Raw genomic sequence first — 140,144 nt, 5'->3', positions numbered from 1 at the left:
CAGCAACGGAGGCTGCAGAACAGCAAATATTGCTGAACAGCAAATGTTTCTGCCTGATCATTCCTCTGGAAGCTTCGTCTCAGAGGGGTACCCAGCCGTGTGAAGTGTCAGTCTGCCTCTACTGGGAGATGCCTCCCAGTTAGGCTACTCGGAGGTCAGGGACCCACTTGACGAGGCAGTCTGTCTGTTCTCAGATCTCAAACTCCATGCTGGGAGAACCACTACTCTCTTCAAAGCTATCAGACAGGGACGTTTAAGTCTGCAGAGGTTTCTGCTGCCTTTTGTTCAGCTATGCCATGTCCCTAGAGGTGGAGTCTACAGAGGCAGGCAGGCCTCCTTGAGCTGTGATGGGCTGTACCCAGTTCGAGCTTCCAGGACACTTTGTTTATCTACTCGAGCCTCAGCAATGGCAGGCGCCCCTCACCCAGCCTCACTGCTGCCTTGCAGTTTGATCTCAGACTGCTGTGCTAGCAATGAGCAAGGCTCCATGGGCGTGGGACCCTCCGAGCCAGGCGTGGGATATAATCTCCTGGTGTGCCATTTGCTAAGACCACTGGAAAAGCACAGTATTAGGGTGGGAGTGACCTGAGTTTCCAGGTGCCGTCTGTCACCCCTTCCCTTGGCTAGGAAAGGGAATACCCTGACCCCTTGTGCTTCCTGGGTGAGGTGATGCCTCGCCCTGCTTCAGCTCACACTTGGTGGGCTGCACCCACTCTCCTGCCCCCACTGTTCAACGAGCCCCAGTGAGATGAACCCGGTACCTCAGTTGGAAATGCAGAAATCACCCATCTTCTGCGTCGCTCACGGTAGGAGCTGTAGACTACAGCTGTTCCTATTCAGCCATCTTGAAACCGCCCCCTGATTGTACATTTAGAAAACCCCATCATCTCAGCCCCAAATCTCCTTAAGCTGATGAACAACTTCGGCAACGCCTCAGGATACAAAATCAATGTGCAAAAATTACAAGCATTTCTGTACACCAATAATAGACAAACAGAGCACCAAATCATGAGTAAACTCCCATTCACAATTGCTTCAAAGAGAATAAAATACCTAGGAATCCAACTTACAAGGGATGTGAAGGACCTCTTCATGGAGAACTACAAACACTGCTCAAGTAAATAAGAAAGGACACAAACAAATGGAAAAACATTCCATGCTCATGGACAAGAAGAATCAATACTGTGAAAATGGCCACACTGCTCAAAGTAATTTATAGATTCAATGCTATCCCCATCAAGCTACCATTGACTTTCTTCACAGCATTAGAAAAAATTACTTTAATTTATGTGGAACCAAAAAAGAGCCCATATAGCCAAGACAACCCTAAACAAAAAGAACAAAGCTGGAGGCATCATGCTACCTGACTTCAAACTACACTACAAAGCTACAGGAACCAAAACAGCATGGTACTGGCACCAAAATAGATATATAGACCAATGGAAGAGAACAGAGGCCTCAGAAATAACACCACACATCTACAACCATCTGATCTTTGAGCAACCTGACAAAAATAAGCAACGGGGAAAAGATTCCCTATTCAAGACGTGGTATTGGGAAAACTGGCTAGCCATATGCAGAAAACTGAAACTGGATCCCTTCCTTACACCTTATACAAAAATTAACTTAAGATGGATTAAAGACCGTCAGGCTTTTTAAAAATAGAAATTGACAAGCTGCTAGCTTCTCAATTTGGAAATGCAAAGTATCTAGTACAGAAAAAACAATTTTGAAAAAGAATTAAGTTTGAGGACTTATAATACCTAATTTTAAGACTTATTATAGGCTGGGTGCAGTGGCTCATGCCTGTAATCCCAGCACTTTGGGAAGCTGAGGTGGGCGGATAACTTGAGGTCAGAAGTTCCAGATCAGCCTATTCAACTTGATGAAACCCCATCTCTACTAAAAATACAAAAATTAGCTGGGCATGGTGGTGGGCACCTGTAATCCCAGCTACTCTGGATGCTGAGGACAAGGATCACTTGCACCTGGGAGGCAGAGGTTGCAGTGAGCCCCGAGATTGTGTCACTGCACTCCAGCCTGTGACAGAGCAAGACTCTGTCTCAAAGAAAAAGAAAAAAAAAAAGAGAGAGAGAGACTTAGTACAAAGCTACAATAATAAATACTATATTTTACTAGTATAAGAATAGATACATATGGAACAGAATAGAGTACCAAAATAGACCTACATATATTTGGTCAATTGGTAATTTTTAAAGGTGTCTTGAGAATTCAATGGGAAGAAGATTTTTTTTTCAACAAATGGCAGGAATAATTGTATATATATGCAAAAAAATGAACATCAACCCTTACCATACACAAAAAATTAATTTGGAATAGATTAAAGATCTAACTATAAGAGTTAAAACTATAAAATTTCTAAAAGGAAATATAGGAGAAAATCTTGTGACCTTGGGTTTGACAAAGATTTTTTTTCTAATTCAGGATAATCTGTAAGATTTCTTTTATAAAATATAAAAAGTGTGAACCACAAAAGAAAAAAACAATAAATTGGATTTCACCAAAATTCAAAAGACACTGCTAAGAAAATGAAAAGGCTAGGAGACATTGAGAGAAAATATTTGCCAAACATATCTGGTAAAGGATTTATATCCAGCATATACAAGGAACTCTCACAACTTAATAATGGGAAGGCAACCTAATTATGTTTAATGGATAAAAATATCTGAACAGATACTCTACCTAAGAATATATATAAATGGCAAAAAAAAAAGTGTATGAAAAGATATTCAACATAGTAATGCCATTTTGGAAATGCAAATTAAAACCTTGAGATACTAGTACAATTTCACTAGGATGTCAAAAATTTGAGATACTGACAATGCCATGTGTTAACAAGGATGTGGAGCAGTGGGAACCCTGGTACGTTGTTGGTAGGAATATAAAAAGGTACAGCCACTTTGGGAACCAAGTTGGCTGTTTCCTATAAAATTAAATGTATGTTTAGATTATGACCCAGAAATTCCACTCTTGGTATTACCCAAGAGAAATGAAAACTTGCAGTCACATGAAGACTTGTACTCAAATGTTCATAGCAACTTGATTCATAGTAGCTAACAAACTGGAAACAAGTGAAATGTCTATCAATTGGTGAATGACAAATAAAATGTGGTTTATTTATGCAATGGAATTGAACTCAGCAATAAAAGGAGTGAAATACTGATACCCACAACAATGTAGATGAATCTCAAAAACCTTACACTAGGTGATACAAGCCAGACACATCTATAATTGTTTTAGTTTGATTTTCTATGAAAAAGTACTGTAGACTGTGTGGCTTATAAACAACATAAATGTTATTTCTCACAATTCTGGAGACTGGAAGTCAGAGATCAGGGTGCCAACATAGTCACCTTAGGTGCAGGCCCTCTTCCAGGTCGCAGACTGCCAACTTCTCATTGTAGCCTCACATGGCAGAAAGCAAGCTAGCTCTGTGGCCTCTTGTTACAAAGGCATTAACCCCATTCAAGAGGGTCCCACCCACATGGCCTTCCACAGGTCCCATCTCCAACTACCTTCACATTGGGATTAAATTTTAGCATATGAATATTGGGGCGGGGGACATAAACATTCTGTTCACAACAGATTCTCTTTACATGAAATTCTAGAAAAGGCAAAACTACTGGTGGTTATCATGTGCCAGTGAGCGAGGGGATGGGAATGGGAGGGGGTAGGGTGAGGGACTGATTGTAAAGGGGCAGGAAGAAATTTTTAACTTTATTTATTTATTTATGTGTTTAGAAAGTGCCTCAGGTAGAAAGAACTTTTTAAGAGTGAGGGAAACGTTTATGGTAGTGATCACACAACTGTCAACCTTTGTAAAACCTCATCGAATTGTACACTTAAACTTGTGAGTTTTATTGCATATGAATTATACCTCAAAAAAGCTGATTTAAATTTTAAAAAAACTCTTAATTCATGATTCCCTTTCCTCTCCTCCTCCTGGACATAAGACCTGCATTCAGGGTCACTTGATAGCACCGTAGTTTCAGGCTGGTTGTCTGGCCGACAGTTGGTGTCTGACCATGCAGGCTCCTCCTGAGATGTGCATCCACCTGGGTCTCAGACATAGGTCTCAATGGTGGCATCTTCTGAGAGTTCTGCATTCCCCCCTGGCTCTCAGTTGTCTGGTCCACAAAGCTTTCTGGAGCAGTGTCCTTTCATCCCAGTCTCAAGGACTTTTGTAGTGTAGTGCTCCCAGCCAGCCTCTGCACCTCTCCCGTGCCACTCTGTGACCTCTCTTGGGCCCTCTCTGCCTAGTCATCTGTGCTTCATCACATAAAGTAATGAAGGTGGTGATGGTTCTGGAACCTTGCCTCTTTTTCCAAGTACCACCTGGGAAAGGAGGCACATTACCCCCTTGATATTCTTGAATGTTCAGGTTCCATTTCCTTTCCTAAGACTTGTCCTAGGTAGATGAGGTACCTCAGAGGCTTACACTGATTTGTTTTTTTCACCAACTCTCTTTGTTCTCCAAATCAGAGATATTTATTTATTTATTTTTACTTTTAATTTCTTCTTCCAATGAAAAGGTAGGAAAATTGGCTTGGTAAATATTATTCTAACTCTATAATTGATGTCAGAGCCATTACCTTCAAAGGAAAAAAATAAGTTGAGTAAGGGATGCTGCCCCAGGAGAGAGAAAGACTGAAGTGGAGATCTGCCAAGAGCCAGTGAAAGCCTGAGAACAGGAAATACTTATGCAACAAAAAAAGGAGGCTATGAAATTTGTAGACATGGGAGAGGGAACTTTGCCTACTTCACTTATTATCTAAAGTGGTTCTTCCCCTGACTTAGAGTTGACTTGTATTCTTTTAAAGTCTTTTCTTTAATGGTGTTGCTCCCTTTCCCCTGATCCAATAGCCAATGTCCTATACAGCATTTCTTATCCCAGATTTAAATGTCTCACAGTGAGAACTGAAGATAAGGTCTTTTAAGGCTCTCACACCAAAGCCTAAAGGAGTGCTCTGGGACAAATTCATGCCGAAAAGGACCCAGATCATCTTTTCCAGCCTATAGATAACTGAAATATTTGGTCCGGCTCCAGGATGACCTCTCTTTATTTGTTCCTTGTGAAAATAATGTAAGGTACATTATGTATGAAATAAAAAGAACAAGGCACTGGTGGGAGGAAGCTGACATTTATTGAGGCCAATATACTGAGATCTGGGGAGACATGCATTGTCCAATTTAATCCTCACAATAACACTGAAATCATCTTGCAGTTTAGGAAACAGCTACTAAGAGGTTGCATACTTTGCCCAACGTCACCCAGGAAGGAGAGGAATGAGACTCAAGCCTAAATTGATGAACTTCAAAGTAGTTCTTTCCGTTACCCCATGCTGCCATCCTGGTAGACTAAGTCAAAACCACTAGTCTCAGTTTTAGATAAAAGAAGGAGCAAGGAGGAGGAGGAGGTGGAAGAAGGGAGGAACCTGGCTAACAGAAATCAGTGGTGGGAAGCAGTGATAGTCCATATTTCATGGAGTTCTTTCCTAAGCAAACAGATCCATCTAGGTCCACAGTTCCTACTATCCAGGGTGTGAGAAAGAGGAAGGGGTTAAATGAAAAAGCAGGTTTGCAAGGCAATTACCTAATTAGGTAAGATATATAGACTAGTATTGTAATGTTATACACATGCTTTTTGGTATCACCTTTAAAAATTCCAGCAAGGAGGACAGTGGGACTTTTCTTTCTTTTTTTTTTAACAATAAAAGATAACATTTAATTTTAAAAATTAGCAAAACATCTGAACAAACATTGCACCAACCCAAATGTACAGATGGCAAAGAAGTGTATTAAAAGATAATATCAATCATTAAGAAAATGAAAATTAAATGTGTAATGAGAAACACTTCAAGATATAGCTATTGAAATGGCTAGAATTAAATACACATATACATTTACATGACAATATGAAATGCTGGCAAGGATGTATTACAAAAGGAACCCTCACTCATTGCTAGTGGAAATGCAAAATGGTTCAGGCATTTTGGAAAACAGTTTGGCAGTTACTTTTAAAATTTAACATACACTTGACATATGACCCAGCATTTTCACTCATAGATACCTTTGGAAGGGAATTGAAAAATCAAGTTTACACAAAAATGTATATGATAATATTTATGGAGGCTTACTAAAAATCACTAAAAACTGGAAACAACCAAGATGCCCTTCAGTTGGTGAATGGATAAACAAATTGTGGTACAATCATAAACTAGAATACCATTCGGCAGTTAAAATAACTGTTGATATTCATACAGCTAGGATGAATCTTAAATGCATTATGCTAAGAGAAAGAAGCCATATCCAAAAGGTGACATGTGATATAATTCCATTTATATGACATCCTGGAAAAGGCAAAATTATAGGAACAGAGAACAGGTCAGTAGTTGCCAGGGGTTGGGGGAGGTCCGAGGGGTTGACTATAATGTGCTGTACAAGATAATTTTTAGGGTGATGGAATTGTTCTATGCGGTACTATGGAAGAGGATATCTGACTTTTTACATTTGTCAAAACTCACAAAACTGAATTTTAAACTCACAAAACTGAATTTTATTGCATTCAAGTTTTTTTTTTAATTATACTTTAAGTTCTAGGGTACATGTGCACAACGTGCAGGTTTGTTTCATATGTATACATGTGCCATGCTGGTGTGCTGCACCCATTAACTCATCATTTACATTAGATGAGTATATGAGTATATCTCATTAGGAGATATATCTCCTAATGTTATCCCTCCCCCCTCCCCCACCCCATGACAGGCCCTGGTGTGTGATGTTCCCCTTCCTGTGTCCATGTGTTCTCATTGTTCAATTCCCATCTATGAGTGAGAACATGCGGTGTTTGGCTTTTTGTCCTTGTGATAGTTTGCTGAGAGTGATGGTTTCCAGTTTCATCCATGTCCCTACAAAGGACATGAACTCATCCTTTTTATGGCTGCATAGTATTCCATGGTGTATATGTGCCACATTTTCTTAATCCAGTCTATCATTGAGGGACATTTGGGTTGGTGCAAGTCTTTGTTATTGTGAATAGTGCAGCAATAAACATGTGCGTGCATGTGTCTTTATAGCAGCATGATTTATAATCCTTTCAGTATATACCCAGTAATGGGATGGCTGGGTCAAATGGTATTTCTAGTTCTAGATCCTTGAGGAATCACCACACTGTCTTCCACAGTGGGACTTTTCTAACGTGCACATTTTCATAGCAAGCAAGAGGAGTGACCTCCAGTGTGAGGATTCTAGATTGCACCCAAACAGGCAGAATTTCTACTTTACAGACCTTCTGGAAGACTGTCAGCTTTAGACCTACCCAGGCATTCCAAATCTCTTACAGGATTTGGAACTCTTAGGCTCTGCTCACTGCTAAATTATTTGGAAACTAATTAAGGGAACTGATAGCGCCTTTCAGGCAGCTTTTGAATTTCTGAAGCCTGCCTAAACTTGCAGAATGACTGTATATTATTGTGGGTATAAGAACAGTGTTTCTCGCCACACTGTGTATATGTGAATGTTGTCCTTTTGTTTGTAACTATAGCAACAAGTTCTATAGCCCGCTGTTTTGCTCAGCTCAGCCTTGCCACCTCATGGACTGCCTAATAATTGCTGCTCAACAATAATTTGTCTCTAACTGATTTACACTGTGTTGGCTTGCTTTTTCTAAAAGAGTCCTAGCCTTAACACTGTTGCAGTGACAGAAGTCAAATTGTGTCAGCCTGCCTGTATTGCTGATCCTGCTTTTGGCTATTGAAGGCCAAGAGGAAAGGGCTTTGCTAAGACCACAGAGAATCTTGTATGGTATAATAGGAAAGAGTGAGGGATTTGGAGCCAGGTGACATGGGTTTAAATAAATACTGCCAATCCTTGCTGTGTGATCTTGGGCACATCATTTATACTCTCTGATTGTCAATTTCCTCCTGTACAAAATGGAGATAATTCTTATGGTATGTGGTTGTTAGGACAAAGTGAAGTAATACAAGGGAAAGTTTTGTTTAAATTGTGAAGGGTTATATAAATATTATTATTAGGCGCCCTGAACAAGAGTGCTTGCATGCTGACAAGGGCAACCTGGAGGGTGTGTTGGAAACACATCACGTCTGTTTCTATGGCAGTTCTGCCTCATGTAAGGTGCTGCCCCATCATGAGCCCACATGTTATACCTACTCAGAAATGAGTAATACAGAGCTTGTTTTGATTACGTAGGTTTCTGAGAAAAAAGGGAAAAATATATAAGATGCTTTAAAGAGAGAGTGAGGAACTTTTCTTGGGTCTGTGCTTGGGGTATGGTAGGAATGGGCAAAGGAAAGCAAGGGGGTGGTGAAATGAAGGAGAAGGCCTAGAGCTCTCTCAGCACCCTTCCATTCTCGGGAGGGGTGCTGATTCTGTAATAGAGACTTGGGTTCTCCACCATCATGTTGCAATTAACAGATTCCTCATGGATTACACATGCATATAATCTAAGAGGTAACTGTTTAACATGTCTGAACATTAATTTTAAAGGCCAGATATGCACTTGAAGCTTTCTTTCAGAGTTTTGCTATTTGTGCGCTTGTGTGGTTTTAATTAAAGGTAGTTCAAACCCCATTGTTACTTTAACACTTCAATTATGAGGCAATTTTTATCTGTACATATTTACTGCAAGAGTTTTCATTTTTCCTTTAAGATTCTTTTTGTTTTTTCTGTAGGATTCTTTTCTTTTCAGGATTCTTTTTTCGAAAGTCCTCTTTATCATTCCTTTTAGGAAAAAAAAAATGTTGTGATTTGATTTGTTGGGTTTTTGAATAACATTTTTACTTTCTTTTTTTAAAAAAGCATCTCCATAAATATATATACCTACTATGTACCCACAAAAATAAAAATAAATAAAATAAAATATGTATCTATATCTTAAAAAATGTTTCAAGTCTAACATTGTCTTTGTATGGTAAAAATAAGCATTGTATAATTGTACATAGAATATAAAATCTAGGCAGGAATAACTGCAATCATTTTATCTGTGGCTTTTAGGACTATTAAGTTAGTTCCATCTGATTTTGTTGTTGTTGTCCATTAAATGGGTCTGAGGTATGCCTCATGTCAGATTGGCTGCCCAATATTCTGAGCCTGTCATATAGTGGACCGGAGGCCCCATAGGATGAGCCTTAAATTTTATAGACTTTTAATGTTATCTCCAAAAGATAATATACATATAATTACCAGAGATACACTGACAGAATTGAAGGCACTTGTCATACAACTTTATACCACAATTTTTGTAACCCTGTTTTGAAGTTTCTATGTTTTTTAACATGTTAGGAAACTAAAACAAAACAAAACAAAAAAATGGAAGTGTCCCAGAGTTCTCCCTTCCTCCAAGGGGTCAGCTCTGAGTTCCTGTAGAAACATGTTGTAATTAACCTTGTAGAGCAATGGGCTGCTGGGGGAAGGAGCACCCAATCTTATCTTCAGGGCAGTCAGAAGAGCCAAGTCACAAAAAAGAACACTCAGGTTCTGTGTGGGACTAGGAGAGAAATAAATCATGTTCAACTTTACATTACACCCTGCTGTTTCTAAAATGAGCAAAACCTGTGCTTGTTCAATGATGAGTAATATTGAAAGACCGTGTGGTTTTCTGCTACAGCTTTCTTGAAGCATTGCCATTTTATTGTCCAAAAGTCACATTGTTTGTGTATCCTGCCCCATTCTCTGGAGCATGCAGTATTTGGTTTTTACACATGCTCCTTGTAACTATCTAGAAATGTTTCCTTAAGAATTCAAAATCAAAACAAAATGATGATCACCTATGTTTCGTTTGAAGAAGAGGAATTACTGATGTGTATTACAAAACAAGGGGTTCCCTGCAATGTTTATTGCTTAATTATTCTTTGTGAAGCTTCCTATTTTGGCTTATTCATGTCCTCTGCTTTCTTAAAATCCCCTTAAGACCACATCCTCTTCTCTTCAGACTCCTACAGCATCTCACGGTACTGCCTTGCCTCCTTCCAGTGGGGGCTGCTTCTCTGCAGAACTTGCTATGCCAGTGGTGCTCCCTGTAAGTGTGAAGTGTGTGGCCACCCTGTTTCTGTGGTTCAAGTTATCATAGCACCAATTTCAGTTAAAACGTTTAGAATTTTATGTCTGTGATTTTTTGATTAACTTGTCTTGCTGCCAGTCTCTGGGTCCCCTAAGGTCAGGAACCTTGTCTGGTCTTGCTCACCACGGTACCTATCTCCTACCCATAGCAGTGGCTGGGTCCCAGCCTCCAGATTGTTTCCTTTCCTCTAAATTCACACCTTTTCCAAGCCGTTCTTCTCATTGTCAGCAATATCTTTACAACTCTGCCATGGCTCCCAACGCCTAGTGTTCAAGTCCCAAATTCCAGGCTACCAGTTACTTTTTCAGCCCTATCTACTCTCCTAAGAATGTTGCTTTTTATTTGGGCTTATTTTACCTCAGCTTATGTGACAGAGAACTAGTTCTTTCCCTGCCTTACTTTCTCTTCAGATTATACATTGTTTGCATATTTGTAAATTCTTTATAGGAAAACTCAATAAATATTTACTTAATTGATTTAGGCATTCTGGAGATATAAGTCTCTAGAATTACCATACCTGATGGCTATGTAGTTCTTCCTATGCCAGGAATTTAAGGTGTTATATTAAACATTCTCTGTTTATATCACCGTAGCCTGAGAATATACTTTATTTTATTATTTTATTTACAGCTGTCAATTATATTGCCTGCAATATGGAACTATTAATACAATGGGCTTTGCAATCCTATATTAACTGTCTTTGGATATTTATTGTTTTTTTTTTGTTTTCTGTTTTGAGACAGAGTTTCACTCTGTTGCCCAGGCTGGAGTGCAGTGGCGCTATCTCGGCTCACTGCAACCTCCGCCTTCCAGGTTCAAACGATTCTCCTGCCTCAGCCTCCTGAGTAGCTGGGATTACAGGCGCCCACCGCCACGCCCGGCTAATTTTTGTATTTTTAGTAGAGACGGGGTTTCACCATGTTGGCCAGGCTGGTCTCTAACTTCTGACCTCGTGATCCACCCACCTCCACACCACAAAGTACTGGGATTACAGGCGTAAACCACTGCGCCCGGCCAGATATTTGTTTTATCCATTAAACTTTGTTATCTGGTTAAGTCCTTTCCTGCCTATTTAATTAGATTAATTAGTGTTTTTTTGTTTTAATTCACACAGACTTTTTTATATTTGCCTCTGTTGGGTTTTCTTTCTCTACTCATTCTCCCTGTCTTTTCCTTTTTTAAAAAACACGTTATTGAGGTATGGTTGATGTATAAAATACTGTACATATTTAATGTATACATCTCAATGAGTTTGGGGATAAGTATACACCCATGAAACCATCAACCATCATCAATCTCATAAACATATCTATCACCTTCCAAAGTTTTATCCACCCCCTGTATTATTGTTTTTGTTGTTGCTTTATCATAAGATCTAATCTCTTAGTAATTTTAAGTATACAATAGGGTATTGTTAGCTACAGGCACTATGCTGTCTAGTAGATCTTCAAAACTTATTTATCTTGCATAGCTGAAATTTTGTACTCTTTAACTATTACTCCCCAGTTTCTCCTACCCCAAGTCCCTGGCAACCACCATCCCACTCTGCTTCTATGAGTTTGACTACTTTAAGTTCCATATATAAGTGAGATCATATAGTATTTGTATTTCTCTGTCTGCCTAAATATTTCATTTTCTATCCATGATGTTGCAAATGGGAGAATTTCCTTTTCTATGACTGTAAAATGTTCCATTGTATACATATATCGCAATTTCTTTGTCCATTCATATGTCCATGGAAATTTATGTTGTTTCCATATCTTGGCTTTTATAAATAGTGATGAAATGAACGTGGGAGTGCCAATATCGCTTCGAGATCCTGATTTCGATTCATTTGGATATATAACCAGAAGAATTGCTGGATAATAAGGAAGGTTTATTTTTTACTTTTTGAGGAAACTTCATACTGTTTTCTATAATAGTTTACCAACTTACCTTCCCACTAACAGTGTACAAGTGTTCCTTTTTCTTCACATTCTCATCAACAATTACTATCTTTTGTTGCCATTGCTTTTGGTGCTTTAGACATGAAGTCCTTGCCCATGCCTATGTCCTGAATGGTAATGCCTAGGTTTTCTTCTAGGGTTTTTATGGTTTTAGGTCTAACGTTTAAGTCTTTAATCCATCTTGAATTAATTTTTGTATAAGGTGTAAGGAAGGGATCCAGTTTCAGCTTTCTACATATGGCTAGCCAGTTTTCCCAGCACCATTTATTAAATAGGGAATCCTTTCCCCATTGCTTGTTTTTCTCAGGTTTGTCAAAGATCATATAGTTGTAGATATGTGGCATTATTTCTGAGGCCTCTATTCTATTCCATTGATCTATATCTCTGTTTTGGTATCAGTACCATGCTGTTTTGGTTACTGTAGCCTTGTAGTATAGTTTGAAGTCAGGTAGCGTGATGCCTCCAGCTTTGTTCTTTTGGCTTAGGATTGACTTGGCGATGCGGGCTCTTTTTTGGTTCCATATGAACTTTAAAGTAGTTTTTTCCAATTCTGTGAAGAAAGTAATTGGTAGCTTGATGGGGATGGCATTGAATCTATAAATTACCTTGGGCAGTATGGCCATTTTCATGATATTGATTCTTCCTACCCATGAGCATGGAATGTTCTTCCATTTGTTTGTATTCTCTTTTATTTCATTGAGCAGTGGTTTGTAGTTCTCCTTGAAGAGGTCCTTCACATCCCTTGTAAGTTGGATTCCTAGGTATTTTATTCTCTTTGAAGCAATTGTGAATGGGAGTTCACTCATGATTTGGCTCTCTGTCTGTCATTGGTGTATAAGAATGCTTGTGATTTTTGCACATTGATTTTGTATCCTGAGACTTTGCTGAAGTTGCTTATCAGCTTAAGGAGATTTTGGGCTGAGATGATGGGGTTTTCTAGATATACAATCATGTCATCTGCAAACAGGGACAATTTGACTTCCTCTTTTCCTAATTGAATACCCTTTATTTCCTTCTCCTGCCTAATTGTCAATGGGATCTAATTAAACTAAAGAGCTTCTGCACAGCAAAAGAAACTACCATCAGAGTGAACAGGCAATCTACAAAATGGGAGAAAATTTTTGCAACCTACTCATCTGACAAAGGGCTAATATCCAGAATCTACAATGAACTCAACAAATTTACAAGAAAAAAACAAACAACCCCATCAAAAAGTGGGCGAAGGACATGAACAGACACTTTGCAAAAGAAGACATTTATGCAGCCAAAAAACACATGAAGAAATGCTCACCATCACTGGCTATCAGATAAATGCAAATCAAAACCACAATGAGATACCATCTCACACCAGTTAGAATGGCAATCATTAAAAAGTAAGGAAACAGCAGGTGCTGGAGAGGATGTGGAGAAATAGGAACACTTTTACACTGTTGGTGGGACTGTAAACTAGTTCAACCATTGTGGAAGTCAGTGTGGTGATTCCTCAGGGATCTTGAACTAGAAATACCATTTGACCCAGCCATCCCATTACTGGATATATACCCAAAGGACTATAAATCATGCTGCTATAAAGACACATGCACACATATGTTTATTGTGACATTATTCACAATAGCAAAGACTTGGAACCAACCCAAATGTCCAACAATGATAGGCTGGATTAAGAAAATGTGGCACATATACACCATGGGATACTATGCAGCCATAAAAATGGTGAGTTCGTGTCCTTTGTGGGGACATGGATGAAATTGGAAATCATCATTCTCAGTAAACTATCACAAGAACAAAAAACCAAACACCGCATATTCTCACTCATAGGTTGGAATTGAACAATGAGAACACATGGACACAGGAAGGGGAACATCACACTCTGGGGACTGTTGTGGGGTGGGGGCAGGGGGGAGGGATAGCTTTAGGAGATATACCTAATGCTAAATGACGAGTTAATGGGTGCAGCACACCAGCATGGCACATGTATACACATGTAACTAACCTGCACATTGTGCACATGTACCCTAAAACTTAAAGTATAATAATAATAAAAGAAAGAAAAACAATTACTATCTTTTGTTTTTTCAATCATAGCCATCCTAACAGGCGTGAGGCGACATCTTATTGTGGTTTTGATTTGCATTTCCCCAATGGTTGGTAATGTTGATGACCTTTTTACGTACTTGTTGACCATTTGTATGTTTTCTTTGGAAAAATGTCTATTCAGCTCCATTACCCATTTTTTAATGGGATTATTTGAGTTGTTGCGATTCAGTTGTATAAGTTCCTTGTATGTTTTGGATGTTAACCCCTTGTCACATATATAGTTTGCAAATATTTCCTCCTACTCCATAGGTTGCCTTTTCATTTTGTTGATTGTTTCTTTTGCTGTGCAGAAGTTTTTTAGTTGGATGTCATCTCACTTTATTTTTCCTTTTGTTGCCCATGCTTTTGGTGTCATATCCAAAATATAATCACTAAAACCAATGTCAAGGACTTTTTTCCTATGTTTTCTTCTAGGAGTTTTATGCTTTCAGATCTCATGTTTAATTCTTTAATCTAGTTTGAGTTAACTTTTGTGTGTGATGTAAAACAAGGGCCTGATTTCATTCTTTGGCATGTGGCTATCCAATTTCCCTAACACCCTGTATTGAAGAAACTATGTTGTGCATTCTTGACATCCATGCCAAAAATTACTTGACTGTATATGCATTGGTTCATTTCTGGGCTCTCTATTTTGTTCCATTGGTCTTTTATTTTTATTTAATGCCAGCACCATACTGTTTTGATTACTATAACTTTGTGCTACAATTTGAAATCAGAACATGTGATTTTTTCTAGCATTGTTGTTCCTGCTCAAGGTTGGTTTGGCTATTTGGGGTCTTTTATTGTTCCATATAAATTTTAGGATTTTTTTTCTATTCCTGTGAAAAAAGTGCCATTGGAATTTTATAGGGATTGCATTGAACCTGTAGATTGCTTTGTATAGTAAACCATTTTAACAATATTAATTCTTCTAATCCATAACATGGGATACCTTTCCATTTATTTATGTCTAATTTCTTTCACCATAGTTTTATAGTTTCCAATGTACAGATCTTTCATGTCCTTGGTTAAATGTATGCCTAAGTATTTTTATTCTAAAGGTTAAAGTTTTTCTGATGATCTCTATCAGAACTTTGTTGTAGTGTCTTTTAGTTGCTTCCCTGTGTAAATACTTTACTTGCTCTAAAATATTTAGAATGTTTTCAGAATAATAGAGATTGAAAACTTTAGCAAACTGAAGAATTTGTACAGATTGAGCATGGTACTTATCATTTGTTGCCTAGTTAAGCTGCATCATATTTAAAGGTGCAGTGCTCTGAGAAATTGTCTGAACCTAAGTTTTCAAAGTTAATACCATCTTGATTATAAAGATTTCAAGGCCAGGCGTGGTGGCTCATGCCTGTAATCCCAGCACTTTGGGAGGCCAAGACAGGTGAATCACCTGAGGTCAGGAGTTCGAGACCAGCATGGCCAACATGGTGAAACCCTGTCTCTACTAAAAATACAAGAATTAGCTGGGTGTGGTGGCACACGCTTGTAATCCCAGCTACTCTGGAGGCTGAGGCAGGAGGATCACTTGAACCTGGGAGGCAGAGGTTATAGTGAGCAGAGAATGCACCACTGCACTCCAGCCTGGGAGACAGAGCGAGACTCTGTCTCAAAAAAAAATACACATATATACCTATTTTTAAAATAAATAGATGCACTATACTTTGCAACCCTTTTGTAATAGCAGAAAACTGGAAATATTCAATATGTTTATAAATAGGAAATTGAGTAACCTATGGTGCATCTATGCAAAGGAGTGCTATGCAGGTATGAAAAGGGATGAGATCTATCTCTGTATATTCCTATAAAGTTCTTTAGGATATATTATTAAGTCTAATTGTCTAGGTTTTGCTTCAAAATAATCTAGAGAGTTCAAAGGGGAAGTGGAAGGGTTATAGATAAAATTGCTCATTAATTGATATTTGTTGAAGCTCATTAATGGGTACTTGAGGAATAATTGTACTAATCTGCTACTTTTGTTTATATTTGAAACACTTTTTCTTTCTTTCTTTCTTTTTTTTTTTGAGACAGAGTCTCGCTCTTTCTCCCAGGCTGGAGTACAATGGCGCAACCTCGGCTCACTGCATCCTCCACCCACGGGGTTCAAGTGATTCTGCTGCCTCAGCCTCCCAAGTAGCTGGAATTACAGGCACATGCCACCATGCCTGGCTAGTTTTTTTTGTATTTTTAGTAGAGATGGGGTTTCACCATGTTGGCCAGGCTAGTCTTGAACTCCTGACCTCAGGTAATCCACCTGCCTCCGTCTCCTAAAGTGCTGAGATTACAGGCGTGAGTCACCATGCCCGGCCTTTGAAAAACTTCTTAATAAAAAAGTTAAATAAGATATAGCCTAATGTTCTGAAGGAAATATTTTTCAGGGATATTCATTCACATTTAATATCCATGAAAGGATTGAGTGTACATATTTTAGTTTATTCACAAAACAAATTTAAATATATAGCCAAACCATTTTTAGCTGCTTGAAGATTTAAGCAATAAACTGTGATTACCTAGCAAATATAAAGTATTGTAATGCCATAATAATAATGGTTATTTAAAAAAAGAAAAAAGAAAGGGAAGTCAAATGATACCACTGGCTATTAACATCACATAACAACAGACAATCAGATATTTGGAGCCTCCTGATGGAAGTATATGTTACCACCTCTGAAGTATTGTTGTAGCAGCAGGAAGAGGAAAACAAGTACATGTATAATTTCCGGCTGGCAGAAAATTAGAGATAGAGTGAAGCTCAAGTCCCAGAGGCATTATCACATTCAATCTGCACATCTTTTTGAAACATAAAAATTTGTTGTTGTTTTGTTTTACTAATTTTGCCCCATTTTAGAGAGGAGTAAATTTAATGAATAAATGATATGTCTGTGACCACCTGACTGATACATTCAAGAACCAGAACTACCAAGCCTTCTGGCATCTTATGATGGAATGTGCTTTCCATGTTATAGAGTGAGGCTCAGTGTCATCAAGGAACAGCCAATCCAATGAGATTGACATGAGAAATGATACATATTCAGCAGAAGATCAGACCCTAAAAGCATGACAATTGCAGTTATCTTCTCTGGCAAGAGAAGAGTGTAAGTATAATATTCTGTTGATTCAGTGAAGATTCATGTATTTCAGAGATCAAAAAGAGCTGATGATGATATTGGCATTCTCTTATGCAATGGAGGCATTTTACCTGCTCTCCCTCCAGAAGGGCAGTCATCCCAATGTCACCAAAGTGGACCAATGGAGCCCTTGCTGACTAAGACAGAGTCCTTTTAGAAACTGTTGTGGATCTGCTTGAATACATGACCAAATCGATGGCTAATATACAAGGCCAGCTTCAGCCTCATAGATGTATGACCTATGCAATCACACAAGGACCTGCTCTCAGAGGGGCCCTGCACTTGGTTTAATGCCCTGCTGTCACCATTTTTAAATACTTAAAATTTTATTTTTGAGCTTGAGTTTTGTAAATAAAGTCTGTTGGAACAATTGAACATTCACATGAGCAGCACAGATAGGCCAGGCAGCAGTGTGCACATGCACAGGCCTGAATCGATGGCTGTGGCAGAGGGTGTGGGTGCCAAGCAAATAGGCCTGTGGCCTGGTGCTCAAATGCATGCATCAGGGCAGTTTGGGGTATCACAGAGTCCCAAGGCAGCCAGGCCAGCACTTGAGTGCAGATTGGCAAAAGCAATGGCAGCAATAGCAGCAGAAGCAACATGACAGCAAAAGTAATAGGGACAGCTACATCAGTGATGGCCTCAGGAGAAAGAAGAGGCCTGCATGGGGACAGTTCTGGAACCTACCATGGGAAGCTTGTCCCCAGCACCTGTCTCTGTGGTATCTGCACATATAATAAGGAAAGAAACTATTGGTATTCAATGCAGAAAACTTTTTTAGTAAAATATTACAAAATAAAAGCAAACACACAGACATTGCAATAAAACATGTCAAGGAGTTATTAGAATTCTTCAAAGAGTTTAAAATCTCCAGTTTTGAAAATTGCTATAATATTGCAAATCAAATATCCATAAGTTTAGGAATAGAAATTAAAGATGATTGCATGTGACAGAAAATAATAGTTTTCCAAGCTTGAATAAAGCTTATGAAGGTTTGAATAAATGAAGTATGAACAAGAAAGACCATTTTAAATTTTATTTTTTTTTGTAATTGAACATACAACAATAGAATGCATATAAGCAAGTGTTCTGGTGTATATACAAAATATAAAGCCACTTTTGGATTATTGCACAACCTCCAGAAGTTACAGGAATTGTCAGAGGAAACATTAAAATGAATGTTGAATAAATGTACATTTAAAATTAAATTCACAGAGGAAGCTGATTTTTATGAAGAGTTAAATCTTTTTAGAAAATTGTTCTATGAGAATCATTAGCTCAAAAGGTTATATTTTGAAATGATTTATCAGAAATTTATCTAAGTGTTATCACAGCCTATAAATATTCTTATAAACTTCAGTGAAAGATGCATGAGCAGGAAGATTCTTCTCAAACTAAAAATTGCCAAAAATTATTTATGATCTTGCATTTCCCAAGAGCAGCTCACATCACTTTAGTTTGATCAATTAAAAATGAAATTACAATGAGTATAAATTTTGATGATCTAGTAAATTAATTTGCAGAAAAGTGAGCCAGAAAAATCTTATGATAAATCAAGATATTACATTATTGTTATTTTATTATATAAAATTGTGACATCAAAAATATTTTCTTAGGATTCATTACTATTCACTTAGTTTTTGTTGCTATTCATGTATTACTATTACCCCTATTATATTTTATAAGTAATAAATTTTTTTAAAGGGAAAACTTTTTATATATTGGTAACTTTCAGAGAACATTTTTCTGACATTTTGACAAGGAATCCTAGATTTGTTTTTTTGTACTGGGTCCTGCAAATTATGTGGGTCACCCTGCCAATATGATTTGAGGAAAAAAATGTTCGAAGCTGGTGTTAGCAGTTGCCCACAGCAATTACAGAAGAACCTCAGTTTTGCTCCTGTGGGAATTTGGTTTTGAACAAACTAACTTTCCAATAAGGAGTGAATGAATTATTGTTACTGCATTGATTTAGTGTTAAGCATTTTATTTCTGAAAATTCAAGTAAACTATTTGCAATTGTAATATTCTTTGGACATTAGAAAAACAGCAGAACTTGTTTGTCCCGTTGGCAATTATTTTTAGCACACATTATAAGTATGTTATTTGCTAGGTGTTGAAGGTATATGGGTAAATAAGAATATAGTTTCTGTTCTAAGAAGTCCAATAAGGTAGACAATATGAAAAATAGTAAATTACAATACACTGTTTTAAGCACTTTTCTACAGAAATATGTACAATGTATAGATTATAGAGGTATCAGAAAGCACACTTTGCTTATAATAGGATAGCTGGAGAGGTTTCTGGCTTCTTGTTTCATAAATGTCTAGGCTGATACTGACTTGCATTCTCATTATAGTTCATATATATTTTACATATATAATTCATATATATTTTTTATTTTCCAATTAATGCAACAGTAGCATACTTTTAAAAATAAGAATGATTGATTTGAATGCAACAATAGAGAGTATCTTTGCAAAAAAGCAGTATTTTATAATGAGATTATAGCTAACTTTCCTGATTTGTAGTTTCATTGAACAATAGCTTATTCCAGTTTTTTGCTTATTTTTATTATTTTCCATTAATTTTACTTTATAGGTGAAGACACTCCTAAATAGCCACATATGGATTAATTTTATTTTAGAATCGTGAAAAATGGAAGACAGTAGCACAGACACAGAAAAAGAAGAGGAAGAGGAGAAAGATGAAAAGGATCAAGAGCCCATTTATGCCATAGTGCCCACAATTAACATTCAAGATGAGCGGTTTGTTGATTTATCTGAAACTCCAGCTTTCATTTTTCTGCGTGAGGTATATTTTTCTTCATGTTACTACAGTAAAACCCAACTCAACATGTACTTAAAAATTCAAATGAAGCCAATATCATTATCAAAATTCTTTATTACATATATCCTGTAGGTGATATTTACAACTTGATACACTAAAACAAAATGGTCCCTGCCTTTTCTTCCAAAAATTTATCATGTAATTCTGAACCAATGCAGTAGTGTAGGTTCTGATACTTTCGTAGCATAAGTATTTGCATATATATTCGGTCAGTTACATACATTTCATGGGTTGGTACATGAAATAAAGAAGATTTCTTTTATTATTGCATATACTACATTTACTTCCATAAAATTAAAATATCTTGTCATATAATGATAGAAAGAATATATATTTACCTAACTTACTATAGTTACTGCAGTGGAGCACTGAAATCTGCTGTTTTCTATCAGCAAATAAGCAAAAAGGGGAATATGATGAATTATACATTCTCATTATGTGAACTTTAAAAAGCAAGATGAACATTTAGGAAATACCCATATATGAGGAGAGTTTTTTTTTTAAAGTAATGGCTGACTATGTATTCAGCTGTTACCTTGTCATGCCTGAGAGCTATACTTTAGAAAATGATTTAGAGGACATTTGAATTTCAGATGATAAACTTTATATAACTGAATAAAACATTCTAAGAAATTTGATAGTCATAGTAAAAAATAAGTTTAAAAAGTCTTAAAGCAAAAACAGAGTTTATTAAAAACCAAGAAGCAAAACCGAATTGGAACAGAATGCAATAAAAAAGTAATTTTAAAAATAATAGTGCTATATATGTGTATACAGGATCTAAATTGCTAAATTGTTCACTTTTTCTACAGTTTTGACTTTTTCTTTTATTTTGACATAATTTCAGATATACAGGACAGTTGCAAGATTAGTGCAAAGAATTTGCATGTATCTTTAACCCAGATTTCTCAGATGCTAACATCTTACCACATTTGCTTTATCCTTTTCTTTCTATCTTCTTGTTCTCTCAACCTCTCTCTTTCTCTCTCTGAAGACACGATGCCCCTTTATACCTAAATGCATCACTATATTTCCTAAAAATATATTCATTCTCTTAATCATAGTACAATTATATCAGGAAATTAACATTGATATAATACCATTTTCTAATCTGCATACCTTATTCGGGTCTTGCCAGTTGTCCCAATAATGTTCTTTATAGCAAAAGAAAATTCTAGGTTATGTATTGCATTCAGTAGTCATCTCTTTAGTCTCCTTTAATCTAAAGGAAATTCAGGATTTCTTTAGTTTTCATGATATTGACACTTTGAAGAGAAGAGGCCGGTTATTTTGTGATTTTCTTTCAATTTGGATTTTTCCGATTTTCTTATTATTAGATTCATGCTATGTATTTTTGGTAAAGATATAAAGACACAATCTTGTATCCTTCTCAATTATCTTCTACTAGGAACACATGATGTTGCCTTGTCCCATTGCTAGACTTGTTCATCTTGATCACTTGGTTAAGGTGATGACTTCCAGATTTACCTTTTATTTATTTTTCTGTTTGAAATTAATAAGCACCTCAAGAAGAGATACTCTGAGACTATGTGGTTGTCTTACTCCTCTTAAAATTTTCACCTACAAGTTTGGGATTTATTGGTGATACTTACCCAGATCAACTCTTGTTATGATGGTTGTCAAATGGTGATTTTCTAATTCTATCATTTCTTCTATATTTATTAGGTGGCTTTCTACTATAAGGAAGAACTGTCTCTTCTTTCCTTATTTATTCATCTTTTTATCAGTGTGGACTTAGGTTTCTCACTGTCATTCCTTTTCATGCTATCATTGTCCCACATTTGGCCAGTGTACACCCTTCAGGTAGGCTCACTTGTCCTTCTGATATGCTCCTGTGATTCCTTCTGCACTTCCTTACTTTCTGGCACAAGAATGTGTTCTGGGCTCATCTTGTATTTTTTTTGCTCCAGCCCTAGAAATCAGCGATTTCTTGGAGGATCCCTAGTTCCTGTTACTGGAGAATGATATTTGGAAACTAAGATATTAATGCTGAGCATGGTCATTGATCCTAGAATGTCATAGCTTCTAGCCCCTCTCAGTGGACAGAGCTAGGAAACAGACTCATGAATATTTATATCCACACAAATTTAAATCTATTTCTACATCTATCTTTATATATTTTTTAATCTAACTTTTATTTTAGATACAGGGCATACATGTACAGGTTTTGTACATGGGCATATTGCATCCAGGTGGTAAGCCTAGTACCCGGTAGGTAGTTTTTCAACCCACACTCCCCTTCCTCCCTCCACTCTCTAGTAGTCTGCAGTGTCTGTTATTCTCATGTTTTTGTCCATGTGTGCTCAGTGTATAGCTCCCACTTATAAATGAGAATATGCAGTGTCTGGTTTTCCTTTCCTGCATTAATTCACTCAGGATTATGGTCTCCAGCTCTTCTATGTCTCTGTGAAGGACATGATTTCATCCTCCTATATGGTTGCATAGTATTCTGTGGTGTATATATATAACACACTTTCTTTATCCAATCCCCCACTGATGCGCCACTAGATTGATTCCACATCTTTGTTATTAATAGTGTGGTGATGAATGTATGAATGCATGTGTCTTTTTGGTAGAATGATCTATTTTCCTTTGGTTTTATACCCAGTAATGGGATTGCTGGGTTGAATGGTAGCTCTGTTTTAAGTTATTTGAGAAATCTCCAAACTGCTTTCCACAGTGGCTGAACTAAACTAAAGAGCCTCTTCACAGCAAAAGAAACCATCAACAGAGTAAACAGACAATCTACAGAATGGGAGAAAATATTTGCAAACTGCATCTGAGAAAGGTCTGATATCCGGAATCTATAAGGAACTTAGACAAATCAACAAGCAAAAAACAAATAACCCCATTTTAAAAATAGTCAAAGGACATGAACAGATGTTTCTCAAAAGAAGACATACATGTGGCCAACAAAAGTAGGAAAAAGTGCTCAGCATCACTAATTATCAGAGAAATACAAGTCAAAACCACAATGAGATATTATCTCCCACCAGTCAGAATGACTATTATTAAAAAGTCAAAAACAATGGATGCTGGCAAAGGTATGGAGAAAAACAAATGCTTATCTTTGTATTTTTAAAACCATGATTTCCTTCCTCTAATCTTAATATTTTAAGTGAAGCGTTCACATTTCTGTCAAAATCCATCATATGTCGAACTTTGCAATAGAATTTCTACTTCTCCACCACTACCCTTAATAATCAAATCAAAAATAAGGCTAAACTTGTGTCATACATTTGTTTGATATAGTAGCTACCAAAGACGTTGACTCAACATACACTTATGATGTAAGGTCATGCATTTTTAGGTCTGACATAAGTTGTTTGAAACCCAATCATACCTGATCTTTGTACTAGTTAAAATAACTCCTCCCCATGTGGTGGAGATATAGCCCACTTGTTTCTCATCCTGCTAATCCCAAACCCAAAACACCCCACAGCTGCTAACCGTGATAAAACTTAATGATCAACACCAGAGTCATATAAATAAGTTTCCCCCTTCTGGCGTGTTTTCCTTAAACCAGCCAATCCACAACTCCTGTGAGAAGACCGGAGGGTAATACCCATATACCTTAATAAAGGTGAACTCCCACAGCTGCTCTCTCACTCCCTACCCACTGCTGAGCTCCCTGCCACCTCCAGACTTATCTGTGCTCCCCATCAGCACCCCTAAGCTGTCAGATCTGTAAGTAATAAATTTCTTCTGTTTCATGCGTTTGGTTTCACCTTCTCATTGTTGTCATTGTATCTCACCTGACTCACACACAGGAACCTGACGGCCTGCCCGTCAGGGCTCTTCTAAAAAGCAGCTATCTTGGCTTGTAGCTACTCTTCACAGAGTGACCTTAAGACCAGTTTATAAAGAAGCCATAACAGTAAAAATCACAACAACTTGAGTTTATTTGTAGCAAAAGTTATGCTAATAGTAAAGATTATCTTCAAGGTTTTCTAAGCCAAAGATTAAGGTTTGTTTTGCAAAATTAAAGAACTTAGGACAACTTCTCATGCATGTTGATCCTCAATCTAACAATTTAATAAATATTTCAAGAATCTCTCAATATACATGGATGCATAATTTATAGTTATTAATTGCTGGGTATAACAGGCCTCTGATAATTATATCCAAGAGCTTTCAATAATAGTTTCAAAGAACTGTGCTATGTACACTTTTGAGTAGTATCAATATCAGCAATTTTACTGCCTGAGAACTCCTCCTCAAAACAGTGATAAATTGCAAACTTTCAGAATATTCAGAATTATTGGCTTGAGAAAACTTTATTTCCATAACAATACCACTAAGATATTGTTCCTAATTGGCATCTGTAAATTTATTTTCTAATTCTTTTAGGATTACTCTAAAATTTATGGGTCTCACAAGTTTTTAACATACTGTGTATAACCTACTTTATATTCCTTCAGTTGTCTTTGTCTTTTAACCTCTTTGTCTTCCTTCAGTTGTTTAAACAGAAACTGTATCTGCAAAAATGGCAAAAGTGCAGATGACAACTGAAGGAAAGCAGTCAGAAATCCACTTCCAAGGGTCCAGTTGCTTGGCATAACATTGGAAAACACAGAAACTGCTTATATCATTCATTGTTATTAATGCTAGTTGCACAGTTGTCCCAGCACTGCCAAGTTGCAATGCATGGGTGTCATGCTCTCGTCTCATATTGCCTGAAGAGTGTGTTCAGTATGACATTCACAGGCCTCTGCAATTTATACCCAAACTACTTTTACAATCTAGTCATTCACTTAGATTCTCAAGAGCTACTCTTTATGTTGTTCCACTCAGCAGGGACTCTCCCATATTTAGAAGGAATAACGTCAGATGTCTAAGGAAACTGGCATAAATTCAAAATACATGATGTAAGATCATGGCTATCCACCAATCTGCCTAGTCGTATTGCCTCCATTGCTTTTAAGCTGTGCCATACATACTAAAAAACCAAACAAAATGCTTGCATAGACTGCACTTTGCAACCCCTGGGTCTGTTCCTAACCTTTGAGATCCTGGCTCAAATCTCTTGTCCTTCAGGGAACTGCCTGAGTAGCCAGCTCACAGGGGTTTCTCCAACCTCTCAACTCTTCCCACATCACTTGACTAATCAGCATAAAATATTTTGCATAGAAAATGTAGAGTTCCATTGAGAACACATGGACACAGAGAGGGGAACAACACACACCAGGGCCTGTTTGGGGGTTGGGGGCTGAGGGGAGGGAAATTAGAGGACAGGTCAATAGGTGCAGCAAACCACCATGGCACACGTAGACCTATGGAACAAACCTGCACATTCTGCACACTTATCCCTTTATTTTTTTTACGAAGAAAAAGAAAATTTAGAGTTCTCCACCGACATTATGATCACATTAAGACCTATGATTGCAATAAGACCTAACAGGGCAGGAACTACACTGTGTTAATTCACTCCTTGGAATGAATGTTCAAAGTGATGCTTGGGGCTGGGCGCAGTGGCTCATGCCTGTAATTGCAGCATTTTGGGAGGCTGAGGTGAGCGGATCACCTGAGGTCAGGGGTTCCAGACCAGCCTGGCCAACATGGTGAAACCCCGTCTCTACTAAAAATACAAAAATTAGCCAGGTGTGGTGGTGCATGCCTGTAATCCCAGCTACTCAGGAGGCTGAGGCAGGAGAATTGCTTGAACCTGGGAGGCAGAGGTTGCAGTGAGCCCAGATCACACCATTGCGCTCCAGTCTGGGCAACAAGTGAAACTGCGTCTCAAAAACAAAAGTGATTAAGTGATGTTTGGAAACCAAGCCACACAACTCCCATCAATGGGTTGTGTGGGTTAATGTAGGACACCTGCTCCCCAAATTGGCCATTGCTGCGTAACTATGAGGCCTGGTACTCCAGACTTTTTTTTGTCCTATTGGATATTTAATCCTGTCCCATTTTCTTTATATTGTTAATTTTTATTTAAGGTATAACATATAGAGTAAACCTTACAAATATTAAGTGTACAGATCAGGTTTTTTATGTATGCCTATAACCAACATGTCCATAACTGAATTTGTCATTCTTCTCCCAATCATCTGTATTCTCTTTGTCAGTTTGAGAGTTAAATATCTCCTTTAAATATGTATCTCATTGATTTATCTCTTCTCCCACCATATTCTCAGTCTGATCAGGATCTACTTCCAGGAACCTGAGGTCTCCCTTGAGACCTTCCCAGTCATTGCTCCCACCCAAGATAACCACTCTACTGGCTTATCATATATTAGTTTGTCTCTTCTTGAACATCATTTAAATGGAGTCATACAGTATGTTTTTCTTTGTGTCTGGCTGCTTTTGCTCACTTTTATAGTTGTGAGGTTCATTAATATCATTATGCATGGTGGTAGTTCCATTTCTTTTTTTATTGCTTCTTAGTATCCTGATGATACAGGACAGTCAAGCCCCCAAATTGAGGCTTGCCCTTGAGAGGGTTATGATGTTAAACAGCAACTTTTATTGAAGTGGCAGTGAACTGCAGCAGCAGAGGTTCTGATCCTTGTGGAGCAGGGCTACCCCATAGGCAGTGTACCCGGAATAGGAGCTCAGAGGCAGTTCTGTACTCAAATTTATAGCCACTTTTAATTAGATGCAAATTAAGGACTGGTTTATGCAGAAATTTCTAGAATGAGGTTGGTAACTTGCAGGTTGTCCGGTTGATGACATGGAAAGGGGCAGTAACTTCCTGATGTTACCATGGCAACAGTAAACTAACATGGCACACTGGTGTCTAATGGGGGAGGTGCTTCTGCCTCAGACCTCTTTTAGCTAGTCCTCAATTTGGTGTGATGTCCAAGCCCCACCTCCGAAGTCGAGTTCTGCCTCCTACCTCACTACTGTGTAAATATACCATAATTTGTTGATCCATTCTATTTTGTTTATAAAAATGGATTATTTCCTGTTTTGAAGATAATGAATAAAGTTCTGTGATCATTCTTATGCATGCGTTGTACTTAAGAATGAACTTATCTTGGGTATATACACAGGAGTGGGGTTAATCTGTCATAGTCTAGGTTTATATTCAGCTTTAGTAAAGACCTTCAATCAGTTTTCCAAAGAGGTTGAACCAGCATACACTCCAATGGGTATTATGTTAGATGTTGTCACATGTCCAGGGTTAATACAAGTGATAGCTTTCATGGTATTCCCTAGTTAGGATTTCTACTTCTATCTGTATGTGCTTATGTAAAGCAGCACTGATTTATAAATGTGGCCTCACTTGTAAAGGGTCAGTGTGTCAGATGCTGAACTTTTCCAAGACTTGGAGGCCGTAAAATCATTTTTGTCTTAATGCTGTGAGCCAAAATCAAAACATTAAATTATTTCGCCTAAGCGAAATAATTGGCTCTTTGCTTTTTACCAAGAGCCAGGCATCTCCTCCCTTCTCTTTATTTCCTGAAAATAATTATTGTTCCAATCATTGTTAAGTAAGTCTTTGACCTGACTTAGCCAAGGAGTGGAAAAAAGGAGGCATAGGAGCATTGCATTTGGGAGGCATAAAAGGGAGAACAAACATTGTAGGGAAACACCGAGGAAGTAAAACTACGAATCAAAATAGAATATGAAACTAAAAGTAGAGTGTGGATGTGTACCAATCATCATGGGCAATGATGAAGATGGATTAAGTTTGTTAATATATGACCTTTTCACGAAAACAGGTTATATATAAAACTATGAGTGGTTGTACTTCTTACAAAATATGTAATAGCAGCATTTGTGTCCAAGTTTCAGTTGCATGTCAGATTTGATGAGTATTAACATGTCAAGAACCTTGTGAACAATAATTTTGGACATCAAGTCTTAATCTATTTAAAAGATAAAAGATACAGCATTCACTATGTGCCAGGCACTGTGCTAGATGTTTATAATTATTATTACTAAAGCTACTGAAATTCATCCCTTCAACTCCTCCTTGGTTTTGAGCACCTCCTGTGTGCTGGATTATGCTAGATACCATGAGAATTTATGGACATAAAGCATAAAAAGGTTCCTATTCTTTAGAAGCATTATTTGTGAACAAGAAGATTGAAATATTAAATGTCAACAAAAGGCATATGATTTTGGACCCAGAGGATACAAGCAGTGTTATCAGAAGGGAAAGGGAGGCTTGACTGCTGTGGGATGAGACGGTCTAGAAAGGCTTTTAAGGCAGTAAGACATGAAAGGGGATATTGCATCCATATACACAGGGTCCACTATGAATCTGGTTTCTTTGCCCATACCCATGTATGCACATACTTGGAATATCTTCATGTAGATGACCCCAAAGTACCTCAAACTAAACATACTCACAACTAAATCCATTATGCTTCTCCGGAACCGAACTCTGCTCCTGGGTTCTGTCAGTTGGTTCTCTCTTGTTAATATCTCTTGAATCTGTGTTTTCCATTCCTACCATCTCACCAGTTAGAATGCCGTTTCAGTGATGAAGATGTGAAGAGAGACTGCACAGTGGCATTGGCAATGAGGAAAAAAGGAGTGAATACATTTAGGAGAGATGTTAAGGAAGTATAAAATTCTATAGACTTAGTGTCTGAGTGGATGGAGTGGGTGAGGAAAAGATTCTAAATTGATGCTTGGCATTCTGATTTAGGAAATCAGCCGAATTATGGCACCATACATGAGAGTTCAGAAGAAGCAACAGGTCTGAAGGGAATGTCCAGTATGTGGATCTGAGCCTATGGGGGAAGTCTCTGGCCAGAGGTGTAGTAGACACGGTAGGTTGTTGATATAGTAATCAGAATGCTTTCTGAAAGAATTGCAACTTGATACCTATGTATATTTAACAACACAGTCTACCACTGTGTATTTAAAAAAGGATGCTGCCATTGTTTACCTAATTTCATACTTGTAAAATTATCTTTTTTTATGAGGATATTCACATATTCAAAAGATGCTTTATTTTCTATATATTTTGTTCTCTTAAGGCTGGTACCAGATAAATAAATGTTGGTTTTTTAAATAAATTTTTTTGTTGTAAGGTCTGTCTCTGTTGCCCAGACTGAAGTGCAGTGACACAATCTCAGCTCACTGCAACTTCTACCTTCTGGGATCAAGCAATCCTCCCACCTCAGCCCCTGGAGTAGCTGGGACCACAGACACATAACACCAGGCCTGGCTGATTTTTGTATTTTATGTAGAGATAGAGTTTCACCATGTTGTCCAGGCTGGTCTCAAACTCCCGGGCTCAAGTGATCTACCCACCTCGGCCTCTCAAAATGCTGGGATTACAGGTGTAAACCCCTGCACCTGGCCTAAAATTAAACTGAAGTTTTAATTACTGAAAGTATCGGTGATTTGCTGACGCTACTAAAGCTTCATTTATTTTGTAGGTTGGACCTTCTATAGAGTTACTAATGAGCTTCTTGAGATACTCCCTAATGACATTTCAATTTTTTTCGAGGAATTAAATATTTTCTATTTTTTTATACCTTAAGTAACTGGTTATAAAGGGGAAAAGATAAGAACCCCACCCTCAAGGAGCTTACGAAGCAGTTTCAAGTATGTAAACTTACTTTTCAGAATGATTCTGTAATAGGAGGTTTGAGATATTGCTATTTCCATCTTAAAGATTCTGGAAGATTGAGACTCGCCCTGGGTTACACATCGGGGTGGAATTTGGAACCCAATCTTCCGTTTCCTGCTTCAGCGCGCATTTCACTTGACATTGTTCACTTGACATTCACACATTTAAACACTGCTATTTTAGGTTTTACAATTTGACTTTTAAAGTAGACTGTGTATTAAAACAAAGATAAATATGTACACTCTGTTTAAATATTTCTAGTATGTTTCCCCATCCTCTCCTTAGTTATCACCCCTCACTAACAGCTGTACTTATAGGCTGTGCTTTAAAAAATGACTAAGTTTCTTTTATAAACCTTCCTGCAAATCTTACTATTATTGGCATGTTTTCGCTTTTCCTTCAGACATCCAGGCACCCTTGCAAGAATAATTTTTCAAGATTTTCCTTGGCTGTCAAGAATCTTTAAAGAGACGGATAGTTTATTGAACAGTACAGATAGGTTCTATTGTTCCCATATTTTTGTTATTATTGTTTTTACTCTGACAGTGGGGTGAAATTTAAAAACTTTTCCAGTATGGAAGAAGACCTTGTAATGCACTTAAATATTTGAGATATCAACATAACTAAATCCATTTACAAAGATTGAATATTGATGCTAAGATTATAAGAATACAGGCCATATTCCACTTTGCAAAGTAGATTAATACCCCTCAATTCAGTTAAATGGTACACTGCAGAAGAGGTCAGGGTAAGAGGAAAGAAGGCACTGTGTTAGGATGCCCTCCTCTTGGCACCTTTAAAATGACAAACATGGAGATTGATTTTGGCCAGGAATCTGGGGTATTGTCAGAACAACTCTATTTGAACAAGCTGTGCTTAGTGGTAAGAGGGAGTCAGAAGGATGTTGAAAAGGGGACAGAGAAGAAGAAAGATAAATTGGTCCTTTACCTCCTCACATACAATCTGTGAGATTATCTTCCTTAACTCATTCTGAAAAATCTTTCCTGAGCATCTACAATATGCCAAACCCAAGGCTAGGAATGGGAGGAAAACGCAGCAGTGGCCCTACCCTCAGTGGCCCATCTGTCCCTCTGTTTGTGTGGTTTATTTGCCTCTCTTCTCCTTTATCCTTTTCTAGTTCTTTACTGACATAATGAGATCCTAGTTTGTATGTGTATGTGCATGTGTGTTTAATTACATAGTTAATACATTTTAATCACCTCTTTATTTTTCATTGATTGTTTACTACTGTTGTAGCAACTTGATTAAATATTAAAAATAATAATCTAAACTTTGATACTGGCTTTCTAAATAGTCGCTGAACGGATGATGCTCTTCAAAATAAGTACTAGGAGAAATAATAGTATTTTCTCCTTTGAGAGAAGGTTGGCTTTGGAAAGCTCGTGGCTCTTAGGTGAATGTGCATCTTGTAAAACAGTGTCTTTAGTAATGCAATCACTATTTTAATACATTGGGGACTAAAGATGGAAGCTTAAGGATTAAAATAAAATATCTTTTTCAACAAAAAATGTATTAATATATAGGTAGAGAGAGGGTACTGTTGTCTGTTGGGTAGATTCCTTGGCAAATAAACAGAAGGGAGTAGGATTGGGAATTTGTCCATCTGGTAACCAGACTTACAGGTAAATCAGTAAAATGAGTTAGCAGGAGTCAACCCAGTAAAGTTAGCTAAGACAAGACAATTACTAAAGTTTTCATTAGGCAAGCAAGATCAGGTTCTCAATGGTCAAGCAGTGAGATGCAAGCCAGACTGGGAAGTTAAGGAACAGAGTGTCAGGGAATCATAAGAAAATTGTAATAAAATTTATTCAGCCATGGGGCTAGTTTTATTTATATAAAGCTATTTTAATATATAAAATATATACATAGTACAAAATCCAGAAGGTGCAGAATAGTAAACAACGAAAAGTCAGCCTTCTACCCCATTATACAATCTAAACTCCCCCTCCCAAGAGACAACCATAATTAACAAACTTTTATAAAGCCTTTTAGAACATCTATGCACAAAGAAGTAAGTCGTAGTATAATATACACACTGTTTTTTTTTCACATATTTATACAATTTTTATTTTTTCAATGTATAGTATTTCAAGGCATGAATGGAACATGCTTTTTAAAACTACTTCCTTATGAGACATTTAGGTCATTTCCAATCATCTGCTATTACAGATAATGATAGAGTGACTAACTTTATACATGCATCATTTAATACTGGAGTAGTCACTGAGCTTCAGAGAGAGCGACAGAGGGGGCTGGGACTTCGACTCCAGTGTTCTATCTCCATATTCAGAGCCCTTTAAGGTTAAGAATGTGGCTGGGCATAGTGGCTCATGCCTGTAATTCCAGCACTTTGGGAGGCTGAGGCGGGCGGATCACTTAAGGTCAGGAGTTCGAGACCAGCCTGGCCAACATGGCGAAACCCCATCTCTACTAAAAATACAAAAATTAGCCTGGCATGGTGGTGGGCACCTGTAATCCCAGCTACTGGGGAGGCTGAGGCAGGAGACTCACTTGAACCAGGAGCCAGAGGTTGTAGTGAGCTCACGCCACTGCACTCTAGCCTGGGCCCCGTGCTAGACTCCGTGCCCCGCACCCCCCCCAAAAAGAATGTGTGTGTGATTAAAATTTAAGTTAGAGACAGTCTCACTATGTTGCCCAGGCTGGTCTCAAACTCCTGGCCTCAAGTGATCCTCCTGCCTTGGCCTCCCAAAGTACTAGGATTACAAGGGCTAAGAATTCTAGTCAGTCATTCACTCACTCATTCATTCATTCATGAATAAACAGTTTGCCCTGCATGTGTACCTGGCCCCCTCCTGGGCGGATACGGCAGGCAAACGGTGCAAGGGCGGCTGCCGGGAGAAGGTGGGCAGCTGGAGTGGGACTGGGGGAGACAGGATCAATGTGACCTGCGGTGGTCCCCAGGTGGCCGGGATGCAGTACCTGCACGGCGTCCTGGGCCCCATCATCAACAAGGTGTTTGAGGAGAAGAAGTATGTGGAGCTGGACCCCAGCAAAGTGGAAGTTAAGGATGTAGGGTGAGGCCGGGGGTAACTCCGGGGGGGTGCGGGGCGCAGCGGCAGCGGGTTGGGATCAGGCCCTGTCAGCATGTGTGTTTGTGCTTCTGCCCACCCGTGTATTGTCCCCTGTGTCCGTGTCCTGGCTGCTGTGAGAGCCACTGTTCCTGTGGTGGCCCTGGCGCTGACCGCCACCTCCTCTGCCAACCTGCCCCGTTCCACGCAGGTGCTCCGGGCTGCACCGCCCGCAGACCGAGGCCGAGGTGCTGGAGCAGAGCGCGCAGACGCTGCGCGCCCACCTGGGGGCCCTGCTGAGCGCGCTCAGCCGCTCGGTTCGCGCGTGCCCCGCCGTGGTGCGCGCCACCTTCCGCCAGCTCTTCCGGCGCGTGCGCGAGCGCTTCCCCGGCGCCCAGCACGAGGTGCGCCCTCCACCCGCTGGGCTAGGCTGGGCCGGGTTGGACTGGGCTGGGGCGAGGGGCGAAGAGCGGTGGGGAACCAGGGAGCGCTGGGGAGGACCAGGGAGGCTGTGTCCCGGCGAGGGTCAGGGACGGAGCCTAAGGGGAGGGGGCTGCCAGGAGCCCTGGTCTGGGGGACTCCAGCCCGCGCTCTTCCGCACCCCTCCAGAATGTACCGTTCATCGCCGTCACCAGCTTCCTGTGCCTGCGCTTCTTCTCTCCCGCCATCATGTCGCCCAAGCTCTTCCACCTGCGGGAGCGCCACGCGGACGCCCGCACCAGCCGCACCCTGCTCCTGTTGGCCAAGGTGCGGGCCTTGCGGCCACGGGCGGGATGCACAGCTGGGTGTCCTACCGGGGCCCTGGCCTGGACTGCAGAGTGTTCCCTACCGGCTCCGGCGAGGCCACTGGCACGCCCACGTAGGCACTGCACTTCACAGTTTGCAAAGCCTTCTTGTGGCCACCTTGTCCGAGCTCCATCTCATGGATAAGGGAACAGGCCTGCGAGGGGTCGGGGGTTGCCAAGGCCGCCCATCCTGTCGGTGGTGAATCGCGGGACCTTCCAACCCGGGTCTGCTTACTCTCAGGCTGCACCTATGTGCCCGGCACCGGGGTGGGGTATCCAGTGCAGCAGCGTCAGTTAAACCTACAGAGGAAGGCCCAAGTGGTCTCAGTTATCATAAGGCATCAAACTCCATGATCCTCTCCTCCCTGATCCCTAGTGGGGCTGGAGGGGGCCCGTGGGCATGGCCTCTGACGCCGCTGCCTCCATCGCTACAGCTGAGTAGCAAAGACTTGGGGAGGGGGGGTGGGAGGGGGTGCAGTGGCTAGGCCCCTAACCTAGCAGAACCTGATCCTTCCTGCTGTCACCTCCAGGCAGTCCAGAACGTGGGCAACATGGACACGCCGGCTTCCAGGGCCAAGGAGGCTTGGATGGAGCCGCTGCAGCCCACCGTGCGCCAGGGCGTGGCGCAGCTGAAGGACTTCATCACCAAGCTCGTGGACATCGAGGAGAAGGACGGTGAGCGCCGCCCTGCACAGACCCGCCCACAGCCTACTGCTGACGTTTGCTCCGCCCTTGAGCCCCACGGCCCCACCCACCGCTGTTTGTTCCTCTCGTGGCCCCACCCACCGCCTGCTGTTGACATTTGCCAGGCCCCCAGGCCATAGACCCACGCACCACTGTTTGTGCTTCCTGTGACCCTGCCCACTGCCTACTGTTGACGTTTGCCCCACCCCTAGACCCATGGCCTCACCCCCCATCATCTGTGCCTGTTGACATTTGCTCCATCCTTGAGCTCCATAGCCCCGCCGCCACCTGCTACTGACGCGTGTCCCGCCTCCAAGCCCATGGCCCTGCCTTCCTCAGTCCACCTGTCACCCCGCTCACCACCAGCTGTTGATGTTTGCTCCGCCCTTGAGCCCCATGACTACGTCCACTGCCTGCTGTTCAGATTTGCTCAGCCCTTGAGCCCCATGGCCCCGCCCACTGCTCCGCCCCCCCCGTCCCGCCCTCATTCACTGGGCTCTCTATTCCCCTCCCTCCCTGGCCTGGCAGAGCTGGACCTGCAGCGGACGCTGAGTTTGCAGGCGCCACCTGTGAAGGAGGGGCCACTCTTCATCCACAGGACCAAGGGCAAGGGCCCCCTCGTGTCCTCCTCCTTCAAGAAGCTCTACTTCTCCCTCACTACCGAGGCCCTCAGCTTCGCAAAGACGCCCAGCTCCAAGGTGGGTAAGGAGGGAGGCCGGCAAGTGGGGCACCTTAGAGGCACCTGTCCCCTTCCTTGGAGCCCACTTGAGGTACCCCCGGGGTCAGAGAAGAAAGCCAGGTGTGTGGCATCTGTACTGCTTGTCAGAACCTAGGAGGGCCGGGCACGGTGGCTCACGCCTGTAATCCCAGGACTTTGGGAGGCCAAGGCGGGTGGATCACTTGAGGTTAGGAGTTTGAGACCAGCCTGGCCAACATGGAGAAACCCCGTCTCTACTAAAAATACAAAAAATCAGCCGGGTGTGGTGGTGGGTGCCTGTAGTCCCAGCTACTCGGGAGGCTGAGGCACGGGAATCGCTTGAACCTGGGAGGCAGAAGTTGCAGTGAGCCGAGATCGTGCCTCTGCACTCCAACTTGGGCAACAGAGCAAGACTCCGTCTCAAAAAAAAAAAAGAATATGGAGGAAGTTGATCCGACCTTACCAGGTTGTTGAGGATTAAATGAGATGATCTCCCTAAGGGTCCTGACCCAGGGCCTGGCAGGTAGTACTATTTAGGCAAATGGTATTATTAAAGATAGTACATCACCTGGGCTGCTAGATGAGTAGGAGGCTAGGGCAAACAGGGGAGGCTTCCTGGAAGAGGCAGGAATATAGAAGCACGGAATCTTGGCGTGGGAAGGGATCTCAAAGATCACCTTGTACAGCCCTCTCTGAGTCATGGGTCACCTCTCCTGCAAGCTCTCTTCTCCCAGGAAGGGCTGAGGACATACTTCCTCCATGGACCTGGTGACTGCTTGCTGTACACCTGCCCCCAGTCATGCAGGCTATGGGGATGATCTTCCAGGAGTACCCAGCCTAGCCCTGGGCAGGTGAGAGCGGGCTAGGAGTAGGTGAAGGAGCTCATCACCCACCCTGTTCTCAACCAGCTCAGGGGTCCCACCAGATGAGGGGCCCGCCCCTTCCGACCAAAGACCCCTCAGATGATGATAATTATTTTTTGAGACAGGGTCTTGCTCTGTCACCCAGGCTGTAGTGCAGTGGTGCGATCATAGCTGACTGCAGCCTCAAACTCCTGGGCTCAAGCAATCTTCCTGCCTCAGCCTCCCGAGTAGCTGGGACTACAGGCACGTGCCACCAAGCCCAGCTAATTTTCTTTAACTTTTTTTTTTGTGGAGATGGGGTCTTGCTATGCTGCCCAGGCTGTTCTCAAACTCCTGGCCTCAGGCAATCCTCCTGCCCCAGCCTCCCAAAGCACTCAGATGATTATTATACATCTTCCTTGCCAGGGCTGAAAGATTTGACTACATGGGCATTATTTAATTCTGGTCCCATTTTTTTTTTTTTTTTTTTTTGAGGTGGAGTTTCGCTTTTGTTGCCCAGGCCAGAGTGCAATGGTGCGATCTTGGCTCACCGCAACCTCCGCCTCCCAGGTTCAAGCGATTCTCCTGCCTCAGCCTCCCAAGTAGCTGGGATTACAGGCATGTGCCACCATGCCCGGCTAATTTTGTATTTTTAGTAGACACGGAGTTTCTCCATGTTTGTCAGGCTGGTCTCGAACTCCCAACCTCAGGTGATCCACCTTCCTCGGCCTCCCAAAATGCTGGGATTACATGTGTGAGCCACTGCGCCCGGTCAGGATATGACTATTAGAGCCTGGGACTACAAAAGCAAGTTGGAAAATTAATAAATGCAAAGTCACAAAGCCTTGGCCACGGCCAGATTGACTTTGTAGCCCAGGGAATGCTGGTTGTCCAGACACTACCCCAAAGCTCACACCTCCGAGGCCTTCTGGGAGTGCCCCCCAGAGAGGCCAGGTCCTCCTCTCCCAGTTGCTGGGCACTTGGTCACCATCAGTCTGTGCTCTGCCCTGGCTGAGGTCACTCTGGGTCTCCCATGCCTACCCCTGGTGCTGCAGAAGGGGAGACTGAGGCCCAGAGATGGGGAATGGAATGCCCCTGGCTAGGTCCCTGAGCCTCCTCCTCCCTGCCTGCCCCAGAAAAGCGCCCTCATCAAGTTAGCCAACATCCGGGCAGCGGAAAAGGTTGAGGAAAAGAGCTTTGGCAGCTCGCACGTCATGCAGGTCATCTACACGGACGACGCCGGCAGGCCCCAGACTGCCTACCTGCAGTGCAAGGTGCGGGGAGGGGAGCGGGTGCTGTGGGAGTGGCCTGAACACTGTGGGAGTGGCTTGGGTGCTGTGGGAGAGGCCTGGGTACTGTGGGAGTGGCATGAGCCCTGTGGGAGTGGCCTGAGCTCTATGGGAGTGGCCTGGGTGCTGTGGGAGTGCCCTGGATGCTATGGGAATGCCCTGGGTGCTGTGGGAATGGCCTGGGTGCTATGGGAGTGGCCTGAGCTCTGTGGGAGTGGCCTGGGTGCTGTGGGAGGGGCCTGAGTGGACTGGATGAGAAAAGAGTTGATTGAGCCTCTCGCCCCGCTACCAGCTACATCAGGCACCGCAGGCTGTGTCTAATCTGGGAGGTGTCAGGGACAGGTGTGTGTGTGTTGTCCAGGGGCCTGAGCCCCCAGGAGGCCATGGCCCATGTCTTTCCCTGGGCATCCATGTGTAGGTCTGTGTGTGGGCCAGTGCACAGACAGGTGCATCCCCGTGATGTGAAATTTGCATGTTGCACCTGTTTGTTGGAAACTATTTCCAGATAACTGAGATGGGGGCCAGTTCACGCTGGTTCACGTGGATAATCCCAGCATTCTAGCCGGGGCAACAGAGCAAGACCCTTTCTCTAAAAAAGAAAGTCTGAGCTGGCACCTGTGTGGTTCTGTGTCTGTATCAATGCCTAATAATCAAACATTATGCTCTGTGTGGCTCTGGGTGCATGTTCTCAAGTAACCTTCTCATCGGTTCCTTCATTAACTCATTCATTCATTTATTTAAAAAATACTTACTGAGCACCTCCTAGGTTCCAGGCATGATTCTAGGTGAGGGGATACAGTGGCAGATGAGGCAGAGTCCTGCCCTCATGGAGCTGATATCCCAGGGAGAAGATGGGCCAATAAATACATGTTTCAAATGTCGGCTCATGCCTGTAGTCCCAGTACTTTGGGAGGCTGAGGTGGGAGGATCACTGGAGGCCAGGAGTTTGAGAACAGCCTGGCCAATGTAGCAAGACCCCATCTCTACAAAAAAAAAAATTAGCCAGCCATGATGGCATGCACCTGTGATTCCAGCTACTTGGGAGGCTGAGGCAGGAAGATAGCCTGAACCCAGGAGTTGGAGGCTGCAGTGAACTATGATCACACCACTGCACTCCAGCCTGGGCTACAGAGAGAGACCCAGTCTCTTAAAAAAAAAAAAAAAGCAAATTGTGATAGTGACTTGAAGGGAACCAGAAGGGACTAAGGAAGCAAGGGAGGGAACAGAGTGGGGTATAGCAGGGAGCGGTCTGTCCTATTAAGAGTGGTCAGGGAGAATACAAAAATTAGCTGGGCGTGGTGGCGCATGCCTGTAGTCCCAGCTACTTGGGGGGCTGAGGCAGGAGAATCACTTGAACCTGGGAGGTGGAGGTTGCAGTGAGCTGAGATCGAGCCACTGCACTCCAGCCTGGTGACAGAGCAAGACTCCATCTCAAAATAAATAAATAAATAAATTAGTAAATTAATTAAAGAGTGGTCAGGGAGGACCTCTGATGGGTGGCATTCGAGCAGGGACCTTGTAGGAGGGTGACCCAGATGTGTATCTAGGGCAGGGACATGTGGGACAAGTAGGAAGCCTGCAGCTGGAGGGGGGTTGGTTTCTTCCGGTCTTGACCGTCCTGGCCTGTGGGGAGGAAGTCACAGACCTGTCCCTCTGTGCCCTTCCCTCTAGGAGTTCCCTTTTGTGTCAGGGTCCAGAGCCACTGGGAAAAGTAGTGATATCAGGGCCACCAAATATATTTGGCGGGTTCTGGAATACCTACGAGCGTGGCCAAGGGGCCAGCGGCGGCTGAAATCCAGCCCACACCAGCCTCCTGGGCTCCTACCATCCCGGTGCCTTCCGTGGGGACAAGTGGAGCTGCTGCCACCAAAAAGAGAAGACAGGTGGGAGAGGAGGCCTGGGTCCCGGGCTCTGCATCCATCCACTGCGAGATCGGGCCTCTGGCTGAACGATGGGACCCTGAGCCCTGCTGTGCACCTGCAGGGACCTAACCCAAGGAATGCTGGCCCCTCCAGGAGCTCTGGGCAGAAAGGGTCCCGTGGACCAGGTGGTTTGGAGATGCCACGTGATGTGTGTGATGCATATGAGTGAATTCGCTGAAGGCTCTAAGGAGGCCCGAAAACACGTTAGAATCCCATTTCTTTTTATTTCTTCTTCTTCTTTTTTTTTTTTTTTTTTCAGACACAGACTTTCACTCTGTCCCCCAGACTGGAGTGCAATGGCACAATCTCAGCTCACTGCAATCTCCACCTCCCAGGGTCAAGCAATTCTCCTGCCTCAACCTCCCCAGTAGCTGGGATTACCGGCACTCGCCACCAAGCCTAGCTAATTTTTTTGTATTTTGACTAGAGATGGGGTTTCACCATGTTAGTCAAGCTGCTCTTGTTTTTTTTTGTTGTTGTTGTTTTTTGATACTGAGTCTCGCTCTATCATCCAGGCTGGTGTGCAGTGGTGCAATCTCGGCTCACTGCAATCTCCGTTTCCCAGGCTCAAGTGATTCTCCTGCCTCAGCCTCCCAAGTACGACAGGCGCAATCCACTGCACCCAGCTAAGTTTTGTATTTTCAGTAAAGACGGGGTTTTACCATGTTGGCCAGGCTGGTCTTGAACTCCCGACCTCGTGATCTGCCCTCCTCGGCCTCCCAAAGTGCTGGGATTACAGGTGTGAGCCACCACGCCCGGCCTAGAATTCCATTTCTAACGTGGTTTAACCCAGCACTTCCCAAACTCTTTTGACAGGGAACCCTTCTCTTCCCCAAGGAGCTTCTTACAGAACAGGTGTTCTCAGGAACACATTCGAGGAGCCCCCTGCTAATGAGAGCCAGAGAGCCTCTGGGTTCGCACACTCCAATGCTGGCCATCTGAATCCGGAGCTGTGGGTGGGAGGGGACCCTGAGCCTTGGGCACTAGAGGGATGGCATAGAGGAGCTTCTAGAAGGACTCCATACTGTGTAGTACTCTAGGTTCTAGCACCTGTGGTTCTTGAGCACTTGAAATGTGGCTTAAGGAGCTGAGGGGTTTTTTTTGTTTAATTTTTTAAAACAGGGTCTTGCTGTGTTGCCCAGGCTGGAGTGCAGTGGCACGATCATAGCTCACTGCAGCCTCCAACTCCTGGGCTCAAGCAATCCTCCTGCCTCAGCCTCTGAGTAGGCTGGCACTACTGGCATGCATCACCACACCTGGCTCATTTAAAAAAAATTATTTAGAGGTGGGGTCTTGCTATGTTGTTCAGGCTGGTCTTGAATTCCCAGGCTCAAGCAATCCTCCTGCCTCGGCCTCCCAAAGTGCTGAGATTGTAGGAGTGAGCCACCACATCTGGCCTGAGTTTCACATTTTTAAAAATGTTGTTTTGGCCGGGTGTGGTGGCTCACGCCTGTAATCCTAGCACTTTGGGAGGCCAAGGTAGGCGGATTGCCTGAGCTCAGGAGTTAGAGACAAGCCTAGGCAACATGGTGAAACCCCATCTCTGCTAAAATACAAAAAAAAAAAATTAGCCAGGCATGGCGGCGTGGGCCTGTAGTCCCAGCTACTCAGGAGGCTGAGGCAGGAGAACTGCTTGAACCTGGGAGGCGGAGGTTGCAGTAAGCCAAGATGGTGCCACTGCACTCCAGCCTGGCGACAGAGCGAGACTCCATCTCAAAAAAAAAAATAAATAAAATAAATAAAAACAGAAAAGAAACAAAAAACGTTGTTTTAATTTTAATTAACTCAAATAGCTTCATGTGGCTAGCTGCCGCCCTGTAGAACAGCACAGTTCTAGAACTTTCGAGACCTTCTCCCTGTTATCCACACTTACTTTACAGAGTAGACTCAGCACTTCGAGTCCCCTGTCCTTCAGGCCAGGCCAAACCTTGGTCCCCAGAGCCCAGTGTGGCAGAGGCCATCGAAAACTGACCCACGCACTCTAGCCCAGCCCTGGATTTACAGCCAAGCACTGTATAGGGATGGGTGACTCTTGTTTTTGTTTTTGTTTTGAGTTGGGTCTCTCACTCTCTTACCCAGGCTGGAGTGCAGTGGCATAATCATAGCTCACTGTAGCCTTGACCTCCTGGGCTCAAGCCATCCTCCTGCCTCAGCCTCCTGCAGAACTGGGACTACAGGCACATGCCACCACACCCAGCTATTTTCTATTTTATTTTTTTGTAGAGTCAGGGTCTCACTATGTTGCCCAGACTGGTCTTGAACTCCTGGCCTCAAGCTATCTTCCTGCCTCGGCCTCCCAAAGTGCTGGGATTACAGGTGTGAGCCACTGTGCCTGGCCTCTTGGTGACTCTTTGCAAGGGCATTGCTGGCTGGCTGATATGGCCTGCAGCCTCCGCCTGTAACCATCAGAGCGATACTCTCATTATCGGCAAGGTGGGACCCACCCTGGCCCAAGAGACAGGGCCCTGTTATTCCACTGTATGGAGGAGAAGCTGAGGCTTAGGGAAGGCAGATGACTTGGCAAGGTCATAAAGACAGCAAGCTGCAGGACCAGCTCATTCTAAGGCATGAACCCCCTGTGGCCCACCTCACCATGATGTTAACATTTCAGCCTGCTCCCTTCCAGGCAGACAGTCTTCCAGAAAGTTACCCGGCTCCCTGGCTGGGCGCGGTGGCTCACGCCTGTAATCTCAGCACTTTGGGAGGCCGAGACGGGCAAATCACGAGGTCAGGAGATCAAGACCATCCTGACTAACACAGTGAAACCCCGTCTCTACTAAAAGTATAAAAAATTAGCTGGGCGTGGTGGCGGGCGTCTGCAGTCCCAGCTACTCAGGAGGCTGAAACAGGAGAATGGCGTGAACCTGGGAGGCAGAGCTCGCAGTGAGCCAAGATCGCGCCACTGCACTGCAGCCTGCGCGACAGAGCGAGACTCCGTCTCAAAAAAAACCAAAAGTTACCCAGCAACCCGAGTGATATCCTGATGATATCCATGCTCCTCAGTCACGCATCCCGTGGTGCAGGGGCTGAGCCCAAGAGGAGCTGCTGCCCCCAGAGGGTGGGGAGCCGAGGCAGGGCCTGGGTCAGACTTACCAGGCTATGCTCCCAGCCCAGCCCTCACCAGGGACCCCCGAGTGCATCTCTCTCCTCTCCAGGCCTCTGTTTCTCCATCTGTGCAACCACAGTGTTGGACATGGTAGTCCCAAGTGTCTGCTCGTAACTTTGCCCTCTCTGTGCCCCCAGGTCAGGGCTGCGATAAGACCCGGTCACGGGTGACCCTGCAGGAGTGGAATGACCCTCTTGACCATGACCTTGAGGCCCAGCTCATCTACCGGCACCTGCTGGGCGTGGAGGCCATGCTGTGGTGAGTCCCACCCAGGAGAGCCTGTGCAGCCTGGGGAACGTGCCAGGCTTGGGGCTGCTCCATGGTGGCTGGTCACCTCTCTTATAATTGGCCACATCTGGGGAGGGCACCAGGAGTACCTCTCTGCAGCACGAGGCCAGCTCAGGTTAGGACAGAGGCCCCAAGGGGCAGGGCCATGCCTGCTTCATGCCATGTGCTGACTGAGCCCACCTTGCAACCTGCCCAGCTGTTCCCCTGGGCCCTTGGAGTACAGGCACAGCCTCAGCCAATTCCCTGAGTTCCTTGGCCATCTTGCTTCGTCCAGTGGTTCTCAGCCTTGGCAGAAGCTTAGAAAAAACAGGATGCTTTTAAAGATCAGCTTTAAAAAACAGGATGCCAAGGCCCCATCACTCAGGGTCTCTGGAGATGTGGCTGGTGCCAGGATACTTCAAGGTGATCCAGTGCTTCCCATGCGCTCAGCTTCCCCTGAGCCAACTGGAGCTGGAGCTCATTCATCTGTCACACCCCTACACTCTGCAAGGAGGAAGGGTGTGGTCCTCCCCATTCCTCATCAACTCTTCCAGGGTTTATCTCTGCCCTCAAAACGCACGAAGGTGGGGTGCGGTGACTCATGCCTGTTATCCCAGCTCTTTGGGAGGTGGAGGCAGGCAGATTGTTGGAGATCAGGAGTTTGAAACTAGCCTGGCCAACATGGCGAAACCTCTTCTCTACTAAAAATACAAAAATTAACTGATGTGGTGGAGGGTGCCTGTAATCCCAGCTACTCAGGAGGCTGAGGCAGGAGAATTGCTTGAACCCAGGAGGTGGAAGTTGCAGTGAGCTTAGATTGCGCCACTGCACTCCAGCCTGGACTGCAGAACAAGACTCTGTCTCAAAAACAAAACAAAACAAATGCAAAGGGCCTTCTGGTCAACCCACAGTGGGATGGGGAGGAGGAGGAGACACGGGGAGGGAGAAGGTGGAAGGTGCCCTGGTGGGCCTTGGCTCAGCCTCTTCATAGACTGAAAGAGTCAGCCCTGCCATCACCCCCAGAGCCACCTCTAGCCCAGGAGGCCCATGCTGGGCCACCCCCAGCCTTCCCACAAGGACACCAGAAGGTCTGGCAGGGAGAGTGGAGGCTGCTGGCCCTCACTCTGACCTCCCCCACAGGGAGAGGCACCGGGAGCTGAGCGGGGGCGCAGAGGCAGGCACGGTGCCCACGAGCCCTGGCAAAGGTAGGTCTTGCCCACCTGGGACTTGCTCGTGGCCCGAGCCCCCTCCAGAGATGCACGGGTGGGGTCCTCGGGCTCACTCCCAGGGGCCCTCACGGCTGCCTCTGCCCACAGTCCCCGAGGACTCATTGGCCCGGCTGCTCCGGGTGCTGCAGGACCTCCGCGAGGCTCATAGCTCCAGCCCGGCCGGCTCCCCACCCTCAGAGCCCAACTGCCTCCTGGAGCTGCAGACGTGAGACCCGCCCTACGCTCCCCTTGCTGAGTCCCCTGCCAAGCGCTCGGAGCCCCCCCAGGACACTCTGCACCCCCTCACCCCGGTCCTCCTCATTAGGGTGCAGGGCCTAGGTCTCTTCCAGGTGGGGGAGGGGGGAGAGTCAGGAATAAGGGGATCCCCAGAAGTGCAGAGCTGAGCAGGCTTGGGCCTGTCATGGCTGGCCTGAAGTGTCTCCAGCTCCCTACAGCCGCTGTAGCCATCACTGCCTCTCCAGGGACCCTCCTCTCCTGCCCAGGACAGACCCAGCCAGAACCACTGCTAGGATGGGCCACACCCAGGGGTCTGGCCTCCAGGGACCTAGAGAATGGGAGGGAGAACGGGGCCCCAGGAGACCCGGCCGCCACCCCACCCGCTACCCTTGGGTGCCACAGGGCTGTGCTGTTGCCAACAGTAAACCTGCTGTTACTGTCCAGGCTCTGGGGTCTTGTGATGAGGGTAAGCGGAGAAAGTGGGCCCGGGGGGACCCCGGAGGCTGTCGGTGGATGTGCCGATGATGGGGCTGACAGTATGGGCTCTGGGCATCCCTGTTCCCCCCTCTTTCTTCCCCCCACTCTTCTGGGGTCGGGGGTTCCTTTCCCTTCCCAGTTGCTGTCCCTGGGTCCCCTCTTTCATGTCCCACAGGCCACAGAGCCCAGTGTGTCCAACCAGCTGTTCTCTCCTCAAAGCAGCCCCCAAGCAAGTCCCTTCTCTAGGGTGTCCCTGAGGACAGCACAGAGGCGGGACTCAGAGACCCCATTCCTCTTCACGCAGCCCTTACCCCAAGCCCTCTAGCTGTGTGGCTGGCAGTGTTGGCCACGTAGGGGCTCCCATCCCCCCACCATTGTGTCACATGGGCTGCCAGGCTCAGCTCCCAGCTGCGTCCACAGTGACCTGGATCAGGGTGGGGACAAGGACTGGACCCTCCTTCTCCAGAAGGCCTTCAGCTCTTGCCTTGCCATGCAGTCACCTCCTTCCCCCTCTGACCCCAGATCCCAAAGGTGCACCGTTGCCCCGGCCCCTTTCTGGCCCCATGGGGTTTCTCTGATGCCTTCATCATAGAGGCCCGGGGCTGGTCCGATGGTTGGCAAAACTTGACTCCGGCCCAGTCCCCCTCTTGGGGACTTAGAACCCCTGCTGTCCTGGGATCTGGCCTGCCTTTCTTTGGTCAGTCCCTGTGGTCCCCCACCAGCTCCCCCTCCCATAGGGCTGCCCACCAAGCCGTGCCCCCAGCCCAAGAGGAGCCCCCACTGCCTGCGGGGCAGTGATGTCTGGCCACCGGCTCACACCAATGACTTGGTCCTGGAGTGGCAGAAGCAGCAGGTGACAGGAGCAGGGCCCCTGTCCCTCTCTTCTGGCCCTGTGGTACCCAGGCCACACGTTGTGCCCGCTCTTGGGGCTGACCGGCAGCAGGGACCACCAGCCGCTGCTACTGTGGGCCGCCCCGAGGCAGGGTGGGCAGGGCCTTTGTGGGTTATGAGGACACAGAAGTCCCTGAGGCCCCCAGACCTGGCTCAGCCAACCTCCTTCCTCCCCCGGTTGCCCCCCACTCTAAAGCCTCCTCCCTCCCAGCGTCCACTGGCTCCAGGCTCCTCACAACAGCAGCTCATAGACACAGGGCGTCTCCAGGTGGTCCCAGCCCTCCAGATGTTTCTAGCTCTCCAGGTGGGCGCTGTTTTCACATCTGCCTGCATCCATTCATTCCTTCATTCCTCACCTTTATCCTGTTATCTCTATTTTTTTAAGCTACCAGGAAGGAAAGGGAAGAAGAGATCATGAAACTGGGACCCCCAGAAGGGAGGAGTGGGCTTTGAACTTAGACATCTACCTCAGAGCTCAAATAGGTTGTTTAAAATCACATTCAATTTTCAGATGAAGGGGAACTTTATAGTTTTTTTTTTTTTTTTTTTTTTTTTTTTGAGACAGAGTCTCACTCTGTTGCCCAGGCTGGAGTGCAAATGGCTTGATCTTGGTTCACTGCAACCTCTGCCTCCCAGGTTCAAGCAATTCTCTTGCCTCAGCCTCCCGAGTAGCTGGGACTACAGGCGTGTGCCACCACGCCCAGCTAATTCTTGTATTTTTAGTAGAGACGGAGTTTCTCCATGTTGGCCAGACTGGTCTTGAACTCCTGACCTCAGGTGATCTGACCGCCTTGGCCTCCGAAAGTGCTGAGATTACAGTTGCGAGCCACTGTGCATGGCCAGAACTTTATAATAATTAAAAGAGACTTGAAGCTGGGTGTGATGGTGCACACCTCTAGTCCCAGTTACTCGGGAGGCCAAGGCAGAAGGATCACCTTGAGGCCAGGAGTTTAAGGCCAGCCTGGGCAACATAGCAAAACCTAGTCCCTAAAATTAAAAAAAAAAAAAAGAAAAAGAAAATAAAGGAGACTTGAAATTTTTGAACTAAATAGTGGTGATGGCTACACATTGTGAATGTAATTAACACCACTGAGTTAAACACTTAAAATGGTTCAAATGGCAAATTGTATGTTATACCTATTTTACTACAATAAAAAGTATAAAAAAGAGACAAGATATTTAGGTGACTTACAGCAACCAATTGCAACAAAACAAAATGTTAAGAAATGATCTTTTTATGAGGCAATTGGAAATCTGAACACTGATCAACTATAGGATGATTGGAATTATTAATTTTGTAAAGGTGTGATAAGATACTGCACTTGGCTGGGCACAGTGGCACATGCCTGTAATCCCAGCTACTTGGCAGGCTGAGGTGGGAGAATCGCTTGAGCTCAGGAGTTCAAGACCAGCCTGGGCAACGTGGCGAAATCCCCGTCTTTACAAAAACAAACAAAAAAGATATTGCAGTTGTGTTGTAAGCGTCCTTATCTTTCAGAGCTACATAGTGGAATGTTTATGGAATATTTAGGATAAATGATATAGGCATTTGGGATTTGCTGCAAAATGACCCAGAGGCAGGGGTCAGGGGGAGAGGTAGAGATGAGACAAGAGGTAGAGGGGAGAGGTAGAGGTAGCCACGAGCTGATAATTACAGACAAGAGATGCGGAGTATGTGGGGGCTCATTATCCTGCATAGTCTATCTTTGTATATCTTTGAACTTTTCAAGAATAAAAAAGCTTAAAAAGTATACATGGCCTGGTCCTACCAGAGACTCACCCAATGCTAGCCTCCAGTCAGGGAGAGCCAAGTTTGCATTTTCACACGCATCTCACACTCCTCTGCACTCTCAACTTGGAGAGCTCCAAACAGGGAAACCCCAAGCCTTGCTGGCTTCTGCCAACCCCCTGAGCAGAAGCATGGGTCCCCCTGATCACCACCTCACCACCCTCATCCTGATCTCACTGTACACTCCCTTTCCCGGTCTGCTAAGTAGCGGGTGTTTTTCCTTGACACTAACGCTACCGCTAGACCACAGTCGGCTTGGCAACAGGTGTCTTCCCAGATGCTGGCGTTACCGCTAGACCAAGGAGCCCTCTGGTGGCCCTGTCCGGGCATAACAGAAAGCTCGCACTCTTGTCTTCTGGTCACTCCTCACTGTCCCCTCAGCTCCTATCCCTTTATGGCCTGGTTTTTCCTAGGTTATGATTGTAGAGCGAGGATTATTATAATATTGGAATAAAGAATAATCACTACAAACTAATGATTAATGATTCATATATAATCATATCTAAGATCTATATCTAGTATAACTATTCTTATTTTATATATTTTATTATACTGGAACAGCTCGTGCCCTCGGTCTCTTGCCTTGGCACCTGGGTGGCTTGCTGCCCACATCCACCAAGTGCACTTTGGGAGGCTGAGGCTGGAGGACTGCTGGAGGCCAGGAGTTCAATACCAGCCTGGGCAACATAGGGAGGCCCCCCCCACCCACCATCTCCAAAAAAAAAAAAAAAATAGCTAGGTGTGATGGCATATGCCTGCAGTCCTAACTATCGGGAGGCTGAGGCAGGAGGATCTCTGGAGCCCAGGAGTTGGAGGCTGCATGATGGCGCCACTGTACTTCAGCCTGGGTGACAGAGGGAGACACTGTCTCTAAATAATAATAATAATATATAAAAAGATGTACGTAACCCTACGGGCTCCCCTCTCACTGCTGTATACACCTGCCTCCTTCTGCATCCCTCACCCAATTGTCCCTCCCGGCTAACAAGCCAGCTGCACCCCCCAGGCAGAGGTCCTGCAGCAGTCGGTATAGGCAGCCTGGGCAGGGGGCTTATCATAGATCTGCCTCTGGCCACGAGATCTTCTGCTCCCCCTACGGCTGCTAGCCGCAGCTGTCCACTACCCCTTAGCTTTATTCTCTCTATTCAGGGGCCTCCTGCTGCGCACTCCAAGGGGGTGCATGTTTCCAAAGAGAGATCAAGGGACATGGGGAAAGGAGAAAGGTACAGCTTGAGGTTCCCGCTCAGCCAGGACTAGGAGGACTCTGTAGGGGCAGAACAGCCCTGCCGGCGCTCTGAGCATGCGCCGAAAAGCGCCCACGGGGGAAAGCCATGCCGGGGGGCGTGGGGGGCGGTGCGCTCGCCACCGACGCATGCGCAGAGGCACTGGCCTCTCGGGGTTTTCTCGCGCCTGCGCAAGATCCTCCAGCCCGACAGGGGGCGATGAGCCGATCCTTGCGCGGGTTTGCCCCGCCGGAGTAATCCGGAAGAGGCCTCTTATTAGGGCTCTGGTGGCGGCGGCGGCGGACACTTGGGGTCTGGACGCAACGGCGGTGGGACCATGAACGCCCCTCCAGCCTTCGAGTCGTTCGTGCTCTTCGAGGGCGAGAAGAAGTAAGTGACGCCGGCTGCGGCGGGCCGAGGTGCGCGGGCCTGCGGCTGTCGCATTCTGGGGTGTCTCCTGCCCATCTCTTGCCCCGGGAGGGAAACAGCTTTTGCTTGATCGTCCGCTTGGCCTGTGTCAGCCAAATTTAAGGCCGTTCCGTGAGGCAGTCGCGAGGGTGTCCATTTTGCAGATGAGGACACGGAGGCTTGGAGGCGAGCAAGTTGCCCCGGACACAGGAAGTGGCGGCGCTTGTATTCGAACCCAGAGTGTCTGGTTCTCCATAGCCCTTTTCCTCTGGGATCTGGCAGCTTCCTCTTTTGTCTCTCGCCCGCCACCTCCATCCTTCATTCCCTCCGATCTGTCAGCGGCCTGCGTAAAAGCCGCAGTGGCTCCTCGCTGCCTACTGGTTGAAGGAGTCCAGGGGAGAGAGCTTGGGCTCACTCAGTATCTGTGGGCGAGTGGCTTGATCTGTCGGAGGCCCTGTTTCCTCATCTGGAAAATGAGTTTATTACTGTACTTAAACGTGGGATTCAGGCCGGGTGCGGTGGCTGACACCTGTAATCCCAGCACTTTGGGAGCCCGAGGCGGGCGGATCACCTGAGGTCGGGAGTTCAAGACCAGCCTGACCAACATGGAGAAACCCTGTCTCTACTAAAAATACAAAATTAGCCGGGCGTGGTGGCAGGTGCCTGTAATCCCAGCTACTCAGAAGGCTGAGGCAGGAGAATCACTTGAACCTGGGAAGTGGAGGTTGAGGTGAGCGGAGATCACGCCATTGCACTGCAGCCTGAGCAACAAGAGCGAAACTCCGTTTCAAAAAACAAAAAAAGGGATCTGGCCAGGTGCGCTGGTTCACGCTTTTAATCCCGGCACTTTGGGAGGCTCAGGTGGGAGGATTGCTTGAGCACAGGAGTTCCAGGCTGCAGTGAGCTTTGATCGCATCACTGCACTCCAGCCTGGGCGACTGAGCGCAATCCTGTCTCAAAATAAAAAGAATTGGATGAGGTAATTTGTGTAAAACTCTTGGTCCAAAGCTCAGCACCTGGAAAACCTCATAACCATTGGCTCTTATTGTTCCCAGGTTGGCGTGCAGAGGTCTTGGTCTGGCCCTTGCCAGCCACTTCGGCCTCCTTTAGAGCAGACTCTCAACTGGGGACCCTTTGGCCCCACAAGGGACATGTGGCAATAACTGAGAACATTATTGGTTGTCAAAGGGGGTTATGACTGGAATCTACTGGATAGAGGTCAGGGATGCTGCTGATGTCCTACAATGTCCACAAGACAACACCCCACAGGAAAGAATGATGCACCCTAAAATGTGTGTGGTGTCAGCCTGGAGAAACCACCTTAGAAAAAAGGATATTCAACTTGATACCTCTCACCTGTGTGAGATTTTACTGTCAGCATAGTTGCCCTCAAATTGAGTGTGCATTAGAATCACCTGAAGGGCTTCTTAAACCATAGATCCCTGCGCCCCACCTCCAGAGTTCTGGGTCCAGTCAGTGGGAGGTGGGAGACTCTAACAAGTTCCCAGGGGATTCTGATGCTGCTTATCTGGGAACTGCACTCTGAAAACCCCTTGTCTTGGAAAATCCAATGGAAGTTTCCTGTCTTTGTCCATCTAAGCGTTCACTAAAATCATAGTAAATGCCAGAGCATGACTTGTTTTGGGGAATGGATGGAAGGACTGCACACTCCAGCCAGGGGGATGGTTGCTTTCGGAACTCACGGGGTCAGGACCAGCCTCACCGTGTAACTTCAGGGCCTCTCTTCTTCACCTTTTGGTTGCTTCATTATGTTGGCATAAGAAAAAAGGAACAGGCCAGGCATGATGACGTGCGCCTGTGGTCCCAGCTACTCAGGAGGCTAAGGCGGGAGGATCACTAGCCGAGGAGTTGGAGGCTGCAGTGAGCTATGATCACACCACTGCACTCCAGCCTGGGCAGCAGGAGAGATCATTTGAGGCGAGGAGTTCAAGACCAGCGAGGACAACAAGGCAAAACCCCATCTCTACCGGAAAAAAAAAAGGAGGAATTCAGAAAAGGCCAAGGTTCCATAGACCTGGGGTAGCAGGAAGTAGGGGACCGGGTTGGCGAGGCCTTTATGGGATGAAGAGATTGAGAAAGGCCTTCAGGAAGAGGCAGAGCTTATTTTTCCTTTTTATTTTTATATTTTTGATACAGAGTTCCACTCTGTTGCCCAGGCTGGAGTGCAGTGGCATGATCTCGGCTCACTGCAACTCCACCTCCCAGGTTCAAGTGATTCTCCTGCCTCAGTCTCCCAAGTAGCTAGGACTACAGGCATGGATCACCACACTCAGCTAATTTTTTTTTTCTTTGTATTTTTAGTACAGACAGGGTTTTGCCATGTTGGGCAGGCTGGTCTTGAACTTCTGACCTCAGGTCATCCATCCACCTCAGCCTCCCAAAGTGTTGGGATTACAGGCACGAGCCACCACACCTGGCCGGGAGGAGACAGGGTTTAGACTCAGGGTGGGAGGAGGGGAGCCCCTGCTCCTCATCTGTGGCCTCTGTGTCTTCCTAGGATCACCATTAACAAGGACACCAAGGTACCCAATGCCTGTTTATTCACCATCAACAAAGAAGACCACACACTGGGAAACATCATTAAGACGTAAGTTTCCCGTCACGGGCTCTCAGGGGCTGTGTTTAATGGGCCCCTCTTGGCAAAGCACAAGTTCCAAGTCTTCCTCAGCCTCTCTGAGCTACGGGAAGTCCTTCTGGGGGCTTGCTCTGGGCATTTTATAATCTTGGTACCTTTTTATCAAAATGATACCGACCTCCATGTCTTCACATAAGCCACGCTTCTGTAGTGGCTTATTCTGTGGATGAACATGTGCATTTACATTCACTGTTTTTTTGTTTGTTTGTTTTTGAGATGGAATTTTCTCTCTTTGTTGCCCAGGCTGGAGTGCAATGGCACGATCTTGCTCACTGCAACCTCCGCCTCCCGGGTTCAAGTGATTCTCCTGCTTCAGCCTTCCTAGTAGCTGGGACTACAGGCCCATGCCATGATGCCCGGCTAATTTTTGTGTTTTTAGTAGAGACGGGGATTCACTGTGTTGGCCAGGCTGGTCTCGAACTCCTGACCTCAGGTGATCCACCTGCCGGCTTCCCAAAGTGCTGGGATTAGAGACGTGAGCTACCGCGCCCGGCCTTACATTCACCATTAAGTGCACATTCTGTAAATGAACGAGCAGCAGATTCCAGCACAGTAGGCCTGTGTGTTATTTATGCTGAGGGACATTGAAAAGCAGTCAAGATTAGCTCCCCTCATGCCACCCGTTTGTGACCTCAGTGCCACCTGGGCCTCTAAGATGTATGTGGCAGAGACTAGAACTTCTATTTAACAAGAGAAAGAAGTAGGAGTTCTGTGGCTATCCAGTGCCCCTAATGGGCACCCTGCATTGGTTGGTGGGTGTTTGTTTATACCAGTGAGGTCCTAGCCAGGTGGTTGGTCAGGGATGTGTCTGCCATTCTAGCCCAGGGACTTGTCATTTTACTGTAGACTTGGCTCTTCCCTCTGGTGCCACCAGCAAAGCCAGGCTTTTCCCCGTCTGTGAGTGGGGTCTGCCCAGTCTCCTGGTGTGGTCAGGCATGGGGATGGAGGACTCCTGCCCGGAGCCCAGCCAGTGGGGCACCCAAGCTCTCCTGGGGCCTTGCTTCTCCCCTGCTCTTGAGCTCAGTGTTGCCACCTATGCACGGGTCCCCCTTGTGGTACTCACACCACTCTGAGCCGCTCTAGAGGAGACCCCTGCGTGCCCAGGGCACAGTACGCGACGCAGCCCCATGGCACAAGGCCCAGTGTGCGTGGCCAGCCGCTGGCGGCTGTGCTGCTCGGAGGGCAGAGTTCCATTTGCATTCCACTCACTGCCGGGAGCTGGCCCTCCTCTCCTGCTGCCTTTTTTTGCTGCGTGGAGGCTCTTTGTGGGCTTTTTGGGTCTGAGTCACTGAACACTGGCTGGACATTCACTGCCTGGGAGATTTCTTTGCCAGCACTGCAGTGCCCAGTGGGAAGAGGTTGCTGGAATCTGTTTCCAGCTCGGGTCCTTCAACCTCATGGATGCAGAGTGTGTGTGTATGGCGGGGGTAGGGTGTCCCCACATGAGGTATCTTCCTAAAAGTGTTACTTTCCTTGAAGACTTTTGGGGAAAAAAGTTGGGGGGGATTTTTGGCTAGAAAGTCTGTTCTTCTGCTCTGAGCTGGCTGCTACCCAGCTTGGGCATGAGGCTAGACCCTCACACTGTCTGTCCCTGGACCTCAGACAACTCCTAAAGGACCCGCAAGTGCTATTTGCTGGCTACAAAGTCCCCCACCCCTTGGAGCACAAGATCATCATCCGAGTGCAGACCACGCCGGACTACAGCCCCCAGGAAGCCTTTACCAACGCCATCACCGACCTCATCAGTGAGCTGTCCCTGCTGGAGGAGCGCTTCCGGGTGAGGGCGGGGCCTGGAGGGGCAGACGGGGTGGGCTGGACACTGGCCCGTGTGCCCAGGCCTGGGACAGCCCTGGCCTGTTTCTTCGGAGGTCCTAGGGGAGAGGCAGCGGTGATGGAAGAGCAGGGACTTCCACCACAGGCTCCAGGACATGTGGACTGAGGGGCTGTGGAGTCTGGGCCTGTGGCTCCCGTCTGCCCCATGGGACTTCTGTAGTGCTGCAGGGTCCCTCGGGTGCTGTGGGCCAGATCGGGGCGGGGACCTACTGTCCTTTGGGGGTGCTCTTCTACGTCCCTTGTCGGTGATTGGCAAGGCCTGGTCCTTCCAGGCCTCTGGGAGGCAGCTCACCCCCGGGTGGCCCACACCTGTTCCTGGCAGGGCGCCTGGGAATCTAGAACAGTTTAGAGGGGAAAGAGCCACAGCAAAGAAAAGCCGAGGCAGGGTGATCACGAGGTCAGGAGTTCAAGACCAGCCTGGCAAACATGGTGAAGCCCTGTCTCTACTAAAAATACAAAAATTAGCTAGGCATGGTGGCATGTGCTGTAGTCCCAGCTACTCGGGAGGCTGAGGCAGGAGAATCGCTTGAACCCGGGAGGCAGAGGTTGCAGTGAGCTGAGATTGTGCCACTGCACTCCAGCCTAGGTAACAGAGCAGGACTCCATCTCAGTCAATCAATTAATCAATCAATCTCAGCGGTTGAACTACCCTTGACATGGTTCAGCTCTGTATCCACACCCAAATCTCATGTCAAATTGTAATTCCCAGTGTTGTGGGAGGGACCTGGTGGGAGGTGATTGGCTCATGGGGGCCGACTTCCCCCTTGCTGTTCTCGTGATATTGAGTGAGCGCTTGTGGGATCTGGTTGTTTAAAAGCGTGCAGCCCTCCCACTTCACTCTCTCTGTCTCTCCTGCTCCAGCATGGCCAGACGTGCCTGTTTCCCCTTCGCCTTCTGCCGTGATTGTCAGTTTCCTGAGGCCTCCCCAGCCACGCTTCCTGTACAGCCTGCAGAACTGTGAGTCAATTAAACCTCTTTTCTTCATAAATTACCCAGTTTCTCATAGTTCTTTATAGCAGTGTGAAAACAGACTAATGGCCCTTCTGGTTGAAGGAATGCAGCCATTCTGCTTGTTTGACTATGTCCTTTCTATTCATCTCTATTTCCTGGGAGGTGTTTATCCAAGTGCAATAGGAGGTATTGGTGACCGCACAGTCCCCTCAGTGTTCTGCTAGTAAATAGTTGAAGGTTGATCATTGATCTCCTGCGTTTTCAGTCTGGCATGGAAAAGCCCCTGTGCAACTGGTAGTAAAGATATCAATAAGCACCAGGAGGTATCTAAATCCACCAGGAGCCATAGGCATCACGTCGACGTCCATTTACCAGTCTTCCCTGGCAAGATTCTTCTGAATTGTGCTGCCTTGACCAAAAGAGGTATGGGAGGGGCTGGGCGCAGTGGCTTGTGCCTGTAATCCCAACATTTTGGGAAACCAATTCAGGTGGATCATTAGAGGTCAGGGGTTCAAGACCATCCTGGCCAACATGGTGACATCCCATCTCTACTAAAAATACAATAAGTTAGCTGGGTTTGGTGTTGGGTGCCTGTAATCCCAGCTACTCGAGAGGCTGAGGCAGGATAATCACTTGAACCTGGGAGGAGGAGGTGGCAGTGAGCTGAGATCGGGCCATTGCACTCCAGCGTGGGCAACAAGAGTGAAACGTCGTCTCAAAAAATAAAACAAAAGTCCGGGCGTGATGGCTCACACCTGTAATCCCAGCACTTTGGGAGGCCAAGACGGGTGGATCACGAGGCCAGGAGTTCAAGACCAGCCTGGCCTAGATGGTGAAACCCTGTCCCTACTAAAAATACAAATATTAACTGGGCATGGTGGCATGCACCTGTAATCTCAGCTACTCAGTAGTCTGATGCAGGAGAATTGCTAAAACCCAGGAGGGAGAGGTTACATTGAGCCGAGATTGCACCACTGCACTCTAGCCTCGGCGACAGAGCAAGACTCCGTCTCGAAAGAAAGAAAGAGAAAGGAAATTCCCCAGGGAAGTACCTCAGCTGATTTCATAAACAGGTACCGAAGGAAGCAGAGGCATGTGGAGGACTTCCCCACCTCATGCAGCTATTTGGGCCGTGGCATCTGAAATTTATTATTTCAGAGTCACCCCTTTGATGACCTTAACAGTGAACTGCAGTCATCTGTTTAGGCCTCTCCATGGCCCACGTCAATGCCGGTATTTCTGTTTGTTGCACATTTGATTTCCTTGTTGTTGGCATTTAGAAGGCCCCCTGTTTCCCAGATCACACCACGGGCATGGACCACAGAGATTGCATCTTGTGAGTCTGTAGAAATGGTCAAGGCCTTGTCCTCTCTTAGGTCCAGAGGTCAGGTTAATGCAGATTTTCCGGGCCATCTGTGCTGAAGTCCCTGTGGGGAGGCTCCTGGCTGGTTTCCTGTAGGTAGACAGCTACACGTCCTGCCCTTCATTGGCTTCTTTTCATGAAGCTCCTGCCATCTACAAAACATGTCTCCCTTCTTGAATCACATCTCTGTTATTGAAACTCTAGAAGTCGACCGGGCATGGTGGCTATGCCTATAATCCCAGCATTTTGGGATGCCAAGGCGGGTGGATCACCTGAGGTCAGGAGTTCAAGACCAGCCTGGCCAACATGGCGAAACCCCGTCTCTAATACAAATACAAAAATTAGCCAAGCATGATGGCCACTGTACTCCAGCCTGGGCGACAGAGCAAGACTCCGTCTCAAAAAAAAAAAAAAGAGAAAGAAAGTATCATGCTTTTCTGCATTCTGTGATTGTTTTAGTGAGTTATCGAACTTGAGGGCATGGTGGGAACCTCCAAATTTGCAGCCAGTTGGTGAGAAGTACATGTGGTCTGAGGACACCCAAGCCTGCAGGTGTGTCTAAAGCGAGGGCAACCTAGTGGGGGCTGGTGGCCTTAACCTGTGGCATTTGAGGTAACATCAGGGAGTTGACATCAGAATTGCATCACATAGGCTGGGCGCAGTGGCTCACGCCTGTAATCCTAGCACTTTGGGAGGCCAAGGCGGGCAGATCACGAGGTCAGGAGATCGAGACCATCCTGGCTAACACAGTGAAACCCCATCTCTACTAAAAATACAAAAAATTAGCCAGGCATGGTGGCGGGCACCTGTAGTCCCAGCTACTCGGGAGGCTGAGGCAGGAGAATGGCGTGAACCCAGGAGGCGGAGCTTGCATTGAGCCAAGATCACGCCATCGCACTCCAGCCTGGGTGACAGAGCGAGACTCCATCCCCCCCCCCCAAAAAAAAAAGACAAAAAACAGAATTGTGTCACACAGGCCAGATGCAGTGGCTCATGCTTATAATCCCAGCAATTTGAAAGGCAAGGTAACAGGATCGCTTGAGCTTGAGTCTGAGGCCACAGTGAGCTATGACCACACCACTGCACCCCAGTCTGGGTGACAGCGCAAGACCCCAACTCCAAAAAGAAAAGAGAAAAATCACAAAGAATTGCATGGCAGAGTGCCTGTCTTTCACAGCTTTAACTGCTGCAGGAACTTTCTTTCTTTTTTTTTTTTTTTTTTTGAGAGGGGCTGAGGAGACACAATCTCTGCTAGTGATTCTCCTGCCTCAGCCTCCCAAATAGCTGGGATTATAGGCGTGCACCACCACGCCTGCCTAATTTTTGTATTTTTAGTAGAGACAGGGTTTCACCATGTTGGCCAGGCTGGTCTCAAACTCCTGCCAGGATCATGGACATTAGCCACCACGCCCGGCCACCTTTAGAGTTTTCTTACCACCTGGTTTTCCTCTCTCAATATCTTTCTCTCATTTCCTGCCTTAAAACTCTAGCTTGGCATCTGGGCGCAGTAGCTCATGCCTGTAATCCCAGCACTTTGGGAGGCCGAGGTGGGTGGATCACTTAAAGTCAGGAGTTCGACACCAGCCTGGTCAACATGGTGAAACCTTGTCTCTACTATTTTTACAAAAGTTGGTCGGACGTACAGACAGGTGCCTGTAGTCCCAGCTACTTGGGAGGCTGAGGCAGGAGAATTTGTTTGAACCCAGAGGTGAAAGTTGCAGGGAGCCGAGGTTGTGCCACTGCACTCCAGCCTGGGAGACAGAGCAAGACTCTGTCTCCAAAACAAACAAACAAAAAAAACCCTGTAGCTTGGGATCAGCTTTCTCTTCTATTGTTTTTCTTTAAAAAATAAAAATTAAAAATAGATGTAGATGCTATGTTGCTGAGGCTGGCCTCAAACTCCTGGCCTCAGGTGATCCTCCCGCCATGACCTCCAAAACTGCAGGGATTGTAGGTGTGAGCACTGCACCCAGCCTTGTTTTTTTCTACATAAAAAACAGCACAGGATTATCTTCCAGAGCTAATAAATATGTTCAAATAACCACAACCCCATTAAGGAAAAATATCACTGGGCAGCAAATAATCCAGATCAATATGATCACAATTGCTGTGAAGGTGAGAAAAGTTCATTTTTATTATGTTTCCCCAAGAGACGCACTCTATTGTTCTCTTGAAAACACACAGCTCATGTCCTCCTTTAGAACACACATCCTCTTTAAAGTAACATACAAACATGCCAAAACAAGGTAAAAAATTACATCTGAATTCTCACATTTCAAACATATATGAAATATCAAATAAAAATTTATTTTTACAAGAATTTAGGGGAACTACTACATAGCTATAAATGTAATATATATGTTAACTAAGTATCATAGATAAAAACCATGCTCCCTTCAGCAGCACGTGTAATAATACATACAAAGATTGAAAGGTAAAAGATTTAGGATGAAAAGAATCCTCTCTTAAAAAGGAAAACAAAATTATATGTATGTGTATATAACAGTTATAATACCCATCACACAGCTTTATAGAAACAGCATCTATTCAAAAATACCAGTATTTCCAAAATATTTAAAATAATATTTAAAGTAATAATAATATTTAAAGAAATAAATATATTTAATATTTAAATAAATAAAATAATATTTAAATAATTCTATACCCATGTTTTTCAAAATAAACCAATAAAATAGATAGTATATATTAGACGTGTTAGTATATATATCTGAGACATGTTAAAAATCACAACTGAATTCTCACAATTCAGTCACAAACCTAAACAGCAAATAAAAATTTCTATAATTTAAAGATAATAAAATATTTAGGATAAAAAGAATTGTCTCTTAAACATGAAAAGAAAATTATCTTTATGTGTATATAACAACTATAACTCTCATCAAAAAACTACAGGAACAGCATGTTTTCAAAAGTACAACAATTTCCAAACTATTTGAAATAAATCTATGAATAATTCAATGGCCGACATTTTCCAAACAAACCAATAAAATGCAGAGTGTGCATGAAGCTATCTGTTACAATCTGTGGCACTGATATTTCACAAAAGAATTCTGTGCCAATCTGAGCCCCTGCATTGTGCCTTCAAATGCTCCTGGACTGTGGCAGCCAAGTCCGTAAGAAACAGGACCTCCAGGTTCCGCCCCAGGGAGGTTGGAATTCAGCAATATAAAAAGGGAGGTGGTGCCGCAGGAAAGGGTGGAACTGGAAACACTCCTGGTTTCTTACTTTTCTCCAAGGACTCCTAGAAGGACCCCACCCCCCTCCCCCACCCCTGCTCCTAGGAGGACAACGTGATGACTGTATTCAGCTCCATCAAGAATGGTCCAGGTTCTTCTAGATGATCTGCACAAATGGTTCCTCTCCTCCTTCCTGGTGTCTGCCATTAGCATTGGAATAAAGTTCCTGCTGAAAATCCACATCTCCCCTGGGTCCGGTGTTCTGGAAGTGAGAGAGACAATGTCACACTTCAAGGAGGCAGCTCTCTAGACAGGAAGGTTATTCACGTCCCATGTCAAGTCTAGAGTTCAGAGCAATTGAGAAATGCAATTTTATCTGCTGCCTTTCATTCTATACCCTGCTTCTGAACCATCATGTTCAACTGTGAAACTCACACTTTGGTGACCACGACTCCAAAACTCACTTAATACACCCAAGGTCAGCCCCAGTGATCTGCTTCATAGCAAGGACTTTGGGTGGGTCTGCCCAGGGAGTAGGGCACCCTCAGAGAATGTGGCTTTGGACTTCATCACAGCTGGGGCCTTTTGTGTCACTTAAGATCTAAACTTGTAACCATGCTAGATGTGTTTCTAATGTGACAACATCACGAACCACGAGTCCAGAAGCCTAATCCTTAATCCTACTTCCTCATGACGAAGTCTCATGCTCTGTGCTCAACGTGGTTAGCTGCACAAGATGTAAACCAAAGCTTCACTGAACCCTCGACCCAAATCGGTAACTCAAGTGCGTCAATCATAATGAACCTCCCCAAACTCAGTATTTATGATTATTTTTGAGGCAGGGTCTCACTCTGTCGCCCAGACTGGAGTGCAGTGGCAGGATCAGGGCTCCGTGCAGCCCCGACCTTCCAGGCTCCAGCGATCCTCCCACCTCAGCCTCCTGAGTAGTTGGGAGTAGAGATGCGTCCCACATCACCTGGCTAATTTTTGTATTTTTGTGGAGAGGGGATCTCGCCACGTTGCCCAGGCTTGAAGCCGGATCAAGCAATTGGGTTCTTCGGATTTCCGAAATAGACCCCAATATTCTGCCTTTACCCCGGAGGATGCAGATGTACCTTCTCTCAGGCCGATGACCTCAGGCCTCCACGGTCCCTGGAGCTCTAGGAAAGGCGAGCGCGATCTCGCGCCCACACCCAGTGCTCTGGGTCATAAGCCTGGATCTGGAAAAACAAACGCCCTTTGAGAAGACGGGGACTCGCCAGGATACCCCTCTCTCCCCTCATCCAGCCTCCAGCCCACCCAATTCCTCCCCACCTCCTCCACCTCCCCAGGCCCCACTCACCTCCTCCAACTCCTCCGGGGAAACCAAGCCCTGCCGCTCATGGAACAGAAGAAGTGGAACCGACGTTTCTGGAACAGGACTATCTGAGAGCGGTTCTTCCTGGCCCTCGGGTTCATGCAACGGCGTAACTGGAACTGACGCTTACGGAGCAAGGGTATGCGAGAGCGGTTCTTCCTGGCCCTCGGGTTCATGGAACGGCCTAACTGAAACCGACGCTTACGAAGCAAGGGTATGCGAGAGCGGTTCTTCCTGGCCCTCGGGTTCATGGAACGGCCTAACTGAAACCGACGCTTACGAAGCAAGGGTATGCGAGAGCGGTTCTTCCCATACAGGAAGTGGAAGATGTTTTATTTGGAGTCCTCGTCATCCTCCTCCATGTCATTGGCCAGGTAGCTGAGGACAGAAATCAGGTTGCTGCTCAGGGGCACCACCAGGAGAGGCCTCCGGCTGAGGTCAGCTTCCCAGAGAGGAAGGTAAGGGACCGTCCCTAGCTCAGGACTGGCACCCACCCTGCAGAGAGCCATGCCTTCCTCAGGAGGGCTCTGCTGGACAGAGACCTGATCAAGGGCGTCTCCCACTCCTTCAGGATGGAGACAAAAACCCAACTGGTGGCCGAGAGTGGTGGCTTACGCCTGGAATCCCAGCACATTGGGAGGCCAAAGCAGGAGGATCACTTGAGGCCAGGAGTTTGAGACGGGCCTGGGCAACATAGCAAGACCCTCGTCTCTATTAAAAATATAAGAAATATGCCAGACGCGGTGGCTCATGCCTGTAATCCCAGCACTTTAGAAGGCTGAAGCAGGTGGATCGCTTGAGACCAGGAGTTGGAGACCAGCCTGGTCAACACGGAGAAACCCCATCTCTACTAAAAATACAAAAATCAGCCTGGTGCGGTGGCACACCCGTTAGGCCTAGCTACTCAGGAGGCTGAAGCATAAGAATTGTGTGAACCCAGGAGGCAGAGGTTGCAGTGAGTTGAGATTGGGCCACTCCATTCCAGCCTGAGAGGCAGAGCAAGACTCTGTCTCAATAAACAAACAAACAAACAAACTGTCCAGGTGTGGTGGCACAGCCCTGTAGTCGGAGCTAATAAAGAAGCTGAGGTGGGAGGATCGCTTGAGCCCAGGATATGGAGGCTGCGGTGAGCTATGATCTCACCACTGCACTCCAGCTTGGGGGACAGGGCAAGTCTATCTCAAAAAAATAAAAGAAATTGAATACATTGATATTTTGCCAGGACCCTGCCTTCTACAGGCATCTAGTCTAATGGGACTGGGAGTAATCAAGGCAGATGACCTAATCCCAGTGTCCAGGATGTAACTAGAGAGCTACGGGCATGCAGAAGTTGGAAGATGAGGGAAGGCATCACAGAGGCTGTGGGGTGAACTGACTTCAAGGAATGGGTCCTTCCCTTCACAGCCACATGTGTGCGGGACACCCAGACAGAAAACACAAACACAAAGTCGAGTGGAGGGCATTTGGAAGGAGCAGTGAAGCCGAGCCAGGAAATACCAAGATGGCGAGCCAGTGTGCTTGTAGAGATTGTAGAGAGGGTAGAATTGACACTGTGGACCCTGGCCTCGATAGAGAAAGGCATCAGCTAAGGAAGTTGTTCAGGTGGGCAGTGAGGTTGTCGTGCTTTGGAAAGATGTTCAGGCTGCACCAGGAAGCCCCCTGGCTTGGGGAGAGACTCCAGGAGACCCCAGCGGGGAGCATTTGACAGTGGATTCGAGTGATGCGAGGGGGACCTGAACTGTGGCCTCTGTCATGGGAACCCAGAGGAGGTCGATGGCGTTTGTGGTTGATGTGGGAAGGAGAGAGAGAGAAGAACCAGAAATGTCTGCTTGCTGGAGGAAGCGGCATGTCCGCTCCTCCACTCCTTTTCTTTTCCCCTTACGAGCGGTTTATGGTTCCTTTTGTTTTATTCTTTTATTTGTACACTGGCATTGGAGTTTGTTTTTTTGGCTTTTTTTTTTTTTTTTTTTTTTTTTGAGAAAAAGTCCCACTCTGTCACCCAGGCTGGAGTGCGGTGGCTCGACCTTAGCTTACTGCAACCTCCACCTCCTGGGTTCAAAGGGTTCTCTTGCCTCAGCCTCCCAAGTAGCTGGGATTACAGATGCACACCACCACGCCCAGCTAATTTTTCTATTTTTAGTAGAGACGGGGTTTGGCCATGTTGGCCAGGCTGGTCTCGAACTGCTGACCTCAGGTGATCCGCCTGCCTCGGCCTCCCAAAGTGCTGGGATTACAGGCGTATGCCACTGTGCCCAGCCTGAGTTTCTGTTTAGAAACAACAGTCTATGATAGTATAATCCTCTCTTTTTTGTACACAGAGTAAAGAGGACAAATAAGTGAAAGAATAAATGAAAGGCTGGAATCCCACTTCCCCCGCTGTCCCAGGGCATTGGATATTGACGGATACGAGGCAGCAAACCACTCACAGAGCCAGGAAGAAATGAATGCGTTGGTATAGCCAGGAGGGGAAGCCGGCCCGGCTGAAATACGCTATGACCATAGCCAGGAGATACTGATGGAGAGAAAGGAACACAGAGAGGGAGAGGTCACATCTTGGAAGAGGAAGATTGTGGAGAGGGGGAATGAGGGTCTGGGGAGGGGCTGCCCATCAGAGAAGGGACCTCAGTGTTGGGGTGACTGTACTCATTTGGAAATTGCGGGATGGAGGGGTATTCGAAGGTCGGATGCAAATCCGAGAAGCCAGAGGAAGGGTTTTGGGTGATGCTCCCAGGATGGTGGGCTCCGATGGGATCTTTGGAGGGGGTGTGTCTAGGTCGGCTGGTGTCAGGAGGGTCTTTTGTGTGCCAGGCAGAGAACTGTCCTGAAGAGCTGAGAGTAGAGGGGCCAGGAGCTTCAGGGCTGCGGCCAGACTGTGGCCCAGAGCTCAGATCCCAAAGGACCCATAGGAGAGGCAGGGGCCACTCATTCACTCTGCAAGAGACCAGCAGAATCCTGAGGGAGATGCTGACAAATCATAAAAAGACCAAGAATAGCCGGGAGTGGCGGCTCAAGCCTGTGATCCCAGTACTTTTTGAGAGGTGGAGACAGGAGGATCATGTGAGCCCAACAGTTCGAGAACAACCTGGGCAACATAGTGAGACCCTGTTTCTACAAACATTTCAAAAATTAGTTGAGCATGGTGGCATGTGCCTAGTCCCAGCTCCTCAGGAGGCTGAGGAAAGAAGATTGCTTGAGCCCAGGAATTAGAGGCTGCAATGAGCTATGATCATGCCACTGCACTCCATCCTGGGAGCAGAGCTAGACTCTGTCTCACAAAAAAAAAATTTGTGGGTGCCAAGACTCAAGACCATGGGAGCTGGTCGGGCACAGTGGCTGACGTCTATAATCTCAGCACTTTGGGAGGCCAAGGCGGGTGGATCGCCTGAGGTCAGGTGTTCAGGACCAACCTGGCCAACATGGCAAAACCCCGTTTCTACTAAAAACACAAAAATTAGCCAGGCGTGGTGGTTCATGTCTGTAATCCCAGCTGCTTGGAGGCTGAGGCAGGAGAATCGCTTGAACCCGGGAGGCATCGGCTGCAGTGAGTCAAGATCGAGACACTGCCCTCCAGCCTGGGCAACAGAGCAAGACTCTGTCTCTCACACACACACACACACAAAAAGAGTGTAGGAGCATCTGGTGGGAGGTGGTGGAGGGAGAACTGTGGGTTTGGAAGCTGCGCCCTCCCCCCAGCCATGCGTTGGAACAGGAACAGTTACATGGAGAACAACCTTACCTTGTCCGACACCCTCAGATCTTTGTCCCAGGCCAGGAATCTTTTAATGACAGGATCCTCTGTGATTAGAGAGCAGATGTCAGTGTGAGAAGCAGGACAGGGTTTCCGTGGGAGCAGCAGGGCAGCAAGGAGAAGTGTGCCTCCCGGGGGGAAGTCTCAGGATTGTGGCCGCGGGTGAGGTGGATGGGAGAGGGGAGAATGACTTTCACTGGGCAAGGGAGAGAGGCTCCTGCTCTGAGACTCCCCTGAGAAGAGGCCGAAGGAGGCCCTGGGTGTGAGAATCTACAGGATGTAGAGCTGGGAATCAGCCAGGACCCCCTCCAGCAGACACGGAGGGACCACTGCAGAGTCATAAAGGGATTCCCATCATTTCCTCATGAGACAGTCACATCAGGGTGTGACCATGGCCTTGGTATCCCCCACTATGGATGGAGACACTTAGGTTTAGAAAAGTCAGTAAGAGACATTAAGTTTCAGAGGGCACGGCTGAAACCACTTTCTTTATTGATTTTGTTTTTCTTTGTTTGATTTTTATTTTTATTTATTTATTAATTTATTTTGAGACAGAGTCTTGCTCTGTGGGCCAGGCTGGAATGCAGTGGCCCGATCTTGGCTCACTGCAACCTCTGCCTCCCGGGTTTAAGCGATTCTCCTGTCTCAGCCTCCCGAGTAGCTGGGATTACATGCATGAGCTACTGTGCCCAGCCTTGGTTTTTCTTTTGAGACAGGGTTTTGCTCTGTCACCCAGGCTGGAGTGCAGTGGTGTAGTCATAGCTCACTGCAGCCTCAAAGTCCTGAGTTCAAGCAATCCTCTTGCCTCAGCCTCCCAACGTGCTGGGATCTCAGGCGGGAGCCACTGCGCCTGGCCTGAAACCAAGCTTTCTTGTCCCAAGCGCTGACCTTTATCAAGTTGACCTAATCCTTTATCATCTCCTAAGTGTCCCTCATGAGTGATCACTTCACATTCCTCCCACATGGAGAGCTCACCCACTGGGGCATATTTTTCCCATTGGAAAAATGTGGTTATTGGAAGTTTCCTGTTTTTGGAAAGAACAGGATTGGAGGTGCTCTCTGGGGTGTCCTCCTACCAAGCAGCCTGTTGAAGGCCTCGTGGTGCTCAGGGAGCACGAGCAACACTCGCCATCGCTTCAGCTTCATCTTGAGGCCACACAGCATCTCCGCCACCCAGATCTCCTCAGGCTCAGGGGCGAGCACCTTCCGTGGCTCCTCCTCCAACGACTCCTCAGATTCGTCCCACCACTCCATCTTCCTTTTCCAGCAAAAGGACCTATGCAGGGGGCTGGGATCTACCCCAGGGGCTGAGTAAAGAAACCAGGCCACGGTGTAATGCTTCTGCAGTTGATCACACTAGAGCCCGACCCAAAACCCCAAACCACTCTCCATCCTCCCCAGCCTCGCAGACTGCTGGCTTCTCCAAGCCATCTTTCCTTCTGTTTGTCTCCTCTGCTGAGCTCCACGTGCCGCTCCTTCTCCTCCCCATTCTCCCGTTTCTCTGTCCTCAGAACACTTCCTCATATCCTTCCCTGGTCCCTGGCTCTCTGAGTCCCTTTTTTTTTTTTGTTGTTGTTGTTGTTGTTGTTGAGAAACAGTCTTGCTTTATGGCCTAGGCTGGAGTGTAGTGGTGCGATCTTGGCTCACTGCAACCTCCGCCTCCTGGGTTCCAGTGATTCTCCTGCCTAAGCCTCCCAAGTAGCTGGGATTACAGGTGCCCACCAGAACGCCCAGCTCATTTTTGTGCTTCTAGAAGAGACAGGGTTTCACCATGTTGGCCAGGCTGGTCTCCAACTCCTGGCCTCAAGTGATCTGCCTGCCTGGCCTCCCAAAGTGCTGGGATTACAGGTGTGAGCCACTGCACCCTGCCTCAGTACCTCCATTCTTCCCACACACCCTCCTCACGTGCTCCTTCCTGACTTCTGGGCCCTTCCTTCCTTCTTTTTTTTTTTTTTTTGAGACAGCGTCTCACTCTCTCACCCAGAATGGAATGCAGTGGTGCTATCTTGGCTCAAAGCAACCTCTTCCACCTGGGTTCAAGCGATTATCCTGTCTCAGCCTCCCGAGTAGCTGGGATAACAGGCATGCCTGGCTAATTTTTGTATTGTTAGTATAAATGAGGTTTCGCTATATTGGTCTGGTTGGTCTCGAACAACTGACCTCAAGTGATCCACCCATCTCAGCCTCCCAAAGTAATGGGATTACAGGCATGAGCTACCACACCCGGCCTTCGTTTTTCTTTTGACACAGGGTTTTGCTCTGTCACCCAGGCTGGAGTGCAGTGGTGCAGTCATAGCTCACTGCAGCCTCAAAGTCCTGAGTTCGAGCAATCCTCTTGCCTCAGCCTCCCAAACGTGCTAGGATCTCAGGCATGAGCCACTGCACCTGGCCCGAAACCAAGCTTTCTCATCCCAAGCGCCAAACTTTATCAAGTCTAGCCTAGCCCTCTATCGTCTACTAAGTGTCCCTCATGAGTGATCACTTCTGAGTCCTCCTGCATGGAGAGCTCACCCACTGGGGGCGTATCTTTCCCATTGGAAAAGTGTGGTTATTGGAAGTTTCCTCTTTTTAGAAAGAAGAGGATTGGAGGTGCTCTCTGGGGTGTCCTCCTACCAAGCTGACTGTTGAAGTCCTTGTGGTGCTCAGGGAGGATGGGTGACACTCGCTGTTGCTTCAGCTTCATCGTGAGCCCCCACAGCATCTCCACTACCCAGGTCTCCTCAGGCTCAGGGGCGAGCTCCTTCTCCGGCTCCTCCGCAGATTCATCTGACCACTCCCTCTTCCTTTTCCAGCCAAGAGACCTACATGGGGGGCTGGGATCTACCCCAGGGGCTGAGTAAAGAAACCAAGCCACCGTGTAATGCTTCTGCAACTGATCACCTTAGACCCCGACCCAAAACCCCAAACCACTCTCCATCCTCCCCAGACTCGCAGACTGCTGGCTTCTCTAAGCCATCTTTCTGATTTTCTCCTCTGCTCAACCCCATGTGCCGCTCCTTCCCCTCCCCATTCTTCTCTCTCTCTCTGTCCTCCGAACACTGCTTCATGTCATTCCCTGGTCCCTGGCTCTCTGGGTCCCTCCTTTTTTGTTTTGTTTTGTTTTGACACAGAATCTTGCTTTGTCACCCAGGCTGGAGTGTAGTGGTGCAATCTCAGCTCACTGCAACATCCATCTCCTGGATTCCATTTATTCTTCTGCCTCAGCCTCTCAGGTAGCTGGGATTACAGGTGCCTGCCATAATGCCCAGCTCAATTTTGTACTTTTAGTAGAGACAGGGTTTCACCATGTTGGCCAGGCTGGTCTCAAACTCCTGGCCTCAAGTGATCCGCCTGCCTTGGCCTCCCAAAGTTCTGGGGTTACAGGTGTGAGCCACCGCACCCAGCCTGAATTTCTCCATTCTTCCCACACACCCTCCTCAGGTTCTCCTTCCTGACCGCTGATCCTTCTTTTCTTTTTTTTCTTTTTGGAGTGCAGTAGCGTGATCTCAGCTCACTGCAACCTCTTCCTCCCAGTCTCAAGTGATTCTCCTGTCTCAGCCTCCTGAGTAGCTGGGATTACAGGTGTGCACCACTACCACTTGGCTAATTTTTATACTTTTAGTAGAGATGGGGTTTCACCATACTGGCCAGGCTGGCCTTGAACTCCTGACCTCAGGTGATCCGCCCGCCTCGGCCTCCCAAAGTGCTGGGGTTACAGGCGTGAGCCACCGTACCTGGCCCCCTTCCTTCGTCTTAGTCAATCCTATCCCACCTCTTCTTCCACCAGTCCCCTCACCTGATGGTCCCAACACTTCATCATCCACCACCTCCTGGAGGGGGTACCCCGAGGTGCTCCGCTGGGGACTCTGCTCATTCTGGGGGTGCGGTTGACGGCTGGTCATGATCTTTCCCGTAATCTGTCCCCTCTTACAGAACCTAGTCTCCGTTCTGTCCATGGCCTTCTTCTGGACACTGCTAGGATCCAGAAGAGTATGTTATCAATTCTCAAGCCTAGGAGAAGTCAGGAGTGGAGAACAGCTCTGAGAAGATACTGTTGTCCAACTGATCTCCAGGCACCACGGAGTCCGGTCCCTCCAATCAGGAAGGTCGGAATCTCTGATGTCATGGCTCATGCCAACCTGGCAACCAGTTTGAAAAAAAACACATATAACTGCCAGGCTGATCTCTTGTCCTGGAGATCCTGGGTGAATGGTATCTCCTGCCACTGTCCCAACCTCAGACCATTGTCCAAAAGCATCTTCAGGGACTCCACATCCCTCTGTTCCCTGTCCCAGCAGAGGCTGTGTCCTCTCCACTCAAAGCCTGAAGCATGTTGGGGTCTCTTCGTCTCTGTACATGCCCATTTCAGAGTCCAGTCTGGTGGGAGAGGGAACAGAGTGGGAAAGAAAACTAGGGTAAGCAGAAACGATGAAACCTTATAAGAGTGAGATTATCATGTACAAGAGTGAGATTATCATGTACAAGAGATCCCAGGAATACTGACTTGATGAAAAAATCACATGAGAGCACTCAGTTTGGCAGAGCTTTTCTGCCGAATGTTTACTCACATTCACTGTCCGAGATTCTATACTGGGGGTACACACGTCCTCTGCCCTAGGGCAATTTTGAGTCCAAGAGACATTTTGAGGCCTAAAAATCATAGGAAACTGCCCCTGAGCTCACACATATTTCCAATGGTGTCCCCAATTTCAGGGAATCCATGGATTACCTAAGCCAGCCCCTCCAGTTCGGCTAAGAAACTCTAGTCTACATATCAAGTTTTGTATCATATGTCTTGCTCTGAACTCAGAAATTTCCCTTCCATTTATGGATTCTATGAATAAAATATCACATGTACAAAAAGACTAAGTCGAAAAATTTCAGCTGTGCACAGTGGCTCATGCTTGTAATTGCAGCACTTTGGGTGGCCAAGGGAGGAAGATTGCCTGAGGCCAGCAGTTCAAGACCAGTATAGGCAACATAGCAAGAGCCCATCTCTAAAAAAACAAAACCAAACCAAATTAGCCAGGTGTGGTGGCTGGCACCTGTGTTCCAACTACTTGGGAGACTCATGTGACAGGAAGATCACTTGAGCCCAGGGGTTAGAAGCTGCAGTGAGCTATGATCTTGCCACTGCACTCCAGTCTGGGCAACACAGCAAGATATTGTGTCAAAAAAAATTTTTTTGATAAAAAATAAAGGAGTTACATGACATTCAGAGACCATCCAAAAAACCTGTGGGTTCCCAGCTGGGCTCAGTGGCTCATGCCTGTAATCCCAGCACTTTGGGAGGCCAAAGTGGGTGGATCACTTGAGGTCAGGAGTTTGAGTCCAGCCTGGACAACATGGTGAAACCCCATCTCTACTAAAAATACAAAAAATTAGCCAGGCATGGTGGTGGATGCCTGTAATCGCAGCTACTCAGGAGAGGGCGCTGGAGAATCACTTGAACTCATGGTGCGCAGGTTGCAGGGAGCCAAGATCGCACCATTGTGCTCCAGCCTGGGCAACAAGAGCAAAACTCCATCTCAAAAAAAATAAAGAACCTGGGAGTGAGTTCCCACACGTTTTCCTAATGGGCTGCTGCTTTCCTAGGAGTCTCTCGCTCATAGAAAAGGCACAAACTGAAAGAGGAAGCAGATCCCATAGCTGTGGAAGTCCCATTGTTAGGAAGCTCTGCTTTTCTGGAGTTCAAATTCGCATTCATGACGCTTTAAACCGTCAGAGCTGGGTGGGTCCTCCTACAACAAAATAGTTTGCTCTCTCTCTCCTAGTTAACAGGCTTTCAAATATTAGAAGATCAATGTTCTGACCCCATTAAAATTTCTCTTTTGTGGAATGAAAAGCTCTGATTTAACCCATCTTCAAGCCTGGTTTGATGGAGGAATAGGGGCTGAGTCACCTGCATTTCCCCTCCCTGCACAAAGTCCTGGGCCCAGATCTGGGGTCTGTCTCTGCTGAGGGTGGCGTGAACCAGGAAGCACCTCCCTCTACATCTCCTTGATGAATGGGTATAATGGTTGCCATGGAACTGGGGCTTGTTTGATGACCTGGGGCTGGGTGGGCCTCTGAGAGCCTTTATAGCTGATTGCCTTTTGGGAGAGGGCAGGTGGGAGCCCCACCCTGTCTCATGAGTCACCCCAAAGGTGCATGGGCAGGCAGGTGCTGGGGAATCGACTACTCCCCAGAGCTTGGCGTGGCCATCCCTGTGGCCCCTCTGGGAGTCTGGAGCCCATTCCCTCACACTGGTACTCACTGCAGCTGGGGACATCTGCACTAGGAAGACAGGACACGGCATGGAAGCTGGTCTCTGCCCAGAAGCCATGACATTCTGTTCACCAGCCTGATGCTATAAAACGAGTGTCACGGCTGGGCATGGTGGCTCACACCTGTAATCCCAGCACGTTAGGAGGCCAAGGCGGGTGGATCATGAGGTCTGGAGTTCGAGACCAGCCTGGCCAACATGGCGAAATCCCGTCTCTACTAAAAATAAGAACATTAGCCAGGTGTGGTGGCACATACCTGTAGTCCCAGCTCCTCTGGAGGCTGAGGCAGGAGAATCACTTAAACCCAGGAGGCGGAGATTGCAGTGAGCCAAGACCACGGCATTGAACTCCAGGCTGGGCAACAGAGCACGACTCCATCTCAAAAAAAAAAAAAAAAAAAAGAGTGTCACCTGGGGCTACTTGGCCAGACACAGAGAGCAAGGAGACGTCCCTATTATCTGTCAAAAATAATTGTTGGGGCTGAGCACAGTGGCTCATGCCCGTAATCTCAGCACTTTGGGAGGTCGGGGCAGGAGGACTTGAGGCCTAGAGTTTGAGACCAGCCTGGGCAACATAGCGAGCACCCCATCTCCAGAAAAAATTTAAAAATTGGCTGAGCGCAGTGGCTCATGCCTGTAATCCCAGCACTTTGGGAGGCCGAGGGGGATGGATCATTTGAGGTCAGGAGTTTGAGACCAGCCTGGCCAACATGGTGAAACCCCATCTCTACTAAAAATACAAAAATTAGCCGGGCATGGTGGTGGGCACCTGTAATCCTAGCTACTTGGGAGGCTGAGGCAGGAGAATCGCTTGAACCCAGGAGGCGGTGGTTGTAGTGAGCTAGGATCATGCCATTGCAGTCCAGCCTGGACAGCAAAGCTAGACTCCATCTCAAAAAAAAAAAGAAAAAGTAAAAAATTTAAAAATTAGATGGACATGGTGACATGTGCCTGTAATCCCAGGTACTAAGGAAGCTGAGGTAGGAGGATGACTTGAGCCTAGGAGTTCGAGGCTGCAGTGAGCTCTGATCGCACCACTGCACTCCAGCCTGAGTGACACAGCAAGACCCTGCTTCAAAAAAAAAAAATTACTGGACACAATTATTGTGCCAGATCCCTAGGTTAACAGTGAGGATTCAGTGGGAGAACTAAACAGATAAACAGATCCAGTGCCCGCCCTCAGAGAGTTACAGTTTAATGGGAAAAAGAGACATTCACCAAAGAAGGACACAACCCACTAGTGAGTTACACTCGAGAGGGATCATTTACAGAACAAAGCAGATTATAAAAATACAGCGATTGGCTGGGTGCAGTGGCTCACGCCTGTAATCCCAGCACTTTGGGAGGCAGAGGCGGGCGGATGACTTGAGGGCAGGAGTTCTCAACGAGCCTGGCCAAAATGGTGAAACCCCATCTCTACTAAAAACACAAAAATTAGCCAGGCGTGGTGGTGGGCACCTGTAATCCTAGCTACTTGGGAGGCTGAGGCAGGAGAATGAATCGCTTGAACCCAGGAGGTGGAGGTTGCAGTGAGCCGAGACCGCACCATTGCACTCTAGCCTGGGCAACAAGAGCAAAACTCTGTCTCAAAATAAATACATACATACATACATGCATACATACATACAGGGATTAAAATAGTCTAGTACTGACACCTGAACAGACAGATTGATCCAAGAAATGAAACAGAAATTCCAGAAGTTGACCTGAATACACACACACACACACAAACACACACACACACACACACAGGAAGGCGTGAAAGACTCCATGACCCTCAAGGTATAAGATGCATTTTTTTTTTTTTTTTTTTTTTTTTTGAGACAGGGTCTCACTCTGTCACCCAGACTGGATGCAGTGGTGCACTATCCCAGCTCAGTTCTATCCTCCATCCCCCCAACCTCCCCCAACCACCCTGAGCTCAAGCAATTCTCATGCCTCAACCCTCAGCCTCATGAGTAACTGGGACTACAGGCGTGCACCACCATGCGCAGCTAATTTTTTGTATTTTTAGTAGAGATGGGTCTAACCATATTGCCCAGGCTGGTCTCGAACTCCTGAGCTCAAGCGATCCTCTTGCCTCAGCCTCCCAAAGTGCTGGGATTACAGCTGTGAGCCACCGCACCCAGCCGCATTCTTCTAAATCACAGTACATCTGGTTCCCAGTGCCCAGGCTCTCAGGGCAGAGGGTCCAGTGTGATCACTTTGCATGGCCTCTCTCCCCTCCTGAGCTTGTGCCAGGGCCCCAGGGCTGACCTGGAGAAGGAAAATGGCAGATGGTGAAGATGGGGTGTCTGGTTTGGGGACCATCCTGGCCCCCCTTGTCACTGTTGGCATCTCTTCTGCACAGTGGCATTGCTGGGAGGTGCTTACTGTGCCTATTCAAGGGGCTGGCAGCCGCAGCCTCACTGCAGATCAGGGACTTGGCTTCCCGGTTGACCACAGGTCTTCCCCACCCTGGCCCGGCCCTCCAGGTGCAGAAACATGCAGGCCCCTCTCCAGGACTGTGGGATGAGCGTGTCCCTCAGACTGGCCTGTGTCCTGGCTCCTCTTACCACTCTTCCAGAGGTTGTCACCTGCAGCTGCCCCAGGATAAAGGCAAGGCCAGAGAGGACTCCTGAACTCCTGTGTGCCTGGGGTGGCAGGGGCAAACATAGCCAACTGGTGGCCTGAGCGGGGCCATGGTGAGGACACCCTTGGTGGCTTGTCCCACATCAAGCTGGGAGGTGACACTGAGGATGCATTAGTCTGCAGCGTATGATAAAAACGGCATTTCAGGCCAGGCGCGGTGGCTCATGCCTGTCACCCCAGCACCTTGGGAGGCCGAGGTGGGCAGATCATATGAGGTCAGGACTTTGAGACCAGCCTGCCCAACATGGTGAAAACTCATCTCTACTAAAAAAACAAAAATTATGTTGATTGGTGGTGTGCGCCTGTAATCCCCAGCTACTTGGGAGGCTGAGGCAGGAGAATCACTTGAACCCGGGAGGCGGAGGCTGCAACGAGCCGAAATTGCACCACTGCACTCCAGCCTGACTCCGTCTCAAAAAAAAAATAAAATAAAATAAAGGCATTTCAGTTCAAATAGGGAAAGGATACATCTTTCTTTTTCTTTCTTTCTTTCTTTCTCTCTTTTTCTTTCCTCCCTTCCTTTCTCTCTCTCTCTCTCTCTCTCTCTCTCTCTCTCTCTTTCTCTCTTTCTTTTTGAGATGGAGTTTCACTCTCGCTGCCCAGGCTGAAGTACAATGGCGCGATCTCGGCTTATTATTATTCTCCATGTTGGTCAGGCTGGTCTTGAACTCCCAACCTCAGGTGATCCGCCTGCATTGGCCTCCCAAAGTGCTGGTGTGAGCCACTGCACCCGGCTTAGGATGCATTTTTCAATATTTTAGTGTTTGAATAACGGGCTAACTTGAGAAAAAAATAATTTGAATCACACATCACACCAAAAATAAATTCTAGGTGGATTTTAACACTTTCAAAAATTATTATTATTATTAGTTTAGAGACAGGGTCTCACTCCGTCGCCCAGGCTGGAGTGCAGTGGTATGATCATGGTTCACTGCAACCTTAAACTCCTGGCCTCATATGATCCTCCGGCCTCAGCCTCTCAAAGGACTGGAACTACAAACATGCACCACCACGCCCAGCCTAGGTGGGTTTTTAAAATCCATTCAAGGGCGGGTGCAGTGGCTCACACCTGTAATCCCAGCATTTTGGGAAGCCAAGGTGGGAGGATCACTTGAGCCCAGGAGTTCGAGACCAGCCTGGGCAACATAGTGAGACCACATCTCTACAAAAAATTTAAAAATGAGCCAGGCATGGTGGTGCACACCTGTAGTCTCTGCTATTCAGGAGGCTGAGGCGGGATCATTGTTTGAGCCCAGGAGACAGATTGCAGTGAGCTATGATGGCACCACTGCATGGCAGCCTGGGTGACAAAGGGAGACTCAGTCTCAAAAAAAAAAAAAATGGTGACAGGCTGGGTGCAGTGGCTCACACCTGTAATCCCAGCACTTTGGGAGGCCGAGGCAGGTGGATCACCTGAAGTCAGGAGTTTGAGACCAGCCTGGCCAACATGGTGAAACCCTGTCTTTACTAAAAATACAAAAGTTGGCCAGGCGTGGTGGCGTGTGCCCGTAATCTCAGCTACCTGGGAGGTTGAGACAGGAGAATCACTGGAACCCCAGAGGCGGAAGCTGCAGTGAGCCGAGATTGTGCCACTGCACTCCAGCCTGGGTGACAGACCGAGACTCCATCTCAAATTAATTAATTAAATTTTTTAAAAAAGGCAAAGAGGGAGTCCTGCCTGGGTACAGGAGACCTGGGGTTGGGTCCCAGCCCTGCCGCTGACCTTCCCTGGGACTGCAGGAAGTTTCTTTCCCTGCCGGGCCCCAGGTTTCTTCTCATCCGTATAATGAGATTAGTCATAATACCTGCCCTGCCCATCTCTGGGGACCCAAGGAGAGGATGAGTCGATGAGCAAGAACGTGTTTTCAAAAAGGGGAAACAAGCCCTTCCCACATTCTGATGTCTGCTTTCAACTGCCTTTTGAAAGGGAGTGAGAGAGAGAAAAATTGTATTATACAGGCTGGACATGGTGGCTCACACCTGGAATCCCAGAACTTCAGGAGGCTGAGGTGGGAGGATCACTTGAGCCCAGGAATTTGAGACCAGCCTGGGCAACACAGTAAGACTCTCTTTCTACAAAAAGTTAAAAAATTAGCTGGGCAGCCGGACACAGTGGCTCACGCCTGTAATTTCAGCACTTTGGGAGGCCGAGGCAGGCAGATCACATGAGGTCAGGGGTTCAAGACCAGCCTGGCCAACATGGCGAACCCCGTCTCTACCAAAAATACAAAAATTAACCAGGAGTGGTTGTGCACGCCAGTAATCCCAGCTACGCAGCAGGCTGAGGCAGGAGAATCACTTGAACCCAGGAGGTGGAGGTTGCAGTGAGCCGAGATCATGCCATTGCACTCCAGCCTGAACGACAGAGTGAGACTCTGTCTCAAAACAAACAAACAAAAAATTAGCTGGGCATGGTGCCTTATACCTGGAGTCTCAGCTACTAGGGAGGCTGAAGTGGGAGGATCACTTGATCCTGGGAGGTCAAGGCTGCAGTGAGCTGTGATCACACCACTGCACTCCAGCCTGGGCAACAGAGTGAGACCTGTCTCAAAAAATAATAATAATATAATAAATAAAAGAGACCCCAGAGAGCTTCCTTGACCCTTCCACCATATGAGGACACAGCTAGAAGGCACTCTCTACGAACCAAAAACAGACACCAACTCTTCCTAGTTTTTGTTCTTGTTCTTTTTTTTTTAAGATGGAGTCTCACTTTGTCACCCAGGCTGGAGTGCAGTGGTGTGATCTCGGCTCACTATGGCCTCCCCATCCTGGGTCCAAGCGATTCTTGTGCCTCAATCTCCCGAGTAGCTGGAATTACAGGCGCGTGCCACCACGACTGGCTAATTTTGTATCTTTAGTAGAGATGGGGTTTTTCCACATTGGTCAGGCTGGTCTCAAACTTCTGACCTCAGATGATCCGCCCACCTTGGCCACCCAAAGTGCTGGGATTACAGGTGTGAACCACTGCACCCGGCCAGAAGTTTTTCTTGTGAGTTGAGGTGAACATCTGAATCCCCTGGGGGAACTGAGGTATGTCCCCTTCAGGGAATGGCCCCTCTTCATCCAAAAATGGGGCCCACAGGTGATAATCTGTTGGGTTTCCCAGAATGAAGACATCTGGCATAATTAGAGCGTGAAGGTCAGGCTGACGGGGGCTAGTACCCCGATCCAGGGGAGAGGTGGTCACAGGTCTCGCTCCACCTGCCCTGAGCCCCATCTCATCTTTTTTTTTTTTTTTTTTTTTTTTTTTTTGAGGGGGAGTTTCACTCTTGTTGCCCAGGCTGGAATGCAGTGGTGCGATCTCGGCTCATTGCAACCTCTGCCTCCTGGGTTCAAGTGGTTCTCCTGCCTCAGCCTCCTGCGTAGCTGGAGTTACAAGAACAAGCCACCACGTCCAGCTAATTTTGTATTTTTAGTAGAGATGGGGTTTCGCCGTGTTGGCCAGGCTGGTCTCGAACTCCTGACCTCAGGTGATCCACCCACCTCGGCCTCTCAAAATGCTGGGATTACAGGTGTGAGCCACCATGCCTGGACTTCCATCTGGTAATTTTCTGTCTCGAGGAGGAACTACCCTGCCCTGGCAGAGGCTGGGGATGAAGGAGGAAGAGAGAGCCGGTCCCCTGGATAAAGAGGTGAGGGGGTGTGAAGTCTGGGAGCCCCCCTCCCAGGGCCAGGCTACAGGGGGACAGCAGGGCTATACCAGGAGTGCCACAGAGCTTGCATTTGGGTGTGATCTAATCCCCAGTCCTGCCCTGACCTCCTGGGTGCTCTTAGCCAAGCCCTCTTCCCTGTGTGTGCTAGAAAGTGAGGGTCACTCCCTTCCACACAAGGGAGTGAATTGAGGATGGGGATCTGAGCTCTCTGAGCAGCAAAGCTGGACACAGGCCAAATTGCCAATCCTGAGTCCCTCTGTCATGTGGACCTGGGAAGCTTGTCCTCATCCTCCATCCTTCCCCAGGGTGGGGCCTGAGAATCTGAGAACCTTGAGCCTGGGAGGTCAAGGCCGCAGTGAGCTATGATCGCACCACTGCACTCCAGCCTGGGCGACAGAGTGAGACCCTGCCTCAAAAAAAAAAAATAATAATAATAATAAATAAAAGAGACTCCAGGGAGTTTGCTTGACCGGCACTCCCTACGAACCAAAAACAGACACCAACTCCTCCTAGGTTGGTTGGTTTTTTTTTTTTTTTTTTTGAGGCAGGGTCCCACTCTGTCATCCAGGCTGGAGTGCAGTGGTGCCATCTTGGCTCACTGCAGCCTCAACCTCCCAAGCTCGAGTGATCCTCCCACCTCAGGTCCTAAAGGAAGAGTCGCTACATTGGGGACTGTTTGGACAAGGAGATCCACGGGGTAGACTTGGCGGGATTGTCCCTGGGGCAGCCTGGATCCTGAGGCTGCCCCACCTCCTTCCTCAGCCCCTCCCTGGTCAGGCGCTCCTGGTGGGTGCGGGGGCTAGTCCAGGCTTGTCTTGCAACTGTATGTTCTCTTCAGACCCCTCCCTGGCGACGCCAGATTCACTGGGCTGGCAGATTCTGCCCCCAAACCTGTCCAACCAGTTGTTTGAGAGGAGGGGGTACCTGGGAGGGGCAGCAGGAGATGCCAGGAACAGCTTCCCCTAGCGCAGCACAGACTACAGACAGAGGAGCCTCTGGGGCTGCAGACACTGCAGACGGACGGACAGATGGACAACAGCTGGAGGCTTGGCCCGGCCATAGGGCTCTCTGCGGGACAGTCGCAGCTGCTAGTGTCACTGTTGCTGCTACTGACCCGTGTCCAGCCTGGGACAGATGTGGGTGAGTAAGGGGGGGGATTGGCACAGGGGTACCCGCTGCATCTCAGGCTGCAGGACAAACCCAAGACCTCACTTTGTTTCCAAATTCTCACACATGGCTCCTTCCTCCTTCCTTTCCCTGAGGAGAGGTTTCCAGATGTCCAGGACAATGCGTGTCCCCAGGAAGCTCTGACAAGCCCAGCCTGGGCAACATAACAAGACCCCTTTTTTTAAAAAGATTTTTTTTTTTTAAGATTTTTGTTTTTAATTAGCTGGGTGTGGTGGAGTGCACCTGTAATCCCAGCTACTTGGGAGACTGAGGCGGGAGGATGGCTTGAGCCCATGCAGTGAACTATGAATGCTCCACTGCACTCCAGCCTGGGCCAAACAGCAAGACCCTGTCTCCAAAAAGAAAAGAAAAAAACTGGACAGGCTGAGAGATACAGTCCTACAATCTTTGCCCCCAACCCCAATCTCTGACTGCTCCGCTTCTCTTTCTTTTTCTTTTTTTTCTTTCTTTCTTTTTTTTTTTTTTCGAGACAGAGTCTCCCACTGTCGCCCAGGCTGGAGTACAGTGGCGCGATCTCGGCTCACCACAACCTCCGCCTCTCGGGTTCAAGCAATTCTCCTGCCTCAGCCTCCTGAGTAGCTGAGATTACAGCTGTGCGCCACTATGTCTGGCTAATTTTTGTATTTTTAGTAGAAACAGGGTTTCACCATATTGGCCAGTCTGGTCTCGAACTCCTGACCTCATGATATGCCCGCCTTAGTCTCCCAAAGTGCTGGGATTACAGACGTGAGCCACAGCGCCCGGCCTCCACTTCTCTTTCTAAACATTAAGTGCCTCCTGCGCGCAGAGTGCCCTGGGCTTCAGAGAGAGGACTGAGAGCTCTAAGAAAGGAATCGTGACAATCCTTCCCCAAGGAAGACTCTAGCCTGAACCTTTGGAGTTGAGTTGAATTCAACGTAAATGAATCAAGTTGAACTGAACTGAACTGAACAGGGGCAGCTGCTGGAGACTCGCATAGAAACCCACTCCATCGTTCTGCTTCTCCTGGACCAGTATTTGGGGTTGGGGAGGTCTGAGCTCTCCAACCAGCAAGGCTGGACACAGGCCAAGTTGCCAATCCTGAGTCCCCTTTGGGGTACAGACCTGGGAAGCTTGTCCTCGTCCCCCACCCTTCCCCAGAGAGATGAGGTGGGAGTCTGAGAGGGGGACCTGGTCCTGAAGGCGAAGATGCCTTGGGGCCATGTTGGGAGGCGGCAGAGAACCAGGCAGGTTGAAGAGGACGTTCTAGACTCACTCGGAACCAAGCTCTGGCTTCAGAGCCCCCAGACCCTCTGGGCAGTCTGTGTCCCAGCCTGGGGTCTCAGCCAAGGGGACCTTCCTGTGCCATCCCCCCGACCCCTGCCAAGCCACGCATCCTCTCATCAAGCAAAACAACCTAGACCATGTGGGTGGAGCTGGAGGGACTTAAGTTGGAGGTCACTGGGCATGTCAGGAACAGAGTTCAGCCTAGGGTCAAGCTGCCCCCAAATTCCAGTTCCATCCCAACATGGCCCGGCCCGGGAGAACTGTGCCTACCGCCAGGGTGGGACCTCCCATGCCACCATTGTCCTAGACCTCCCACAGTGCCCACCCCCAGTAGGCTCCTAAGAGAGGGGCCAGGGGCTGGACTCAGGCCTCCCACCCATGCCCATGGGGCATAGAATTGCCAGGAAAGCTTCCTGGTTCATACCGGACCTGACCTCCCAGGAAGTGCCCGTAATTGGGGGCTCCCATGTTAAGTCTGGATCTGGGCGGGGGGAGACCAGAGCTGTTGGGGCTTGGTTGCCCCATTTGGCCTCTCCTCTCTGCCCTCCCCTTCCAGCTGCCCCAGAGCACATCAGCTATGTGCCCCAGCTCTCAAACGACACCCTGGCGGGGAGGCTCACCCTGTCCACCTTCACGCTGGAGCAGCCTCTAGGCCAGTTCAGCAGCCACAACATCTCTGACTTGGATACCATCTGGCTGGTGGTGGCCCTCAGCAACGGTGGGTGCTGCTGGGGCCAGGCCTCGGTTTTCCCTATGTGAAATGGGCCTGCGGGCCTAAGGGCAGTAGCGGGTGTGTTGCAGGGAGATGCAGGGAGCAGGTGCTGCAGGGGATGGGGCCAGGGAGGGCTGTCAGGCTTGGTAAGGTGAGGGTGGGATCCTGCTGTGTGACCTGTCTGACCATGGTGCCACCCTTAGCCACCCAGAGCTTCACGGCCCCACGGACAAACCAGGACATCCCTGCTCCTGCCAACTTCTCCCAGAGGGGCTACTATCTCACACTGAGGGCCAACCGGGCGCTGTACCAAGCCAGAGGCCAGCTCCATGTCCTCCGCGTCGGCAATGATACCCACTGCCAACCAACAAAAATTGGCTGCAACCATCCCCTACCAGGACCTGGCCCCTACAGGTGAGCAGCTCTGCCGGGCCCTGGCTCCTGCCCGCATGCACCCAAGCCGGAGCCTGGGGCAGCTCCTACAAGGCTCACCAGGGCCCCAGCAGGATGCCTGGGTCCCCTGCTCCTGCTTGGCCAAAGGGAAGAGGAAGCAGCAGGCAGGGGCTGGGGAGGCCTTCATGAATTACATGAATTATCCTTCTTTTCTTTTTTTTTTTTTTCCTTTTCTTCTTCTTCTTCTTCTTCTTTTTTTTTTTTTTTTTTTTTTTTTTTGAGATGGAGTCTTGCTCTGTGACCCAGGCTGGAGTACAGTGGTGTGATCTCGGCTCACTGCAACCTGTGCCTCCCGGGTTCAAGCGATTCTCCAGCCTCAGCCTAACAAGTAGCTGGAATTACAGGCATCTGACACCACACCCAACTAATTTTTGTATTTTTAGTAGAGACAGGGTTTCGCCATGTTGGCCAGGTACCTGCCACAATGCCTGGCTAATTTTTGTAATTTTAGTAGAGATGAGGTTTCACCATGTTGGCCAGGCGGGTCTCAACTCCTGGCTTCAAGTGATCTGCCCACCTTGGCCTCCCAAAGTGCTGGGATTACAGATGTGAGCCACCATGCCTGGCCTATCCTGCTTTTCTTGAGCAGAAGGTTCCCCACCTCAAGCCCCAGTCCCCACAGGCCGTGTGGACCACTCAGGTGGCGTCTCTCCATCCAGACAGGGTCTCCCCTCACTAAATGCTTGATTCACGCATGTTCAGTTCTGAGAGATCTAATACTCGCCCCCTACCTTTCCCAAATGAGGAAACAGAAGCCCAGAGAGGGGGAGGGATGTCACACCACTGGAAATGTCACACCTAGATTTGAACCCATTCTGTTGGGCTCTTTTGCCCCAGCCTCCGGCCCCCTCCCCGGGCTGCTCTCGCCAGGGCCTGGGACTCCAGGGGACAGACTTGCAGGCACCAAGTCTGATGGTTTCAGGACTCTGGGGGACCCCCATGGCCAATGCTGGGTCTCCCATTCAGGGTGAAGTTCCTGGTGATGAATGACGAAGGACCCGTGGCTGAAACAAAGTGGTCCAGCGACACTCGCCTGCAGCAAGGTAGGGGCCAGAGGCTCCGGTCAAACAGTAGGGGCAGGGGGCTGGGGCCTGGGGGTCCTGAGGACTGAGGATGGGCTGGGGGAACAGGTCAGCTCACCACTCAGTCAGAGGCAGCCAACCATCTTGCAAGCTGCAGGCGCCCCTCCCCCAGCCACCCCCTTCCCCCAGGCCTGGGTGGTGGTAGGGGAGGCAGGGCGGTGATTGGTCTGGATTCTGCCCAAGGGCCCCTTCCGGTCAGGTAAAATTTCTTTTCCTGCCCGCCTGTGCGGCCCCCATCACTGCCCTCAGCCCAGGCACTTCGGGCTGTCCCCGGCCCCCAGAGCCCGGGCACCGTGGTCATCATCGCCATCCTGTCTATCCTCCTGGCCGTCCTCCTCACGGTCCTCCTGGCTGTGCTCATATACACCTGGTGAGTGGACCGGGCTGAGACCGCCCATGCCTCTTGGGAGGGGCGGGGCCCTTGGGCATTAACCCCTCCTTCTCTAGTTCCTCCCCGCCCGCCCCTGCCCACCTTCCAAGCGGGCACTGTGCACCCCCTGGTGGCAGCATCTGGGATTGCAAGTGGGTGCCGCCTGCGGACACCCTAGTCGGGGAGGCGCCCAAGGAGGAGGTAAATTGCTTTCACACCAAGCTCTGAGCATTGCCTCAAGACGCCATACAGGCCGGGTGCGGTGGCTCACGCCTGTAATCCCAGCACTTTGGGAGGCTGAGGCCCGCAGATCACCTGAGGTCAGGAGTTCAAGACCGGCCTGGCCAACATAGTGAAACCCCAGCTCTACTAAAAATACAAAAAATTAGCCGGGTGTGGTGGCACGTGCTTGTAATCCCAGCTACTCAGGAGGCTGAGGAAGGAGAATGGCTTGAACCTGGGAGGTGGAGGTTGCAGTGAGCTCAGATTGCATCACTGCACTCCAACCTGGGTGACAGAGTGAAACTCCATTTAAAAAAAAAAGGGGAGGGGTGTCAGGGTTTCATACAGAGCTCAGGTGCCTGAGCCTGGGGCACAGAGAGTGTCCACAAGGCTTCCTAGAGAAAAGGGGAGACCTAGCCCTGGTGGGATTTGGGGAGGAGGGGGAGAGGGAGTGACTAAAAAGGGGGTGGGGAGGTGTGGGGGCAGGAGGGGCAGGAGGGGTGCATGCAGCCAGGCCAGGCCAGGGGCCCCAGGGGCCTAGCTGAGGAACTGGGCTGTATCCTGCAGCCTATGGGAGCCAGGAGTGGGTTTTGATCAGGGAAGACAGGCAGATAATGTTTGAGCGGGGTCCTGAGGTGTGGAGGGTGGAGGGGGAGAGTGATGGGGAGCAGAAGCAATGAGCTAGATTTGTGAGGTTTGAAGGAATCGCCTCAGTCCCTTTGGTTAATTCTGCCCGGCCAGTGGAGTCTCAGTTTCCCCTATGCGATGGGTCAGAGCATGCTAGCCAATGGCTGTGGGATCTCGGCCAGAGCCTTTCTTCAGCATCCATCATCTCTCCCTCTCTCCTCCCCTCCCAAGCTTCAACAGCTGCAGGAGCACTTCCCTATCAGGCCCAGAGGAGGCAGGGAGTGTGAGAAGATACACCACGCACCTCGCGTTCAGCACTCCTGCCGAGGGGGCTTCCTGAGGGGTTCCAGAGGGGCCCACGTGTCCCTCCACCTCCTCCCTGGCCCAGGCTGCAGAGCCTGGGCTGGGACACGCCCTGAAGCTTCTGGACCCTGAGAGAGATTGTTTCTTTTCTTTACTTTTTTTTTTTGAGACGGAGTCTCACTCTGTTGCCAGGCTGGCGCGATCTTGGCTCACTGCAACCTCTGCCTCACGGGTTCAAGCGATTTTCCTGCTTCAGCCTCCTGAGTAGCTGGGACTACAGGCACACGCCACCATGCCCAGCTCATTTTTGTATTTTTAGTAGAGATGGGGTTTCACCATGTTGGCCAGGATGGTCTCCATCTCTTGACCTTGTGATCCGCCCGACTCGGCCTCCCAAAATGCTGGGATTACAGGCGTGAGCCATCAAGTCTGGCGAGAGAGATTGTTTCTAGATGAGGGTGGGGGCGGGTGTCCTTAGCCCAAAGCTTGTGCCAGTCTCTATCAGAAATAAATGCCCCCAACACCTCCCTGCCTGCCCGTGACATCATACACCTGGGTAGTCTTTCTGCACCACTGCCCCTGGCTCCTCCTCCTGAGGAGGTCCCCAAGGGCGTGTAGGACCAGGGCAAGGCTCAGGATCCTAGAGAAATTGTCACCTGGGGCAGGACAGGCCTCTCTGCCAGCCTTACTGTCCCTGTCTGTAAAATGAGGATGGTAACCCTGCACCCACAAGGCCACAGTAAGGCTAAACCAAGGTGAACATGCCTTGGGAACTGTGAAGACTGTGGACCCAAAGCCGGTTGCGGTGGCTCAGGCCTGTAATCCCAGCACTTTGGGAGGCTGAGGCAGGAGGATCACTTGAGCCCAGGAGTTCGAGACCAGCCTGGGCAACATGGTGAAACCCTATCTCTACAAAAATGACAAAAAATTAGCTGGGCTTGTTGGCGGACTGTGGACCTGAGATAGGTGCTCCTCTTGTCCTGCCCAGACAGCCTCCTGGTAACCAAAGGCCACGGGGCAGCATGGCTGGCACTTGCTATCTTTCCACCCAAGCATCCTCCCTGTGGCCCCTCTCCCCAGCCTGCCCCCTGTTGGCTGGAGGACTTCAAGCCCTCTGCCTCCACTTCCTCCAATCCTTTCCTAGAGTACACAAAAGGCAAAAGGCGCAGTTTCTTTTTTTTTTTTTTTGAAATGGAGTTTCACCTTATAGCCCAGGCTGGAGTGCAGTGGCACCATCATAGCTCACTGCAGTCTCTAATTCCTGGGCTCCAGTGATCCTCCCACCTCAGCCTCCTGAGAGTAGCTGGGACTACAGGCACATGACACCACGTCCGGCTAATTTTTAATTTTTTTGTAGACATGGAATCTCACTCTGTTGCCCAGGCTGGAAAGAACAGTGGTGTGATCATAGCTCATTGCAGCCTCAAACTCCTGGGTGCAAGCGATCCTCCCGCCTCAGCCTCCTGAGTAGCTTGGACTATAGGTACATGGCACCATGTCTGGGTAATTTTTTAAATTTCTTTAGAGACGGGGTCTCACTATGTTGCCCAGGCTGGTCTCGAACTCCTGGTCTCAAGTGATCCTCCTGCTGGGATTACAGGCGTGAGCCACTGTGCCCAGCTTATGCAACACTTATCATCAGGATTCCCACTCAGTGCTCGGACCCCAGGGGCCAGAGATGCCCGCGGCAAGGTTCTGCCCTCAAGGTGCCCACTGCTTTAGGGGGAGGACAGTGATACTACCACATACGAGAGAAGGAGAGGACACAACTGTCAGGGAGATGGACTGTTTGAGCTTCAGAGGCAGCATCTTGGGGAGGGGTGGCTTTGACGAAGGAGCAGGACACTTGGGCCAGGTGGACCTTGGAAGGGTGCCAGGCAGGAGGAGCAATGTGTTGCTGATGGGCAGGTAGGGGAGGGTGAGGGATGGAGAGGAGACCGGAAGACACCCTGTGCCATGTGGAGGGGCCCCGCCCTCTGGGGCAAGAGGTCAGGGAGGAGGGCGCTGGCTGGGTTCCCAGGCGCCTGCCCCTGAGAGGCGCAAATGGCCCTAATGGGGTTATTAGGTGGAGCAGATGCATCCAGCTCCTGCTGTGGAGGAAATGCTCAAATGATCTTGAAGCTACCAGGCTGGGAGAGGCAGGCAGGGGATGGGGCAGACAGGCTGCCAACCTCTGTGAGATAAGCCCTGGCCTCTCCAGAACCTTTTCAGAACAGCTATGAGCCCCAACCCTGGGGCTGAGTGACCCAAGACAGATCACTCACACTCTCTGGGCCTCAGTTTCCCCTTACATAAAAAGCAATGGTTAGGCCAGGTGCAGATGGCTCACACGTCTAATCCTAGTGCTTTGGGAGGCCGAGGTGAGAGGATTGCTTGAGACCAACAGTTCAAGTCCAGCCTGGGCAACATAGGAACACCCCATCTCTACAAAACATAAATACAAAAATTAAGGCCGGGCATGGTGGTTAAGGCCAGGCGTGGTGGCTCACACTTGGAATCCCAGCATTTTGGGAGGCAGAAGCAGGAGGATCACCTGAGGTCAGGAGTTTGAGACCAACCTGGCCAACATGGTGAAACCCCATCTCTACACAAAATACAAAAATTAGCCAGCCATGGTGGTGCATGCCTGTAATCCCTGCTACTGTGGAGGCTGAGGCAGGAGAATCACTTGAACCCAGGTGAAGGAGGTTTCAGTGAGCCCAGATCATGCCACTGCACTCCAGCCTGGGTGACAGAGAACAAGACTGTCTCAAAACAAAACAAAAGAAAAATTAGCCAGACATGGTAGTGTGAGCCTGCAGTCCCAGCTACTATGGAGGCTGAGGTGGGAGGATCGCTTGAGCCCAGGAGTTGGAGGCTGCAGTGAGCTATGATGGCACCCCTGGACACCAGCCTCTGTGACAAAGCAAGACCCTGTCTCTAAAATGAAACATTTTTAAAAGGGAAGGTGAACTGGGTGAACTCTAAGACCCTGCATTTCACAAACCCTTGCCCACACCCTGTATGCGTCGGGCCCTGGCAGGAAACAGATGGTACGCTGTCTCACAGGGCAATTGAGAGCGTTTACAAAGGTGTGGGCAGCATTAGGGGAATGGACCAGAGAGGGTGACCTGGGACTTGGCTGTAATGGGGCCCTAAGCACTCCTGGATCTGATTGCTGATGGGAGGGAGGGAGTGATGTTTCCCGGATCAGCAGGCAGTAGCCATGGGTGAGGGGCCCCGCAGGAGCAGAGGCTGTAGGTGAAAGGATGAAGCCACCAGAGGGAACTGGGCTCTGTCTTCCCGCCCCCTGATCTCATGCCAGTGCCTCCACTGGCCACACCTCACGAGAAGCAAGAGAGTGTGGGGTCTCAGTGGTGCAGTCCCTGGAGGCCAATCTGCTGGGTCAGAGCAGGACAGAGAAAGCGAAATGGACATACAGAGGCACACGCCGCTTTCATGCTGATCCAGTGGAATTAGATCCTTCCTGTTCTTTCTTTTCTTTCTTTCTTTCTTTTTTTTCCTTTTTTAGAGATGGGGTCTCACTCTGTTGCCCAGGCTGGGGTATGGTGGCGTCTTCATAGCTCACTGTAGCACTGAACTCCTGGGCTCAGGCGATCCTCCCACCTTGGCCTCCCAAAGTGCTGGGATTACAGGCACTACAGGCACCTAGCTAACTTTCTTTTTTTTTTTTTTTTTTTTTTTTTTTTTTGTAGAGGCAGGGTCTCTGTCACCCAGGCTTGAGTGCACTGGCACGATCATAGCTCACTGCAGCCTTGAACCCCTGGGTTCAAGCAATCTTCCCACCTCAGCCTCCCAAGTAGCTGGGATTATAGGTATGTGCCACCACCCAGCTAATTTTTTTATTTTTTGTAGAGATGGGGTCTCGCCATGTTGCCCAGGCTAGTTTGGAGCTCCTGAGCTCAAGAGATGCTCCCACCTTGGCCTCCCAAAGTGCTGAAATTACAAGCATAAGCCACCATGCCTGGCCTCCCTTCCTGGCCTTCTGGTCTCCAGACTGGAGAGAGGGCCACAAAGTCCTGCCCAGACAGAGGGCTGCTAAGGCTGGGGTGGGGCTGGGGGTGTGCAGAAGGGACTCTGCAGGGGCTGACCTCTTGAGTCTCAGGGGACAGGGCAAATTTTTTTTTTTTTTTTTTTTTTTGAGATGGAGTCTTGCTCTGTCGCCCAGGCTGGAGTACAATGGCATGATCTCGGCTCACTGCAATCTCCGCCTTCTGGGTTCAAGTGATTCTCATCTCTCAGCCTCCTGAGTAGCTGGGATTACAGGAGTGCACCACCATGCCCAGCTAATTTTTGTATTTTTAGTAGAGATTGAGCGGGGTGGGGGGTGGGGTGCGGGTTTCACCGTGTGGCCCAAGCTGGTCTCAAACTCCTGACCTCAAGTGATCCTCCCGCTTCAGCCTCCCCAGGTGCTGGGATTACAGGCATGAGCCACCGCACCCAGCGGGGACAGGACAATTTTGCCAGCTGGAGAAGGGGTGGCCCCCAAATGTCCCCTTCACCACCCTCCTGCCCCTTCCTTCAGAACACTTTTTCCCTGAAGCCCTCCTGGGTAGCCCCCTACCCACATGCCTCAGCATTGGGAGGTGGGGAGTGTGGGGGTCCCCCTTGCTCCTCAGCCCCATTTGGAGTAATGTCCTATGCAGCTGAGCTCACAACTCCTCCTCCACCTGTCCCTCCACCCGGTGTCACTGGCAATTGCTCACTTCCTGGGCCTGCACCCACTCAGCTCCCCTATCCCTGGGCACCAGCCTCAGCCAGCTCCCATGTGGACTAATGACCCTTGTCCCTCCCCTCAGCTGCCTCTCTTTTTTCTTTTTTTTTGTTTTTGAGACAGAGTCTGGCTCTGTCACCCAGGCTGGAGTGCAGTGGCGCGATCTTGACTCATTGCAACCTCCACCTCCTGGGTTCAAGCGATTCTCGTGCCTCACCCTCCTGAATAGCTGGGATTACAGGCACCCGCCACCATGCCCGGCTGATTTTTGTATTTTGGTAGAGACGGGGTTTCACCATGTTGGCCAGGCTGGTCTCGAACTCCCGACCTCAGGTGATCCTCCCGCCTCAGCCTCCCAAAGTGCTGGGATTACAGGCGTGAGGCAGCTCGCCCGGCAACCCTCAGCTGCCTCTCATATGTCCTTGACCCCCTGGCCATCTCCAACCAGACATCCAGGAGGCCCCTCCTGCCAATATGCTTCCCCGGCAGCCGAGCCCAAAGCTGCCTCCAGCCCTGCACCTTGTCTTGGTTCCCGGGGTGCTCCCTTTCCCAGGCTGAAGCCTGGACAGCCCCAGGCAACCTCTCTCCCTGACCACAGTACCACCCGGCCACATGCCACACTGCTTTCTACAGCAGACACCGCCTGGCCACAAAGACTTAAGCCACTTCCTTGGGTCCTGCTCAGTGCTGAGCCCAGAGCCCAATCTCAGGGACTGGGAGAGAGCCCAGTACATGGCCAGTGGGATTCTCCTGATGAAAATCCCAGCCATGCGAGGCTGGCTTCTCCAGGTTCTCTGGGGCCTGTGAGTCCAGGGCTGGCTGGAGGGAAAGCCCCTGGCCCCTTAAAGCCACTGATCATGTTCCCAGAGAGGGATCCTGAGAATCCCCTGGGAGAGAAAATGTCGAAGCCCCAGTCCTGGCACCCCCCTGACCGGCTTGGGCCTCAGCCTCCTCATCCATGAAAAGAATGGACAAGAGGGGTCTGGGTGTGGTGGCTCACGCCTGTAATCCCAGCACTTTGGGAGGCCGAGGCAGGTGGATCACGAGGTCAGGAGTTCAAGACCAGCCTGGTCAACATGGCAAAACCCTGTCTCTACTAAAAATACAAAAATTAGCCGGGTGTGGTGGTGCACGCCTGTAGTTCCAGCTATTTAGGAGGCTGAGGCAGGAGGATCACTGGAACCCGAGAGGCAGAAGTTGCAGTGAGCTGAGATTGTGCCACGGCACTCCAGCCTGGGCAATAGAGCCAGACTCCATCTTAAAAAAAAAAAAAAAGGAGGGACAAGAGGCACCAGAAGCTCCTGTCCAGGTCTGGGCCTCCCTCGGGTCAGTTCTCCCCCATTCATTCATTCATTCACTCACTCACTCACTCACTCACTCACTCACTCATTCCCACACTCTGCAGCCACTGACTTCAGCTAGCCATGCTGGATGCTAAGACATAGAGTCCCGGCCATCAAGGCCAGTCCATCTCAGTGGCATCTAGACATGCACAGAGATGACCAGGGAGCCCCTAAGGGACAGAGAGGCACACCCTGCCTCCTGATCCCATCTGGGGGCTGCATGAAGGAGGGGTACAGGTGTGGCCTTGAAGGCTGGGTAAGGGGCTGGGAGGGCTTTAGGGGCATTCCAGGGGGCAGGCACAGAGCTGGAGGCTCTGCCGGGCACACCCACAGGGGAGCAATGGCTGGAGGGTGACATGGACTGCAGGGTGTGGCCGCGGCAGCCCAGCTCTTAAGGGGACAGCCTGGGAAAACAGACTTAGGGACAATGATCTTGAGCCATGAAATGATGTCCAGTGCCCCTCGTGCCACCTGACATCAGCCTGATTAATGAACAAACAGAAGAGGAAGCAGGGGACCTGTGTGTCCCTCTCTCTGCTTTTCTGTCTTTCTCTGTGCCCCCTCTCTTATGTCTCTCACGCTGTCTCTTGTCCTTGTTTTTAACTCTGACACGCCGTGGGAACTCGGCTCACTTCCTAGGGGGAAGCTGTCTGGACTGGCCCAGAGATGGGCACCACCATTTCCCAATAAACACAAGATAAAATCAGAGAGCTGGCGTCAGTTCCACGGCTGGACTCAGTGGGGAAAAGGGCAAAAAGCAGCAGAAATAAGAGCAGGGAAAGAACAGGGGCTGGGTGCAATGAGTCCCATCTGTAATCCCAGCGCTTTGGGAGGCCTAGGTGGGAGGATCGCTTGAGCCCAGAAGTTCAAGACCAGCCTGGGCAATATACGGAGACCCCCATCTCTAAAAAAGTTTTAAAAATTAGCTGGGCATGGTAGTGTGCATCTGTGGTCCCAGCTACTCAGGAGGCCGAGGTGTGAGGATCGCTTGAGCCCAGGAGGTCGAGGCTGCAGTGAGCTATGATTGCATCACTGCACTCCAGCCCGGGCACAGAGCAAGACCCTGAGACCTTGTCAGAAAGAAATAAAGAGAGAAAGAGAGAGGAGAGGGAGAGGGAGAGAGAGAAAGATGAAAGAAAGAAAGAAAAGGAAAGAAAGAGGAAAGAGGAAGGAAGGAGAGGGGAAGGAAGGAAGGAGAGGGGAAGGAAGGAGAGGGGAAGGAAGGAAGGAGAGGGGAAGGAAGGAAGGAGAGGGGAAGGAAGGAAGGAGAGGGGAAGGAAGGAAGGAGAGGGGAAGGAAGGAGGGAGGGGAAGGAAGGAGGGGAAGGAAGGAGGGGAAGGAAGGAGGGAGAGGGGAAGGAAGGAGGGAGAGGGGAAGGAAGGAGAGGGGAAGGAAGGAAGGAGAGGGGAAGGAAGGAAGGAGAGGGGAAGGAAGGAAGGAGAGGGGAAGGAAGGAAGGAGAGGGGAAGGAAGGAAGGAGAGGGGAAGGAAGGAGGGGAAGGAAGGAAGGAGAGGGGAAGGAAGGAAGGAGAGAGGGGAAGGAAGGAGAGAGGGGAAGGAAGGAGAGAGGGGAAGGAAGGAGAGGGGAAGGAAGGAGAGAGGGGAAGGAAGGAGAGGGGAAGGAAGGAAGGAGAGGGGAAGGAAGGAAGGAGAGGGGAAGGAAGGAGAGAGAAAGAGAGGAAGGAAGGAAGGAGGGAAGGGAAGGAAAGGGGGGGAGGGGAGGGGAGGAGAGGGAGAAAAGAAAGGAAAAAGAACAAGTGGATATCAGGGGACAGAAACCATTCGCATCCCATCCCTCGGCAGATGCAGAGGGAGTCAGCCTGGAACCCCCACCCCTGCTGGCTGTGCCCCACCGCTGTCTCCACACCCCAGCCCTTCCTCCAGACACCCAGCCGTCCACTGCAGCAGGAGCACAGGTGCCCCAAGGGGACCACTGTTGGAAACCAGGCAGCCCTCCACTCACCCACACAGTGTGTCTCTGCACCCCCTCTTGGACATGGGAGCCGGGGCGCTCTTGGAAATAAGGGTTTACCTGAGGGGTCTGAAGACTTAGGCAGTGGGGGGCTGTGAAGCCTCGGGGAGGGAATCAGCTTGTCCAAGAGTCTGGGGCAGCGAGTGGGTGGGGGCTACCCGGTCTGACCTCATCAAAGTAACCTTCCTGGGGGATATTTCCATTGCAGGGTCACAAAAAGGCAAGGGCTATGGTTCGAGAGAGGGGTCTCTCTGGGGTCCCAGCCACCCTGCTGTGGGGGCCCTTCCCAAGCAGGACACTCCAGGCAAAGGGGATGGCTTCCCCTTGCTCCCAGGACCCATAGGTGAGGTCCTGGCTGAAATGCAGACTGTCCCCAGATGCCCCTGGGGACTTGTAGGGATTTGGGGGATTCAGTGTTGCAGGAGCTGGAACCCCTGCTTGCTGGACGGGTTTGAGCTGTGCTGTCAGGCCCAAGGCTCCTGGGTCTCCAGGATGGTGCATGAGGGCTCACACCAGCTGCTCCCTGCCACCCTTCCCCCACCTCCCACCCCTTCTCCTGGAGCCCTAGTCCTCTGGTCCTCCAAGCTCAGCTTCAAATGCTTCCACCACTTCTGTCTCTTCTACCTCGAGTGGTTTGTCAACCTCCAAATCACACGGAGTTCAAGAATATCTCAAATATCGACCAGGTGCGGTGTCTCACACCTGTAATGCCAGCGCTTTGGGAGGCCGAGGCGGGTAGATCACCTGAGGTCAGGAGTTCGAGACCAGCCTGGCCAACTTGGTGAAACTCTGTCTCTACTAAAAATACAAAAATTAGCCGGGCGTGGTGGTGGGCGCCTGTAATCCCATCTACTTGGGAGGCTGAGGCAGGAGAATCTCTTGAACCAGAGAGGTGGAGATTGCAATGAGCCAAGATTGTGCCACTGCACTCCAGCCTGGGCAACAGAGTGAGACTCTGTCTCAACAACAACAACAACAAAAAGAATATCTCGAATACAAAAATTAGCTGGCCGTGGTAGTTTACACCTGTAATCCGAGCTACTCAGGAGGCTGAGGCAGTAGAATCTCTTGAACCTGGGAGGCAGAGGTTGCACTGAGCTGAGATAGCACCACTGCACTCCAGCCTGGGTGACAGAGCAAGACGTCATCTCAAAAAAAAAAAAAAAAAAGTATATCGAATACAAAGGAATATCTTGAATACAAAAATTAGCTGGGCATGGTGGCACACGCCTGTAATCCTAGCTACTCAAGAGGTTGAGACAGGAGAATCGCTTGAACCCAGGTGTTGGAGGTTGCACTGAGCTGAGATTGTGCCACTGCACTCCAGCCTGGGTGACAAAGTGAGACTGTGTCTCAAAAAATAAATAAATAAAATACAAAATTAAAAGAAAGATTATCTCCTGGCCACCCATGGTGCAGGCTGTAATCTGTCTCTGCTGGGGTGAAGGGACGGAGGGAGACAGATGAGAAATGAGAACACAGACCTGGAGACTCAGACCACCCATGCCAGCTACCCAGGTCACTTCAGCCCAGCCCAGGGAGCCTCTGCCCAGCACAAGCCTCATGCACAGTAGCAGTGTTAAGATGGGCCCTTGGGCCGGGTGCAGTGGCTCACACCTGTAATCTCAGCACTTTGGGAAGCTGAGGTGGGTGGATCACTTGAGGTCCGGAGTTCGAGACCAGCCTGGCCAACATGGCGAAACCCTCGTCTCTACTAAATATACAAAAATTAACTGGGCGTGGTGGTGAGTGCCTGTAATCCCAGCTATTCGGGAGCCTGAGGCAGGGGAATTGCTTGAACTCGGGAGGCGGAGGTTGCAGTGAGCTGAGATCGCACCATTGTACGACAGAGCAAGACTCCGTCTCAAAAAAACAATAAAAAGAATTGCTGGAGGAGGGAAGTGAGGGGCGGCTGGCGGGGGACTGCTGGGCTGGTACAGAGGGAGTCAAGGATCCCTGAGAGAGAGGCAGGGGTGTTCAGCTCTCCCACCTCTGCTGGCTGAACTTGCAGAGCCTCCTTGGTGACCGAGCTGGTGCAGAGACTGCTCAGGACAACACCCTTGCCTGGGACCCCCACATCTCTGGCCCCAGCAGCAGCCCTTGGGGGGGTCCCTTTATCTTCCTCCACTCCTACCCAGGCTTCCTCAGCAGGAGATGAGGCAGGACATTTCCACTCCCTTTCTGGAAGGTTCAGAAGGTTAATGAGAGCTAAGCACGTAAGTCCATTTAGGGGGATGAACTTCTGGGAAGAGAGGAACCTGGGTCTGGGCTGACGGCCAAGGGCGGGCTGGATGACGGTCCCTCTGATCACGGAGCCTGTCCACCCGCTGCCCAGGGCCCTGCCTCGACCCCTCTGACCAGCCACCGAGCCCCGGAGGGATCTCCATGAATGTCAGAGACATTGACTGGAGGCCTTATCTCCAGTGGGAGACCCCTTCTCTTCCCACCATGGGCCGGTTCCAGCCTGGGCTGTCCAGGAAGTGACCTCTCAGGGCCTGGGAAGGGTGTGGCCAATGGTTCTTGGTTGTACTCAACTCATCTGCCTTGGGTCTAAGGCTGGGGTGAATGGAAGGGCCCACCTGGACCCTGGAGGGACACCAGGCTCGTACTAAGATCCCAAAAAGTGAAAAGCTTTCCCCAGGCCCAAGCAGAGAAACTGGACCTTGAAGCTACATCTCTGGACTTAGTCCTCAAAGTAGGAGACATTTGCCTCTAAGCTGTTCTCTCCCACCCCACCTTTCTGTGAGCCACCGGTTCCCTGTTGTCCACATCAAGCTGTGTGCTGGGCACTGGGTGCAGGAATAGCTTGACCACAGTCTCTATCCTGGGGGTAAAGGGGTGGCCAGCCCACAGAGGGGTGGACTGCAAACAGACAGTCCCAAAGTGCCATGAGAGAAACTCTCAGGGCCTGGGCGTGATGGTTCATGCCTGGAATCCCAGCACTTTGGGAGGCCGAGGTGGGTGGATCAGTTGAGGTCAGGAGTTCGAGACCAGCCTGGCCAATAAGGTGAAACTCCATCTCTACTAAAAATAATAAATAAATAAATAAATAAATAAATACAAAAATTAGCCGGGCATGGTGGCACGCACCTGTAAACCCAGCTACTTGGGAGGCTGAGGCAGGAGAATCACTTGAACCCCAGAGGCAGAGGCTGAAGTGAGCCAAGATTGCATCACTGCATTCCAGCCTGGGTGACAGAGCGAGACTCCATCTCAAAAAAAAAGAGAGAGACAGAGAGAGGCTCTCAGCCTGCAGGAAAGGGCTCTCTCCTTGTTGGCCAACCCAGTGGGCCCTTTAGCTGTGACGGGTGTGCCCTGGGCCCACCAGGACAGGAGCAAGGTCAGGAGGGCTGCTCTGCTCTGCAAAACAGAGGCTGATGGATCTGAAGTTTCTGCTACTGGGAGAATAAAGGGAGGTGAAGGAGACACGTGGTAGGTCCCCTGGGAAGGTGGTGGGAACGCGTGTGAAATGCTCGGAGAGGCACAGTAAGAACCAGCCTGTTTAGAATCCAGTGTTCTACGCCTGCCCCAGGCCCCAGCAATTCTGCTTCTAGACATCTCCCCATGAGAAATGAGCACTGAGCCTCCCAAACAGGTCTTTTGGGAGGCCAAGGGGAGCGGATCACTTGAGGTCAGGAGTTTGAGACCAGCCTGGCCAACATGGCAAAACCCTGTCTCTACTAAAAATACAAAAATTAGCCAGGCCTGGTGGTGGGTGCCTGTAGTCCCAGCTACTCAGGAGGCTGAGGCGGGAGAATCGCTTGAACCCGGGAGGTGAAGGCTGCATTGAGCCAAGACTGCGCCATTGCACTCCAGCCTGGGCCACAGAGTGAGACTCCGTCTCAAAAAAAAAAAAAAAAAAGACGTGCAAGAACATTCAGATCAGCCTTCTTCATAACAGACCCAAACAGGAAACAACAGACGTTCATCCACAGGCTAGTGAAGAGGCAGGTTGTGAGGCCTCCGCCCACACTATAGAATGCTATTCAGCAACATGGGTGACTCCCCTGCATGTAACATTGGCAAAGAAGCCAGGCACAAGCAAATATACACTGTAGGATTCCATTTATATAAAGAGCAAAAGCAGGCAGGAGGGCCGGGTGGGCACAGTGGCTCATGCCTGTAATCCCAGCACTTTGGGAGGCCAGTTGTGGGGGGTGAATCGCTTGAGCCCAGGAGTTTGAGACCAGCTTGGGCAACATAGCAAGACCCCATCTTTAAAAAAATAAAAAATTAGCCGGGCGTGGTGGTGCAGGCCTGTCATCCCAGCTTCTCAGGAGGCTGAGGCAGGAGGATCACTTGAGCCCAGAAGTTGGAGGCTGCAGTGAGCTGTGATTGTGCCACTGCACTCCAGTCTGGGCAACAGAGTGAGACCCTATCTCAAAAAAGCAGGTGGGAGTAATCCATGGCAATAAATTGGGATAGAAGTTATTCCTGGAGGTGGTGATGACTGGTATGGGACACAAGGAAGCCACCTGGGGCTGGGAATGTTCTAGTTCTTGATCTGGGAGATGGTCATGCAGTCATAGGCCTGTGTAAGACTTCCTCGAGCTGTCCACATAAGATTTGTGCACTTTAGCTGAATGTGGTGGCTTACACCTGGAATCCTAGCACTTTGAGAGGCTGAGGTGGGCAGATTGCTAGAAGCCAGGAGTTCGAGACCAGCCTGAGCAACATAGTGAGCCCCCGACTCTAAAAAAAAAATTTTTTTTTAATTATCTGAGCATGCTGGCATGCACCTGTAGTCCCAGCTACTTAGGAGGCCGAGGTGGAAAGATTGCTTGGGCCCAGGAGATTGAGGCTGCAGTGAGCTATGATCACACCACTTCACTCCAGCCTGGACAACAGAGCGAGACCCTATCTCAAAAAAATAAATAAAATATTTGTGCAGTTCTCTGTATGGAAAATGTCCACGTCTATCCAGCAAGCATCCATGGAGTAGTCCGGAGAATTGTGGGTTAGCAAGACACTGGGTGGCGTCAGGCACTGGAGGGAAGGGGGAACAGCCATGCAGAAGATCCCAGGCAGAGCCAAGGCAGAGATGCAGGGGTATGGTGGGGGGCCTACTGGGGGCGGCTAAGTGGTGGGGGGACACCAGTGATCCAAGGGCTGGGGGCATCTAGAGGCCAGGGTTCCAGTTACCCACAGTGCCCAGGATCTGTGGGAGTAGTGGATGGGGGAGTAGTGGATGGGCAAGGGTCAAGCTGAAAAACAAGAGCCATCACCCTCACCCTCCCATGCCCCCACTGTGGCTCCATCCTGGCTCCTGGTTCTCATCAGCCGAGCCAGGGCCCTTTCCCCGGCTGGGGGTGGCCATGGCACCAGAAGCCATGATAGGTTTACGTTCCAGCCGCAGCTGCACTGGCCCCATCCCAAGTCCCCTCGCTTGCACACACATTTTTCTCCTTGTGGAGTCAGAAGAGGCCTGGCCAGGTCCTGCACAGGGTTCTGGAGGCGAGAGTCCCCTGGGAATCACGTTGTCTCCCCCAGCCCGGGGCCGTCTCTGCTTGGGGAGTGCCCTCAGAGCTGCACCTGGACTCTTTCCCCCACTTCCCAGCCCTTCCTGCTGTTCTTTCTCCCAGCCCCAGCTCTTCTCCTTCAAGCCCAGCTCAGGTGCCGCCTCCTCCAGGAAGCCCCCTGGGGCCATCTCCAGTCTCAGTGGGAGCAGTGTGTCCTTGGTTGCTCCCAGAGTCTATAGCAGAGATCTGGACCCAAGACTCTGGACTCCCAGCTTTGGGCTGGCAGGTAACACCCACTCCTGGGGCTTCACTTGCCTTGCTACGTGTCAGTTTCTCACTTTGAGGGGGGCAGCAGTATTCACCCACAGGGGCTGGGGCTGAGGGGATTAAGGGACTGCAGCTCCAGGAGGCCTCAGAGGAAAGGGTACAGGTGGGATGCAGTGGCTCACAGCTCTAATCCCAGCACTTTGGGAGGCCAAGGTGGGAGGATGGCTCAAGTCCAGGAGTTGGAGACCAACCTGGGCAACACAGTGAGACATCATCTCTACAAAAAATTTAGAAGTTTTTTTCTTTCTCTTTTCTTTTCTTTTTTTTTAATTATTTTTTTTTTGAGACAGAGTCTTACTCTGTCACTCAGGCACTCTGTCATCTCAGCTCACTGCAACCTCCACCTCCCAGGGTCAAGTGATTCTCGTGCCTCAGCCTCCGGAGTAGCTGGGGTTACAGGCATGAGCCATCATGCCCAGCCCTCCAAAAAGAAAAACAATAACAACAACAACAATTTTGGCCGGGCACGGTGGCTCACACCTGTAATCCCAGCACCTTGGGAGGCCGAGGATCACTTGAGGTCAGTAGTTGGAGACCAGCCTGGCCAACATGGTGAAACCCCGTCTCTGCTAAAAACACACAAAAAATTAGCTGGGTATGGTGGCAGGTGCCTGTGATCCCAGCTACTTGGGAGGCTGAGGCAGGAGAATTGCTTGAACCTGGGAGGCAGAGGAGGCAATGAGCCAAGACCACGCCGCTGCACTACAGCCTGGGGAACAGAGCGAGACTCTGTGTCAAAAAACAAACAAACAAACAAAAATTTTAAAAGAAAGAAAAAAGGGAAAGGAGAGCATCAGAGTCTAAGACCACACAGAAACCCTCTCTTTACTGCAGGGCTGAAGCCCTCCTGGCAGCCATGCCCTGCTCACTTTTGGGATACCCATGGACTCAGGGCACGTCCTAAGGTGACACCTGTCACCAGCCCTATGCCTGCCTCTGTCCACCTTCGCCTCTGCTGGAGACCATTCTCAGACACCCCTGAGATGCCCAGAGGGGACCTGCAACCTCTTCCCACCCCACCTCCCACAAGGGGTCCCTGGGAAAACTGGGGGCAACATTCCCCCCACCCTCACCCCTACTTCAGTCTGGGTGTTCAGAGCAGCCCTCTCTGTCTCTGAATTTTCTCTTTTTTTCCTTTTGGAGACGGAGTCTCACTCTGTCACCAAGGCTGGAATGCAGTGGCGCAATCTCAGCTCACTGCAACCTCCATGTCCCGGGTTCAAGCGATTCTCACACTTCAGCCTCCCAAGTAGCTGGGATTATAGGTTCACGCCACCACTCCTGGCCTCTGAATTTTCTCTCTTGGTGTTTTTTGTTTGTTTGTTTGTTTGTTTGACAGAGTTTTGCTCTTGTTGCCCAGGCTGGAGTGTAATGGCTCTATCTCCGCTCACTGCAACCTCCGCCTCCCAGGTTCAAGCGATTCTCCTGCCTCAGCCTCCCGAGTAACTGGGATCACAGGCACCTGCCACCACACCTGGCTAATTTTTTGTATTTTTTAGTAGAGACGGGGTTTCAATATGTTGGCCAGGCTGGTCTCGAACTCCTAGCCTCAGGTGATCCACTTGCCTTGGCCTCCCAAAGTGCTGGGATTACAGGCATGAGCCTGAATTTTCTCTTTCTGATTTCCTGTCTCTCTGCCTCTGACTATGTTTCTCCATCTGTTTCTGTCTGTCTGTCTGTCTGTCTTTCAGAGCAGGGTCTTTCTTTCTGACATCTGCAGGGCTGGGGGCTGTGCTAGGAGGGGGGTGAATTTGTCATTGTGACTTTGCAGCTCCTTATCTATGAAGTGGACAGGACACCAGCATCTAGTCCTGGAGTCCTTGGTGAGGACCTGGTGTGTTGAGGCTGGCCGGTGCAGAGTTAAGGGTTCAGTCCATGATTTCTGCATCCATGAAAGGGGGATGGTGAGGCTGGGCATGGTGGCTCATGCCTGTAGTCCTAGCGTTTTGGGAGGCCGAGGCGGGTGGATGACTTGAGGTCAGGAGTTCAAGACCAGCCTGGCCAACATGGTGAAACCCTGTCTCTACTAAAAATACAAAAATTAGCAGGGCACAGTGGCTCATGCCTGTAATCCCAGCACTTTGGGAGGCTGAGGCAGGCGCATCACTTGAGGTCAGAAGTTCAAGACCAGCCTGGCCAATGTGGCAAAACCCTGTCTCTACTAAAAATACAAAAATTAGCAGGGTGTAGTTGCACACACCTGTAATTCCAGCTACTCGGGAGGCTGAGGCAGGAGAATCACTTGAACCCGGGAGGTGGAGGTTGTAGTGAGCCGAGATTGCGCCATTGCACTCCAGCCTGGGCCACGGAGCGAAACTCCGTCTCAAAAAAAAAAATAGCGGGGGGTAGGGGGTGGATGGTAAGAACAGCCCTGCTCCTCTGCTTCTGGGGATTAACGTGAGGATGTCCTGAGTGCTTGCCCCAGGGAGGTGCCCTGTGCAGTCTGGTGACCAAGTGGCTCACCAGCACACTCTGTTCCCAGCCACTCTGCGGGGTGCAGCCACCATTGCCCCACTCTACAGATTAGGCAGATGAAGCCCAGAGAGGTTGAATAACTGGCCCAGTCACACAGCAGCTCCTATCATAGCAGTGGAGGTAGGATTTGAACTCAATTGTCTGGCTCCAGAGCCTGCGATCTTCACTGTGGACCTCGTTTTTTTGTGGTTTTTGCTTTTTGTTTTTGGAGACAGGGTCTTTCTCTATCACTCAGGCTGGAGTGCAGTGGCACAATCACAGCTCACTGCAGCCGTGACCTCTGAGCTCAAGCGATCCTCCCACCTCTGCCTCTTGAGTAGCTGGGACTACAGGTGTGCACCACCATGCCTGGCTAATTTTTTTATTTTTAGTAAAGGCAGGGTCTCGCTATGTAGCCTAGGCTGGTCTTGAACTCCAGGCTTCAAGCGATCCTTTGCCGTGGCCTCCCAAAGTGCTGGGATGACAGGCATTGAGCCACCAAGCCCAGCCTGTGGACCTTGGCTTTAAAACTGTTATTCAATGGTATCTGTCTAAATGGTGCAGTAGGAGTGTCAAGATTGGTGGGGTAGGGGGAAGCTGGGGATAGAGCCCCATCTGGCCTCTGATGACTCCCAGCCTGCCCCTCTGGCTAGCCAGGATTTTTTTTGTTTTTGAGACAGAGTCTTGCTCTGTTGCCCAGGCTACAGTGCAGTGGCATGATCTCGACTCACTGCAACCTCTGCTTCCCGGGTTCAAGCGATTCTCTGCCTCAGCCTCCCGAGTAGCTGGGATTACAGGCAAGCAATAACATTTCGGGTTAATTTTTGTATTTTTAGTAGAGACGGGGTTTCATCATCTTGGCCGGGCTGGTCTTGAACTCCTGACCTCGTGATCCACCTGCCTTGGCCTCCCAAAGTGCTGGGATTACAGGCATGAGCCACCGCTCCCGGCCAGGACTTCTTAACATACAGCTGTCACTTGGCCCAGAGCCTGCCAGGGATCCTTGTGTCCCTGGCTCCTGTGCCCAGCTTTTGCGGGTTCACAGCTGGACTCCTCTGGCCTTCGGAGAGGGCCGCCCTTGCCACCCTCTGCACCTGCCACCCAGCTTCCTCCTCATCCCCTGCTCCTGCCTCCTATCCAGTTTTCTGGGCTTCTCCTTCTTCCTCCAGCAATGCCTTCGGTCTCATTCTTCCAGGACCTGTCTCCTCCCAAAGTCCTCTCTGGGGGCTCTGGGCCATGGCACAGCAGGACAGCCACCAGAAGCCACTGTCAGAGTCTGATGGGTGAGGACGGAAGGTGGCTCAGGAGTCCTTCCTTAGGGCGGGGACAATTTTTTCCAGGAGAGGTGTGAGGCCTCCAGCTCCTAAAACTCCTCGAGGTTTAAGAGGGGGAAATGCTTTGGCTCCAAAATATTAAAACTGCAACATTAAAAAATAGTAAATGTTTACTGAAATGTCTTCTAAATATAACTTTATGTCAGTTTCATCCATTGTTAAATTTAGTATTTCAAAATGCATCACTGCGCATGAAAACAATTTGTAGGTCACATTTTCTCACTTTGGAAGAATCCTAAGATTCTCAAGAATGCATGATGTTGGTAGAGAAGTCAAGGCCAGGAGCAAATCAAATGAGTTACTTGCCCCCAAACCGCTTTGAAAGTTGTTATAAAATTCTTTTCAATTGTTTTATATGGCCAAAATATATTAAAAAGTTGGGGTATGGGTGCATTTTTTTTATTCTGGTAAAAAACACATAAGGCTTACCATCTTAACTATTTTATTTATTTATTATTATTATTTTGAGACGGAGTCTCACTGTGTCTCCAGCCTGGAGTGCTGTGGCGCCATCTGGTCTCACTGCAAGCTCCGCCTCCCGGGTTCAAGTGATTCTCCTGCCTCAGCCTCCCGAGCAGTGGGACTACAGGTGTGCACCACCACGCCCAGGTAATCTTTGTATTTTTAGTAGAGATGGGGTTTCACCATGTTGGCCAGGATGGTCTCCAACTACTGACCTCAAGTGATCCTCCCGCCTCGGCCTCCCAAAGTGCTGGGATTACAGGTGTGAGCCACCGCGCCTGGCCTTATTTCTTTATTTTTTAAAATTTTATCATGTTGCCCAGGCTGGTCTTGAACTCCTGAGCTCAAGTGATCTGCCTGCCTCAGCCTCCCAAAGTGCTGGGATTACAGGCATGAGTCACCGCACCCAGCCCATCTTAAGCTTTTTTTTTTTTTTGACGAGGTCTCTCTCTGTCGCTCAGGCTGGAGTACAGTGGTGCCATCTCAGCTCACCGCAACCTCCTCCCAGATTCAAGCGATTCTCCCCGCCTCAGCCTCCTGAATAGCTAGGACTACAGACGTGCACCACCACGCCCAGCTAATTTTTATATTTTTTTTTTTTTTTTTTTTTTGAGACGGAGTCTCGCTCTGTCGCCCAGGCTGGAGTGCAGTGGCGCGATCTCGGCTCACTGCAAGCTCCGCCTCCCGGGTTCACGCCATTCTCCTGCCTCAGCCTCCCGAGTAGCTGGGACTACAGGCGCCCGCTACCACGCCCGGCTAATTTTTTGTATTTTTAGTAGAGACGGGGTTTCACCGTGTTAGCCAGGATGGTCTCGATCTCCTGACCTCGTGATCCGCCCGCCTCGGCCTCCCAAAGTGCTGGGATTACAGGCGTGAGCCACCGCGCCCGGCCAATTTTTATATTTTTAGTAGAGACAGAGTTTCACCATGTTGGCCAGGCTGGTCTCAAACTCCTGACCTCAGGCGATCCACGCACCTCGGCCTCCCAAAGTGCTGGGATTCCAGGCGTGAGCCACCGCCCCTGGCCCATCTTCACTATTTTTAAGTGGACAGCACAGTAGTATTAACTATATGCACATCATTGTGCAATAGAGCTCTAGAACTTTTTCACCTTGCAATACTGAAACCCTACACTCAACAAACAACTCGCTTTCCCTGCCCCGCTCCAGCCCCTGAAAAACTTCTACTCTCCTTTCTGCTTCTGTGAATTGTACTATTCCAGATACCTCCCATAGGTGGAAGCAACCACTATTTGTCTTTCTTTCTAACTGGCTCATTTCACTTAGCATTATGTCTTCAAGTTTCATCCATCTTTTAGCACGTGTAAGAATTTCCTTCCTTGCTTTTTTTGTTTGTTTGTTTGTTTGTTGAGACTGAGTTTCACTCTTGTCACCCAGGCTAGAGTGCAATGGTGCGAACTTGGCTCACTGCAACCTCTGCCTCCTGGGTTCTCTTGCCTCCCGGGTTCTCAAGCAATTCTCTTGCCTCAGCCTCCAGAGTAGCTGGGATTACAGGCGCCTGCCACCACGCCCAGCTAATTTTTGTATTTTTAGTAGATATGGGGTTTCACCATGTTGGCCAGGCTGGTCTCGAACTCTTGACCGCAGGTGATCCACCCACCTTGGCCTCCCAAAGTGCTGGGATTACAGGTGTGAGCCACCACGCCTGGCCTTGTTTTTGTTTTTGTTTTTGGAGACAGAGTTTTGCTCTGTCGCCCACGCTGGAGTGCAGTGGTGCGATCATACCTCACTGCAGCCTCCCCTCCTAGGCTCAAGCAATCTTCCTGCCTCGGCTTTCTGAGTAGCTCGAACTACAGACACACACTACCATGCCTGGCTAATATTTTTATTTTTTGTAGCGGGGCGGGGGGGGGGGGGTCTCATTATGTTGCCCTGGCTGGGCTTGAACTCCTGGCCTCAAGTGATCCTCCCATCTCAAGCCTCCCAAAGTGCTGGGATTATAGGCGTGAGCCGCTGTGCCCAGCCTCAAACACTTTTTCTTTCAACGACATTGACCTATAGTGAATATCAAAAGCATGCACTGAAACTCAAGAGCTGCCTCCTCTCCTGTGCCAGGATGCACTGTAACTTTTGTGAGCCCTAGGCATGTTTGACTTATATGTGTTAAGATATTCAAATACGGCTAGGCACGGTGGCTCATGCCTGTAATCCTAACACTCTGGGAGACTGAAGTGGGCAGCTCACCTGAGGTCAGGAGTTTGAGGCCAGCCTGGCCAACCTGGTGAAACTCCATCTCTACTAAAAATATAGAAATTACCCAGGCGTGGTGGCAGGTCCCTGAAGCTCTGGCTACTCGGGAGGCTGAGGCAGGAGAATGCCTTGAGTCAGGGAGGCAGAGGTTGCAGTGAGCTGAGATTGCGCTACTGCACTCCAGCCTGGGTGATAGAGCGAGACTCCACCTCAAAAAAAAAAAAAAAGTATTCAAATGTGTATTTTACAACTGTTTTGGCATAAAGACTGACTGATACCAGTCAGGCCAGATTCATTATTACATATTCATTACTATTATACTCCTGTTTGACTAGGCATGGTGGCTCACATCTGTGGTCCCAGCCCTTTGGGAGGCCAAGGCAGGAGGATAACTTGAGGCCAGGAGTTCTAGACCAGCCTGGGCAACATAATGAGACCCCCCCCATTTCTACTAAAAATAAAAAAAATTAGCCAGTCGTGGTGGTATGCATCTGTAGTCCCAGCTACATGGGAGGCTGAGGTGGTAGGATTGCTTGAACCCAGGAGATTGAGGCTGCAGTGAGCTATGATTGCACCACTGCACTTCAGCCAACAGATCAAGACCCTGTTTCAAATGCATACATACATACATACATACATACATACATACACACATACACACACAAACCAACCAATCAACCCCACTTGGGGTGCACAGTCATGAATTTGAAATTAGACTGGCCTGGGCAACAGAGTAAGACCCTGTTTCGAAAAAATATATATATATAGGTATTTTTTTTTCTTCTGATTCTAAAAAACATAAAAACAGGCACGATGGCTCATGCCTGTATTCCCAGCACTTTGGGAGGCCGAGGTGGGCAGATTACCTGAGGTCAAGAGTTCAAGACCAGCCTGGCCAACATGGTGAAACCCTGTATCTACCGAAAATACAAAAATTAGCTGGGCGTGGTGGCGCGTATCTGCAATCCCAGCTACTTGGGAGGCTGAGACAGAAGAATTGCTTGAAACCGGGAGGTGGAGGTTGCAGTGTCCCCCACCCGCTCCTCCAGGGGCGCCCCCCTCGAGCCACCGCGCCGGCTTCCCGGCGAGCGTCAGCGCCTCCTCACAGGCCCCGCCCCTCACGCCCCAGACGGCCAATGAGAGCTGCGGCCCCGGCCGGCCCCTCCCCGCCCTGGGGAACCCCGGTCGCGGATTGGCCGGCCCGGGCGCAGTGTCCCCCGCACGTGGGGCGGGGGCGGGGTGAGTGGAGTGGCAGCGAAGCCCCGCCCCCGCCGCCCCGCCCCCGCCCCCGCCCCCGCCTCCTCCCCGGCCCGCCCCACCTGCGGCGCCCAGTCCAGCGCCCGCCGCCCGCCACCCCGGACCCCGGTGTCTGGCTTCCCCCGAGCCGGGACCCCGCGATGGCCAAGCGCAGCTCGCTGTACATCCGCATCGTGGAGGGGAAGAACCTGCCCGCCAAGGACATGTGAGCGCGGCCGGGGGTGGGAGCCCCAACTTTCCGGGGAGGGGCACTGCCCCCCAGGACGCCTGACCTTTCCGGGGTCCACCCACAAGAGCAGCGGAGAGGGTGCGGGAGTGCGGCCGTGGTGGGGGATCGGCGGGGAAAATGGGGACAGTGACATTTTCTGCGAGCACCAGACGGGGTGACAACCGGGGGGGGGAAGTGTCACCGAGGGCTGGGGGCTGGGGGCTGGGAACTAGGGAGGGGGCGAGAATTTGTCAGCGATCCGCGGCTCATGAGGGGAAGAGGCTTTGATACGACAGGAGCTGGAGCCTGGTGACATGCCAGGGGAGACGTCTTGGTGATCTGCCCCCGGGGTGGGGTTGGAGGGGGTGGGGTGTCCCCCGCAAAGGAAGGGTCTTCCTCAGTAGTTCCAGAGCCCTTAATGCCCCGGAGTGTGCACCTGAAGCACATGCTGGGGCCCAGGGGCTGTCCCCGGGCTTCCTGCTGTGCACTCGGGTAGGAGGGACTGGCATGAAAAGTGAGAACAGGTCAGGAGGCCAGGACAGGTGCAGGACTGTGGGGGAGGGAAGGAGGGTAGTAACTGTCGCTTGTGCCTTGGGCTTTACACCTGAGCCATCCCGTTAATCCTCGCAACCACCCCGAAAGGCAGTTCTCACCGTTCCATTTTACAGATGAGAAAACTGAGGATCAGAGAAGTGAAATGCTGGCTCCAAGTGGCAGGCAGAGCAGGGTCTTGAGTCTAGGGCTTCTAACAGGCACTGACATCTGGGGATTCCCCTGGTCCCTGGCTCGATTTGGGGAGGTTTCAGGGGCCCCTTGTTCCACTCTTCTCAGTAGGTCCCAGGGCTGAGCTGCCTGACCCCTGGCCCCCCATCTTGGTCTTGCCACCACCTTCCTCATGAACAGGGTTTAGGCAGCTCCCTGCTCCTAGAGCCTCAGTTTCCCCTCTTTAAACTAGGGGTTGAAATCCCTCTAGAGGAAGAGGGGGAAAGCTCAAAGGTCAAGGGGCACTGGCTGCCTGGAGGAGGAGGGTGGGAGGGGGAAAAGGGGAGCCTGGAGGAAACAGAGTCCAAAGTCTGCGGAGCTGCAGTTCCCCACCCCTTGGGCGCCCCGAGCTCCTGGATGCAGAGAAGTGGCTAGCATGGGCGAGGGGGTGGAGCAGGGTGGGGGGCAGGCACTCTGCTCACACATATGTATGGTGGCCCCTGTGAGCTTCCCAGCAAGCTCAGCGCGCCACCACCGAGAGCAGTGCCAGTTCCAGGCCCCCTGGGTCTGATGAGGCCCAGCTCAGCAGTTACCATGACAATGGGGAAGGGAAGGCGGTGGGCATCCCTAGGTGGGTTTCTGTGCTTGGAGGCTTGGAGGGAGGTGGAGTGGGAGCTGGCAGTGAGGTCTGTGGGCTGGGAAGGCAGAGGAGCTCTGAGAAGGGTCTCAGCCTCCAGGCCCAGCCTTTAAGCATCCCCCACCCCCTGCCACCACTGGCACTAGGAACTAGGTCATCTTGGCCTCTTCTGGCTGGTGGCAGCTGGGAGGAGCAGCCCCTCTGTCTGTCGCCTCCCTCCTCATCCCCACAGCAGCTGGCCCTAGTGCCTGGCTCCAGGCTCTCTCCAGCCCAGGGCAGCAAAGCTCTTGGAGTATGCCCACCTGGGAGCCCAGTGCCTGGTTCCCTGCTCAGTGCTTTGCCTCTGGGCAAAGGGGTTCCATCTACAGTGGAGGGGTGCCTTGGGATCTCGATCCTCACCCTGCCCCCCTGCCTGCCCTACTCACGTCTCCTTTGCAACCCCCCATCTTCCCCTGTGGCTTGCATACACAGCTCTGACCTGTCAGCCGCCTCTTAAACCATCCCATAAACAGTCCCTCACATTTGGGCTACTACCCTTCACATCTCTGCTTTCGCCCATGTGTGGGGACTTCTGCCTTCAAGCACTCCACTTCAGTCCTCCAGAAAACTCCTATTCAATCTTCAGGACTCCTCTCAAACTTCTCCTCTCCAGGGCATTCCCTGGTGCACTTGGGCAGAGTTCCTGGCTCCTGGTCTCGCCCCCCAGCACTCTGGGTGGCAGGAGGAAGCCCCTGGTGTGGCAGTTCCTCCGTCAAGTGGTGCCTGTCCCAGCTGACTGTGAGGGCAGGGACTGTGACTCATTCATCCTGGCACTGGGTCCATAGTAGGGAGAATAAGAGGTGTTGAGGACTTCCCCCACTTAATCCTCTTCTTAGCTTTATAAGATAGACATCCTCGGTTTGCACATTGGGAAACTGAGGCTCAGGAAGTGAAAGCCACTTGCCAAGAGGGTAGGTAGAGAAGTCGGGATTCAGATTGCCTTTGCTGCCGACAGGCTGAGAATTCTAGCCTGTCCGCGGCTGTAAGCTTGCGGCTGGGCTCAGTGAGACTGAGCCTCGGAAATCCTATGCAAAGCATTTGGCTGCAGAGTCGGGCAGGGGTTTGGAGATCATGGGAGGCCCTCACTGAGTACTGGAGTTTCACTGTGCCTCACCAGCACCCCGCCTATCTTCTGAGTAGCATCTCCTCCAGCCAGGGCTTGCATACTTCTGAGGACGGGGAGCTTACCACCTCTCATAGTGGCTCATCTTGACTGAGACAGTTCCAAGGAGGAAGCTGTCCTCACACAGCTGCCAGCTGCCTTCCTGCCACTTCTACTCATGGGTTTTTATTCCTCTAAAGGGCACAGAGCGCAGCTGCATTCCCCATCACTGCTAGCTTTCAGAGCCTGCCTGTTCCTGCCCTGCCTCTTCCCACTGTCTCTCATCCCCACGTACCTAGGCATGAGCCAAGTCTCACGATGACCAGTGACCCACTGCCTCCCACACCAAGTGGCCTTGGGGACTGGCCCAAGGCTATTTCGGGGTTTTCCCTGATCCTCCTCCTTCCACAGCCTAGAAACTGCCAAGGCCCTAAATATAGAGGCCCCGAAAGTAGCCAGACAGGGCCAGTGGCAACTGGCTGGGGAAAGGAGAAATGAGAGAGGTGGGCAGCCTAGGCGCCTCAACACTAGCGAAGAAGGAACTGGGCAGGGCTTGGGTCCCAGCAGCCCACTGGGGACCATGGTTGGGCCCAGGTCCTTAAATCTGGCCTCAGCCTGCTCTCAATACCGTCCTCTTGCCCCACCTCTGATCCAGCCACCCAGCTCTTCACAGTCCTTGCATACCAGGACTCGGGTCCTGCTTCCAGGCCTTTGGAAGCAGTAGCAGCCCAGTAGTGGGGGACAGCCCACGGAGGTCCCCTGTTGCCTCAGTCAGTACTGACCTCTCCCTGCCTCCTCTGAGCTCCTTGTATGGCTCCTGGATCCTGCAGCCCAGCCCAGCACCTGGGGTGTTCAGAGGCCTGATTTCTTAGCACCTGGAGTCCCCTGGCTTTGGGTTGATGGGATGCAAGCTGGGGTATTCACAGGGGGCTCCCTGGAGCGGGGGGGCTCTTTATTTTATTTTATTTATTTCTGAGACAGAGTCTTGCTCTGTTGCCCAGGCTGGAGTGCAGTGGCGCGATCTTGGTTCACTGCAACCTCCTCCTCCGGGGTTCAAGGGATTCTCCTACCTCAGCCTCCCCAGTAGCTGGGATTACAGTTGTACACCACCACTACATTCGGCTAATTTTTGTATTTTTTGTAGAGACGGGGTTTCACCATGTTGGCCAGGCTGGTCTGGAACTCCTGGCCTCACATGATCTGCCCACCTCGGCCTCCCAAAGTGCTGGGATTACAGGTGTGAGCCACCACACCTGGCCAGGAGGCGGGGGCTCTCAAATGATGGCAGGGGGAGGTTACAGTCAGAGATGCAGGCAGTGCTAACATTTACTGAGCACCTCCAAGACCTTCTCTATCGTCTCAGGACCCAGGGAAGCTCCCTTGTGAGCCGGGGTTACACTTCCCACTTTATAGGTAGGAAAACTGAGTCTTGGCAGACATTTCCTGTCTGTGTCCAGGAGCTTCTGGAGCTGTTGGCCCCAAATGCCTTCCTCTGCCGGAAGAGCCCCTTTTGAGAAGGGAAGCAGAGCTTGGAATTCCCCACCCTCCACCATAGAAACACACTTCCTTTTTATGGACACTCACTGGAGGAACAGCTCTAGAGACAGCCCTCACTTCCCCACTTTTACCCAGTACCAGCCCTAGGCCTGGCTGCAGGCCTCTCCCAGCCCCAGGAGCCCCCCAACACCTGAGACCCTTGGAACTGAGCGCGTGTTTGCCTTCCCCCATCCCTCTTTCCCCAGATAGCTGTTACATTTATTCATTCATTCACTCATCAGTTCATTCATTCGTCTGTTCATTCGGCAAACACTCATGGGCTGCCTGTCTTGTGCCAAGCCCTGTGGGGGCCCTGGGGACACAGGCATGCTCCCCACCCCCAGGTAGCTCAGAGCAGGTGGGAGGCAGCTGATCACTACCAGGCTGGATGAAGTGGGCAGGCAGTGTGAGTCCAGGGAGGGCTTCCTCCCCGTCCTGTCCTGGGGCGAGGGAGGGCTCTGGCAGGGCTGAAGGCCGACTGGGCAGGAGGGACAGCAGTGTCGGTGTTAGGGAGAGCAGGAGCCAAGGCTCCAGGGAGAGTAAGGGGATCGACTTTGGTGTGGAGGGTAGGGGTCCCAGGAGCTTGCCTGGGGCTGTTGCTTGGAGCTGTTTTGGGGGGAGGCAGGGATGGGGTAGGAGGGCATAGAAAGGAGGAACATTCTATCCCCTGCGGGAGGAACAGGAGGTTTCCAGTACCCCCTCCCTCTGTCCCTCTCCCTCCCCTCCCTGTCTTTCCCCTCTCCCTCTCTACCCCTCCCTCTCACCCCCTCCCTCAGTCTCCCCCTCCCTCTTTACTCCCTCCCTCTTACTCTCCTCCCTCTCTCCCCCTCCCTCTCACCCCCTCACTCAGTCTCCCCCTCCCTCTTACTCTCCTCCCTCTTACTCTCCTCCCTCTCTCCCCTTCTCTCTCTCCCCCCTCTCTCACCCCCTCAGTCTCCCCCTCTGTCTTACTCTCCTTCCTCTTACTTTCCTCCCTCTCTCCCCCTCCCTCTTACTCTCCTCCCTCTCTCCCCCTCCCTCTTACTCTCCTCCCTCTCTCCCCCTCCCTCTCACCCCTTCCCTCTCACCCCCTCACTCAGTCTCCCCCTCCCTCTTAACTCCCTCCCTCTTACTCTCCTCCCTCTCTCTCCCCCTCCCTATCATCCCCCTTCCCTCTTAACCCCCACCTCTCTCCTCCTCCCTCTCAGCCCCCTCCCTCTGTCTCCTCTTCCCTCTCTCTCGCCTCCCTGTCCGACCCTTCCCTTTCTGCCCCTCCCTCTGTCCCTCTCCCAGTCTCTCCCCTTCCTCCTTCCCCCTCCTTTTTTCTCCTTTCTCTCTCTACCCATCCCTGTCTCCTCCCCCTCCTTCTCCCTCCCCCACAACTCTCCCTCCATCTACTCCCACCCCTGCCCGCGAAAGGGGAGCCCTGGTGCGGGTTCCTGCCCTTCCCTCACCATCCGCTCCCGGGCTGAGGGCGGGGACCCGTGTTTGGCCGGAGGAGCCTGCGGTCTCCAAACCAGGACGCGGAGACTCAGCCTCCGCTGTCTTCCCCCGCACTCCTCCCGAGGGGCCAAAAGAGGAAGGAGCGTGCCGCGAGTCCCCGCCCCGATCCCGCCCTCCAGCCCCGCCCCTGCCTATTTGTCTTGCAGCACCGGCAGCAGTGACCCCTACTGCATAGTGAAGGTGGACAATGAGCCCATCATCAGGTACCGCCCCCACGCCCAGGACCGAGGGGCGCTCAGCCTCTCATCGGCCCGCGCTCTCCCCGCAAAGGGGTGTGAATTTTGTTGTGAATTTTGTACGGAGATGGGAGGGGGCTTGGAGCACCTGGTCCCCTGCCTGGGATTCCCCACCTCGCCCTGACACCCCAGCTAGGAGACGAGAAAGACCTTCAGGGAACTGGCCTGGCCAAGGGCCTCTCACCGGACTCTGTTCATCTTTGCAATCACCACAACCTCCGGGAGAGACAGATGCTGACGATTTGTAACAACAACTCTCATTTGTGGAGCCAGCCCTTTTCCAGCCCGTTTAGTTCTTGCAATTAACGAGATATGATATCATTAGACCCCATTTACAGACAAGGAAACTGAGGCTCAGGGAGACTAACTACCCTGGCCAAGGTCACATGCCTAGTAAAAGTGGCAGAGCCACACTGGAGCCCAAGTCTGGCCATCCCAGAGCCTGAGCTCCCTTCCCCTCCCTGGTCCTGGCTCTAACTTGGGTCCTGTCCCCTGAGAGTCCCATAGTAATATCCCTCGAGGCTGGGCAACCCCAGCCTGCACCCTGAAGAGTCACTTCCTCTGGATGTCCCTTCCTCCATGGTCCCCATGATCTCTGGGCAGGGTCTTTGCTGTCCTCTCCCTTCCTTCACCCAGACTCCTGCTTCCAAGTTCATGGCCAGAGCTACCCTACTGTTCTGCCCACCTGAGTGCCCGTGGCCTACTCGGAGCCAAGGCCACCAAATTCCCAGTCCTTCCCCACCTGCAAGCAGGCTCCCAGCCTTTCTCGAGGGTCTGCAAACCACAGGCAGCAAGAGGGAGAGGGGTGTGATGGCTCTGATGCTCTTGATACAGAAGGGAAACAGATGACCTGTCTGAGAAGTGGTTGGCATGAGGTGGTCCCCTGAACTTTCATCCGGGTCCCTGGGGGCTTCAGCATCTCCCCACCCGCTAGCCCACTGAGTCCCATGAGTTGAAGGCTCTGATCCACAGGGCGTTGACCAGAGCTGGGTGAGGATGTGAGGCCAGGCTCAGCAGTCTCCCTGAGGCAGCTACCCTGTGACCTGAGGCCAATGCCTGCCAACTGTGATCTCAGTTTCCCCAAATGTAAAACAGCTGGAGAGGCTGGGCACGGTGGCTCATGCCTGTCATCCCAGCACTTTGGAAGTCCGAGGCGGGCAGATCACCTGAGGTCAGGAGTTCGAGAGCAGCCTGGCCAACAGGGTGAAACCCTGTCTCTACTAAAATGACAAAATTAGCGGGGCATGGTGGCAGGCGTCTGTAATCCCAGCTACTCAGGAAGCTGAGGCAGGGAGAATTGCTTGAACCTGGGAGGCAGAGGTTGCAGTGAGCCAAGATGATGCCACTGCACTCTAGCCTGGGCGACAGAGCGAGACTCCGTCTCAAAAAAATAAAATAAAATAAATAACAGCCAGAGAGAGGCAGCCCTGTGCCCCGTCCAGAGCAGAGAGGAATGTCAGGGGGTAGTGATTGGTGGTGAACAGTAGGGTCTGGCACAGGGAAAACACATCAGTGGCAGAGCCAGTTGTTATAGGGGTAGGGGGAGATACAAGGAAGGTCCCAGCCCAGGGCCTGGGAGTGGCCTGGGCACATGCTGAGGGTTCTCTCCTGCAGGACAGCCACAGTGTGGAAGACCCTGTGCCCCTTCTGGGGTGAGGAGTACCAAGTGCACCTGCCGCCCACCTTCCACGCTGTGGCTTTCTACGTCATGGATGAGGATGCCCTCAGGTGAGTGCCCCCCTCTCCAGCTGGGACCCAGACCTGGCCATCTGATTGCTCTCTGGCCCATTTCACCACCAGGACTCCTGGGTCCTTTTTGGCATCCTCTTTGCAGCCTGGAGGGAGGCAGAGCCTGGGGGCCTGGGAGGGCGAAAGGCTTGAGCGTGTGGGTGTGCACATGCGTGGCTCCATGGTGCATGCGCCACATACACACGTGTGTGTGCAGGCATGCAGGCACAAGTGTGCATGGACTACACGTGTGCGTGCAGGTGTGAGCTGTGAGATGGGCACCCAGAGAGTGTGAGCTTGGCATGTGTGGGCATGTGAGAAACCTATCACATCCCCCTAGAGGGTCCAGAACCCACAGCCTACAGAAGGGCCACAGGTCCAGCTCTGTTGGGTTACTCTGGAAATGACAGCGGTGTCCACCACCCTGCTCCCCCCGGGGGGGCCCTGAACTTGGTGGGAGGTCCCAGAGGGCAGATACTGAAGCCCTGCCCAGCTCTGCCTCCATCTCCCTCCTCTAGCCGGGACGACGTTATCGGAAAGGTCTGCCTTACAAGGGACACCATAGCCTCTCACCCTAAGGGTAAGTTCTCCCTTCCCTCCCACACTGGTCTGCCCAGTCCCTGGCCTCCCTCCCACTCGGAGACCTCCCCTCTAGGCTCCGTCTGGTCTCCTGCTCAGGGAAAGCCATTTCTACTCTCCCCAGAAGCCGGGGCCACGTTCTGTACTCCTGGCCTCTGTTCTGCAGCATGTTCCCAAGCCTGGTTGTTACTGCCTCTTCCCTAGGGTGAAGAGGGGCTGCTATGGGTGGAATCTGAGGCCTCTGCTGGCAGAAGAAGGGGCCGCCTTACACTCTATTGCTGAAGCATAGGGACCCCTTCTCCAAATCAGGCCAGCTCCTTCTGTAACCCATGGGGTCGCCTCCATCTGGGCCCTAGTACTACTGTGTCCTAAGTCTGAAGGGTTGGCCTAGAGCCAGTCCAGGCTGGAGATCCCTTTCAATTATTTCTGGGATGCAGACATTGCTTTGTGTTATTGTTTTTACAATTTTTATATAGTTTTTTTTTAAAAAAAAAGGCCGGGCACGGTGGCTCACACCTGTAATCCCAGTACTTTGGGAGGCCGAGACGGGTGGATCACGAGGTCAGGAGATCGAGACCATCCTGGCTAACACGGTGAAACCCTGTCTCTACTAAAAATACAAAAAAATTAGCTGGGCTTGGTGGCAGGCACCTGTAGTCCTAGCTACTTGGCAGGCTGAAGCAGGAGAATGGCATGAACCCGGGAGGCAGAGCTTGCAGTAAGCCTAGATCACGCCACTGCACTCCAGCCTCAGCAACGGAGCAAGACTCCACCTCAAAAATAAATAAATAAATGAATAAAAAATAAAAATAAAAAATAAAATAGAGGCCGGGTGCAGTGGCTCACACCTATAATCCCAGCACTTTGGGAGGCCGAGGCAGGTGGATCACCTGAGGTCAGGAGTTCAAGACCAGCCTGGCCAACATGGCAAAACTCTGTCTCTACTAAAAATACAAAAAATTAGCTGGACGTGGTGGTGGGCACCTGTAATCCCAGCTACTCAGGAGGCTGAGGCAGGAGAATCGCTTGAATCCAGGAGGCGGAGGTTGCAGTGAGTCAAGATCACGCCATTGCACTCCAACCTGGATGACAGAGCAAGACTCCATCTCCAAAAGAAAAACAAAGATGGAGGCCGGGCATGGTGGCTCACACCTGTAATCCCAGTGGCAATTCACTTGAGATTAGAAGTTCAAGACCAGCCTCGTCAACATGGTGAAACCCTGTCTCTACTAAAAATATAAAAATTACCTGGGCATGGTGGCACTCACCTGTAATCCCAGCTACTAGGGAGGCTGAGACAGGAAAATCTCTTGAACCTGGGAGGCAGAGGTTGCAGTGAGCCAAGATTGCGCCATTGCACTCCAGCCTAGGTGACAGAGCAAGACTCTGTCTCAAAAAAAAAAAAAAAAATGGAGATGGGGGTCTCACTCTGTTGCCCAGGCTGGTCTTGAACTCCTGGCTTTGACAGATCCTCCCGCCTTGGCCTCCCCAAGGTGCTAGGATTACAGGTGTGAACCACCATGCTCTGCCCAGACATGATTTTGAGGGTTCAGCCCTGTGCCAGCCTCACTGTGTGTGACCTTGGGCAGCTCTTGCCTTCTCTGGGCTTCTCTGAGGGTTCAAACCAGTTCTTGGATGCTATGGGCTCTGCCATCAGAGCCTTTGTGTCCCGCTTACTGGCTTCCCCCCACACACACCTGCTCCTGTCTGTGACGCTGGGCCAGGGATGGGGGCAGGGCGGAGGCAGGTTCTGCTGACTCATGGGGCTTCTTGGCCCCTGCCAGGCCAAAGGCCTTTCCCACCTGCAGCCTTAGCCAGCATCTCTGGGGTCTAGTGGCCCCAGTGAGGCTATTCCTCCGGGTGCCTTGTAGCTTCCCCATCAGGCCTCAGACCCTCCTCCCAGCAGCCCTAGGGGAGGGCCACTCTCTTCCTGTTTTAAGATGGGGAATCTGGCTGGGTACAGCAGCCCACACTTATAATCCCAGCACCTTAGGAGGCTGAGGTGGGAGGATGGCTTGAGGTCAGGAGTTTGAGACCAGCCTGAGCAACATAGCAAGACTCCATCTTTTTTTTTTTTTTTTGAGATGGGGTCTTGCTCTGTCACCCAGTCTGGAGTGCAATGGCGCAATCTTGTAGCTTCTCCATCTGGGCCTCAGACCCTCCTCCCAGCAGCCCTAGGGGAGGGCCACTCTCTTCCCATTTTAAGATGGGGAATCTGGCTGGGTACAGCGGCCCACGCTTATAATCTCAGCACCTTGGGAGGCTGAGGTGGGAGGATTGCTTGAGGTCAGGAGTTTGAGACCAGCCTGAGCAATATAGCAAGACTCCATCTTTTTTTTTTTTTTTTTTTTTTTTGAGATGGGGCCTTGCTCTGTCACCCAGTCTGGAGTGCAATGGTGCGATCTGAGTTCAAGCAATTCTCCTGCCTCAGCCTCCTGAGGAGCTGGGATTACAGGCATGTGCCACCACACCTGGCTCACAGGGTGAGACCCTGTCTCTAAAAACAACAACGACAAAAATGACACAATAGTGAGGGCACAGGCCCCAGGTCACTGACTTAGATTCTAATCCCAGCTCTTCCAACTGCTGTTTCTTCACCTGCTGAGCCTCAGTTTCCCCATCTGTCATTGGGGATACCAGCCCCTGCTTCACGGGTGCCTAGGGGATTCCCAGGAGATTATGGAGGTGCCTCAAGGTGCCTGGTGGGGCTGAGGGTGGAAGGTATGGGGGTTCAGGGCCGGGTCCCTGGCTGAGCTGACCCCACAGGTTTCAGCGGGTGGGCCCACCTGACGGAGGTCGACCCCGATGAGGAGGTGCAGGGCGAGATCCACCTGCGGCTGGAAGTGCGGCCAGGGGCCCGGGCCTGCCGGCTACGCTGCTCTGTGCTGGAGGCCAGGTGAGACTCAGGGGCCTGGCGGCGGGCAGTGGGTCCCCTGCAACTAGAGAAACCCAGTGAGGAAGCTGAGCCCCCCCTCGCCCCACCTCTACCTCCTGGTCCCAGAGCTGGCCACCTCCCATCAAAGCCTGCTCTCAAGAGAGGGTCTCGCCAGGCACGGTGTCTCACACCTGTAATCCCAGCACTTTGGGAGGGCAAGGCAGGTGGTTCACCTGAGGCCAGGAGTTCAAGACCAGCCTGACCACCATGGTGAGACCCTGTCTCTACTAAAAATACAACAATTAGCCGGGCATGGTGGCAGGCACCTGTAATCTCAGCTACTCAGGAGGCTGAGGCAGGAGTCTTGAACCCAGGAGGCAGAGGTTGCAGTGAGCCGAGATGGCGCCACTGCACTCCAGCCTGGGTGACGAGCGAGACTGCATCTCAAAAAAAAAAAAAAAAGAAAGAAAGAAAAAAGAGAGGGTCTGGGGAGGTTTTCTGGACTTGATGATGCTTCTTGGGTGATTTCCACTCAAGGGGATATGTCCCTTAAGGGACAGTCTAATGTTCTCATGGAGGAACTGGAGCCATCACAGAGGAGTGGAGTAGGGGGTACGGGTGAGGAGACCCCGAACTCTGATCACACAGCCTCAGTCCCCCAGTGCTAAGGCCGGCTTCCCTATGTTTAACGCCAGTGTGAACTTGGCCTGGTGGGAGTGTGTGTAAGTGGGTCCCTCGTGGGGCTGGGGGGTGAAAAGAGTTGCTGAAAATCTCCCGATGGGCAAATTGAGGGTTCCCCCAAGGAGGGACAGTGGTTTGGATGGTTCCATGGGCCTGAGTCACCTGTGACAGGGCCACCCCCCAACCCCCAGGGTATTTTTAGCTGCAGGCTGCACTCCCGTCTGGGCCTGGGTCTGAGTCACACTCTGTCCGTGAGAAGCGTCTTCCCTTCCGGCTCCAAACCCACCTCCCCAAGTCGCTCCCTGCCTGTGAGGCAGGAGGGTGGCCCCCAGCCAGGCAGCCCTATGGAGCCAGTGTTCCCCCCACCCTTGAGGGGTCAGCCTGTCTAAGAGGAAGACTTCCCTTGGGCAGAGGGGTGTGGGTCGGATGATGCCCATGTTGCTCACTCTGGCTTCCCGGGAGTTATTTTCTGTCCTGGGAAAATAGAAATGGATGGAAAATGTCTGGGCTTGGGCCGAGCCTCAGCCACGCCCCCACACTCGCTCACTCTCTGGCCTCTGCCATTCATTCCCCCCCGCCCCACCCCAACTCACCCGCTTCCTCCATCCTTATCCTTTCCGGGCACCAGGCTGTCTGGGGGACAGGCATGCACACGTGTGCACCCGCTCACACACGTGGCTGGGCTCTGGGACCTCGGGGCCACTTCTCCCAGGCACCCATCGTCACCTACGGAGATGGGAGGCATGGAAGCATGTCTCCCTGGCCCTCCCCTCTCTCCAGGAATCTCCCCTCTCCCATCCTCTGGGGCCACAGTGGTTGGCCTTCTAATGAGTCCTAGCAGGGGAGAGGAATGTCCAGGCATCTCTCAGAGTGAGGGGACTTGTCCCCCGTTGTCCTCAGCAATGAGACTCCTGCTGCAATTCCAAGTCAGCCTAAGAAGGTCCATTTGCTGCAGAGGAAGAAAGAACATTTCCTCCTTATTTTTTCTGGGGAGATTCTCAATATTTCAGTAAAACCTTGGGGTTTTTTTGTTTTTTGTTTTTGAGACAATCTCGCTCCATCATCCAGGCTGGAGTGCAGTGGCCCGATCTCAGCTCACTGCAACCTCCACCTTCTGGGTTCAAGCAATTCTCCTGCCTCAGCCTCCCTAGTAGCTGGGATTACAGGTGTGCACCACCACGCCCGGCTAATTTTTTGTATTTTTAGTAGAGACGGGACTTCACTATGTTGGCTAGGCTGGTCTCAAACTCCTGACCTCAGGTGATCTGCCTGCCTCGGCCTCCCAAAGTACTGGGATTACAGGCGTGAGCCACTGCACCCGGGCTGTTTTTTTTTTGGTGGTTTTTTTTTTTTTTTTTTTTTTTTTGAGGCAGTCTGGCTCTGTCACCCAGGCTGGAGTGCAGTGGTGTTTTCTTGGCTCACTGCAACCTCTGCCTCCCCAGGTTCAAGCAATTCTCCTGCCTCAGCCACCTTCCCAAAGTGCTGGGATTATAGGAATGAGCTGCTGCACCCAGCCTCAATGTTGGGGTTTTATTAGACAGTCTTGAGGGGGAAGAAAGGCAGGTATGAGAGGCTTAAAATATCGAAGATGAGTGGGCTTTGGTGTTCTTCCACAAAGAGTTCTAAGTAGGGGATACTGGCAGGGTGCAGTGGCTCACTCCAGTAATCCCAGTGCTTTGGGAAGCAGAGGTGGGAGGATCTCTTGAGGCCCGGATTTCTAGACCAGCCTGGGCAACAGCAAGATCCTGTCTCTACAAAAAAATTTAAAAATTAGCCAGGTGTGGTGGGGCACACCTATAGTGCCAGCTACTTGGGAGGCTGACGTGGGAGGATTGCTTGAGCCCAGGAGGTGGAGGCTGCAGTGAGCTATGATTGCATCACTGTACTCCAGCCTGAGCAACAGAGCAAGACCCTGTTTTTAAAAAAAAAGAAAAGAATAAAAGGGCCAGGCGCGGTGGCTCACGCCTGTAATCCCAGCACTTTGGGAGGCCAAGGCAGGCGGATCACCTGGGGTCAGGAGTTCGAGGGCAGCCTGGCCAACCTGGTGAAACCCCATCTCTACTAAAAATACGAAAATTAGCTGGGCGTGGTGGCAGGCACCTGTAATCCCAGCTACTCAGGAGGCTGAGGCAGGAGAATTACTTGAACCCGGGAGGCGGAGGTTGCAGTGAGCTAAGATTGCACCATTACACTCCAGCCTGGGCGACAGAGCGAGACTCCGTCTCAAAAAAAAAAAAAGCTGGGGGTACCGTGACTAGACTAGGGCTGTGTAAAGACCCATCTATGGAGAAAGGGCAGGGCCGCCCATCAGGGCTGCACCTCACTCCTCCACCAAGTAGAGTGACATTACTGGGGCAGACCTTCCAGAAGCACACTCTCTCCCTAAACCTGAGCCCAGTAGCGATTCACTTTTCCATTTTCCTGATGAGGAAACCGAGGCTTAGGGCAGCCCTGGGAATGGAGGGCCGGGAACATTGCCCTGGCAGTTCCCTGGCAGCACTCACACCACCCCCCTGCCACCCCCAGAGCAAGGTGCAGCCACTGGCCTGCAGCTGCCTGGTGGGAAGGACCCATGGCCTCTACCTTGGGGGGTTCTTGGCCACATGGGCGATCCTGGGGAGATGGCTATGGGAGTAGGGCCCAGAAAGGGCAGAGGCGCACTGTCCACAGTCAGCTTGCCAGGGACAGAATGTGCCCAGGCCTTTTGGCCCGCTGTGGTTACATAATGGTGGTGACAAGTGGGGGAGGGGGGCTCAGGGACAAGTCGATGATCCAATCTTCCTCCACCCCCACCAGGGATCTGGCCCCAAAGGACCGCAATGGCGCATCTGACCCCTTCGTCCGAGTGCGCTACAAGGGCCGGACACAGGAGACCTCGGTGAGGAGGCCAGAGGGCAGGGAAGGGGCAGGGGGCTCGGGGGATGTGCCAGCCACGCCCCCGTTGCTCACCTCACCACCTGCTCACCGTCCCCTGGTGGGACAGATTGGGGGCCACAGTCTTACAGAGGAGGCCCAGGGAAAGGGGCGACCTCTCTGAGGGGACATAATAGGTCCCAGGACCTCTGGGGCCAACTTCGCTCACTCCCGGCCATGCTTGGGGGTAAGGAGGGGATTGAGACAGCCGGAGTGGGGTTTATTCGGCTGCCCATGCTGCCTTCCCCACCCCCAGGAAACGTCCAGAGTCGAGGGCCCAGTCCTGGGCACGAAGACACCAAGGTCTGCTTTCTCAGTATAGTCGCTACTGTTTTTGTTTTGTGTTTTGTGGTGTTTTTTTTTTTTGAGGCCAAGTCCCACCCTGTCACCCAGGCTGCAGTGCAGTGGCTGGATCTCAGCTCACTGCAGGCTCTGCCTTCCCAGTTCGAGAGATTCTCCTGCCTCAGCCACACGAGTAGCTAGGATTACAGGCACACACCACCACACCAGGCTAATTTCTTGTATTTTTAGTAGAGATGGGGTTTCACCATGTTGGCCAGGCTGGTCTCGAACTCCTGGCCTCAAGTGATCCTCCCGCCTGGGCTTCCCAAAGTGCTGGGATTACAGGCATGAGCCACCACGCCCAGCCCTGTGTTTTTTGTTTGTTTTGCTTTGTTTTTTAATATTTTATTTCCATAGGTTATTAGGGAACAGGTGGTGTTTGGTTACATAAGTTCTTAGTGGTGATTTATGAGATTTTGGTTCACCCATCACCCGAGCAGTATACACTGCACCCAATTTGTAGTCTTTTATCCCTCACCCCCTTCCCACCCCTCCCCCCCGAGTCCCCAAAGTCCACTGTGTCATTCTTATGCCTTTGCGTCCTCATAGCTTAGCTCCCACATATGAGTGAGAACATAACGATGTTTGGTTTTCCATTCCTGAGTTACTACACTTAGAATAATAGTCTCCAATCCAATCCAGGTTGCTGTGAATGCCATTAATTCATTCCTTTTTTATGGCTGAGTAGTATTCCATCATATATATATACCACAGTTTCTTTATCCACTTGTTGATTGATGGACATTTGGGCTGGTTTCACATTTTTGCAATTGCGAATTGTGCTGCTATAAACATGCGTCTGCAAGTATCTTGGCCAGGCGCAGTGGCTCACACCTGTAATCCCAGCACTGTGGGAGGCCAAGGCTGGCAGATTGCTTGAGGCCAGGAGTTTGAGACCAGCCTGGCCAACATGGTGAAACCCCGTCTCTACTAAAAATACAAAAATTAGCCGGGCGTAGCGGCAGGCCCCTGAAATCCCAGCTACTTGGGAGGCTGAGGCAGGAGAATCACTTGAACCCAGAAGGCGGAGGTTACAGTGAGCTGAGATCGTGCCACTGCACTCCAGCCTGGGCGACAGAGCAAGACTGTTTCAAAAACAAAACAAAACAAACAAAACAAAAACATATGTGTGCAAGTATCTTTTTTGTATAATGACTTCTCCTCTGGGTAGATAACCAGTAGTGGGATTGCTGAATCAAATGGTAGTTCTACTTTTAGTTAGTTAAGGAATCTCTGCTGTTTTCCACAGTGGTTGTACTAGTTCACATTCCCACCAGCAGTGTAGAGGTATTCCCTGTTCACCACATCCTCATAGTCAGTACTGTTTTGCTGTGTGGCCTCGGATACATCTTTTCCCCACCCTGGGCCTCAGTTCTCCCTATCTGAGAAATGGGTGGGAGCTCGGACAGGACATTTTAACCTCTGCTGTGGCAGAACCTCCAAGGCGAGGAGGCTGTGGGGAACCCAGGGGAGGTGTCTAGGGCAGCTCTGCCTTTTGCCCAGCCTGGGGAGTCCAGTGGCATCAGCCTAACCCCCTCCCACCCTCCTCTGGGCAGATCGTGAAGAAGTCATGCTACCCACGCTGGAATGAGACGTTTGAATTTGAGCTGCAGGAGGGGGCCATGGAGGCGCTGTGCTTGGAGGCCTGGGACTGGGACCTTGTCAGCCGAAACGACTTCCTGGGCAAAGTGAGCACCACCGCCCCGCCCCCTCTCCTCCCCCGGCAGGCTGCACCTGCTGTCCCCCAGCACCTGGTTCCATTGCAGCCATCCCATCCTCAGGGACCTCCCTCCGGCTTCCCCAAAGAGGGACACTCAGGAAGCCTGGGACTACCCCCCCACCTCCACCGTCTGCCAGAACCAGCAACTTCCCCCCACCACCACTGGCACTCAGGGACCCTTGGAAGGGGCCCCTCCCCACTAAGAACAGTAGTTGGCAAGGAGGAGACCTAAGTCTCCCAGCTCCAGGAAAACTGCCACTATGTCCCCAGGTGGTGATCGATGTCCAGAGACTGCAGGTGGCGCAGCAGGAGGAGGGCTGGTTCCGGCTGCAGCCGGACCAGTCCAAGAGCCGGCGGCATGATGAGTAAGTGCATGGAGCTGGGCAGCCGGCCTCAAGGGGTGGGGTGGGGGCTGACATTTGGGAATTGGCTACAGGCAGGCAGGGCAGGGGGGCTGCTCAGGGGTGAGAGGTCAGGAGACACAGCTCCAGGGTCCCCTCAGCCCCTGCCCACCTAGCCAGCATCCTTCTCATCCCGGCTGGGCTCCACCTCCCCTTTATTTATTATTTATTTATTTATTTATTTATTTTGAGATGGAGTCTCACTCTGTCCCCAGGCTGGAGTGCAATGGCATGATCTCGACTCACTGCAGGCTCCGCCTCCCGGGTTCACGCCATTCTCCTGCCTCAGCCTCCCAAGTAGCTGGGACTACAGGCACCCGCCACCGCGCCTGGCTAATTTTTTGCATTTTTAGTAGAGACAGGGTTTCACCATGTTAGCCAGGATGGTCTCGATCTCCTGACCTTGTGATCCACCCGCCTCGGCCTCCCCAAGTACTGGGATTACAGGCATGAGCCACCGCGCCCGGCCCCTCCGCTTTATTTTTCCCCACAGTTCTGCATTCAGCTCAGCTCTGTCTTCTGTCTTTTTTTTTTTTTTTTTTTTGAGATGGAGTCTTGCTCTGTCACCCAGGCTGGAGTGCAGCGGCACAATCTTGGCTCACTGCAACCTCCACCTCCTGGGTTCCAGTGATTCTCCTGCCTCAACCTCCTGATTAGCTGGGATTACAACTGTGTGCCACCATGCTCGGCTAATTTTTGTATTTTTAGTAGAGACAGGGTTTCACCATGTTGGCCAAGTTGGTCTCGAACACCTGACCTCAAGTGATCCACCCGCCTCAGCCTGCCAAAGTGCTAGGATTACAGGCATCGGCCACCGCACCCGGCCAGGTCTGTCTTCTTAGCTCACAGGTTGTACAGGTCTCCTGCTTTCTGCCTCTGGAAGTTTCTGAAACAAGTACTCAGACATTTTCCCTTTGAAAATTTCCCTGCAGACCTCAGACCAGGGTTCAAGTCTCCAAGGTCAGTGTCCCTGAGCCATAGCTCCAACTCCCTATGCCAGATTCTCCAGGAATAGGGTTGTGAGATAAGATAGGACACCGTTGGCCAGGAGCGGTGGCTCATGCCTGTAATCCCAGCTCTTTGGGAGGCCAAGGTGGGAGGATCACTTGGGGCAAGGAGTTTGAGACCAGCCTGGGCAAGAAAGTGAGACTCCGTCTCTACAAAGAAATAAAAATTAGGCCAGACGCGGTGGCTCATGCCTGTAATCCCAGCACTTTGGGAGGTCGAGGTGGGCGGATCACCTGAGGTCAGGAGTTTGAGACCAGCCTGGCCAGATGGCGGGCACCTGTAATCCCAGCTACTTGGGAGGCTGAGGCAGGCAGAATTGCTTGAACCCCGGAGGCAGAGGTTGTAGTGAGCCAAGATTGCGCCATTGCACTCTAGCCTGGGTGACAAAGCTAGACTCTGTCTCAAAAAAAAAAAGAACACCCAGTTAAAACTTAATTTCAGATAAACAGTGAATAATTTTTTTTTTTTTTTTTGAGCAGAATCTCACTCTGTCACCTAGGCTGGATGGAGTGCAGTGGCACGGTCTTGGCTCACTGCAACCTCCGCCTCCCAGGTTCAAGCAATTCTCATGCCTCAGCCTCCCGAGTAGCTGGGATTACAGGCATGCACCTGTACCACCAGTGCAGTGGTGATCATAGCTCACTGTAGCCTCCACCTCCTGGGTGCAAGCAATCCTCCCACCTCAACGTTCCAGGTAGCTAGGACCACCTCACCTGGCTAATTTTTTGTAGTTTTAGTAGAGATGGGGTTTCACCATGATGGCCGGGCTTGATGGTGAACTCCTGACCTGTGCCTGGCTGTGAATACATTTTTAGTATAAGAATAACCGCTGGGCGTGGTGACTCACACCTGTAATCCCAACACTTTGGGAGTTTGAGGTGGGTGGATCACTTGAGGTCAAGAGTTCGAGACCAGCCTGGCCAACATGGTGAAACACCGTCTCTACTAAAAGTACAAAAAATGGTGGTGGGCACCTGTAATCCAAGCTACTTGGGAGGCTGAAGCAGGATAATTGCTTGAACCCAGGAGACGGAGGTTGCAGTGAGCCGAGATCCCACCACTGCACTCCAGCCTCGGTGACAAGAGCGAAACTCCGTCTCAAGAAAACAGCCGGGTGCGGTGGCTCATGCCTGTAATCTCAGCACTTTGGGTGGCCGAGGTGGGTGGATCATGAGATCAGGAGTTCAAGACCAGCCTGGCCAACATGGTGAAATCCCGTCTGTACTAAAAATACAAAAATTACCCGGATGTGGTGGCGGGCACCTCTAATCTCAGCTACTTGGGAAGCTGAGGATGGAGAATTGCTTGAACCTGGGAGGTGGAGGTTGCAGTGAGCCGAGATCGCGCCACTGCACTCCAGCCTGGGTGACAGAGCAGGACTCCATCTCAGCAAAAAAAAAAAAAAGAAAGAAGAAGAATGACCATGCACTATTTGAGACATATCTATACTAAAAATATTCAAATTTAGGCCGGGTATGGTGGCGCATGCCTGTAATCTCAGCACTTTGGGAGGCCAAGGCAGGAGGATCACTTGAGCCCAGGAGTTCAAGACCAGCCTGGGCAACATAGCAAGACCCCATCTCTAAAAAAAATAGTTAATAAGTAAATAAAATATTCACATTTAACTGGGTGTCTTGGGTCGTTTTGCTAAATCTGGCAGCCTGTCTAGGAAGCCCTCTGGCTTGTTTGCTGTGGCCCACAGCCCTCAGTGGTTCAGCTTTATGTCTCTGTGGAAGGCCCCAGACCCCCATTCCCCCAGTTCCCATCCTTAACAGGGTAGGAGCAGGTGGATGGCTGTGTGTCCAGCACAAGGTGTTTCCATAGAACCAGCCAAGGCCCATCTTGCCATCTTATTTTTTATTTATTTATTTTTTTTGAGACAGAGTCAGGCTGGAGTGCAGTGGTGCAATCCTGGCTCACTGCAACCTCTGCTTCCTGGGTTGAAGCGCTTCTCCTGCCTCAGTCTCCCGAGTAGCTGCGATTACAGGCACCTGCCACAATGCCTGGCTAATTTATATATATATATTTTAATAGAGATGGGGTTTTGCCGTGTCAGCCAGGCTGGTCTTGAACTCGTGACCTCAAGTGATCTGCCTGCCTTGGCCTCCCAAAGTGCTGGGATTACAGGCATGAGCCACTGCGCCAGGCCCAGGGGCCCATCTTAACACTGCTCTGTGCATGAGGCTCGTGCTGAGCAGGGGCAGTGGGAGCCTTAGAGGCTCCCACTTGGTCCACACCCTCCTCTGTTCTGAACTTCCCTATCAGAACAGGGAAGCTGGGAAGCTCAATCTAATGTGGCAAGTTGCTGAACTGGCTCGGGTCTCAGTTTCCCTATTAGGTTGTTATGAGGGTTGGGGATTTGCTTCTGCTGTAAAGTGTACCCATGATGGTGCCATTATCTGGGAGTTGATAGATTCAAGGCTGGCAGCTCCACATACCCAAGCTTGGATGTGGCAGGGAGCCAGACCTCGAAGACAGATAGAGGTGCCTTGAGTGCAGAGACAGGAAGGGCTTTCCAAAAACAGAAAATAAATAGCCCGGGCAGAGCCTCAGAGGCAGACCTGTGCAGGGCACCCGGATGGAGGGCATGAGCAGAGAGATGGGAAGCTGGCCCCAAGGGAAAAAACTGGAGGCCATGGGAGTGGTGTGGTCTAGGGTGGCCTGAGTCCCTGGTGGAGAGGTCACAGGCTGCCCATTCCAGGGGCAACCTGGGCTCCTTGCAGCTGGAGGTGCGGCTGCGGGACGAGACGGTGCTGCCCTCCAGCTACTACCAGCCACTGGTGCACCTGCTGTGCCACGAGGTCAAGCTGAGCATGCAGGTGAGGGGGCCTGGGCAGGGTGGGAGGGTCCAGTGGCAGTAGGCCTGTGCGCCTGTCCTTCTAAACCCATTCTGCAGAGCAGAAACCTGAGGTCTGGGGATGTGAGGAGCTGGCCAGTGTCCAGGGCCCCATCCCCAGCCACCCCTTGGGAAAATGTCCTCTTCCCCTGGGATGCTCTGAGGTCCTCAGAGGGAAAGGTTCGGGATCCCCCGTGCCTCTCCCTGCAGGGCCCAGGGCAGCTGATCCCACTCATCGAGGAGACAACCAGCACCGAGTGTCGCCAGGACGTGGCCACGAACCTGCTCAAGCTCTTCCTGGGGCAGGGGCTGGCCAAGGACTTCCTGGACCTGCTCTTCCAGCTGGAGCTGAGTCGCACCAGTGAGGCCTGGGAAGGAGCTGGGCCCAGAACACTGGGAGGTGTTTGGGGGTGGGTGGGCTCCTCCTGTAGGAGGCAGATGGGGTCAGACAGGAGGGAGGCAAGGAACAGAGCCAAGGGCAGAGGTGGGACAGTGGGCTGGGAGGTGGCGAGGAGGCCCTTTATTGAGGGGCCAGCTTAGATCCCCCAGCCCCAAGGTCGTCTGTCCTCCCCCTCCCCCAAAAGCTTTGTCCCAGCCCCCTACCCACTGGGACCTCTGTTTGTAGGTGAGACCAACACCCTGTTCCGGAGCAACTCTCTGGCCTCAAAGTCCATGGAGTCTTTTCTGAAGGTGAGGTTGCATGCTATATTGTCCTCATCTTGCAAATGACAACACTGAGCTTCAGAGAGAGCGACAGAGGGGGCTGGGACTTCGACTCCAGTGTTCTATCTCCATATTCAGAGCCCTTTAAGGTTAAGAATGTGGCTGGGCATAGTGGCTCATGCCTGTAATTCCAGCACTTTGGGAGGCTGAGGCGGGCGGATCACTTAAGGTCAGGAGTTCGAGACCAGCCTGGCCAACATGGCGAAACCCCATCTCTACTAAAAATACAAAAATTAGCCTGGCATGGTGGTGGGCACCTGTAATCCCAGCTACTGGGGAGGCTGAGGCAGGAGACTCACTTGAACCAGGAGCCAGAGGTTGTAGTGAGCTCACGCCACTGCACTCTAGCCTGGGCCCCGTGCTAGACTCCGTGCCCCGCACCCCCCCCAAAAAGAATGTGTGTGTGATTAAAATTTAAGTTAGAGACAGTCTCACTATGTTGCCCAGGCTGGTCTCAAACTCCTGGCCTCAAGTGATCCTCCTGCCTTGGCCTCCCAAAGTACTAGGATTACAAGGGCTAAGAATTCTAGTCAGTCATTCACTCACTCATTCATTCATTCATGAATAAACAGTTTGCCCTGCATGTGTACCTGGCCCCCTCCTGGGCGGATACGGCAGGCAAACGGTGCAAGGGCGGCTGCCGGGAGAAGGTGGGCAGCTGGAGTGGGACTGGGGGAGACAGGATCAATGTGACCTGCGGTGGTCCCCAGGTGGCCGGGATGCAGTACCTGCACGGCGTCCTGGGCCCCATCATCAACAAGGTGTTTGAGGAGAAGAAGTATGTGGAGCTGGACCCCAGCAAAGTGGAAGTTAAGGATGTAGGGTGAGGCCGGGGGTAACTCCGGGGGGGTGCGGGGCGCAGCGGCAGCGGGTTGGGATCAGGCCCTGTCAGCATGTGTGTTTGTGCTTCTGCCCACCCGTGTATTGTCCCCTGTGTCCGTGTCCTGGCTGCTGTGAGAGCCACTGTTCCTGTGGTGGCCCTGGCGCTGACCGCCACCTCCTCTGCCAACCTGCCCCGTTCCACGCAGGTGCTCCGGGCTGCACCGCCCGCAGACCGAGGCCGAGGTGCTGGAGCAGAGCGCGCAGACGCTGCGCGCCCACCTGGGGGCCCTGCTGAGCGCGCTCAGCCGCTCGGTTCGCGCGTGCCCCGCCGTGGTGCGCGCCACCTTCCGCCAGCTCTTCCGGCGCGTGCGCGAGCGCTTCCCCGGCGCCCAGCACGAGGTGCGCCCTCCACCCGCTGGGCTAGGCTGGGCCGGGTTGGACTGGGCTGGGGCGAGGGGCGAAGAGCGGTGGGGAACCAGGGAGCGCTGGGGAGGACCAGGGAGGCTGTGTCCCGGCGAGGGTCAGGGACGGAGCCTAAGGGGAGGGGGCTGCCAGGAGCCCTGGTCTGGGGGACTCCAGCCCGCGCTCTTCCGCATCCCTCCAGAATGTACCGTTCATCGCCGTCACCAGCTTCCTGTGCCTGCGCTTCTTCTCTCCCGCCATCATGTCGCCCAAGCTCTTCCACCTGCGGGAGCGCCACGCGGACGCCCGCACCAGCCGCACCCTGCTCCTGTTGGCCAAGGTGCGGGCCTTGCGGCCACGGGCGGGATGCACAGCTGGGTGTCCTACCGGGGCCCTGGCCTGGACTGCAGAGTGTTCCCTACCGGCTCCGGCGAGGCCACTGGCACGCCCACGTAGGCACTGCACTTCACAGTTTGCAAAGCCTTCCTGTGGCCACCTTGTCCGAGCTCCATCTCATGGATAAGGGAACAGGCCTGCGAGGGGTCGGGGGTTGCCAAGGCTGCCCATCCTGTCGGTGGTGAATCGCGGGACCTTCCAACCCGGGTCTGCTTACTCTCAGGCTGCACCTATGTGCCCGGCACCGGGGTGGGGTATCCAGTGCAGCAGCGTCAGTTAAACCTACAGAGGAAGGCCCAAGTGGTCTCAGTTATCATAAGGCATCAAACTCCATGATCCTCTCCTCCCTGATCCCTAGTGGGGCTGGAGGGGGCCCGTGGGCATGGCCTCTGTCGCCGCTGCCTCCATCGCTACAGCTGAGTAGCAAAGACTTGGGGAGGGGGGGTGGGAGGGGGTGCAGTGGCTAGGCCCCTAACCTAGCAGAACCTGATCCTTCCTGCTGTCACCTCCAGGCAGTCCAGAACGTGGGCAACATGGACACGCCGGCTTCCAGGGCCAAGGAGGCTTGGATGGAGCCGCTGCAGCCCACCGTGCGCCAGGGCGTGGCGCAGCTGAAGGACTTCATCACCAAGCTCGTGGACATCGAGGAGAAGGACGGTGAGCGCCGCCCTGCACAGACCCGCCCACAGCCTACTGCTGACGTTTGCTCCGCCCTTGAGCCCCACGGCCCCACCCACCGCTGTTTGTTCCTCTCGTGGCCCCACCCACCGCCTGCTGTTGACATTTGCCAGGCCCCCAGGCCATAGACCCACGCACCACTGTTTGTGCTTCCTGTGACCCTGCCCACTGCCAGCTGTTGACGTTTGCCCCACCCCTAGACCCATGGCCTCACCCCCCATCATCTGTGCCTGTTGACATTTGCTCCATCCTTGAGCTCCATAGCCCCGCCGCCACCTGCTACTGACGCGTGTCCCGCCTCCAAGCCCATGGCCCTGCCTTCCTCAGTCCACCTGTCACCCCGCTCACCACCAGCTGTTGATGTTTGCTCCGCCCTTGAGCCCCATGACTACGTCCACTGCCTGCTGTTCAGATTTGCTCAGCCCTTGAGCCCCATGGCCCCGCCCACTGCTCCGCCCCCCCCGTCCCGCCCTCATTCACTGGGCTCTCTATTCCCCTCCCTCCCTGGCCTGGCAGAGCTGGACCTGCAGCGGACGCTGAGTTTGCAGGCGCCACCTGTGAAGGAGGGGCCACTCTTCATCCACAGGACCAAGGGCAAGGGCCCCCTCGTGTCCTCCTCCTTCAAGAAGCTCTACTTCTCCCTCACTACCGAGGCCCTCAGCTTCGCAAAGACGCCCAGCTCCAAGGTGGGTAAGGAGGGAGGCCGGCAAGTGGGGCACCTTAGAGGCACCTGTCCCCTTCCTTGGAGCCCACTTGAGGTACCCCCGGGGTCAGAGAAGAAAGCCAGGTGTGTGGCATCTGTACTGCTTGTCAGAACCTAGGAGGGCCGGGCACGGTGGCTCACGCCTGTAATCCCAGGACTTTGGGAGGCCAAGGCGGGTGGATCACTTGAGGTTAGGAGTTTGAGACCAGCCTGGCCAACATGGAGAAACCCCGTCCCTACTAAAAATACAAAAAATCAGCCGGGTGTGGTGGTGGGTGCCTGTAGTCCCAGCTACTCGGGAGGCTGAGGCACGGGAATCGCTTGAACCTGGGAGGCAGAAGTTGCAGTGAGCCGAGATCGTGCCACTGCACTCCAACCTGGGCAACAGAGCAAGACTCCGTCTCAAAAAAAAAAAAATGAATATGGAGGAAGTTGATCCGACCTTACCAGGTTGTTGAGGATTAAATGAGATGATCTCCCTAAGGGTCCTGACCCAGGGCCTGGCAGGTAGTACTATTTAGGCAAATGGTATTATTAAAGATAGTACATCACCTGGGCTGCTAGATGAGTAGGAGGCTAGGGCAAACGGGGAGGCTTCCTGGAAGAGGCAGGAATATAGAAGCACGGAATCTTGGCGTGGGAAGGGATCTCAAAGATCACCTTGTACAGCCCTCTCTGAGTCATGGGTCACCTCTCCTGCAAGCTCTCTTCTCCCAGGAAGGGCTGAGGACATACTTCCTCCATGGACCTGGTGACTGCTTGCTGTACACCTGCCCCCAGTCATGCAGGCTATGGGGATGATCTTCCAGGAGTACCCAGCCTAGCCCTGGGCAGTTGAGAGCGGGCTAGGAGTAGGTGAAGGAGCTCATCACCCACCCTGTTCTCAACCAGCTCAGGGGTCCCACCAGATGAGGGGCCCGCCCCTTCCGACCAAAGACCCCTCAGATGATGATAATTATTTTTTGAGACAGGGTCTTGCTCTGTCACCCAGGCTGTAGTGCAGTGGTGCGATCATAGCTGACTGCAGCCTCAAACTCCTGGGCTCAAGCAATCTTCCTGCCTCAGCCTCCCGAGTAGCTGGGACTACAGGCACGTGCCACCAAGCCCAGCTAATTTTCTTTAACTTTTTTTTTTGTGGAGATGGGGTCTTGCTATGCTGCCCAGGCTGTTCTCAAACTCCTGGCCTCAGGCAATCCTCCTGCCCCAGCCTCCCAAAGCACTCAGATGATTATTATACATCTTCCTTGCCAGGGTTGAAAGATTTGACTACATGGGCATTATTTAATTCTGGTCCCTTTTTTTTTTTTTTTTTTTTTTTGAGATGGAGTTTCGCTTTTGTTGCCCAGGCCAGAGTGCAATGGTGCGATCTTGGCTCACCGCAACCTCCGCCTCCCAGGTTCAAGCGATTCTCCTGCCTCAGCCTCCCAAGTAGCTGGGATTACAGGCATGTGCCACCATGCCCGGCTAATTTTGTATTTTTAGTAGACACGGAGTTTCTCCATGTTTGTCAGGCTGGTCTCGAACTCCCAACCTCAGGTGATCCACCTTCCTCGGCCTCCCAAAATGCTGGGATTACATGTGTGAGCCACTGCGCCCGGTCAGGATATGACTATTAGAGCCTGGGACTACAAAAGCAAGTTGGAAAATTAATAAATGCAAAGTCACAAAGCCTTGGCCACGGCCAGATTGACTTTGTAGCCCAGGGAATGCTGGCTGTCCAGACACTACCCCAAAGCTCACACCTCCGAGGCCTTCTGGGAGTGCCCCCCAGAGAGGCCAGGTCCTCGTCTCCCAGTTGCTGGGCACTTGGTCACCATCAGTCTGTGCTCTGCCTTGGCTGAGGTCACTCTGGGTCTCCCACACCTACCCCTGGTGCTGCAGAAGGGGAGACTGAGGCCCAGAGATGGGGAATGGAATGCCCCTGGCTAGGTCCCTGAGCCTCCTCCTCCCTGCCTGCCCCAGAAAAGCGCCCTCATCAAGTTAGCCAACATCCGGGCAGCGGAAAAGGTTGAGGAAAAGAGCTTTGGCAGCTCGCACGTCATGCAGGTCATCTACACGGACGACGCCGGCAGGCCCCAGACTGCCTACCTGCAGTGCAAGGTGCGGGGAGGGGAGCGGGTGCTGTGGGAGTGGCCTGAACACTGTGGGAGTGGCTTGGGTGCTGTGGGAGAGGCCTGGGTACTGTGGGAGTGGCATGAGCCCTGTGGGAGTGGCCTGAGCTCTATGGGAGTGGCCTGGGTGCTGTGGGAGTGCCCTGGATGCTATGGGAATGCCCTGGGTGCTGTGGGAATGGCCTGGGTGCTATGGGAGTGGCCTGAGCTCTGTGGGAGTGGCCTGGGTGCTGTGGGAGGGGCCTGAGTGGACTGGATGAGAAAAGAGTTGATTGAGCCTCTCGCCCCGCTACCAGCTACATCAGGCACCGCAGGCTGTGTCTAATCTGGGAGGTGTCAGGGACAGGTGTGTGTGTGTTGTCCAGGGGCCTGAGCCCCCAGGAGGCCATGGCCCATGTCTTTCCCTGGGCATCCATGTGTAGGTCTGTGTGTGGGCCAGTGCACAGACAGGTGCATCCCCGTGATGTGAAATTTGCACGTTGCACCTGTTTGTCGGAAACTATTTCCAGATAACTGAGATGGGGGCCAGGCACGCTGGTTCACGCGGATAATCCCAGCATTCTAGCCGGGGCAACAGAGCAAGACCCTTTCTCTAAAAAAGAAAGTCTGAGCTGGCACCTGTGTGGTTCTGTGTCTGTATCAATGCCTAATAATCAAACATTATGCTCTGTGTGGCTCTGGGTGCATGTTCTCAAGTAACCTTCTCATCGGTTCCTTCATTAACTCATTCATTCATTTATTTAAAAAATACTTACTGAGCACCTCCTAGGTTCCAGGCATGATTCTAGGTGAGGGGATACAGTGGCAGATGAGGCAGAGTCCTGCCCTCATGGAGCTGATATCCCAGGGAGAAGATGGGCCAATAAATACATGTTTCAAATGTCGGCTCATGCCTGTAGTCCCAGTACTTTGGGAGGCTGAGGTGGGAGGATCACTGGAGGCCAGGAGTTTGAGAACAGCCTGGCCAATGTAGCAAGACCCCATCTCTACAAAAAAAAATTAGCCAGCCATGATGGCATGCACCTGTGATTCCAGCTACTTGGGAGGCTGAGGCAGGAAGATAGCCTGAACCCAGGAGTTGGAGGCTGCAGTGAACTATGATCACACCACTGCACTCCAGCCTGGGCTACAGAGTGAGACCGTCTCTTAAAAAAAAAAAAAAAAAAAAGCAAATTGTGATAGTGACTTGAAGGGAACCAGAAGGGACTAAGGGAGCAAGGGAGGGAACAGAGTGGGGTATAGCAGGGAGCGGTCTGTCCTATTAAGAGTGGTCAGGGAGAATACAAAAATTAGCTGGGCGTGGTGGCGCGTGCCTGTAGTCCCAGCTACTTGGGGGGCTGAGGCAGGAGAATCACTTGAACCTGGGAGGTGGAGGTTGCAGTGAGCTGAGATCGAGCCACTGCACTCCAGCCTGGTGACAGAGCAAGACTCCATCTCAAAATAAATAAATAAATAAATTAGTAAATTAATTAAAGAGTGGTCAGGGAGGACCTCTGATGGGTGGCATTCGAGCAGGGACCTTGTAGGAGGGTGACCCAGATGTGTATCTAGGGCAGGGACATGTGGGACAAGTAGGAAGCCTGCAGCTGGAGGGGGGTTGGTTTCTTCCGGGCTTGACCGTCCTGGCCTGTGGGGAGGAAGTCACAGACCTGTCCCTCTGTGCCCTTCCCTCTAGGAGTTCCCTTTTGTGTCAGGGTCCAGAGCCACTGGGAAAAGTAGTGATATCAGGGCCACCAAATATATTTGGCGGGTTCTGGAATACCTACGAGCATGGCCAAGGGGCCAGCGGCGGCTGAAATCCAGCCCACACCAGCCTCCTGGGCTCCTACCATCCCGGTGCCTTCCGTGGGGACAAGTGGAGCTGCTGCCACCAAAAAGACAAGACAGGTGGGAGAGGAGAGGATGAAATCTTGCTGTGTTGCCCAGGCCGGTCTTGAATTCCTGGGCTCAAGCGATCCTCCCACCTCGGCCCCCTATAATCCCAGCTGTAGTCCCAGCACTTTGGGAGGCTGAGGTGGGAGGATCACTGGAGGCCAGGAGTTTGAGAACAGCCTGGCCAATGTAGCAAGACCCCATCTCTAAAAAAAAAGAAATTATCCAGCCATGATGGCATTATAGGAGTGAGCCACTGGGATTATAGGAGTGAGCCACTGCACCTGCTCTCCAGGCCATGCGCCCGGGCATGGGTCATGTTCCACTGGAGGAAGGGCAGCTTCTCCTAATTCACTCAAAGCTGCTGGGTTGGTATGGTGGGGAACATGGCGTCTGGCGTGGTACAGGAGCTCCGGGTTAGGAGGGCTTCCTGGAGGAGGTGACGTCTGAACAGGCCTCCCCCTCCGTGTCCCCTGCAGTGTGTGAATGAGCTTAACCAGTGGCTGTCTGCGCTGCGGAAGGTGAGCATCAACAACACCGGACTGCTGGGCTCCTACCACCCTGGCGTCTTCCGTGGGGACAAGTGGAGCTGCTGCCACCAAAAAGAGAAGACAGGTGGGAGAGGAGGCCTGGGTCCCGGGCTCTGCATCCGTCCACTGCGAGATCGGGCCTCTGGCTGAACGATGGGACCCTGAGCCCTGCTGTGCACCTGCAGGGACCTAACCCAAGGAATGCTGACCCCTCCAGGAGCTCTGGGCAGAAAGGGTCCCGTGGACCAGGTGGTTTGGGAAATGCCACGTGATGTGTGTGATGCATATGAGTGAATTCGCTGAAGGCTCTAAGGAGGCCCGAAAACACGTTAGAATCCCATTTCTTTTTATTTCTTCTTCTTCTTTTTTTTTTTTTTTCAGACACAGACTTTCACTCTGTCCCCCAGACTGGAGTGCAATGGCACGATCTCAGCTCACTGCAATCTCCACCTCCCAGGGTCAAGCAATTCTCCTGCCTCAACCTCCCCAGTAGCTGGGATTACCGGCACTCGCCACCAAGCCTAGCTAATTTTTTTGTATTTTGACTAGAGATGGGGTTTCACCATGTTAGTCAAGCTGCTCTTGTTTTTTTTGTTGTTGTTGTTGTTTTTTGATACTGAGTCTCGCTCTATCATCCAGGCTGGTGTGCAGTGGTGCAATCTCGGCTCACTGCAATCTCCGTTTCCCAGGCTCAAGTGATTCTCCTGCCTCAGCCTCCCAAGTACTACAGGCGCAAGCCACTGCACCCAGCTAAGTTTTGTATTTTCAGTAAAGACGGGGTTTTACCATGTTGGCCAGGCTGGTCTTGAACTCCCGACCTCGTGATCTGCCCTCCTCGGCCTCCCAAAGTGCTGGGATTACAGGTGTGAGCCACCACGCCCGGCCTAGAATTCCATTTCTAACGTGGTTTAACCCAGCACTTCCCAAACTCTTTTGACAGGGAACCCTTCTCTTCCCCAAGGAGCTTCTTACAGAACAGGTGTTCTCAGGAACACATTTGAGGAGCCCCCTGCTAATGAGAGCCAGAGAGCCTCTGGGTTCGCACACTCCAATGCTGGCCATCTGAATCCGGAGCTGTGGGTGGGAGGGGACCCTGAGCCTTGGGCACTAGAGGGATGGCATAGAGGAGCTTCTAGAAGGACTCCATACTGTGTAGTACTCTAGGTTCTAGCACCTGTGGTTCTTGAGCACTTGAAATGTGGCTTGAGGAGCTGAGGGGTTTTTTTTGTTTAATTTTTTAAAACAGGGTCTTGCTCTGTTGCCCAGGCTGGAGTGCAGTGGCACGATCATAGCTCACTGCAGCCTCCAACTCCTGGGCTCAAGCAATCCTCCTGCCTCAGCCTCTGAGTAGGCTGGCACTACCGGCATGCATCACCACACCTGGCTCATTTAAAAAAAAATATTTAGAGGTGGGGTCTTGCTATGTTGTTCAGGCTGGTCTTGAATTCCCAGGCTCAAGCAATCCTCCTGCCTCGGCCTCCCAATGTGCTGAGATTGTAGGAGTGAGCCACCACATCTGGTCTGAGTTTCACATTTTTAAAAATGTTGTTTTGGCCGGGTGTGGTGGCTCACGCCTGTAATCCTAGCACTTTGGGAGGCCAAGGTAGGCGGATTGCCTGAGCTCAGGAGTTAGAGACGAGCCTAGGCAACATGGTGAAACCCCATCTCTGCTAAAATACAAAAAAAAATTAGCCAGGCATGGCGGCGTGGGCCTGTAGTCCCAGCTACTCAGGAGGCTGAAGCAGGAGAACTGCTTGAACCTGGGAGGCGGAGGTTGCAGTAAGCCAAGATGGTGCCACTGCACTCCAGCCTGGCGACAGAGTGAGACTCCATCTCAAAAAAAAAAAAAAAAAAAAACAGAAAAGAAACTAAAAACGTTGTTTTAATTTTAATTAACTCAAATAGCTTCATGTGGCTAGCTGCCGCCCTGTAGAACAGCACAGTTCTAGTACTTTCGAGACCTTCTCCCTGTTATCCACACTTACTTTACAGAGTAGACTCAGCACTTCGAGTCCCCTGTCCTTCAGGCCAGGCCACACCTTGGTCCCCAGAGCCCAGTGTGGCAGAGGCCATCGAAAACTGACCCACGCACTCTAGCCCAGCCCTGGATTTACAGCCAAGCACTGTATAGGGATGGGTGACTCTTGTTTTTGTTTTTGTTTTGAGTTGGGTCTCTCACTCTCTCACCCAGGCTGGAGTGCAGTGGCATAATCATAGCTCACTGCGTAGCCTTGACCTCCTGGGCTCAAGCCATCCTCCTGCCTCAGCCTCCTGCAGAACTGGGACTACAGGCACATGCCACCACACCCAGCTGTTTTCTATTTTATTTTTTTGTAGAGTCAGGGTCTCACTATGTTGCCCAGACTGGTCTTGAACTCCTGGCCTCAAGCTATCTTCCTGCCTCGGCCTCCCAAAGTGCTGGGATTACAGGTGTGAGCCACTGTGCCTGGCCTCTTGGTGACTCTTTGCAAGGGCATTGCTGGCTGGCTGATATGGCCTGCAGCCTCCGCCTGTAACCATCAGAGCGATACTCTCATTATCGGCAAGGTGGGACCCACCCTGGCCCAAGAGACAGGGCCCTGTTATTCCACTGTATGGAGGAGAAGCTGAGGCTTAGGGAAGGCAGATGACTTGGCAAGGTCATAAAGACAGCAAGCTGCAGGACCAGCTCATTCTAAGGCATGAACCCCCTGTGGCCCACCTCACCATGATGTTAACATTTCAGCCTGCTCCCTTCCAGGCAGACAGTCTTCCAGAAAGTTACCCGGCTCCCTGGCTGGGCGCGGTGGCTCACGCCTGTAATCTCAGCACTTTGGGAGGCCGAGACGGGCAAATCACGAGGTCAGGAGATCAAGACCATCCTGACTAACACAGTGAAACCCCGTCTCTACTAAAAGTATAAAAAATTAGCTGGGCGTGGTGGCGGGCGTCTGCAGTCCCAGCTACTCAGGAGGCTGAAACAGGAGAATGGCGTGAACCTGGGAGGCAGAGCTCGCAGTGAGCCAAGATCGCGCCACTGCACTGCAGCCTGCGCGACAGAGCGAGACTCCATCTCAAAAAAAACCAAAAGTTACCCAGCAACCCGAGTGATATCCTGATGATATCCATGCTCCTCAGTCACGCATCCCGTGGTGCAGGGGCTGAGCCCAAGAGGAGCTGCTGCCCCCAGAGGGTGGGGAGCCGAGGCAGGGCCTGGGTCAGACTTACCAGGCTATGCTCCCAGCCCAGCCCTCACCAGGGACCCCCGAGTGCATCTCTCTCCTCTCCAGGCCTCTGTTTCTCCATCTGTGCAACCACAGTGTTGGACATGGTAGTCCCAAGTGTCTGCTCGTAACTTTGCCCTCTCTGTGCCCCCAGGTCAGGGCTGCGATAAGACCCGGTCACGGGTGACCCTGCAGGAGTGGAATGACCCTCTTGACCATGACCTTGAGGCCCAGCTCATCTACCAGCACCTGCTGGGCGTGGAGGCCATGCTGTGGTGAGTCCCACCCAGGAGAGCCTGTGCAGCCTGGGGAACGTGCCAGGCTTGGGGCTGCTCCATGGTGGCTGGTCACCTCTCTTATAATTGGCCACATCTGGGGAGGGCACCAGGAGTACCTCTCTGCAGCACGAGGCCAGCTCAGGTTAGGACAGAGGCCCCAAGGGGCAGGGCCATGCCTGCTTCATGCCATGTGCTGACTGAGCCCACCTTGCAACCTGCCCAGCTGTTCCCCTGGGCCCTTGGAGTACAGGCACAGCCTCAGCCAATTCCCTGAGTTCCTTGGCCATCTTGCTTCGTCCAGTGGTTCTCAGCCTTGGCAGAAGCTTAGAAAAAACAGGATGCTTTTAAAGATCAGCTTTAAAAAACAGGATGCCAAGGCCCCATCACTCAGGGTCTCTGGAGATGTGGCTGGTGCCAGGATACTTCAAGGTGATCCAGTGCTTCCCATGCGCTCAGCTTCCCCTGAGCCAACTGGAGCTGGAGCTCATTCATCTGTCACACCCCTACACTCTGCAAGGAGGAAGGGTGTGGTCCTCCCCATTCCTCATCAACTCTTCCAGGGTTTATCTCTGCCCTCAAAACGCACGAAGGTGGGGTGCGGTGACTCATGCCTGTTATCCCAGCTCTTTGGGAGGTGGAGGCAGGCAGATTGTTGGAGATCAGGAGTTTGAAACTAGCCTGGCCAACATGGCGAAACCTCTTCTCTACTAAAAATACAAAAATTAACTGATGTGGTGGAGGGTGCCTGTAATCCCAGCTACTCAGGAGGCTGAGGCAGGAGAATTGCTTGAACCCAGGAGGTGGAAGTTGCAGTGAGCTTAGATTGCGCCACTGCACTCCAGCCTGGACTGCAGAACAAGACTCTGTCTCAAAAACAAAACAAAACAAATGCAAAGGGCCTTCTGGTCAACCCACAGTGGGATGGGGAGGAGGAGGAGACACGGGGAGGGAGAAGGTGGAAGGTGCCCTGGTGGGCCTTGGCTCAGCCTCTTCATAGACTGAAAGAGTCAGCCCTGCCATCACCCCCAGAGCCACCTCTAGCCCAGGAGGCCCATGCTGGGCCACCCCCAGCCTTCCCACAAGGACACCAGAAGGTCTGGCAGGGAGAGTGGAGGCTGCTGGCCCTCACTCTGACCTCCCCCACAGGGAGAGGCACCGGGAGCTGAGCGGGGGCGCAGAGGCAGGCACGGTGCCCACGAGCCCTGGCAAAGGTAGGTCTTGCCCACCTGGGACTTGCTCGTGGCCCGAGCCCCCTCCAGAGATGCACGGGTGGGGTCCTCGGGCTCACTCCCAGGGGCCCTCACGGCTGCCTCTGCCCACAGTCCCCGAGGACTCATTGGCCCGGCTGCTCCGGGTGCTGCAGGACCTCCGCGAGGCTCATAGCTCCAGCCCGGCCGGCTCCCCACCCTCAGAGCCCAACTGCCTCCTGGAGCTGCAGACGTGAGACCCGCCCTACGCTCCCCTTGCTGAGTCCCCTGCCAAGCGCTCGGAGCCCCCCCAGGACACTCTGCACCCCCTCACCCCGGTCCTCCTCATTAGGGTGCAGGGCCTAGGTCTCTTCCAGGTGGGGGAGGGGGGAGAGTCAGGAATAAGGGGATCCCCAGAAGTGCAGAGCTGAGCAGGCTTGGGCCTGTCATGGCTGGCCTGAAGTGTCTCCAGCTCCCTACAGCCGCTGTAGCCATCACTGCCTCTCCAGGGACCCTCCTCTCCTGCCCAGGACAGACCCAGCCAGAACCACTGCTAGGATGGGCCACACCCAGGGGTCTGGCCTCCAGGGACCTAGAGAATGGGAGGGAGAACGGGGCCCCAGGAGACCCGGCCGCCACCCCACCCGCTACCCTTGGGTGCCACAGGGCTGTGCTGTTGCCAACAGTAAACCTGCTGTTACTGTCCAGGCTCTGGGGTCTTGTGATGAGGGTAAGCGGAGAAAGTGGGCCCGGGGGGACCCCGGAGGCTGTCGGTGGATGTGCCGATGATGGGGCTGACAGTATGGGCTCTGGGCATCCCTGTTCCCCCCTCTTTCTTCCCCCCACTCTTCTGGGGTCGGGGGTTCCTTTCCCTTCCCAGTTGCTGTCCCTGGGTCCCCTCTTTCATGTCCCACAGGCCACAGAGCCCAGTGTGTCCAACCAGCTGTTCTCTCCTCAAAGCAGCCCCCAAGCAAGTCCCTTCTCTAGGGTGTCCCTGAGGACAGCACAGAGGCGGGACTCAGAGACCCCATTCCTCTTCACGCAGCCCTTACCCCAAGCCCTCTAGCTGTGTGGCTGGCAGTGTTGGCCACGTAGGGGCTCCCATCCCCCCACCATTGTGTCACATGGGCTGCCAGGCTCAGCTCCCAGCTGCGTCCACAGTGACCTGGATCAGGGTGGGGACAAGGACTGGACCCTCCTTCTCCAGAAGGCCTTCAGCTCTTGCCTTGCCATGCAGTCACCTCCTTCCCCCTCTGACCCCAGATCCCAAAGGTGCACCGTTGCCCCGGCCCCTTTCTGGCCCCATGGGGTTTCTCTGATGCCTTCATCATAGAGGCCCGGGGCTGGTCCGATGGTTGGCAAAACTTGACTCCGGCCCAGTCCCCCTCTTGGGGACTTAGAACCCCTGCTGTCCTGGGATCTGGCCTGCCTTTCTTTGGTCAGTCCCTGTGGTCCCCCACCAGCTCCCCCTCCCATAGGGCTGCCCACCAAGCCGTGCCCCCAGCCCAAGAGGAGCCCCCACTGCCTGCGGGGCAGTGATGTCTGGCCACCGGCTCACACCAATGACTTGGTCCTGGAGTGGCAGAAGCAGCAGGTGACAGGAGCAGGGCCCCTGTCCCTCTCTTCTGGCCCTGTGGTACCCAGGCCACACGTTGTGCCCGCTCTTGGGGCTGACCGGCAGCAGGGACCACCAGCCGCTGCTACTGTGGGCCGCCCCGAGGCAGGGTGGGCAGGGCCTTTGTGGGTTATGAGGACACAGAAGTCCCTGAGGCCCCCAGACCTGGCTCAGCCAACCTCCTTCCTCCCCCGGTTGCCCCCCACTCTAAAGCCTCCTCCCTCCCAGCGTCCACTGGCTCCAGGCTCCTCACAACAGCAGCTCATAGACACAGGGCGTCTCCAGGTGGTCCCAGCCCTCCAGATGTTTCTAGCTCTCCAGGTGGGCGCTGTTTTCACATCTGCCTGCATCCATTCATTCCTTCATTCCTCACCTTTATCCTGTTATCTCTATTTTTTTAAGCTACCAGGAAGGAAAGGGAAGAAGAGATCATGAAACTGGGACCCCCAGAAGGGAGGAGTGGGCTTTGAACTTAGACATCTACCTCAGAGCTCAAATAGGTTGTTTAAAATCACATTCAATTTTCAGATGAAGGGGAACTTTATAGTTTTTTTTTTTTTTTTTTTTTTTTTTTGAGACAGAGTCTCACTCTGTTGCCCAGGCTGGAGTGCAAATGGCTTGATCTTGGTTCACTGCAACCTCTGCCTCCCAGGTTCAAGCAATTCTCTTGCCTCAGCCTCCCGAGTAG

At 50.6% G+C, this 140,144-nt stretch overlaps 5 protein-coding genes and 1 pseudogene across 14 annotated transcripts; 5 read left to right on the top strand and 1 right to left on the bottom strand.

Moving 5' to 3' along the window:
- The first annotated feature begins 31,897 nt into the window (after positions 1-31,897).
- On the top strand, positions 31,898-44,195 carry LOC129398188 (ras GTPase-activating protein 4-like). Its single transcript, XM_055114771.2, is given in 11 exon segments — positions 31,898-32,723; positions 32,929-33,121; positions 33,327-33,464; positions 34,033-34,177; positions 34,715-34,884; positions 36,862-36,999; positions 38,686-38,814; positions 38,816-38,897; positions 42,180-42,300; positions 43,450-43,514; positions 43,626-44,195. Coding segments are annotated over 11 exon segments (1,566 nt in total). The 5' UTR covers positions 31,898-32,460; the 3' UTR covers positions 43,748-44,195.
- Positions 44,196-46,546: 2,351 nt separating this feature from the next.
- LOC103785787 (uncharacterized) lies at positions 46,547-47,382 on the top strand. The gene has a single exon (XM_055114767.2). It carries the CDS (start codon positions 46,689-46,691, stop codon positions 47,205-47,207), a length of 519 nt encoding a protein of 172 aa, XP_054970742.1. The 5' UTR covers positions 46,547-46,688; the 3' UTR covers positions 47,208-47,382.
- A 962-nt stretch (positions 47,383-48,344) lies between these two features.
- On the top strand, positions 48,345-79,306 carry LOC129398187 (DNA-directed RNA polymerase II subunit RPB11-a-like). Of its 4 annotated transcripts, none has more exons than XR_008625921.2 (5): positions 48,364-48,524; positions 51,061-51,150; positions 52,801-52,975; positions 53,893-53,988; positions 67,560-68,507. XR_008625921.2 is itself a non-coding variant. In XM_055114770.2 (3 exons), the coding sequence occupies exons 1-3, from the start codon at positions 48,472-48,474 to the stop codon at positions 53,135-53,137; spliced, it is 480 nt and encodes a 159-aa protein (XP_054970745.1). In that variant the 5' UTR covers positions 48,345-48,471; the 3' UTR covers positions 53,138-55,741. The 4 variants fall into 4 exon arrangements, 1 of the variants encoding a protein (XP_054970745.1); XR_008625919.2 differs by lacking the exon at positions 67,560-68,507 and adding an exon at positions 58,603-58,632; XR_008625918.2 differs by lacking the exon at positions 67,560-68,507 and adding an exon at positions 79,168-79,306 and having other exon boundaries at positions 48,366-48,524.
- On the bottom strand, positions 58,821-67,582 carry LOC117981266 (speedy protein E5-like; annotated as a pseudogene).
- Positions 76,087-89,143, top strand: LOC117981060 (uroplakin-3b-like protein 1). Its single transcript, XM_034964680.3, has 6 exons — positions 76,087-77,318; positions 79,168-79,329; positions 79,527-79,737; positions 80,743-80,819; positions 81,108-81,228; positions 82,309-89,143. The coding sequence occupies exons 1-6, from the start codon at positions 77,207-77,209 to the stop codon at positions 82,415-82,417; spliced, it is 792 nt and encodes a 263-aa protein (XP_034820571.1). The 5' UTR covers positions 76,087-77,206; the 3' UTR covers positions 82,418-89,143.
- Positions 89,144-103,948: 14,805 nt separating this feature from the next.
- On the top strand, positions 103,949-138,546 carry LOC100972043 (ras GTPase-activating protein 4). 7 transcript variants are annotated; one of them, XM_063606084.1, is made up of 21 exons: positions 103,953-104,116; positions 109,764-109,889; positions 111,468-111,581; positions 112,100-112,161; positions 114,927-115,056; positions 118,513-118,594; positions 120,528-120,659; positions 120,962-121,056; positions 124,802-124,919; positions 125,147-125,297; positions 125,562-125,626; positions 126,370-126,482; positions 126,688-126,880; positions 127,086-127,223; positions 127,792-127,936; positions 128,474-128,643; positions 130,623-130,760; positions 133,123-133,258; positions 136,531-136,651; positions 137,801-137,865; positions 137,977-138,546. In XM_063606084.1, exons 1-21 carry the CDS (start codon positions 104,052-104,054, stop codon positions 138,096-138,098), a joined length of 2,481 nt encoding a protein of 826 aa, XP_063462154.1. In that variant the 5' UTR covers positions 103,953-104,051; the 3' UTR covers positions 138,099-138,546. The 7 variants fall into 7 exon arrangements, with proteins under 7 accessions (XP_063462157.1, XP_063462155.1, XP_063462156.1 ...); XM_055114751.2 differs by having other exon boundaries at positions 103,954-104,116; positions 109,764-109,820; XM_055114754.2 differs by lacking the exon at positions 103,953-104,116 and adding an exon at positions 104,182-104,218 and having other exon boundaries at positions 109,764-109,820.
- Positions 138,547-140,144: the final 1,598 nt, after the last annotated feature.

Source organism: Pan paniscus, chromosome 6 (genome assembly GCF_029289425.2).
Source record: "Pan paniscus chromosome 6, NHGRI_mPanPan1-v2.0_pri, whole genome shotgun sequence".
NCBI classification, from domain to species: domain Eukaryota; kingdom Metazoa; phylum Chordata; class Mammalia; order Primates; family Hominidae; genus Pan; species Pan paniscus.
Note: the sequence above shows the minus strand (reverse complement) of the source record. Positions and strands in the feature narration are given on the sequence as shown.

What these genes read in the sequence shown, in the direction of transcription:
- LOC103785787 (XM_055114767.2), top strand. Translation starts at nt 46,689, where the DNA reads ATGACCCAGAGGCAGGGGTCAGGGGGAGAGGTAGAGATGAGACAAGAG.
- LOC129398187 (XM_055114770.2), top strand. Translation starts at nt 48,472, where the DNA reads ATGAACGCCCCTCCAGCCTTCGAGTCGTTCGTGCTCTTCGAGGGCGAG. An exon ending in CTCTTCGAGGGCGAGAAGAA is followed by an intron (nt 48,525 to 51,060) that starts GTAAGTGACGCC and finishes GTGTCTTCCTAG; the next exon opens with GATCACCATTAACAAGGACA. An exon ending in CTGGGAAACATCATTAAGAC is followed by an intron (nt 51,151 to 52,800) that starts GTAAGTTTCCCG and finishes CCTGGACCTCAG; the next exon opens with ACAACTCCTAAAGGACCCGC.
- LOC117981060 (XM_034964680.3), top strand. Translation starts at nt 77,207, where the DNA reads ATGGACAACAGCTGGAGGCTTGGCCCGGCCATAGGGCTCTCTGCGGGA. An exon ending in CCAGCCTGGGACAGATGTGG is followed by an intron (nt 77,319 to 79,167) that starts GTGAGTAAGGGG and finishes CTCCCCTTCCAG; the next exon opens with CTGCCCCAGAGCACATCAGC. An exon ending in GCTGTGCTCATATACACCTG is followed by an intron (nt 81,229 to 82,308) that starts GTGAGTGGACCG and finishes TCCCCTCCCAAG; the next exon opens with CTTCAACAGCTGCAGGAGCA.
- LOC100972043 (XM_063606084.1), top strand. Translation starts at nt 104,052, where the DNA reads ATGGCCAAGCGCAGCTCGCTGTACATCCGCATCGTGGAGGGGAAGAAC. An exon ending in GCCGGACACAGGAGACCTCG is followed by an intron (nt 118,595 to 120,527) that starts GTGAGGAGGCCA and finishes TCCTCTGGGCAG; the next exon opens with ATCGTGAAGAAGTCATGCTA. An exon ending in GCTGGAGCTGAGTCGCACCA is followed by an intron (nt 125,298 to 125,561) that starts GTGAGGCCTGGG and finishes CTCTGTTTGTAG; the next exon opens with GTGAGACCAACACCCTGTTC.